The 127,281-nt window shown below is 52.6% G+C and overlaps 5 protein-coding genes and 2 pseudogenes across 12 annotated transcripts; 2 read left to right on the forward strand and 5 right to left on the reverse strand.

Annotated features, from left to right (window-relative positions):
• Positions 1-4,654: 4,654 nt before the first annotated feature.
• Positions 4,655-12,966, reverse strand: PGAM5 (PGAM family member 5, mitochondrial serine/threonine protein phosphatase). 2 transcript variants are annotated; one of them, XM_051836857.3, is made up of 6 exons: positions 12,710-12,966; positions 9,520-9,698; positions 7,654-7,779; positions 7,447-7,535; positions 7,138-7,268; positions 4,655-5,611 (listed from the first exon to the last, which is right to left on the reverse strand). In XM_051836857.3, the coding sequence occupies exons 1-6, from the start codon at positions 12,895-12,897 to the stop codon at positions 5,461-5,463; spliced, it is 864 nt and encodes a 287-aa protein (XP_051692817.1). In that variant the 5' UTR covers positions 12,898-12,966; the 3' UTR covers positions 4,655-5,460. The 2 variants fall into 2 exon arrangements, with proteins under 2 accessions (XP_051692817.1, XP_051692816.1); XM_051836856.3 differs by having other exon boundaries at positions 7,138-7,271; positions 12,710-12,965.
• A 2,088-nt stretch (positions 12,967-15,054) lies between these two features.
• On the reverse strand, positions 15,055-28,936 carry PXMP2 (peroxisomal membrane protein 2). Of its 4 annotated transcripts, none has more exons than XM_070065714.2 (5): positions 28,602-28,728; positions 27,518-27,631; positions 25,529-25,691; positions 21,976-22,095; positions 15,094-15,222 (listed from the first exon to the last, which is right to left on the reverse strand). In XM_070065714.2, exons 1-5 carry the CDS (start codon positions 28,709-28,711, stop codon positions 15,196-15,198), a joined length of 534 nt encoding a protein of 177 aa, XP_069921815.2. In that variant the 5' UTR covers positions 28,712-28,728; the 3' UTR covers positions 15,094-15,195. The 4 variants fall into 4 exon arrangements, with proteins under 4 accessions (XP_089179679.1, XP_069921815.2, XP_051692818.2 ...); XM_051836858.3 differs by lacking the exon at positions 15,094-15,222 and adding an exon at positions 17,097-18,063; XM_089323552.1 differs by lacking the exon at positions 15,094-15,222 and adding an exon at positions 18,410-18,628.
• A 12-nt stretch (positions 28,937-28,948) lies between these two features.
• Positions 28,949-95,666, forward strand: POLE (DNA polymerase epsilon, catalytic subunit). Of its 2 annotated transcripts, XM_051836853.3 has the most exons (48): positions 28,949-29,085; positions 35,080-35,221; positions 35,992-36,072; positions 36,411-36,455; positions 36,586-36,678; positions 36,823-36,977; positions 41,070-41,211; positions 41,339-41,419; positions 42,942-43,049; positions 43,360-43,470; positions 43,735-43,820; positions 44,053-44,172; positions 46,287-46,419; positions 46,677-46,790; positions 47,098-47,310; positions 47,585-47,692; positions 51,886-52,014; positions 52,088-52,190; positions 52,280-52,426; positions 53,125-53,270; positions 53,807-53,955; positions 54,398-54,490; positions 54,947-55,091; positions 59,080-59,237; positions 59,609-59,804; positions 65,300-65,514; positions 66,960-67,062; positions 68,146-68,349; positions 70,974-71,186; positions 71,287-71,496; positions 71,668-71,811; positions 76,812-76,952; positions 77,168-77,321; positions 77,398-77,504; positions 77,715-77,891; positions 77,984-78,207; positions 78,342-78,562; positions 78,866-79,070; positions 81,605-81,778; positions 82,890-83,015; positions 85,132-85,264; positions 86,701-86,872; positions 89,553-89,684; positions 89,830-90,023; positions 93,870-94,070; positions 94,444-94,569; positions 95,151-95,240; positions 95,357-95,666. In XM_051836853.3, the coding sequence occupies exons 1-48, from the start codon at positions 29,024-29,026 to the stop codon at positions 95,468-95,470; spliced, it is 6,840 nt and encodes a 2,279-aa protein (XP_051692813.2). In that variant the 5' UTR covers positions 28,949-29,023; the 3' UTR covers positions 95,471-95,666. The 2 variants fall into 2 exon arrangements, 1 of the variants encoding a protein (XP_051692813.2); XR_016227490.1 differs by lacking the exons at positions 89,553-89,684; positions 89,830-90,023; positions 93,870-94,070; ... (1 more) ...; positions 95,151-95,240; positions 95,357-95,666 and having other exon boundaries at positions 78,424-78,562.
• LOC100356410 (large ribosomal subunit protein eL15 pseudogene) lies at positions 41,454-42,279 on the reverse strand (annotated as a pseudogene).
• On the reverse strand, positions 90,782-91,349 carry LOC108175792 (large ribosomal subunit protein eL21 pseudogene; annotated as a pseudogene).
• Positions 95,667-98,027: 2,361 nt separating the features above from the next.
• On the reverse strand, positions 98,028-100,954 carry P2RX2 (purinergic receptor P2X 2). Of its 2 annotated transcripts, XM_008250030.5 has the most exons (12): positions 100,673-100,954; positions 100,318-100,453; positions 100,165-100,236; positions 100,016-100,091; positions 99,841-99,937; positions 99,652-99,732; positions 99,424-99,562; positions 99,000-99,130; positions 98,812-98,902; positions 98,646-98,711; positions 98,492-98,569; positions 98,028-98,371 (listed from the first exon to the last, which is right to left on the reverse strand). In XM_008250030.5, exons 1-12 carry the CDS (start codon positions 100,846-100,848, stop codon positions 98,270-98,272), a joined length of 1,245 nt encoding a protein of 414 aa, XP_008248252.2. In that variant the 5' UTR covers positions 100,849-100,954; the 3' UTR covers positions 98,028-98,269. The 2 variants fall into 2 exon arrangements, with proteins under 2 accessions (XP_008248252.2, XP_008248250.2); XM_008250028.5 differs by having other exon boundaries at positions 98,028-98,569.
• A 21,631-nt stretch (positions 100,955-122,585) lies between these two features.
• On the forward strand, positions 122,586-126,295 carry LRCOL1 (leucine rich colipase like 1). Of its 2 annotated transcripts, none has more exons than XM_051836852.3 (5): positions 122,586-122,723; positions 124,705-124,830; positions 124,961-125,086; positions 125,155-125,277; positions 126,148-126,295. In XM_051836852.3, the coding sequence occupies exons 1-5, from the start codon at positions 122,634-122,636 to the stop codon at positions 126,148-126,150; spliced, it is 468 nt and encodes a 155-aa protein (XP_051692812.2). In that variant the 5' UTR covers positions 122,586-122,633; the 3' UTR covers positions 126,151-126,295. The 2 variants fall into 2 exon arrangements, with proteins under 2 accessions (XP_051692812.2, XP_089179634.1); XM_089323508.1 differs by lacking the exon at positions 122,586-122,723 and adding an exon at positions 122,819-123,231.
• The last annotated feature ends 986 nt before the right edge of the window (positions 126,296-127,281 follow it).

Genomic DNA, 127,281 nt, shown 5'->3' on the forward strand with positions numbered 1-127,281 from the left:
TCCCACCCACCCTGTGTCCGTCACTCAGAAATGAGACCCCAGTCCTCACTGTGCCAATGCTGTGTCTGCAAGTGCAAGAGGGCCTTGTTTCCTGGCTTGAAAAAGCCATGGAAGAAAAGCCCTCTCAGAACAGCACGTACAGTTTGCTGGGAATTTGGATTAGACACAAAATCCTATGAAGGTGCGCATTCAAGAAAACAGAGGTTGTAACTGCTTTGTGTTCCTACAGCAGAATAAATCGGATTCTGCCGTAACTTTGCAGACAAAATCTGAAAGCCCAGATTCAAATCCTTGACTTCAAATCTAACTTCAGCACAATTCTGAGTTTTCATTTGAGCTTTTTTTTTGTTTTGTTTTTAAAGATTTACTTATTTGAAAGACAGTGAAATCTTGCATCTCTTGGTTCACTACTCAGACGGCCAAACCAGCCAGGGCTGAGCCATCTGCTGCTGCTTTCCTCGGCTCATCAGCAGGGAGCTGGATCAGAAGTGGAGCAGCCAGGACTCCAACCAGCGCTCATGTAAGATGCCGGTGTCATAGGCTGTGGCTTAACCTGCTGTGCCACAGTGCTGGCCCCCGAGGTGTCTTGCTTTTGCTTTTTTGCAGAAGCATTTCACTTAGAAAGCAGAATCTTGTGGGGCTGGCGTTACGGTGTAACAGGTTAAGGTGCTGCCTGCAGTGCTGGTATCCCATATGGGCGGCAGTTTGAGTCCTGGCTGTGCCACTTCCAATCCAGCTCCCTGCTAATGACCTGGGAAAGCAGAAGGTGGCCCAACTATTTGGGCCCCTGCACCCACGTGGGAGACCCAGAAGCAGCTCCTGCCCCAGCCCCAGCCATTGTGTGTGGGGAGCAACTCGGCCTAGACTGTTACTGGAACTAAGACTTATTCTATGCATCTGCTCTCCCACAATATGGCGCTGAGAAGGGAGTAACAACTTCTACGCAGCTGCCTCTCGCCAACTTGAGTGATGACCTGCAGGAGCTGATCCTGCTCCTGATTGGAGGAGAGCAGCGTACTCGGTGTGTGGGTAGCAGAGTTGGGATTGGTGGAAGAGGACTATAAAGGAGGAGAGAGACAACATGCACCAGGAACATCTATCTGAAGGAACACCTGTGCAGCCCCCGAGAGAGCCGGCCGGCGGTGTGCCGCTCCCCCGCGGAAGTGGGGAAAGTGGCAGGGGGAACCGCCCTTCCATGGAGGTGGAAGGGATGGTAGCCAACCCGGGAAGGACCAGCAGCAAACCCGGGGAGGGCCGAGCAGACGAAAGAACAGCACAGGGTCCTGTGTCGTTCCTCCACGAAGCGGGGAAGTGACATAATGGTGCCGTGACTCGGATAGGAAACCTAGGCAGGGTCTAGTGTCGTTCTTCCGCGAAGAGGGGGAGCGACAATTATGGCCGTTTGGGAGCAAACCAGCACCTCTGACTTAAAAATCTGGTGTCCCGGGGCCCCCCTCCAGTTTCTTCTGTAGCCCAGTCATCTGTCCTGACTGCTTTTTGAAGATTGATTGATTTGAGAGGCAGTTACAGAGAGAGGTCTTCCATCCACTCCACTGGTTTACTCCGCAGATGGCCGCTATGGCTGGAGCTGTGTCGCTCCCCCATCTGTGGAGGAACGACACAGGACCCTGCGCTGTTCTTTTGTCTGCTCGGCCCTCCCCAGGTTTGCTGCTGGTCCTTCCCGGGTTGGCTGCCGATCCCTCCACCTCCGTGGAGGGGCGGCTCCCCCTGCCACTTTCCCCACTTCTGCGGGGGAGTGGCACACCGCCGGCCGGCTCTCTCGGGGGCTGCTCAGATGTTCCTCAGGTGTTCCCCTTAGATGTTCCTGGTGCATGTTGTCTCTCTCCTCCTTTATAGTCCTCTTCCACCAATCCCAACTCTGCTACCCACACACCGAGCACGCTGCTCTCCTCCAATCAGGAGCAAGATCAGCTCCTGCAGCTCAGTCAATCAAATTGGTGAGAGGTAGCTGTGTAGAAGTTGTTTCCTCCTCTCCCAGGGCCATATTGTGGGAGAGCAGATGCATAGAATAAGTCTTAATTCCAGTAACTTAGTCTAGTCCGAGTTGCTCCCCACAATTCCCCCTTTCTTTTTATTTTTTGGCGTTGATACGCGCCTGTCTTCGGTGCCCCGCAGCACACACTCTGCTCTGCTTGCTGGAGTTGCCCACAGGTGCTTACAAGCCCTACCAATCAGGCAAACTGAATCCAGGTCCTCTCTTTGCCATGTTGTGAGGAGGTTTTTAGGCGCTGATGCGTGCCTGTGTTTGGCGCCCTGCAGTGCGTGCTCTACTCGAGCTGCCTGCAAGTGCTTATCGCCTTACTAATCAGACCGAATCCAAGCCCTCTCATTGCTGTATTGTGGGGAGACTTATTGATGTTGATTCGTGCCTGTCTTCGGTGACCTGCGGCGCATAAGCTGCTAGCTGCCCGCAGGTGCTCATCGCCTTACTAATCAGGCAGACCGAATCCAAGCTCTCTCATTGCCATGTTGTGGGGAGGCCTTATTTTTCTCTATTTCTCTATCTCCGGGCATTCCTATTTCTCCTATTTTACTTCTATCTGCCAGCATTCCTATTTCTCTCATTTTACTTCTATACTTCTGTTTCTCTTATCCCCGCGGTTTCCTGGTGCCCGCCCCGAGGCTGCTTCTCGGCGCCTCGCCCCGTGGCGGCTTCCCAGCTCTGCACGGCTTCAGCCCGCACTTCTCTCATCTGCGCGGCTTCCTGGCTTCGTGAGCACTCCTTGGTCTCCGCGCCAGCCCCGTGCTCCCTATCTACTCACGCCCCGTGCGCTCTCTCCGCTTGTACCCCGCGCGCTTTCTCTGCGTGCAGTGGCTTCCGCGAATCACAGCCTAGCTCACGTTTCCGCTTCTTGGTTTTCAGTCTAAGTTCCCCGGGCTAACCTGACGAATTCCAACCTAGCTTACATCTCCGCTTTTCGGTTTGGCTTCCCGTCTTTTGCTCCCCGGGCTAATCTGACGGACTCCAACCTACCTTACGTCTCCGCTTCTGGTTTTAGTTTTTCGCCTTTTGCTCCCCGGGCTGACTTGACAAATCCCAACCTAGCTTACGTCTCCGCTTCGGCCTACCCCCACGGCTTCATTTTCCCTAACTTATATCTTTCTCTACCCGGTACTTTTCCCTAAGTTTCTTCCAACAATATTTCTCTCTCATTTCTCCTGACTTCTCCCCACAGTCCGTATCCCAGTCTATTTCCTCTTTCGCTTTTACTTTTAATCTTAGATTTCTCCCAGCTTCCCCCTGTAGTCCGCATCCAAGTCTATGTTTCTTTTTGCTTTCAGTTTCACTTTCAACCCTAGATTTGTTCCGGCACTTTTTCCGTCCGGCTTTCCCCTAGGCTCTTTAGTAGTCTCTCTCTCCGGTATTTTCCCACTTCTTCCCTCCTAGGTTTCCTATCCGAGTCACGGCACCATTATGTCGCTCCCCCATTCGTGGAGGAACGACACAGGACCCTGCGCTGTTCTTTCGTCTGCTCGGCCCTCCCCGGATTTGCTGCTGGTCCTTCCCAGGTTGGCTTCGATCCTTCCACCTCCATGGAAGGGCGGTTCCCCCTGCCACTTTCCCCACTTCCGCGGGGGAGCGGCACACCGCCGGCCGGCTCTCTCGGGGGCTGCTCAGATGTTATCCGGATGTTCCCCTTAGATGTTCCTGGTGCATGTTGTCTCTCTCCTCCTTTATAGTCCTCTTCCACCAATCCCAACTCTGCTACCCACACACCGAGTACGCTGCTCTTCTCCAATCAGGAGCAGCTCCTGCAGGTTACTGGTCAAACTGGAGGCAGCTGTGTAGAAGCTGTTTCCTCCTCTCCCAGCGCCATATTGTGGGAGAGCAGATGCATAGAATAAGTCTTAATTCCAGTAACTTAGTCTAGTCCGAGTTGCTCCGCACAGAGCTGAGCCTATCTGGAGCCAGGAGCTTCTTCCAGGTCTCCCACATGGGTGCAGGGGCCCAAACACTTTGGTCATCTGCTGCTGCTTTCCCAGGTGGGAGCTGGATCAGAAGTGGAACAGCCGGGACTCAAACTGCCGCCCATATGGGATGCTGGTGCTGCAGGCCGGGGCTTTAACCTGCTGCACCACAGCACTGGCCCATTCCCAATGTAGAGTCCCTTCATGACATCTTGTGTCTGTGAGGTTGGGAGGGAGGTGGGGCAACAGTCATGGCTCTCCACCCAATCCCCACAGCCTTTGATGCTGGGCTGAGGGTCACGGGGATGACTGCAGTGTGGGGCTTGGTCCTTGCCACCAGGCCTCCCCAGTGGACAGGGCATCACAGCCTGTATGCACTAGGAGCTGGGGCTCAGCGAAGGGCTGCTCTTAAAGGGCCACTCTGCTGCTTGGATCTTAGTGAACAGGAGCCCTCTGCTGGCTTGGGCACTGCATGGCTGTGCCTCCCACGTCCATCTGAGGTTAGACGTGAATACGCCTGTTGTTCTTGTGTTCTTAGAAGTGGGCACTGTCCTGCACGCTTGCCAAGACTATTTCTACAGAGTGGTATGTGCTGGCTGAAGCTTAGCTGGGTCCCTGGTCCAGTGGAGGCTGTAGGCGGGAGTCTCCTGAGAAAGGCTGGGACAGCAGGGACTGTGGAAAGAACTTTCTGGTCCTGCTTCCTTTAAAACATCACAATTAGTACTTTTAAAAAACCAATCAGATTTTATTATGTAGTTATTTCCCAAGCAGAGAAATGAATCAGATATCCCAATTAGTTGTATTGATTGGGGAAAATACTCATGACCACTTCAGAGAAATTGACAACATCTAGTACAGACAGATCATATCCACATACTTGAATCCATACACATGAAACTGAAGATCATCAGAAGCATTTCACTGAACTGGGTGATCTGTACAGGACTGGCACCCACCTGGCCCTCAGAAACCGGCAAGAAAGTCAAAGGTCCCGTCCCCCCACCGACTCAGTTCCTCCCTTGCTGCCCAGGCCTCACTGTGGCTGCTGAGTCCTGAACCTGAAAGGCCTTATTAGATGAGTGCAGAGCCTCAGGGATCTGCACCTCTGCAGGGAGAAAGTGGTTTTCAAAGCAAGAGCCCAGAAGAGGACAATCTAACTGACAAATACTTTAGTGACAAAAAGGTCTTAAGAAATGAAAGCAGCCTCGGGCACTGCTCTCCCTCTGCCTGGCTCTCTGGCCCTGGCAGCTGGTGGAGCCAGGCCCTGGGTACAGATGTGCCGTAGTCCAGAAGTGACCGCGTCAGTCCGCTGAGAAGAGGGCATCACTCGGAACTCCACGAGGCCGTCTTGGCTCTGATCCAAGTCTACCCTTCAGCCTGGGCCGGAAGCACCAAACAGCAGTTCCTACTTTTCTGCCAGCCTCTTCCTCAAGAAGCAAAACGAAACTGCGTCACAGTCTGTGCAGGGAAGACAGGCAAGGGAAGGCCAGTGCCAGGCCGTAGCTAAAGGGCACAGTCCACGGGCAGCCCTCAGGACCGGGTGATCTTGTCAGGAGGCATGAACCCTGTGTCCCCAAGGGTCCTGAGCGCTACCCGGCCATTGGGTCGGATCACCAGGTGGGTGATGCTGCCGTTGTTGAGGGAGAGCCGGAGCCAGCCTTCGGGAGGGAACTGCAGCGCCCTGGGGGAAGGGGAGAGAAAGACCGTGCTGGAGCAAGGGCCGCCGGGCAGCACAGTGGGGTCTTGACAAAGCTCGCAGCTCCCCTGACACCGTCCCTGCCCTGAGAGGTGGGGAGCTGGCTGGGGTGGAGACTGACGGGGACAAGGGCTCAGCCTGTGAGATGCACTGGCTTTTCTCAGTTTCTGAGAACACCCAGTGGCTTCGCCCAGGACCACACAGCTGTAACCCACAGCTGGTGTTCGCTGAAGAGCGCAGTAGTGTGCTGCCTCCTCTGTCACTGCGCAGCCTTGGGCCTCAGGAAGCTGGTGTGGCCACCTCCCGGCCCTTGCCAGGTCTGGCAACCGCCCTTGCGCCTCTTAGAGCCTCTTCAGGGTTATCCCCGAGCAGCTTGAACCACCACGGGCCTGAATGGCACCATCGCTTTCTTTATCACACTTGACAGGCAAGCTACAGTCCCAAATCCCCGTGGTCTCTGGTGCACCTTCAGCATTAGGACCACTTTCTACGGATAATGAGCTGTTGACATCAGTTCAGAAAGCATCGCATGGCTCCCTGTCAGAGGCACGGCGGAGCACAGCCCTGTAGCTACCCCCTCTAGCAGTACCTGTTCTTGTTGGGGGTGTGCCTGCACCTCTTTCCCACCAGCAGTTCTATCTGGTCTGCAGTAGCTGTGAGCTGAGCCAAGAATCCTGGCTCCCCAACATCCCTGCACTTCTGGGGGCTGCCAGTCTCCTGACCACACTTCCTGAGGGACCCCACACACAGTGCCCCACCAGACTTGTCTCACGAGGTATTAAACGCACACACGCAGTGGGGGATAAGGTTCCACCTCATTTCAAATTTTGCATCTGGTGAGATCTGCCGGTTTCACAACGACCCCCGTGCATGGCACCTGCAGCTGTGGCCGCTGCCCCAGCACTCCTCGAGAAGTGACCGACCAGGGCTACAGCCAGGAAGGTGCAAGCTGAGTCTACAATGTTTTGTGGCACCATAAAGTGGCGAGTGGAGGCAGGTACAGGACACAGGCGTGCCCCTCCCTCCCCTGCGCCTGAACCACAGTGACAGTCTTGGGGAACGTGCCCACGGCAGAGGCACAGCCACACAGAGAAATGGGTGAGAGCCCCTGTGTGGCAGTTCAGTGCCCAGGCAGGACACAGGACCAACCAGCATCAGGCAAACTCCAGCGTGATGGCTGCTGCCGGCAGATCCACCAACAGATGCTGATGGCACGGGGGGTAAGCTGGGGACACATAAGCAGCTCACCCAGCCTCCTGAAGCACAACTACATCCTAGTGGCAGGTGGCAGCGCGCGCAGGGAAAATCCTTCAGAACCAGCTGCCCAGTCTGTCTGTGCTGCTCTCAGCCCTAACACAAGATCCCAAGGGACTCCGAACAGACGACCAGGGCTCCTCACACACAGCCCAGCGCGCGCCAGGCTAGGCCCAGGGAAGGCTGCCTGTGAATGCTGTCCTATTCTCGCTAGGTCAGAAATGACCCTAGACCGAGCACAGCCTGGCGGTGCCTACCTGCACACGATATAGCGGATGACGTTGGCGTGACAGATGAAGATCTCGTAACTGTCCTCTTCCTGCCTGGCGTCTGCTCGGTGGATGTAGTTCCGGAACGCAGCCTCGATCCGGGCTCCGTCCTCATAATACTGCTGGGGGCAGAGCAGGGAACTGTCAGTGTGGACACACAGAGACGATGCTGGTATCAGGACAAACCCCTCAGAACCCAGGTGGGTCACGGCAGCTCATGGCCGGCAGGCATGCCCAAGAGGCAGAGACTCCTAGGTGGAGGGGCTGTGGGGCTGCTCGCTGGGGAGGTGTTTTTACCACAGCTTCTGGCTTCCAGTGAGACACGGGTGGGTCGGGCTCGATGGGGGCGCCTTCCCGAAGCAGGTCTGTGCTGACCCTGCAGACGCCTGAGGGAACCCAGGGAAGCTCAGGGTTAGTGACCCCTGCCGTGGCCAGCTCGGCTGGAGGGCCTGCTGCGAACCACCTGCTGCTGAAGCAAGCGCAGGCCCAGCTCCCAGCACTCACCTGGCAGGTGCTTACTGATGATCTCGGTGGTTTCTACTGCCCGAGTCATGGAGGAGTGGACAATTTTATTAAACTTCAACCCCAAGCTGGCCAGTCGGAGCCCAGTTAGTTCAGCCTGTTCACGACCTTCAAAGTGAAATTCAGAATTATGTGAGGCTGGGTACCTGCCTGTACTTACTGCACAAATCCTGAAGCCCTCATTAAACACGGACCCTAGAATGAAAAAAAATGCATCTGATGACATGAACGACAGGAACCAGGCCAGGCAATGCAGCCCAGCAAGTTACGCTGCTGCTTGGACGCCGGCATCCCATACCAGAGTGCCTGCTCCAGTCCTGGCTTCTCCACTTCTGATCCAGCTTCCTGCTAACGGACCTGGAGGCAGCAGGTGGTGGTTCAAGTACTTGGACGCCTGCCATGCATGTGGGAGACCTGGATGTTGTGCAGGGCTCCTGGCTCTGGCTTGGCCCAGCCCTGGCTAACGCAGGCAACTGGGGGACTACAGTGGCAGATGGAAGATGTTTCTCTCTTCCTTCCTCCCACCCGCCCTCTATCATTCTGCCTTTCAAGCAAATTAAAATAAACCAACTTCAAAAACAAAACAAGGCCCAAACGTGATGACTTGGAGTTTGGGCAGGCCCCACTGTTTCTGGATCTCTAACACCATTTTTACTCAACTATGTCCAAAGTCTAGCTTCAGCTCCACCATGAGCCACCAGCCCTGCGACTCTGCAGCTGTCAGCGCTCAGAAGGCCCGCAGGTCTCAGGTTACTCCGCAGGGACCAGGGCACACACTGAGGCTTCCTCTCTAACGTACTCTAGCATCTAGTAAAACACCCTCGGAAGTCAGTTCCTGCCGCATGCTGTGACGTCTGTGCAGGCCCTGCACTTCCTGTTTCTACTCAGGAACCAGAAACGCTTTTCAGGGGTGGAGCACAGTTTGTTGGAAGCAGACTTAAAGGTACACCAACAAGTAACATCCCATTCCCAGTTGTTTTTTTTGACAGGCAGATTGGACAGTGAGAGAGAGAAAGAGAAAAGTCTTCCTTTACCGTTGGTTCACCCCACAATGGCCTCCGCGGCTGGTGTGCTGCAGCCAGCGCACCGCGCTGATCCGAAGCCAGGAGCCAGGTGCTTCTCCTGGTCTCCCATGGGGTGCAGGGCCCAAGCACTTGGGCCACCATCCACTGCACTCCCGGGCCACAGCAGAGAGCTGGCCTGGAAGAGGGGCAACCAGGACAGAATCCGGCGCCCCGACCGGGACTAGAACCTGGTGTGCCAGTGCCGCAGGTGGAGAATTAGCCTAGTGAGCCGCGGCGCTGGCCCCATTCCCAGTTTTTAAAATGTGCGCTCTACTCGGGCCACCCTGTGTCTCTGGAGCATTTCTCCTGCAGACACTTCCATGCGGGGCACACACATTCCTGGCAGCACCTCTGATAGCACAAAACCACAGCTACCGACCCACCCGCTGGTGGGGACAGGTGAGGTGAGTCTTCCCCATTCAACCCACTTTATGACGCAGATGCACACAGACCTGTGAGTGCGGAATGGAAGGATCTTCGGCAGCGTGATCAGTCTAGGAAAATACAGAGGCACGAGGTGTGCGACTTTCAGACTACCGAGGGCAGGAAGGCATTACACTGGACCCTGGGCAAGCAACACCAGCACAACACATTTTAAAAGGACATATGAAAAACTTGTTTCCTCTCCGAATTCAGCTTCTACTTACTGACACTGACTATATCAGAGTCTAGGTTGATGGTTCTGGACACAGGTTTGAGGCAGCTGTGTCCTAGGCACCTTCAAGAAGGCCGGCCAAGGGTGGCTGGGAGGGGTCCTGGGGGCATCTGAGACCTGGCCACCTACCCAGCGCGGTCAGAGTGCGGTCCTTTTCCAGGGAGCCGTCCACATGATACTGAGAATGCCTGATGAGGAAGATGTGCCGCGTGGCCTTGGCTTTGTAGTGGTCCAGCCTGGACGCCAGTTCTTCTTCTCCAGACTCCACGTTCCTCTTCCGCAGGTTGATCAGAGACAGTGGTTCTCGCCTAATGTTGAAATACAAGATGATAGATCCTGGTGACCTCTACTCCTGAGATATCTATGAGTATTTCTGACAAGACAGTATCTCCAAGCCATCAGGCTAATGGAGAAGAGTACAGAGGAGAACCCAAGGCCCTCAGGACCAACTGCAGAAAAGCCAGCTTGCAGAGCACAGCTCCACGCCTCACCCCGCAGAGCTGGCCAGGACAGGGTGATGCAATGGTGGACAAAGCGATCGAGCAAGTCTCTTGTGCAGCTTATGTTTAGGAAAGAGGCTGACCCTCAGCTGCAAAAAGAAACAGAAAATGCCAGAACTTGATGACAGTAAACAACGTGTCCACAGGGTGGGTGGTGGGGTGCTGAACAGCCTTGCTGCGATGTCCAGTGGCAGCCACTAGTTATCTGGCTACTTAAATTCAAAACACGTTCAGCCAGCTCAGGTTCTATACCCAAGTTCAAGTCACTGCAGATAAAAAATATTTACGGGGCCGGCGCTGTGGGTTAATGCCCTGGCCTGCAGCGCCGGCATCCCATGTGGGAGCCAGTTAGAGCCCGGCTGCTCCACTTCCTGTCCAGCTCTCCGTTATGGCCTGAGAAAGCAGCAGCAGATGGCCCAAGTCCTTGGGCCCCTGCACCCACTTGGGAGACAGGGAGGAAGCTCCTGGCTCCTGGCTTCAGATCAGCACAGCTCCGGCCATTGCGGCCATCTGGCAAGTGAACTATCGGATGGAGGACCTCTTTCTCTCTCTCTGCCTCTTCTCTCTCTGTGTAAATCTTTCAAATAAGTATTTCAAAAAAAATCTCAGAAAAAATTGCTTCCGTACTGAGCACGCACAAAATTTTTTCTTGTCATTCTCAAAACACAGCGTAACTATTTACATAGCACAGATGTTATATTATGTATCACAAGCAACCAAGAGGGGAAGGCACTGAGGCATAGCAGATTAGCCGATTCTGGTGCCTACGTTCCCATCTTAGAATGCCTAGTTCAAGTCCCAACTCCTCTGCTTCGGATCCAGCTTCTTGCTAATGCAGATGATGGCTCAAGTGCTTGGGACCCTAGCACCCACACAGGAGACCCGGACGGAGTTCCAGGCTTCTGGCTTTAGCATGACCCAGTCCTGGCTGTCGCAGGCATTTGGAGAGTGAATCTTGTGGATGGAAGATCTCTCTCCCTGTCACTCTACCTTCCAAATAGATGAAAACAAACATTTGAAAAAAAAACTGTTAAGTGTACAGTAGGATGTGTATAGATTATACTATACCATTTTATATCAGGGACTCGAGCATCCTTACATTTAGGTACATGCGGGGCTTCCTGGACCTAACCCCCTGCAGGTAACTGCGGATCTGTGATCAAGATTCAACCGAATCAGAATTCTTTTCCTCAGCTGCGCTACTCCCACTTCAAATGCTCGGGCCACACGTGGTGGCAGCCGTCACACTGGACAGGCAGGAAGCATCTCCATCACCGTGGAGTTCTGATGGACTGAGCTACTGATCAGGTAAGGGTGGCTCTCGGCACCGAGGCTAACAAAAGCGAAACAGGGGAGAGCTGAGAGTGTCACAAATCAAACCTGCCAGAATTCACTCGGCGGAGACGGCTATGGGGCTCGGAGGTGTGCTGTGACTTCTGTTTGGGTTGTGCTAACCTGGCAAAATTCACACACTGGCAGGGGAATCAGGGAGTCTGGGGTTAAGCCAGCGTCACTTAGGAGCTACAGGAGAGACGGAAGGCAAGGAACACATGAGACCGCCCTCCTCCAAGGGGCTGGAGACTTAACCAAACGAAGCTCTAGAACTTTCCAGCATGGCCAGGTGAGGCGAGAGACCAGCACTGTCCTTCTAGGACTTGCTGCAGCTGCTCTCATCCGCACAGACGCCAGCTCGACGCCGCAGGGCTGAGTTCTGCTGCTACTGCACCAAGTTCTCTTAACCTCATACGAACCTTTCCTTACAAAGGCCTAAGAAGTTCAGAACACTGGAGTGCGGTGTAATGACAAACGCAGACAAGTCCCCGTGGAGGGACCTTTTACAAAATACCTGGGCAGCACACACACAGTCACCAAGCCAGTCCGAGAAACCGTCCCGGCCAGGAGGGGACCCGAGGCCACTCAGGAAAGCCCGGCTTCAGTTAGCAGCCGGGTAGCAGCACCGCCTTGTGCGCCCCCCAACCCGAGGGGCGCGGGAGCAGCGGACAGCGGCAGCGGTGTGGGTCCGCTCACAGCCAGGCGTTCAGCGGCAGCCCCGCACCCTTCCCCTCAGAGCAGCACAGCGCGCTCGGCCGGCCCGTCACGGGCCGAGCTGTCACGGCGCCGCGCGCGTCCCATCACGTGCCGAGCTGTCACGGTGCTGTGCGTGTCCCGTCACGGGCCGAGCCTGTCACGGTGCTGTGCGCGTCCCGTCACGGGCCGAGCCTGTCACGGTGCTGTGCGCGTCCCGTCACGGGCCGATCCTGTCACAGCACCGCGCGCGTCCCGTCACGGGCCGAGCCTGTCACGGTGCCGCGCGCGTCCCGTCACGGGCCGAGCTGTCACGGCGCCGCGCGCGTCCCGTCACGGGCCGAGCTGTCACGGCGCCGCGCGCGTCCCGTCACGGGCCGAGCTGTCACGGCGCCGCGCACGCGTCCCGTCACGGGCCGAGCTGTCACGGCGCCGCACGCGTCCCGTCACGGGCCGAGCTGTCACGGCGCCGCGCGGGCTCCAGCCTCGGCAGCAGCAGCAACAGGTGAGGCGCGGCCCGCGCTGCGGCCGGCCCGATGGGCCCACAGGCTCCCCCAGCAGAACCGCCAGACACCGCTCTGGGTCTCTCAGCGGAAATGTTGAACGAAGCTAAGCAGCCGCGTCTCAAACGCCGGACGACCACGCACGGCCGCGGCGCCGCCGCCTCCACGCCGCGCCCGCGGAGTCCCGGCGCCCACACCGGCCCTGCCCTCCCGCCGGCGGAAACGGAGAGCGAACCGCGCGGGGCAGCCGCGCCCAGAGGGACGGGGCCGCGACGCCGCCATCGCGCGCACCTGTCCCAGTTGGAGTCCCAGACGCCAGGGGGCCGCGCGGCCCCGGCCCACGCCGGCGGCTCGGCCGCGCGCGGCTCCGCGTCCCCGCCCGCCCGCGGCTTGCCCACCGCCACAGCCGAGAAGAGCACGGCAGCCGAGCCCCCGGCCAGCCCGCAGGCCGCCAGCTGTAGCGCCTGCCGGAACGCCATGCCGCTCCCGCGCCGCCGCGCAGACGCACACGGCCCCGGCGGCCCGCCGCGAGCCACTCGCTTCCGCGGGCGCCTACTTCCGGCTGGCGGGGCGAGCGGAAGTCCCGCCTCCGCGGCGTCGCGGGCGCGGACGCTGAGGCGCGAGGGAGGGCGCGGGCGCGGGCGCGGGAGCTGCCGCGCGGGCGCGCCCCCGCCGTTTGTAGCGAGCGCGCGCCCCGCGGCCCTGAGGCCGCCGCCGCCTCTCCCACCGCGCGGCCTGGCGCTCGCGCTCCCCGGGCGTGCGGCCCCGGCGCCCTCCCTGGCCCTTCCGCGCCGCGCGGCTCGGGTTCGCTCCGCGGGTGTCCGTGGCGGGGCGCCCCGAGGGGAGCAGACCCCGCCTGCGGCCGCCGCGCACTTGCTCTCGCCGTCGCGGGCCGGGCTAACAGCGCATGGGGTCGCACCCGGCGGCGGGAATTTAGGTCATTCTGAACCGTTTTTAAGTTGGAAAGGGACAAGATGTGGTTCCCAGTGTAAGTGAGTTTGAGGAATCTGTTCCACTTTAAACCCAGACTCTGTTTAAACATGGCGTCTGGGACTCACACGTTTAAGTCTTTTTCCAGAAGGTTGTTTACTAAGATGATAGTGAAAAGACGAAGCAAAGACACCTGTAAGGATGTGGTTGACTCCGCAAGGACGAAACACAGCAGAGATCGGGTAAAACTTTGAAAGCTGGAATCGGATACTTCTCGACCTGGACACAGAACACCAGTTGCAGGTGCCGGAGGAAGCAAGTTGGCTCCGGTGAGCCTGGGAGTCTTGGAGGAAAAGCGCAGCCCCACATCTGCGGAAGTCCGCACAGGAGGTTGCCCTCCATCATGCACTGCACTAGAGACATTTCATTGCAGAATCACAGAGGACCCTGGATTTGAGATGCAGTATTAAAGGTGGGATTGTATGCAGCTCACCTACTGAACAGTCAGTGTCCAGCCCCCCTCTGCCATTTAGCCAAGAGAATGTCGGCCACCAGGCTTACGTCACACTTCATTATCACGATCATCCTTCCCTTGGCAGGAGCTTACACGAGCCCTTTCTGTGGAAACTGACAACCCCAAAGAGGAGAGCTCATGTTGTGTGTGTGTGTGTGTGTGTAAGATTTATTTGAGAGGCAGAGTTACAGAGAGAGGACAGGAAGAAAGGTCTTCCGTCTGCTGGAACACTCCCCAGATGGCCACAACGTCCAGACCTTGGCCAATCAGAAGCCAGGAGCTTCCTCTTGGTCTCCCACATGGGTGCAGGGGCCCACACACTTGTGCCATCCTCTGCTGCTTTCTCAGGCCATAGCAGGGAGCTGGATCAGAGGAGGAGCAGCCGGGACTCAAACTGGTGCCCATATGGGATGCCAGCACCACAGTTTCATATCACTGATAGATATTCAAGTGGGGAAGACGGAAAACTGCTGTGCTCTGTGCTCTTCTATGTATCTGGCAACACTCAGTAACTGTGTTAAGCAAACTGAGTGAATGAAGATTGTGATAGGTCAGATACGTCAAGAATAAGAATTCACATTACTTAAAAAAAAATCTGCCCTAGTTAACTGCATTTTTTAAGAAAGATTTATTGGCCAGCGCCGCAGCTCACTAGGCTAATCCTCCGCCTAGCGGCGCCATCACACCGGGTTCTAGTCCTGGTCGGGGCGCCGGGTTCTGTCCCGGTTGCCCCTCTTCCAGGCCAGCTCTCTGCTGTGGCCAGGGAGTGCAGTGGAGGATGGCCCAAGTGCTTGGGCCCTGCACCCCATGGGAGACCAGGATAAGTACCTAGCTCCTGCCATTGGATTAGCGCGGTGCGCCGGCTGCGGCGGCCACTGGAGGGTGAACCAACGGCAAAGGAAGACCTTTCTCTCTGTCTCTCTCTGTCCACTCTGCCTGTCAAAAAATAAAAAAAAAATAATAATAAAAAAGAAAGATTTATTGATTTATTTGAAAGGCAAAGTTATAGAAAGAGAGATAGAGAGTGAGAGTGAAATTCCATCTGCTGGTTCACTCCCCAAACGGTCACAACAGCCAAACATGTCCCACAGTGGGTGGCAGGGGCTCACGCACTTGGGCCACCTTCTGATTTCCCAGGTACCCACCTGCTGATTTTAAAGGCGCGGGATCAGAAGTGGAGCATATGCAGGAGACACAACCATTGGCAGTGACAGGCTACTCCAGCTCATAAAGCCAATTCATGAGAGAGACTTCCAGACCCAGGACAGGCAGGGCCTGTGCCTCTGGTAAGCAGGAAGTAGCTATAGAAGATACGATTCTATGCCTTTCAACGTCACCTGAAGATTAAGGTCTGGAATATCTGAGGGGGGAATGATACAGGCAGGCAGATAGGATGATATTGATTAGATTTGTGAGCTGACACCACCCCTTCACCCTGCCCCTTTTCATGATCTCATGCTCCTACCTGACCGCACCTGTACACCTACCTGCCAATCAGCCTGCATAACCACGCCCCTTTGGAAGTGAATAAAAGGCATGGAGCACCTGGGCCCTCTCTCATTTGCTCCACGCCAAGAGGCCTGGGTGGCTTTTTGGCCGCCCCTGATGCCTGCTTCTCCACGCGGCCCATGTGCTCTCTCTCCCTCTGGTCTACTCCCTGGAAAAGCCTGGTAAACTTCTAAGCTCCTTCTCCCTCTTATAAAACCCTCACTTTCCTGTGTATTTCTTTCACTGAGTAAATTCTAAGAACTTAAAAAATATAAGTGGAGCAGCCAGGACTCAAATTGGTGCTCATATGGGATACTGGCATTGCAGGCAGCAGCTTAACCCACTATGCCACCATGCTGGTCCCTAACTCTACATTTTTATGTTTTCAAAGTTTATTTGAAAGGCGGAGTTACAGAGAGAGGAAGAGGTCTTCCATTTGCTGGTTCACTCCTCAAATGGTCACAACAGTTGGGGCTGGGCTGCTCACATGGATACTAGCATTGGTGGTGGTGGCTTCACCCCATGTACCATGTTGGCCATGTACTGTGATAGTCTGAGAGGATATATGATTAGGTAGCGATGAGAGTGACTGAGGAACCCAACAGACTGTACCTGAACCCAAGAGCCATCTCTTACTAGCTGAGGTCTTGCCTCAGTTTCCCGATTTATGAAATGGGGAGAACAATAGCACCTGCCTCATAGGACTGTGGTAGGACCCAACAGTACTAAGTCGTGATAGTTTCAGGAGAGCTCCGGCACGAGTGCCCTCAGCAGGTGCAGGCACTGGCTGCTGTCTGGACTCCACTCTGCAATCTGCTTCTGAAACTCCTGAAACTTCTGAAACTCCTCCATGGCCACATGGGCGGGACCAATTGGAAAGTGATAAGTTAGAGGTACAGCTGGGCTTGCCTATATCAGCGCCAATTGTAGGAACATTGGTTATTATTATTATTTTTTTTTTGACAGGCAGAGTGGACAGTGAGAGAGAGAGAGACAGAGAGAAAGGTCTTCCTTTGCCGTTGGTTCACCCTCCAATGGCCGCCGTGGCCGGCGCACCGCACTGATCCGCTGGCAGGAGCCAGGTGCTTTTCCTGGTCTCCCATGGGGTGCAGGGCCCAAGCACTTGGGCCATCCTCCACTGCACTCCCTGGCCACAGCAGAGAGCTGGCCTGGAAGAGGGGCAACCGGGACAGAATCCAGCGCCCCGACCGGGACTAGAACCCGGTGTGCCAGCGCCGCAAGGCGGAGGATTAGCCTAGTGAACCGCGGCGCCGGCCTGGAACATTGGTTATTTTTGCAAATGCCCTAAATTTGTTTTGGGAACTACCCCCCACCCTATCCTGGTGTATTCTAAACCAGAAAATCTTGAGTGATAGCAAGGACGTAGTATTTAGACATCCAATTCACAGCATCATCATTCATAACAGCCAAAACCTGCAAACAATGGTGTGTTGGCACAGAAGTTAAGATGCTGTGTGGGACACTTGTGTGTCATATGGGAGTGCCTGGGTCAAGTCCTGGCTCTGCATCCGACCCAGCTTTTCTACTAACGCACACCCTGCAAGGCAGCAGTGATGGGTCAAAAGCCAGTGACAGATGAACAGATAACAAGAATGTGGTATATATACACACTGGAGCATTCAGCCTTTTTAGAAGGAAGGAAATTCTGTCAAATGCCACAACAAAAATAGACCTTTAGGATATTGTCCTTTATGCTGTTATAACAAAATACCACAGACTAGGAAGTTTATAAATAATAGCAATTTATTTCTCACAGTTCTGGAGACTGGGAAGTCCAAGATCAAGGTGCCACTGGGGAGGGCCTGGTCTCTGCCTCTAGGCTGGCACATTACTGCTGCATCCTTGAAGGGGAATGCTGTGTCCTCACAGGGTGGCAGGGATGGAAGGGCAAGACGGAAAATCTTTTCAAAGCCTCTTTTATAAGGGCATTAATCCATTCATAGGAGACTTAATAATGTCTCAGAGGAACTACCTCTTAAGACTCTGTGATGAGGATTATAGTTCAACATGAATTTTGGAAGGGACACTACCTTCAAACCATGACAGGATTATCTAAGGGAAATAAGCCACGTCATGAAAGGGCAAACACTGGGATTCCACTCACAGGAGGTTTCTAGAGTCAAATTCATAAAGACAGAAGGTGAAATCGTGGGTACTGGGGCTGGGGCAGGGAGAGTAGGGAGTCTGTTTAATGGGACAGTTTTAGTTTGGGAAAGTGAAGAAGTCCTAGAAATGAAATGAATGGTAGTGATAGTTGCACATCATGGCAACTGTAGTTAATGCCACTGATGAGTGCAATTAGGTGGCAAATTTTATATGTATGTCACCACACACACAAATCTGGCTACTCTTTTCTCCCAAAGCAACAAATAACAATTGTTCTGAGAAGTTAAAATCACCACTGAAGAAGCGCCATTATAGTTTTGCGGTCCTAATTGGGTACTGTCGTGTTGTAAGTTTCTGATGTCAGCTACTCTCTTTTCAAAACACAAGATTCTAACACTGAGAAGCTTCTGCATCTGTGACTTTAGGGCATTCCAAATCACATTTAGTCAGATAAAGTCCTGACCAGGTGGGTTCATCCCTCTCCCACACTGTACATGATGTTCTCCCCAGGCCACTGTCACTTCCCCAGAGAGGCCAGGTAGGCGTACCAGAAGAGAGCCACCAGGTTGGCAAAGAGCACCCGGAGCTGCCAAAGAGAAGTCAGACAAGCTGGGTAAGTGGGAGCCACGCCCATGTTTTTCAAGCGCCAGTCACCCAGGACAGAGCTCATGGTTCAGTCTTGCACATTAGATGGCCCATCCACCTACCTACCCATCCACTGTTCTACTCACTGACCTTTGAGACTGCACCCAGCACTGAAGAGAAGTCCCTGGCCGGGAGGGGTGAGGGGTCAGTGTTTACAGGATCGTAGGGGAAACAGTGACACCAGGAATCACAAAAGCAATGCCTGCCCCTTTCCCTCCCAGCTCAGCCTCTCACCCCAGGCCTGGCCATCGCTCAGTGCTGCACCCTCCCCAGGGAGTGCACCTAACAGTAGCCCCTTCCAGACCCATCGCCAACCCACTGTGCGGCGTGCTGCTGCCAAGGTCTGACAGGCTTGGCCCACCTGCCGTCAGCTGAGTCAGTCTCGGCTTGAGTGTGGCAGCGCTGTTGGTCTTACCAGTCACTGTGTCCTCAGTCTACAGCAGCCAGGCACACACTAGGTACTCAGTAAACATCTGACGAATACATTCTGTGTGTGAAGCACTCACCTGCAGTTGTCCAGAATGGAAACTCTAACTGTAGCCCCCAGCTACTGAGACAAATTCTGTTCCCTCCTTCCACCCAGAGACCCATGTGTGCTCTCATTCTTTGTCTGCATGACTTGGAATCCGTGGCCCCAGCCCCGGTTTCCTTACTCTGCTGCTAGGCAGAGGCACGCCCCTTCTCCATGGAAGAAGCTCTCTCCCTGCCTTCTCGCCTCCCCTGGGCGCTGACCACGTGCCCCAGACCCCTGTCCTTGAGGGTCTTCAGCCTTTGCCCAGAAGCCTTTCTGCACCCCCAGTCGGCGCATTCTCCCGTTCTCCACAGAACCATATTCACTCCTTTACTCCCCTCATCCCACAGGAGAGAGAAGTCTGCAAGTTCCTGTCAGCTCTCCTCTGTCACATGGAGGGAGGGCCTCTGTGTAAGCGCCACTGTGCACCAACGGAAGGAATCCCACTTTCTCAGTGTCCTCGGGGGTCTCTACAGGACCACCTCTTCTGGACATACACGCCCGCCCATCACACTAGCAGGTGCACTTCTGTACATAATGTGGCTGCACTTCTAGACTTAAAACACCCTTTCTCCCCCACCCCTCTCCTCTTCACAAACTTCTGGAGAATTGTCTAGACGTGTAATTTCTTGCACTTACTTCCCACTCAGGCTTCAGTTAGCAGCAAACTGGCTTCAGCCCCCACAGAGCCACTGAAATTGCTCATGGACAGTCACTGCTAAGGGTCCATGTTAAAGCGAGTAGAGGGAGGCCTGTGTTGTGGCAGAGAAGGTAAAGACGCCACCTGTGACCCGGCGTCTCATATGGACACCAGTTTGCATGTCTCTCATGTCCCAGCTACTCCACTTCCAATCCAGCTCCCTGTTAATGGCCTGGGCAAAGCAATGGAAGATGTCTCAAGTGTTTGGGCTCCTGAAACCCTCGTGGAAGACCTGGAAGGAACTCCTGGCTCCAGCCTGGCCCAGCCGTAGCTGTTGCAGCCATCTGGGGAGTAAACCAGTGGATGGTAGATCTGTCTCTCCCTCTCTCTAACGCTTTCAAAATAAATTAAAAAAAAAAAAAGCAGTAGAGACCTCTCAGTTTCTATTTTTTTTTTTAATTTATTTATTTGACAAATAGAGTTAGATAGTGAGGGAGAAAGACAGAGAGAAAGGTCTTCCTTCCATTGGTTCACCCCACAAATGGCCACTATGGCCAGAGCTACACTGATCCGAAGCCAGGAGCCAGATGCTTCTTCTGGTCTCCCATGCAGGTGCAGGCGTCCAAGCACTTGGGCCATCCTCCACTGCCTTCCCAGGCCACAGTAGAGAGCTGGACTGGAAGAGGAGCAACTGGGACTAGAACCCAGCACCCATATAGGATGCTGGCGCCGCAGGCGGAGGATTAACCAAGTGAGCCACGGCACTGGCCCCGTCTATTTTGTTTTTAACTCCCTGCAACTCCTGCCACTGCTGACCAGCCCTCTTCTTCATACCAGTAGGTTCTCCTGGTCTGCTATTTCTTAGTATGTAATGGAATGCTGTGTCTGTGTGTGCATCGGTTTGTGTATACTAGTGGGTGGTGTGTACAGTTGCCATAGTATATGTACGTGTGGATATGTGTGCGTGATACACATGTATTGTGTCTGTGTATAGGTGGTTTGTGTGTACTTGTGTGTGTGGTGTACACAGGTACTACAGTGTATGTATTTGTGGTACATGTATATTGTCTGTGTGTACAGGTGGCTTGTATACTTGTGCAATATGTACAGGTGCTGTAGGATGTGTGTGCATGTGAATGTTGTTGTGTCGGTGCATGTGTGTCTACTCATGCATGTAGTTGTGTTGAGGTGCTGTAGTGTACACATGTGTGATGTATGTGTGTTGTCTGCATAGGTGGTTTGTGTATACTTGTGTGTATGGTGTGTACAGGTGTTAGAGTATATGGATGTGTGTGTATGTGTATTTGTGGTGCATGTGTGTTGTATCTGTGTGGTTTGTGTATACTCTGTGGTATAAACAGATGCTGTAGTGTATGTATGTGTACATGGGGATGTATGTGTGGTACACATGCATTGTGTCAGTGTGTGTACAAGTGGCTTGTATATACTCGTGTGTGGTGTGTACAGCTGCTGTAGTACACGTATGCATGTATGTATGTGCACACTGGGTCGGCCTCTTCTCCTTCCCACCCTTCCAATGAGTTCTTTGCCAAGCAACTGCGGCCCTGGGTTTCCTGTAAACCAGGCAGGTTGTTTCATGGTGTGCAGAAAGTGCTTGACACAGCAAGCTGAGGCTGCTGTCCATGGATAGCCCTGCCTGGAAGGGTGGCTCTGGGCTGGCTACGTGAATTTTGAGGCTCCCGGTTTCCCCCTAAGGGTAGCTCACTCTACCTAAACTGTGTACACAAACAATGTGGGAATCTGCAGCCTGTTTTTCCTGCAGTGAAGGAGGCTGAAATTGGGTAAGTGCAAGCAGAGATGCCTGCTATGCAGCTCCCAGTAGAACCCTAAGGGCTTCTCTGGCTGGAACCCAGCCTAGGTGCTGCCACAGGAAGACTATGCTCTGTGCAATCCGTGTAGGAGGGCAGATTGGAGTCTCGACCCTGCCAGCCCTTCTCCTTAAGGGTCTACCAGTGTCTGAGCTGTGCAGAAACACTGGCCCCTGAACCTTTCCTGAATGGTAACACTACAGGACTTATGAGCTTGGTGTAAGGACAGGAAATGATGGTGAGGCTCATAGCAAACTGGGCACTAGGGGCAGCACCCACACAGGCCTTGGGGGTCCCTTTCAGAACCTACTTTCCTCTATTTTCCACTGGCCTGGGAACAGATCCTATCTAACGCTTCCTATCTGCCCTTTACCAGCCGCCTCCACAGTGGCCCCTTTGTACCCAGAATCCCTAAGAAGCTCTCAGGCCTTCAACCTCTCCAGACCAGGCTCTGTCTCCTTCGAGAGCCCTGGCCCCACTCTGCCCTAGAGCCCCTGCAGGCCCCTCCGGTGTGGCTTTGTGGCTGCAGGTGAGACATAGCATCTGCCCCTCCTTGGCTTCTGTCCTGTCTGTACCACACAACTCCTGCCTGTGTACCATGCTGGGATTTGCAAGCCCAGGGACCAAGAGGTATCCCCGGCCCAAGAGCTCTTTAACAGAATTTGCTGAACCACTGAGTATTGTATGAGAAATGCTTAGGATACACCTGTTGTCATTGACTCATGGTTGTAAGCAAAGCCCGGGTATAGACCAGGAGTCTGGAAGTGGGGGTGAAAGCAAGGCTTAAGAAACATTACAGCTTGATGGAAGAAAGCAAAAACATGGCTGATGGGAAACTAGCTCTAGTGGAGCTGATTCCTGGCCCTCACTCACCTGCAGAGGGACGTAATTGATGTTAATGAACTGCAAGGGCGTCCACACTTTCCAGTTCATCAGCAGAGCTCGCCAGAAGCTGCTCCTCGTCTTGGCAGCAAAGGTGGACACATCCTTCCCCTGCAGACAAGGGGGAGCGCATGGTAAGCAATCTCAGAACTGCAGTCATGGGCACCAAGCCCTCACACAACAATTTTTCAATGGTAGCATTTGACTTTATTCCATTTGTATACAGACAGCACATGCATGCACTTAATCAGCACAGAGCCGTGAGGAAACAACCATCCAGTTGGAAAACCAACAGTAAGAACAGTGAGGCAGTAAATTGCTCCCACTGTCATAGGTGATGTTTACCAAGTTTCATGCAACCAAATTGGTGGTGTGATTCATGGGATTTAAACAGTCCGATGGCCGGCGCCGCGGCTCACTAGGCTAATCCTCCACCTTGCGGTGCCGGCACACCGGGTTCTAGTCCTGGTCGGGGCGCCGGATTCTGTCCCGGTTGCCCCTCTTCCAGGCCAGCTCCCTGCTGTGGCCCGGGAGTGCAGTGGAGGATGGCCCAAGTCCTTGGGCCCTGCACCCCATGGGAGACCAGGAGAAGCACCTGGCTCCTGCCAGCGGATCAGCGCAGTGCACCGGCCGCGGCGGCCATTGGAGGGTGAACCAACAGCAAAGACCTTTCTCTCTGTCTCTCTCTCTCACTGTCCACTCTGCCTGTCAAAAAAAAAAAAAAAAAAAAAAAAAGTCTGGTAGCAAAAGCCAACCCCCCAGCCCCCACCCCCCAAAAAAACAATGGAAATGAACATAATCCATCGAAAAGCCTGGGGTGAGAGCTGCAGCACAGGCTAGGCCACCGCTTGGGACGCCTCATCCCCTGCAGGCAGGTTGGCTCGGATCAGCTCTCCAGTGATGCACATCCTAGACACAGCAGGTGATGGCCAAGAACGTGCGTCCCTGCCACCCGCAGGGAGGACTGCATGGGATTCCTGTTCCTGGCCTCGGCCTGCCCGACCTGGCTGTTGTGGCCATTTAAGGGAGTGAATCACCAATGGGAGACATCTTTCTCTCTCTCTCTCTCTCTGTGTGTGTGTGTGTGTGTGTGTCACTCTGCCTTTTAAGTAAAAAAAAAAAAAAATTCTTAAGACTTATTTTATTTGAAAGACAGAGTTAGAGGGTGAGACAAACTGAGAGATCATCTATCTGCTGGTTCAATCCTCAAATGGCCACAAATGGCCCAGGTCTGCCCTAGGCTAAACAAAGTAACCAGGACTCCAAACTTGTTTCCCACATGGGTAACAGGGGCCCACGTGATGGAGCCATCCTCTACTGCCATCTCAAGCAGATTACTAGGAATCTAGATGTAAAGTAGAGCAACCAGGACTTAATCCAGCACTCTGATGCAGGTACTGAAAGCAATGGCTTAATCTGCAGCACAAGGCCAGTATCCTCTATTTTTAGAAAGTATTTCCCTTCCAAATTTGAAAGAAAATATGAAAGTAATCATACTGGGGGTAGGCGCTGTGGCATAGCGGGTAAAGCCGCCACCTGCAGTACTGGAATCCCATACGGGTGCCGGTTCAAGTCCTGGCTGCTCCACTTCCGATCCAGCTCTCTGCTATGGTCTAGGATAGCAGTAGAAGATGGCCCAAGTCCTTGGGCCCCTGCAACCACATTGGAGACCCGGAGGAAGCTCTTGGCTCCTGATCAGCACAGCTCCAGGCATTGAGGCCAACTGAGGAGTGAACCATCTGATGGAAGACCTCTCTCTCTCTGCCTCTCCTTCTCTCTGTGTAACTCTGAATTTCAAATAAATAAATAAATCCTAAAAAAAAGTACCCATACCTCTTTGTTTAAAAGGATTTATTTATTTATTTGAAAGGCAGAATGAGAGAGAGCAAGCGAGTGAACTCTTCCATTCCCTGGTAACATTCCCCAAATGGCCACAGTTGGGGCTGGGCCAAGAAAGCTGTCAGAAGCCTAGAACTCCATTCCATGTGAGTGGCAGGAGCCCAAGTACTTGGGCATCCTCTGCTGCTTTCCCAGGTACAAGTAGCAGGGAGCTGCATCAGAAATAGAGCAGCTGAGACTCAAATCTGCGTTCCAATACGGAATGCCCATGTCTCAAGCAATAGCTTAACCCAGTATACCATAACACTGGTTCCACACATTTCTTTTTAAAATTCTTTTGATTTTCATTTTATTTGAAAGGTAGAGAGACAAAGAGACCTGGCCGGGGAGGTGGGGGGGATCTTCCATCCAGTGGTTTACTCCCGTGCGGCAGCTTTAACTGCTATGCCAAACTCATTGTTACCCACAATTCTAACATATGGAACCCTTTGCTTCCTCTTAATTTAGATTTGCTAAAGACTTATTAACCTGAGGCTGACGCTGTGGCATAGCAGGTAAAGCCGCCGCCTACAGTGCCAGCATCCCATATGTTCTGGTTTGAGTCCTGGCTGCTCTACTTCTGATCTGGCTCTCTGCTATGGCCTGGAAAAGCAGTGGAAGTTGGTGCAGGTCCTTGGGATTGTGCACCTGTTTCGGGGGCCAGAGGAAGCTTCTGGCTCCTGGCTCCTGATTGGCGCAGCTCCGGCTGTTGCGGCCAATTGGGGAATAAACCAGCGGATGGAAGATCTTTCTCTCTCTGCCTCTCCTCTCTCTGTGTAACTCTGACTTTCAAATAATCTTTAAAAGAAAAAAAAAAAAAGACTTATTATCCTAGTCCCCTTAGGGTCACTTGAGACAATAATCACTGTTTTTCTTAAGTTACAAAAATTTAAGATGCTGTTTCAAAATAAAATCTGAGAAGCATTACTTGCTATGACTGGTAAAAACAAATTACTTTCAGGACTGAACATGACATGAACACTCTGGCCACTGCTCCTGGAGACAGTGAGGATTCAAAGGTGCAGTAAGGCAGGACGGCTGGACAGTTCAGAGTGGCCACGGCTGGTGACTACAAGTGAACATACCTCCAGTGCATCACAGCTGGTTTCTAAGTTTATGCTCATAAATTATCCTCTTTAGAGCACTTACAGTGTTCCAGGAACTGAGTCTGGACAGACTTCTACAGCATCATGATAGGGGTCTTAACTCTGAGTGCTACAGCTCATTTGGCAGTGTGGTTAAATCCATGAACCCTCTTCTCAGAATCACGCCTCACAATCTTTAAGATTAAATATATGGGACTACACAGGAATCAATTATACTGAAACAGTCATCAAAATATTCAGAAGACAATTTCATGACAGACTAATATAATGTTTCTTTATTAACATCCAGGGAGAAGACCTGGCAGGTCCAAGTACAAATGAACAAAATTAGTATTTCAAGGTATCTTAATTGATACATGCTATCAAAATATCTGTGATTTCCACTGGGGATAAACAGATACTGCTAATAATACTGTAGTTTGCCTCCTACATACATCAAGGAAAACATAAAATGGTTGAGTGTAATGCAAAGTTCCCAGGCCCTCTGAATTCTACTGGGTGTCAGGCTAAGAATTCTCATGCTTAGTGAAGGAGCTGCAGTAATGCTGTCAGACACGAACCTCCAGAAAGTTCATGACGAGGAAGAACAGCAACAGAAAGGCTGGTGCAAAGAGCAGGCGGTCCAGGAGAAGCCTCTTGACCCCTGCCAGGGGAACCTCAGAAGGGATCCAGGATTCCATGAAGAGGTAGAAGAAATGGCTCACTGGTCCTGTGAAGAAGAACCTGAGGCCCCGATGTGGCATGAGCTTCCTGTGGGTCTCTGGGTGTGCCCCTCTCTGGAACAGTGTCACCCTCGAATCTCAGCTCCTACACCCTGCCTCTCTGGTGTTTCGCAGAACCCCCTCCCCCCCCAATCCCGCAGGCTCCTATAGACTTTCTAGGTCGTGTTTTCTTTGAATCTGCTGCAGCATCCTTTTTTGCCTCTCACAGACCAGAGTTCTTCTTGCCAGGGTGCTGTCTCTCAGTGCTTTCCCATGAGACTTCACGAGCGCGGTCTGCTCCTTCTGAGCACTGCCCACTCCAGTGGCCTTTCTGACTGTCCTAGGCCAGCCGCTCTCCACTCTAGGCCTTGCTCCATTTTCTGCATACCATTTTCAGTACCTCATTTATCTGGTTATACAGTGCCCTCTTCAGCACTAGGAAGACTATGTCTTTTCATGGTTGTGGCCACAGGGCCTGGCTGCAAGAAGGCACTAAGAAATAAAATAAATGTACTCGGGGCCTGCCCTGTGGCGTAGTAGGCTAAGCCTATGCCTGTGGTGCTGGAATCCCACATGGGCACCAGTTCAAGTCCCGGCTGCTCCTCTTCAGATCCAGCTCTCTGCTATGGCCTGGGAAAGTAATGGAAGATGACCCAAGTGCTTGGGACCCTGCACCCATGTGGGAGACCTGGAGGAGGCTCCTGGCTTTGGATCCTCTCAGCTCCAGCCATTGTGACCATCTGGGGAGTGATGGAAGACCTTTCTGTCTGTAACTCTACCTCTCAAATAAATAAAACCTTTAAAAATACGCAAACAAACAAAAAGGTGGATTTTATTTTAAAAAAAAAAAAAAGAAGAAGAAGAAAGAAATGTTCTTGTCCCTGGTTTTAGAGCTTTTCACCAAACTCTCCAGGGTAACAAGCAAGGGTAAAGTTTGCTGCTGTCCACTGATTTGTATGGATTGATACTCTTTCATTTTAAAGTGTCCTGGGAGAGAAAAGAACCCAGTAGACCTGCTGTTCTGAAAAACTAAGCAATACAAAGAGAGACGGAGCCTCAGACGTCTTTCAACTTCCAACACTGCAAGTTCTCAACAAGCAGTTCTCAGTTCTCACCTTGCTGTAGGACACTGCATGGCCTGTAGTGGGCACTGTTTAACAGGGAAGAGAGAGTCTGGGGAGAACCGTCTAACTGGATACGGCCTCCTAGGTGATCTTGTTTCACACACCCTCCAGTGAGGAATTACTGCTTCCAATGCATTTTGGAAAAAAACTGATGACTCAAAGCAGCATGCTTGTAAGTACAAAAAAAGTCTTTGTGAATTCTCAATTAAAAAAATATTCCAGTTGTAAAATACTTCAAAATAGCTCAGCTATAACACTAATACTGGTCAAAGGGCTCAGGGTAGACTAAACTGGCACAACTCAATGCTTTCGCAATTCAGAAAGTGGTTCAGAAACCGCACGGTTCTCAGGATCCGTGAGTATTTCCTTTCTGGATGTTTACAATATGAAAAGAACAAGCTAGTCATATCTGAATTGACCTCTTCCATAAACTCAACCTATGAGAGGCTTTTCAGAGTCTTTGATTTTTGATTCAGCTGAGAAATATGCCCTCAGATCTCGCTCTCAGCCCAACTAAGATGGCTATCCCTACAGACGCGATTCAACATAAAAACTAATTCTACTCACGGATATATATACTACATAAACCATACAAGCTGTTCTGACCCTCCCCCCATGATGATTCAATGCTGTTTTTAAAATTATTTTTCCAAATTAGATTATCCCAAACATTTGGTGTACTTAGTCTGTTACAGAGTAAACCTGCCTCTTTTATGGCACTCACCCATAAATTGCATATCTGAGAGGCCCAGTGACATCTAGATTTTGAGAGTTGTCTTTTTTTCGCTTCTTCTCAATCATCTGAGCCAAGAAGTTCGAAAATGCTGACAGAATAGCACTGTGGACAAGGACACAATCAGGAGACATGGACAGCTGGTCCTTTCCCACACGTGCTCTGAGGTCACGCTCTGGACTGAAGCCGCTGCAATGGCAAGTGCCTACATCAAAAGGCAGGGACAAAGATTCTCTCTCTCACACACACACAGGTGAGGGCAACCAGCTGGTGGACTGTATGTCAACATTCTGGTTGTGCGAGATACCCCAATTTTCTAAAATGTTTGCCATCCAGGAGTCAGAAAGGCATGTGGTAACAGGAAAGGGATCAGGAGGGACCCTGATGTGGACATTCTTCTGACAGATACAGAACCACGGGAGATAAAACTGCACGGAACTAAACACCTTCACAAGGCTACAGGAGAAGTGAGGAAACCCAAATATGACCTGTGGACTAGCCGTGCGAGCTGTGACGCTGCGCTAAATTTTACAGAATGCAACCGACGGGAGAAACTGGGAGAAGGGTACAAGGCTCTCTCTTGCATAATTTCTTACAACTGAACCCGAATCTACAATTATGGCCCTAAGAATTTCTATCAGAAGCGGCGAGAGGCCCAGTGGCTCCCTCCAGGCCTTGGTCTGTTGCCTTCCGAGAGGCTCTGAGACACAAAACGCACACAGGGCCTTCCAGATCTGACCCCCGCTCCCCGCCCCAGGTCCTCCGCGCACGGCTCGCTCCTCCCTCGGACTTTGGCACCGGCAGCTCCCTCTACGCGGACAGCGACTGCGTCCCTTCCACGCACGGCCTGTTCACTGTCGCCCCCCGCAGAGGAGCCCGCCCAGCCGCCCTCCGTCGAGTCCCTCGCCACGACACCGGCTGCGGGAGGCACCACACGCAGCCGGCACGGGCCGGCCGACGGCAGGCGGGGACGGCCTCCAGCGACACAGCCCCACAGCCCTCCGTCTGCCCGGGACCCGACCCACAACGCTGCGGGCCGCGACTTGGTCCTCCCTCTGCGCGGCGACGCGCCCACCTGGTGGCCGCTTTGGTGAGCACCGGGTACAGCCGCAGGAGGAGCAGGTAGCTGGCGAGTGCCCGCCGCGGGAGCGCCTCGGCCCGCAGCCTCGACGCCGCCGGCGCCATCGCCACCACTGCTCTGCGCCGCCCCGGGCAGCCGCCCGCGCCTCGGGTCAGCCCGGGGCGGGGCGGCCCGACACTGCCCACAGCGCCGCCCCGGACGGACCCCGCGCTGCGCGGCGCGCGCCTCCGCACACCTTCTCCCGGGCCCTCGGGGACCGCCCCCTTCCACCGCCCCCCACGCGGCGCCACCCATTGGAGCCCCGCGGGCGCCCGAGCCTGCTGATTGGACGGCGGGGCGCTTCCGGAATCTCGCGAGAGTAGGTGGGAGCGCGCCAAATTTCTCCCGGGAAACTGAGACGGTCCTGAGCCGGAGCGATGGTGCTGACGAACACCGGGCGGCGGCGCGCGGAGCCCAAGGCGGACGGAGAGGCCAGTCGGTGAGGGCGGACCCGGTCCTCCGGGGGTCATGCTGGAGGTAGCCGGCGTCTTCCGGCCTGAGCCCTCTGGCAGACGCCGGCCCCTTCCACGGGCTGCCTGGCGGTGTCCGCGCGGGTCGGGGCCGGCTGTCCCGGCGTGGAGGGCTGCGGGCGCCCCCCACCCCCGGTGCGGGCCGAGGAGCGCTTTCCTGCGCGGCCCGGGTCCGCCGCCGCCGGGGCGACCCTTTCAGGCGCTGACCTTCACCCTGTGCCCGCCTCCCCTTGCCGCGGCTGCGTTCGGGGCAGGGTCGGGCTGGGGGCCGCGGGGCCGGGGCCGGGGCGACCCGGGCTGCTGTGCCCTGCGCGTCGGGGCCTCGGCACGGCCGGAGAGGCGGACGGCGCTGGGCGCTGGAACTGGGGCTTGTCTCCCCGACGCGCTCGTGGGCCTTGCAGCTCGCGGACGGCGCGGGGCTGCACGGTGGTGAGAACCCTGGCGACAGCCTCGGCTTCCGCCAGAGGTCTCGTGCTTCACGCAGCCGCTGGCGGCGAGGGGCAGGGCTGTTAGCCGGGCCCCTGTGGGATCTGCTGTGAGGGGGCGATCGGAGCAGCCCCTCCGAGCGGTCTGCGGGGACCTGGAGCGCTGTCTGTGGCGATGCACTGGGACTGCGTTTTCAAATATTGCACTGTAGCTGGATAAAAAGCGAAATACAAAGCTTAGAGAACAGTCTTGAGAGGAGGTGTGGTCCAAGAGAGTGTTTATAGTCCCTTTAATCCAACGCACCTGATTTAAGGATATGTGGGGGACTGCAGTACACAGGACTGGTACTTCGTTCTATCTTGATTTTTTTTTTTAAGATTTACTTATTTATTTGAAATAATAAGAATTACACAGAGAGAGGAGAGGCAGAGAGAGGTCTTCCATCCGCTGGTTCACTCCCCAATTGGCCACAACGGCCAGAGCTGCACCAATCCGGAGCCAGGAGCTTCCTCCGGGTCTCCCATGCAGTTGCAGGGGTCCAAGGACTTGGGCATCTTCTTCTGCTTTCCCAGGCCATAGCAGAGAGCTGGATCCCAAGTGGAGCAGCCAGGACACGAACCGGCGTCCATATGGGATGCCAGCACTGCAGGCGGAGTGACAGCCCCCGTCTTGATTTCTTTTTTTATTTTCTTTATTTATTTTTTGACAGGCAGAGTGGATAGTGAGAGAGAGAGACAGAGAGAAAGGTCTTCCTTTTGCCATTGGTTCACCCCCCCAATGGCCGCCACGGCTGGCGTGCTGCGGCCGGTGCACCGCGCTGATCTGAAGGCAGGAGCCAGGTGCTTCTCCTGGTCTCCCATGGGGTGCAGGGCCCAAGCACTTGGGCCATCCTCTTCCACTGCCTTTCTGGGCCACAGCAGAGAGCTGGCCTGGAAGAGGGGCAACTGGGACAGAATCCGGCGCCCCAACCGGGACTAGAACCCGGTGTGCCGGCGCTGCTAGGTGGAGGATTAGCCTATTGAGCCGCAGTGCCGGCCTCCCTGTCTTGATTTCAAGAAAGATCTAGGCCTCAAGCTGAAGCCAAGTTCTCTACCAAGGCTTGGAATACAGTTTTCCTGTGTTTTATATTAAAAGAAATTAAACATCTGTGCTATGGGAGATGGGAGTGTATCGATTTCCTAGTGCTGTATAAATTGCTTAAATAATAGGAATAATCTGGGCCATCGCTGTGGCATAGCAGGTAAGCTGCCGCCTGCAGTGCCGTTATCCCATTGGGCGCTGGTTGGAGTCCCGGCTGCTTCACTTCCGATCCAGCTCTCTGCTGTGGCCTGGGAAAGCAGAGGATGGCCCAAGTCCTTGGGCCCCTGCACCCACGTGAGAGATCCAGAGGAAGCTCCTGGCTTCAGGTCAGCACAGCTCTGGCCTTTGTGGCCAGCTGGGGAGTGAGCCAGTGGATGGAAGACCTCTCTCTCTCTCTGCCTCTCCTCTCTGTGTAACTCTGACTTTCCAATAAATAAATAAATCTTTAAAAAAATAATAGGAATAGTCACTACCAAAAGTCCTTAGTAACTTAAACAGTCTAAATTCATTCTCAGTTTAAAATGTCAGAAATCCTAAAATCAAGGTGTTTGCAGGGTTGCATTCCTTTGGAGGCTCTAGGGGAGGCTTTATTTTTTAGATTTAATTTTTTATTTATTTGAAACAGTAAGAGACAGAGGTAAAAACCAGAGAGGTCTTCCCTCCACTGATTACTCCCCAAATGGCTGCAATGGCCAAAGCTGAGCTAATCCAAAGCCTGGAGTTTCTGGGTCTCCCATGTGGGTGCAGGGACCCAAGCACTTGGGCCATCTTCCACTGCTTTCCCGGGTGCATTAGCAGTGAGTTGGATCAGAAGTGGAGCAGCCGGGACATGAACCAGCTCCCATATGGGATACCAGTGCTGCAGGCTGGGGCTTTAACCTGCTATGGTACAGTGCCGGCCCTGGGAGACTGGTTCCTTCCCTATCCTAGCTCCACCTTGGCACCCATATACTTTGGCTTATGACCCCCTTCCTCCATCTTCAAAAGGAGCAGTATTGAATCTGCAGTGTCTTTCTGTCCCTCTCCCCATCCTCCCTCTTTCTGTCCCACAACCCCTCCCCACTCTCTGGCCTTCCAGCTTCACTCTTCTAAGGACCCCTGTGATTACATTGGGCCCACCCAGATAATCCCCATCTAAAGATCATATTTTTTTAAAAGATTTATTTATTTATTTATTTGAAAGAGTTACACAGAGAGAGAGGTCTTCCATCCACTGGTTCACTCCCCAAATGGCTGCAATGGCAGGAGCTGTACCAATCCAAAGCCAAGAGCCAGGATATTCCTCCAGGTCTCGCACACGGGTGGAGCAGCCAGGTCTCGAACCAGCACCCATATGGGGTGCCAGCTCTGCAGGCGGCGGCTTTACCAACTACACCACAGTGCCGGCCCCTAAAGATCATCTTAATTGCAAGTTATGTTTCTTCACTTATGGGACCATTCACAGGTTTTAGGAATTAGGATGTAGATCTCTTGAGAGATGATATTCTGCCTTCAATGAGTGGCTTTAAGGATCCTAATATTGGAACATGGTCATTCTGTTCTTCAAATAGAGGTGGCCCAGGAAGACTCTGGCACAGGACGGATTTTTCCTGAACAGTTCTCTGTCCACTTCTGCATATAAATTAGGATTTGGTGAAATGTGGTAATTTAGGACCTGAATTCTGTATGGACTTGATTTACCTCTTTTAAATTTTTCTTTAGTCCTATTTTGGATATGTAGATGACTTCTTTTTTCTCCTCCCCTTAAACCTGCGATGAACATCTGTATGTAAAAAAAGATTGTTTCCTGAAAATAGGTTTAAATTCTTAGAAGTAGAATTGCAGGGCCAAATAATAAAGCAATATTTTAAAAACACCCACCTCATGGAGAAACCAAATATCATCAGAGAAGGGATAGTTGTGTAATTTTAAGAATTGTGATACCCTTGGGCTGGCACCGCGGCTCACTAGGCTAATCCTCCGCCTGCAGCGCCGGCACACCTGGTTCTAGTCCCGGTCGAGGCGCCAGATTCTGTCGCGGTTGCCCCTCTTCCAGTCCAGCTCTCTGCTGTGGCCAGGGAGTGCAGTGGAGGATGGCCCAGGTGCTTGGGCCCTACACCCCATGGGAGACCAGGAGAAGCACCTGGCTCCTGGCTTCGGATCAGTGTGGTGCGCCGGCCACAGCGGCCATTGGAGGGTGAACCAACGGCAAAGGAAGACCTTTCTCTCTGTCTCTCTCTCTCACTGTCCACTCTGCCTGTCAAAAAAAGAAAAAAAAAAAAAAAAAAAGAATTGTGATGCCCCAGGAAATACAGCAAGGAGCTAGAACCAGATGCTGAAAAGTGAGGGGTGGTGCGAGGGAATGACTGGCTCTGAGCAGCTGGGAAGGGAAGCGCTGTGAGACCTGGGGACTGATGCGGGACAGCTCACGTTGCTTTTGGGAAGAGTTCACGAGCAGGTTTTAGGGAAGCACTGCCCAGGAGCAGTCCACCGAGAACGAGAGCGAGTCTGGCTGAGGCCGAGTGAATCTGGTCACTTCTACATAGGAGTGCGTATTTATGTCTCTACACTGTCCACCTGCTTGTCAGTACCTCAACACTTGCATGTTTTGTCTGCTCACTACTTTATAAAGGTTATTGATTTGTACTGCAACAAAAAGACACTGGATCTTAGTTTTGTTTTGTTTTGTTTTTTTTTGTTTTTTTTTTTTTTTTAAGATTTATTTATTTGAAAGTTACACAGAGAGAGAGAGGGAGAGGTCTTCCCCAATTGGCTACAACAGCCAGAGCTGCACCGATCCAAAGCCAGGACTAGGAGCTTCTTCTGGGTCTCCTGTGCGAGTTCAGGGGCCCAAGGACTTGGGCATCTTCTGCTTTCCCAGGCTATAGCAGAGAGCTGGATCCGAAGTGGAGCAGCCAGGACCTAAACCGGTGCCCATATGGGATGCTGGCACTGCAGGCGGCGGCTTTACCCGCTACACCACAGTATCGGCCCCATGATCTTATTTCTTAGCATGCTTTTTTTATATTTGAAAGGCAGATAGACAGCTCTTCCATCCTCTGGATCACTCCTCGAATGCCCACAGCAACCTCAGCTAGGCTAGATTTATTTTGTTTATTTGAAAGAGTTACAGAGAGGCAGAGAGAGAGAGGTCTTCTATCTGCTGGTTCACTCCCCAAGATGGCCACAATAACTGGAGCAGAGCCTATCTGAAGCAAGGAGCCAAGAGCTTCTTCTGGGTCTTCCATGCAGATGCAGGGGCCCAAGGACTTGGGCCATCCTCTGCTTGTTTTCCCAGGTGCATTAGCAGTGAGCTGGATCAAAAATGGAGTAGCCAGGACTTGCACTGGCACCCATATGGGATGCCAGCACTGCAGACTGAGGTTTTAACCTGGTATGCCACAGTGCCGGCCCCAATTGCAATCTTGACAATAGATAAACTATAATCTTAACATTCATCCAGGTGCAGCCTATCAGTTTTAAGCTTGGGTGTTCATGCCAGGGAGTTTCTGTTCTGCCAAGTGGAATGCAGTGTTATGTTATTGTCTGAATTTTGGACCATAGTTGAAGACCAGAGTCTCACAGTGGGGGGTGCTTTCTCAGGATGGAGTCTCAAGTGCTCTAAAATGGCGTCCCTGCTGTCCAGGGGCTGCTTCAGTAACACATTGCATAGCTAGAGAACAGTGTCACAACCTGGGAACTGACATTGGTTCACAACCAGATTGATATAGGTACAATCAGTTGACCTTATTATTAGGTTACGGATCTTATATATATATATATCAGTTTTATGTGCACTCTTATACACATGTATACATTTAGTTTTGTCAAGTTTTGTCACGTGTGTATTTATGTGACAACCATTTAAATCAAAATGCAGAGCAATCCCTGGCATCCAGTTATCTATTCTCCAACAAATTTCAAAAACACTCTACATATTGCAATACAAAGCATGTAATTTTGGGGATTGGATTTTTCACTCAACATAATTCACTTGAGATACATTCAGGTTTTTTGTATCAGTAAGTTTATTCCTCTTTTTTGCTCAGTGATATTCCAGGTATGGATATATCACAGTTAATTGTTTCCCTGCTGAAGAAGGTCTGTGTTCAGCTTTGGGCTATTATTAATGAAGGTGCTGTCAATGTTCACTCACAGACTTTAATGAGAACATGAGTTTAACTCTAGAATACATGACTGAATGCAGTGCTGGGTTTTGTACATTTTTAATATCCAGGAGGCAGTACTTAGCTGTGATTGCTGTTTTTGTTAGTGTTCTAGGTACAAAGTTGAGCTGATTTTAAGGGGCCTGCCCCAGTGTGTCTTTCCTGTAAGTCCTATAATTTAATGTGCCTCTTTTTGCCAAGTTTTCAAGCTCTCCAGGATTCATGTACTGTATCAGAAACATGTGTATCAGGTGGGTCGGCAGTTCAGAAGCAGTTGGCAACATGAGTGGTGAGATCCAGTTCTCTTCGCAGGGATGACGGCCCCTCTTCCTCAGTCTCCGCCCTCAAGCGCCTGGAACGGAGTCAGTGGACGGATAAGATGGATTTGCGGTTTGGTTTCGAGAGGCTGAAGGAGCCTGGTGAGAAGACAGGCTGGCTCATCAATATGCATCCGGTAAGCACTTATGCGCTTCTTCAGCCTTCTCAGCAAAGCAGCTGCACCTGTGTGATTCCGTGTGTGCTTATGGTTTTCCAGTGCTTATCTGAGAGCAGGTAACCTGTTGTCTAGCTGATCCAGGTGCAAGAAATGATTGTAACTCCTCTTTAACATGATTAAGAGCTGCACAGAGACCACTGTGGGAAGACTGGAGCGAGGGGTGCCCTTGTGAGCTATCAAAGTAAAGCAGTCAAGGATTATGAAGGAGAACTTGAGAGAAATCTCTGAAGGCGGTAATATTATATAGCTCTGATGAATGAAGCTAGTGGTATTTATGCAGGAGTGTAGTAGCAATCTATTTTTGAGGATTTTGTTTGGAATTTTTGAATCTATTACTTATTTTCACTTTGAAAGAGAGAGACAAAAAGAGCCATCCATTGGTTCACTCCTCCAGATGCCTACAACAACTGGGCCTATGCCAGACCAAAGCTAGGAGCCAGGAACTCAATCTGGATCTCCCATGTGGGTGACAGGGACCCCAGTACTTGAGCCGTCATTTGCTGCCTCCAAGGTGTGTCAGCAGGGAGCTGGATCAGAAGCAGAGCCAGGTCTAAGCATTTCACCATGGAGTGTGGGCGTGCCAAGTGGTGTCTCAAGCATCGCACCAAACGCTCAAGCTAGATTTTGTTTTCAAAGTGCTCAGCTTTCCAGAGTGGGAGGAAGGGGGTGGGGGCTCTTACACTGTGTAGAGGATAATCTTTTGCCTATTTTGGCTGATTCTCTTGTAGACTGAGATTTTAGATGAAGATAAACGCTTGATCAGTGCAGTGGATTACTACTTTATCCAAGACGATGGGAGCAGATTTAAGGTAAGCCACTGAACCCAAGAAGCTAAGACCAACTTGTGATGAGTTCTCTGGGGCTAAGATGACAGATGTTCATATAATTCTGCCACTGTCAGAAAGGGAGTGGAGGCTTCTAGCACACATCAGCCTATGGCCTGTCAGGAAGTATGGGCCTCTGGGAGAAAATCGGTCCTGAAGATGTCCTGTGAGGCGAGCAGAATAATGTCTCTTAGATTCTTGCTGCTGAGATATGTGCAGATCCCAGTTTCCTAGTGTGCCGTCTCACGGTTCGTAACAGCACTGTCTTCGCTCTTCTCTCAGTTTTTTCTTTCTCATCACCTGGTTGGGTTGGTGTCTTGCAGGTGGCCTTGCCCTATAAACCTTACTTCTACATTGCAACCAGAAAGGTGAGTGTTTCATTGAACCAGGTCGGGTGATCTGTGCCTCCTGTTGTGGTAGATGTTGGGACTTGGGAATAGACAAGGAAGGAAATTGATCTTACTCATGGAAATTCTTTTCATTCTGATCCTGACTCAGGGTTGTGAGCGAGAAGTTTCTTCCTTTCTCTCCAAGAAGTTTCAGGGTAAAATTGCAAAAGTAGAGACTGTTCCTAAAGAGGATCTGGATTTGGTGAGTATCACCCAGATTTTCTGTGGGTAAACAAGGCCGGTATCCACATGTCCATGGCTTATCTGTGAGTCTTTATTCCCTTGTTTCTCTTACCAGTAGTCTTGTTTCTCTTGAACTCATGAGTGTGATCTCTTTACTTTATAGCCAAACCACTTAGTGGGTTTGAAGCGAAATTACATCAAGCTGTCCTTCCACACTGTGGAAGATCTTGTCAAAGTGAGGAAGGAGGTTTCCCCTGCTGTGAAGAAGAACCGGGAGCAGGACCATGCAAGCAATACGTATACAGCTATGCTTTCCAGGTGAACTGTTCTGTGAGCAAAGCAGCAGCTGGTCCAGAACGACAAGACGGATAGTCAGTGGGAAGCAATAAAGTGACTGTTTTTTTATAAGATTTATTTATTTATTTGAAAGTCAGAGTTATACAGAGAGAGAAGGAGAGGCAGAGAGAGAGAGGTCTTCCATACACTGGTTCACTCCCCAATTGGCTGCAACAGCCAGAGCTGCACTGATCCGGAGCCAGGAGCTTCTTCTGGATCTCCCACACAGGTGCAGGGGCCCAAGCACTTGGGCCATCTTCTACTGCTTTCCCAGGCCACAGCAGAGAGCTGGATCGGAAGTGGAGCAGCCAGGACTTGAACTGGTACCCATATGGGATGTCAGCACTTCAGGTGGAGGCTTTACCCACTGTGCCACAGCACCGGCCACAACAATAAAGTGACTTTAACAATGGACTCTGTTGCATGTGCACTTTTGAGCAAAAGGTGGCTTCTCTTTTTTTCTATTTAAAAGAGTTACAGAGGGAAAGAAAGAGCTGTCTTCAGTCTGCTGGTTTACTGCTCAAGTGGCCACGATGGCTTGGGGCTGATCCAGGCTGAAAGCCAGGAGCTCAGTGCCCCATCCGAGTCTCTCTCAGATGTGTGGCAGGGCCATGCACTTGGGCCATCTTCTGCTTCTTTCCCAGGCGCATTAGCAGGAAGCTGAAAATTGGAGCTGGCACCTGTGGGATGTTGGCATCAGAAGGGGGTGGCCTAACCCTCTATGTCATAATGCTAGCCTCCAGGTGGAAACTTTTATAGATTGTGTCATATAAGCAGTGGCATCCCATGTGGGTGCCGATTTGTGTCCTGGCTGCTCCATTTCTGATCCAGCTCCCTGCTGATGTCCTGGGAAGAGCAGTAGAAGATGGCCCAAATGTTTGGACCCCTGCCACCCACGTGGGAGACCCAGAAGTTCTTGGCTCCTGGCTTCAGCCTGGCCCACCCCTGGCTGTTGTGGCTGCCTGGAGAGTGAACCAGCGGATGAAAGATCTCCATCTCTCCTTGTCTGTAATTTTTTCCTGAAAATAAATAAATCTTTACAAAAGGTAATAAGACAAACTGTGGCTTCCCAGATTGTATTTTACATGTTAGCCCTCCTTTTATTACATAGAGGTTGGGTTTACAACAAAGAGATTTGAAAGAAGGAATGATTTAACCCTCATTCCACTGCTTAACACAGTTATCTACGAATTTGTTAAATGCTGAGATTTCCAGAGAACTTTGACTATTGTACAGAAGAATTTAGTATGAACACCAAATACCATTAATCAAATGTTTAAGCATCATTGATAAACATGAAATTAAGAAGAGAAAACTGAATAATTGCTTGGGTGGCTTCAGAAGAACTAATGTATCTCTGGCAACAGAAGATGGGTGTGGGACCCTGAACGTTCCAGTAGTGCTTCCTCCACCCTCCCTCCGCACTGATGCTACTTCTCAGAATATTGTGAGTAGGAGGCTGGCGCTGCGCAGTGGGTTAAGCTGCCACCTGCAATGCCAGCACCCATATGAGCTCCAGTTTGAGTCCCAGCTGCCCTGCTTCCAATCCAGTCCCCTAATGTGCTTGAGAAAGCAGCGAAAGATGGCCGCAGTGCTTGGGCCCCTGTCACAGATGTGGAAGGCCTGGATGTTGCAGCCATCTGGGGAGTGAACCAGCATATGGATTCTAACTCTGCCTTTCAGATATATAAATAAATTCTGTAGTTCTTAAATTTTTGAAAAAGATTGTTTTAATTTACTTGAGAGTTACAGAGAGAGAAGGAGAGAGGGCTCTCCCATAGTTGGCTAACTCTCCAAGTGGCCACAACAGCCGGGGCTGGGCCACACCAGAGCCAGGAGCTTCATCAAGGGCTCCCACACAGGTGCAGACCCAAGTACTTGAGCCATCCTCTGCTGCTGTACCAAGCATATTAGCAGGGAGCTGGGTAGGAGGTGGAGCAGCCGGGATTCAAACCATTTCCCGTATGGGATGCTGGCATCACACACGGCAGCTTAACCCACTGGGCCACAACACCGGCCCCGATCAATAAAATCTTCTAAAAAAGACATTGTAAGTCTGAGCAGAAACTGAGTCCCCAGAGGCCTTAGCGATCTGTAAAACTCATTGTCTACCTTTTTTTTTTTTTTTAAGATTTTTGTTTTGTTTTGTTTTGTTTTTTGACAGGCAGAGTGGACAGTGAGAGAGAGAGAAAGGTCTTCCTTTTGCCATTGGTTCACCCTCCAATGGCCGCCGCGGCCGGCGTACTGTGGCCGGTGCACTGTGCTGATCCAATGGCAGAAGCCAGGTACTTATCCTGGTCTCCCATGGGGTGCAGGGCCCAAGCACTTGGGCCATCCTCCACTGCACTCCCTGGCCATAACAGAGAGCTGGCCTGGAAGAGGGGCAACCGGGACAGAATCTGGCACCCCGACCGGGACTAGAACCCGGTGTGCTGGCGCCGCAAGGCGGAGGATTAGCCTAGTGAGCTGCGGCGCCGGCCTAAGATTTATTTTATTGTATTTATTTGAAAGACAGGGTTACAGAGAGAGGTAGAGACAGAGAGAGGTCTTCCATCCGCTGGTTCACTCCCCAATTGGCCACAACGGCTGGAGCTGTGCTGATTTGAAGCCAGGAGCCAGGAGCCTCCTCTGGGTCCTCCACGCTGGTGCAGGGGCCCAAAGACTTGGGTCATCTTCCACTGCTATCCCAGACCATAGCAGAGAGCTGGATCGGAAGAGGAGCAGCCGGGACTAGAACTGGTGCTCATATGGGATGCTGGTGCTTCAGGCCAGGGCATTAACCCGCTATGCCACAGCACCGGCCCCCATTGTCTACCTTTTTACTACCTTAATAATCCATTTAATACTGTAGCTTAATGGGCTAATAGTAGAGTGAATAGTGACAGGTTTACTACTTGGATATAAGAAAAACCAATACAGAGATAGTTAATGGGGGCCGGCACTGTGGCGCAGCGGGTTAAAGCCCTAGCCTGAAGCGCCAGCATCCCATATGAGTGCTGGTTCTAGTCATGGCTGCTCCTCTTCTGATCCAGCTCTCTGCTATGGCCTGGAAAAGCAGTAGAAGATGGCCCAAGTCCTTGGGTCCCTGCACCCACGTGGGAGACCAAAGAAGCTCCTGGCTTCGGATCGGCGCAGCTCTGGCTATTGTGGCAATCTGGAGAGTGAACCAGCAGATGGAAGACCTCTCTTTCTGTCTTTACCTCTCTCTCTAACTCTTTCTTTCAAATAAATAAATCTTTAAATTTTTTTTAAAAAAAAAGAGATAGTTAATGTTTGTGTCATGTCACTGTATGCTGACATGAGAGCCATTCTTGTGGCTGTTAGCCTCACCTTGTCCTCCCTGCACATCTGCAGGGAGGGCCTGGTAATCATCTTCCTTGCTTTTGTGATCATGATGTGGAAGCTGTGGAAGGGTGAGCTACATCTTTGGACATGACAGAGACCCCTGCATGGGCTGAATAAAGCTGGGGTCTGCTCTCTTCAGCCCTACATGGCAAAGGCTCCTGAATGGGGCCAGTGCTGCAGTGTAGCGGGTTAAGCCACCTGCAATGCTGGCATCCCATATGGGTGCAGGTTCAATTCCAGCTGTTCCACTTCTATTTAGCTCTTTGCTAATGCGTGTGGAAAAGCAATGGAAGATGGCCCAAGTGCTTGGACCCTGCCATCCATATGGGAGACCTGGATGAAGCTCCTGGCTTCAGTCTGGCCCAGCACTGGGTGTTGCAGCCATTTGGATAGTGAATTAGCAGATGGAAGATCTGTCTCTCTTTCTCTCACTCTGATTCTCACTCTGTGACTGCCTTTCAAATAAAATACTCCTTGAAAAAAAATGAAAGCTGAGTAACAGTGGACCGTGGTGCACACAGGCTGTATTGGGTACTCTCCTGACTGGAGTATAACTTAGGTTCTATAAAATGTGCCCATTTTGAATGTGCACGAGTTTCCTCATGTCTGTGACCTGTTGCTCAAGCAGGATGATAATTCACCTCTGTTTGCTGTTTGTGTTTACTCAGTGTGGACTCTGGTGCTCGAGTCTCTTAACAAAACAGTTGAGTTAGCTGCTCTGTTTCCTAGTGTGTTGCAAGGGGGTGGTGTGATTACTGATGAGGAGGAAACCTCTAAGAAGATAGCCAACCAGTTGGACAACATAGTGGACATGCGGGAGTACGACGTCCCCTACCACATCCGCCTCTCTATTGACCTCAAAATCCACGTGGTGAGTTGTCAGGGAGCAGGCTGCTGCTCACACGAATTTCATAACAGCCGGGAGATGATACCTAGTGATAGTCCACAGAGAAACAGATCCCTGGATGTGGAATTCTGACCTGCTACATGTTCTACAGGCCCATTGGTACAATGTCAGATACCGCGGAAACGCTTTTCCAGTGGAAATCACCCGCCGAGATGACCTTGTTGAACGACCCGTAAGTGCTGCTTACGTTGCCTCCATCTTAAAATTTCTCCTTGTTTTCTGGAGAGATCAGATTCAATGCTGAGAAGTAAATCTAATTCAAAGGTTTGTTTGCCTCTTTTTTTTTCCGACCTAAATGGTTTATTAGGTATGAATTTTACAAACATTATCTGAGTTAGCGGTATTGGTACAGCTGGAGGGTATTGCGCCTTCTCCAGGCTGCGTGGCAAAAACCACCAAAAGGGTGGTGGAACTTGTGGCCCTTTCTAAGGCCATGACTCCTGTGGCCTGCAGATGCCAACCGATGCATTTCACTGACTTGGAATGGGCATCAGGATTTCTTCTGATGGCTTTATGGAATGGATCAATGAGAATAACCTCAAAGATTTTGTACATGGAATCTCACCAACCCAGCAAGAATTCAGGACTCTCAGAGCTCCCCAGCTGCACCCAGCTTGTTCCTCAGCAACAGACTGAAGGCTTTGTGCAAACGTTAGCTGATTAACTCCCTGATGGTCAGGCTTGCCGTAGGTTGCACCCTTTGGAGCTGGGTGCTTGTGTCCACTGCAGCGCACACAAGTCCTGTAGATGGCATAACCTTGTTTGGCCTTGCAGCTCAGTCTGCGTGTCTTGTCGGGCCAGGTGGGGCGGGAGAGAGCTGGTGGTACTTGAAGGAGAATGTGCGTCATAGCCAGCTGCTCCTTTCTCCATAGCTCCTGGATGTACTTGGACGCACCCATCCTGGCTCACCGGATGGATGCCAGAAGACAGACAGGCTTCTTTTTCCTTAGATACTCTCTGGAAAAATTGTGGAGTTGGAATTATTTTTGTCAGTTTCTGACCTGAGAGTCTAATTTCCTTTTCCACCTGTGCTTTCCCTGTAACATCAGTATTTGAGCTGGGCTGGACTTGAGCAGTTGAGGGAAAGCTTTGACTTCTAATTAGGTAGATGATAGTGAAGTGACTTGCTGAAAAATAGATTTATAACTCAAAAGCCTCGACTCAAGTGTGGCTTCATGATCTTGGGAAAGTCTTTGTATTATTTTCTCATTTCCAAAGTGAGGATACCTGCTTTATGCCGCAGTTACCCATAGAGTTATCCTGATGGTTAAAATGAGGTAATGGGTTTTAAAGAGCTCTGGACCAAGGTGTTTCGTAATTCAAGCCTAGCCTATAGGGAACTGTTCTAGCCATTGTCTCTTATGCATTGATTTTTTTTTTTTATTTAAAGATCTTCTACTGCTTTCCCAGGCCATAGCAGAGAGCTGGATCGGAAGTGGAGCAGCCAGGTCTCAAACCGGCGTCCATATGGGATGCAGGCGCTTCTGGCCTGGGCGTTAACCCGCTGTGCCACAGCGCTGGCCCCAAGGGTTGGTGTTTTCATTCCAAGTCAATCCCACGACACCTGTCCTAGCTCTTTCAAATGGAGGCATTCAGCTCTTACTTTTGGCAGCTGGAGGTAGAGAAGGCCAGTGGTGTGTGTCCAAACCTTAGCGTGACTTGTTGCCTGCTTAATGCTGTGTTCTGTTCTCTAGGACCCTGTGGTTTTGGCGTTTGACATTGAGACAACCAAACTGCCCCTCAAGTTTCCCGATGCTGAGACGGACCAGATTATGATGATTTCTTACATGATTGATGGCCAGGTGTGTTGGGCGGCTCTTGGGAAGTAGGCTTCCTGGGACGAGGACTCTGCCTAGTTCCCGACTGTAATGTGTCTACCCCATGGTTAGTGTTTGTTGGGTCAGGAGAGTTGGTGGCATCCAGGAAAGTTGACAAGCCAGTTGTGCCCTTTCCTTCCTGATAGAAACCTGACATTCCCAGGTCTCTTCCCGAGACACCCAGGGGCCTCACGCTGCTATGGAGCTCTTTGTAGCAAGAGTCCCAGGCAGTTGCTGGGCAGGTGTGTCCTAGCTCTGCTATCTCTGACTTGTGTCTGTTGATGAACTTCACCAGGGCTACCTCATCACCAACAGGGAAATTGTTTCAGAAGACATTGAAGATTTCGAGTTCACTCCCAAGCAGGAGTATGAGGGGCCCTTTTGTGTCTTCAATGAACCTGATGAGGTAAAGAGACATTACTTGGGAAACTGTCCCCAAATTTTGAGACAGAGTGGGAAGAAAGGACGTGCTCACCCTTTAAGACCAGCCTTTGACTGAATCAGTCAGCAGCTCAGTGTGCTTCACCTCTTTCATGGTGGAGAGTGGGACAGCACAGGGCAATAAATGCTGACAGGAGGTTGCTTTTTCTGAGTTTTAGGAGAGGAATTAGGGAATGGCATGAAGAAGAGGGAAAACAAACCTCTGAATGCTCTGATTTGTTGACTTCAGGTTCATCTGATCCAGAGGTGGTTTGAACACGTCCAGGAGACCAAACCCACCATCATGGTCACCTACAATGGAGATTTCTTTGATTGGTGGGTCTTAAGTCTTGTTTGTGAGTAACTAAAAAGTGGTAGGCAAGGGATAGGAGGAGCTCTGGTGGCGTCAGCGGGTTTCTATTGTGATTGAGGGAAAGATTGGTATGGGGCTTCCTGGGTTTATTCTGGGGTATCCTGGGAGCAGTCTTCCTTGTGTCCAAAAGAGGAATGAAAGAAGAATTCAAGACTAACCTGTCCCTGTTGCTTGTCTCTCCTCCTCCATCCCTAGGCCATTTGTGGAGGCCAGGGCAGCGGTCCACGGCCTGAGCATGTACCAGGAGATTGGTTTCCAGAAGGACAGCCAGGGAGAGTACAAGGCACCCCAGTGCATCCACATGGACTGTCTCAGGTAGATACCCAGGGTGCACCTGGCTGCTGTCATCGTGGTCTCGTGAGTGAGAACTGAAGACGTCCTTCTTGGGCAGGCCAGGGCTTTCGACATGTCTCATGGGGCAAGGGTGACCTCAGGAGCAGCTCTGGGTCACCTGAGAGGATGGCCACTACAGTCTGGCAGGGTGCAGACACGTGCTGTGTGGTTGGCAGCTAATCGTTCATTTAGTCAGCAGACACGTACTGAGCGTCAGCCTGTGGGGAGTGGGCAAGCCACACCAGAATGAAGCACTGCGGTGGGCTCGCCAGGCTGATCTCCCAGGACAAGTGGTTTGCAGACAAGCTAGGGCACTGCAGGAGGAGGGACAGTGTGTGAGTTACCTCGGGTGCCGGAGGTCATGGTTTCTGGGGTGCAGGCACCTCTGGCTGGGAGGAAGGATGGATGTGGCGATCTGGAAGGCTGCAGAGGGGCGTGTCTTGGGTTACGTCTACCATGATGGGGTGCCATTGGAGCATCTGGAGCCTGACCACAGCTCTGGCATTACCAGCACAAGGGTTGGGTGGGGGGCCAGGAGGCCAGGACTGGGGAATGCTGGCGTGGACTGGGAGCTGAGGAGGCAGAGAGACGCTGGTTCTCAGGGCTGGGGTGGTTGTCTGAGGGTTTCGGTGCTGTCAGTAGAGACTGGGGATCGGCCAGAGGACAGGTTGGAGGTGCAAGGTGATTCTGCTGGGATCATGGTGGCCTGGAAGCCCCCACTCATGTTGAAGGACCCTCAAGACCAGCTTTGGGCATGTGTTCTAGAATTGGAGTCACCGGCATGTGGGTCTTGGTACGAGGCCTGGTAGTCAGTGGACTCTCAAGGTGAGAAGTAGAATGACAGGGTCTGAGGGGCTGCAGGCCACAGATCCACAGGAGAGGGCACAGAGAGGCTGCAGGAGGTGGCCAGTGGGCAGCAAACGTGTCCTTCGTGGGGCTGACCATGAAGGCGGAGGGGTAGGGAGGAGTGGAGATGGGTTCCAAGTGGAGGAAGGCAGGCCTTCCGAAGAAGGGACGATCTTGAGTGTTTCTCTACTAAAAGAAGAGAAAAAGCCCAGTGTGGTTGATATGACAAGGCCTCAGGTTTCCTATCCACCTGTCATTTTGTTTCTATGGAACAAGAGGCCAAGTCCTTTCCTAGGGCCAGGGGAGTGAGTAGGAAGAGGCCCAAGAACAGACACTGACATTTCCTGGTTTTGTATGTGTGGATGCCTCTGTGAGATCAGCTGGATCCAGATGAGGGTTTTTCTTGAGGGCCTTTGTGTCAGGTCTTTGGGTACCTGTTAGGATCCTCTGTCCATTTGTGCCAGTTCCCTAGGGTTCTTTTTTTTTTTTTTTTTTTTTTTTTTTTTTTTTTTTTTTTTTTGACAGGCAGAGTGGACAGTGAGAGAGAGAGACAGAGAGAAAGGTCTTCCTTTGCCGTTGGTTCACCCTCCAATGGCCGCCGCTGCAGCCGGCGCACCGCGCTGATCCGATGGCAGGAGCCAGGATCCAGGTGCTTTTCCTGGTCTCCCATGGGGTGCAGGGCCCAAGCACCTGGGCCATCCTCCACTGCACTCCCTGGCCATAGCAGAGAGCTGGCCTGGAAGAGGGGCAACCGGGACAGAATCCGGCGCCCCGACCGGGACTAGAACCCGGTGTGCCGGCGCCGCAAGGTGGAGGATTAGCCTATTGAGCCACGGCGCCGGCTATCCCTTGGGTTCTTGGTCCTTCATGTTAAAACCATCTCTGGGGGCTGGCGCTGTGGCATAGAGGGTAAAGCTGCTGTCTGCAGTGCCATCATCCCATATGGGTGCCAGTTCAAGTCCCAGATGCTCCATTCTGATTCCACTCCCTGCTGTGGCCTGGGAAAGCAGTTGAAGATGGCTCAAGTGCTTGGGCCCCTACACTCTTGTGGGAGACCCGGAAGAAGCTCCTGGCTCCTGGCTTCAGATCGGCACTGCTCTGGCCATTGGGACCATTTGGGGAGTGAACCAGTGGATGGAAGACACACACCCACCCCCGCCTCTGCCTCTTATTTACTTATTCAAATAAATAAAAAATAAATCTTTAAAAAAAAAAAGAACCATCTCCGGACTTTGTTCTCATTCTCCCAGGTGGGTGAAGAGGGACAGCTACCTTCCCGTGGGAAGTCATAATCTCAAGGCGGCAGCCAAGGCCAAGCTGGGCTATGACCCTGTGGAGCTGGACCCCGAGGACATGTGCCGAATGGCCACCGAGCAACCCCAGGCATGTGAGCCATGTCCCTACTCGTGCAGCTGCGAGGTCACCCAAGTGCTGGACAGTCACCTGGCACAGGGGTGCCAGTCTTCTACCCTTGGCCCCGCTCCAGCCCATTGGGTCTGCATCTCCAGGTCACATTTGCTGTCCTGCACCTGCTACCTAGCTGTGAGCCTGCATCCGTGGCAACGCCCTGCCTCCTCACTGCTTCACTCACTTCCTTGGACTCGGGTTGATGGCCCTACTATCTGACGTTCTTTCCACAGACTCTAGCCACGTATTCCGTGTCGGACGCTGTGGCCACCTACTACCTGTACATGAAGTACGTCCACCCCTTCATATTTGCCCTCTGCACCATTATTCCCATGGAGCCTGATGAGGTTGGTATCCTCCGTGCTGTGCTGTGCTTCTTGTGTCGGTGCCCCCTTCTCTGAGCCCCTGCACCCTTCTGAACAGGCAGGGCGGTTCCAGGAAGGCTGGTGCTGGAGGTGTGATGTCCTCCAGGGACCCAGGCTCTCTTGTTAGAACTGTAGGCGGCAGAGCTTAGTGTTTGTTGTTGGCTTTTTCTTTCACATGCATTCAGGTTTCGGTGCCTTTCTGGGTCCTGGGCTTTGCGGCACACAAGACTCCGGCTGGGCTCTTGGAGAGGCAGCTGGATTTTGGTTGAAGCCTCGTTGTCTCCTGCAGGTGCTGCGGAAGGGCTCTGGCACGCTGTGTGAGGCCTTGTTGATGGTGCAGGCCTTCCACGCCAACATCATCTTCCCCAACAAGCAGGAGCAGGAGTTCAACAAGCTGACAGAGGATGGCCATGTGCTAGACGCCGAGACCTACGTGGGGGGCCACGTGGAAGCGCTGGAGTCGGGGGTCTTCCGCAGCGACATCCCCTGCCGGTTTAGGATGGTGTGCCTCCCTCCTGGGTCCTCTAGGGTTCTGCCTGTTCCCACTCTGGCTCTGTGGTGGGACCCAGAAGCCAGAGGGGCGGAAATAAAGTCCTCCTCCCCTTTCTTTCCTGGGGACCCTCGCACCCGGTGTGGTTTATCTGGCCCAGCCTTCCTTTGGGCTTTTCTGGGTCAGGGCTCTGCTTTGTCCACTTCTCTGGCCCACGCCGCTCTGCATGTGAAGCAGGAGGTACAAGGTACATTTCCCCCTCTGACCCGTGTCTCGTTTGTGACAGAATCCTGCTGCCTTTGACTTCCTGCTGCAGCGGGTTGAGAAGACCTTGCGCCATGCCATTGAGGAGGAGGAGAAGGTGCCCATGGAGCAAGTCACCAATTTCCAAGAGGTAACCCTCAAGAGGCAAGGAGGGTGGTCTGCTCGTGCGCCTGTCCTCACGGACTGCTGCTTCCGTAAGGTGCTTATGTGCAACCCCATGGTGGTGCTGTGGATGTGGCACGGGTGACAGGCCTCTGGTGCAGCAGCCATTGTGGCTGTGCTGAGTAATGTTTCAGGTGCTGCTCTTGAAGGGCACTGACGGGGCCCCTGCCTTGTGGCGGAGCAGGTTAAGCCACCACTGTGATGCTGGCATCCCATGTGGGTGCAGATTGAAGTCTTGGCTGCTCCACTTCCAATCCAGCTTCGTACTAATGGCCTAGGAAAGCAGTGGAAGATGGCCCAAGTACTTGGGCTCCTGCACCCACATGGAAGGACCCAGGTGAAGCTCCTGGCTTTGACCTGGCCCAGTCCTGACCCTTGTGGCTATTTGGGGAGTAAACAAGCGCCATAAGACATCTCTCTGTCTCTGTTTCTCCTTCTCTCTGTGTAACTCTGTCTTTCAAATTAAAAGAAAAGAAAATGCACTGAGGGATACGTGGAACAGGAAGCGCAGCCTTGGCCTGTGTGGCTCAGGGCTTGCTCTCTGCTTCAAGGCTTGTGGATGGAGTTGCATACAGAGACGATAGCATCCATGCAAATGATAGTTAGAAAGCATTTACAAAGTCCTGTCATGACTGGAAACGCATGTTTTGTGATCTCCTCCTGGGGATGTGACACACCTCAGGGCTTGTTGGGCACTGCTCAACACTCTAGTATAGCATGTTCAGTGATTCTGATTGTTTAACAACTGATGTTAAGAAACGTCGTGTGGGGCTGGCGCTATGGTGTAGTAGGTAAAGCTGCTGCCTGCAGGGCCGGCATCTCATATGGGCAGCGGTTCGAGTCCCAGCTGCTCTACATCTGATCCAGCTCTCTGCTATGGCCTGGGAAAGCAATAGAAGATGGCCCAAGTGCTTGGACCCCTGCACCCACATGGGAGACTCAGAAGAAGCTCCTAGCTTCGGATCAGCCCAGTTCCGGCTGTTGCAGCCATTTGGGGGGTGAACCAGCCGATGGAAGACCTCTCTTTCTGTCTCTGCCTCTCTGTAACTCTGCCTTCAAGTAAATAAATGAATGAATAAATAAATAAATCTTGAAAAAAAAAAAAAGGAAACGTCTTATAATAGATTCACTAGGCAGAATGCAAATAATGTATGTCCATGCTTTGCAAAGGTGGAGTTACAGAGGCAGAGAGAGAGATTCCATCTGCTGATTCACTCCCCAAATAGCTGCAACAGCCAGAGCTGAGCTAATCCAAAGCCAGGAGCTTCCTCCAAGTCTCCCACATGGGTGCAGGGACCCAAGGACTTGAGCCATCTTCCACTGCTTTCCTAGGCCATAGCAGAGAGCTGGATCGGAAATGAACAGCCGGGACTCGAACTGGCGCCCATATAGGATGCCAGCGCTGCAGGTGGCAGCTTTACTACACCACAGCACTGGACCCCCCCCCCCCCAATTTTTTTTTTTTTTTTAAAGATTTATTTTATTTGAAAGACAGTTACAGAGAGAGGTAGAGACAGAGAGACAGGACTTCCATCCGCTGGTTCACTCCCCAGATGGGTGCAATGGCCTGAGCTGTGCCGATCCAAAGCCGGGAGCCAAGAGCTTCTTCCAGGTCTCCCACGTAGGTTCAGGGGCCCAAGGACTTGGGCCATCTTCTACTTTCCCAGGCCATAGCAGAGAAGCTAGATCGGATCAACTAGGACTAGACCCGGCGCCCATATGGGATGCCGGTGCTTCAGGCCGGGCCTTTAACTCACTGTGCCATGATCCAGGCCCCCCCCCCCTTAAATTTTATTTATTTATTTGAAAGTCAGAGTTACACAGAGAGAGGAGATGCAGAGAGAGAGAGGTCTTCCATTCGATGGTTCAAAAGTGTGTTTTTTCTTCCTACTTTTAGATTTTTTTGTCTTCCTAATTTTTAAATATGCTCATTTTTGTGTGTTTAATCCAGAGGTTTCTTTTTTATCTAAAGTTTCTCCTATGTCTGCTCCTCATCATAGTGAGTGCTTCTTCCCCGTGCTCTGGGTTTGTTGGAGTGTGAGCTCACTTCCAGCAAGGATCCTCCTGCAGACTGTTGGGGCCCTGAGTAGCTGTTTATGTGTTAGTACCTGGCTCCTCAGGAGCATTACCAACCGGCTGGGGGCCCTTTTTATTTGGTTCCTTGACTTGAGGGTTCGTAGACCAGGTGGAAATATCAAGTAAACAATAAACCTATCCAAGGGTCCCACAAGGAAGACTTTCTTCACCCTGACATGGTTCTTGGCAGACAAACTCATTCTAGGGTATCTTTTTTTTTTTTTTTAATATTTATTTGAAAGGCAGAGGGATCTTCCATCCACTGGTTCACTCCCCAATTGGCAGCAACAGCTGGAGCTGGGCTGATCTAGAGCCAGGAGCTTGTTCCAGGTCTCCTACCTTGGGGACAGAGGCTCAAGGATTTGGGCCATCTTTGGCTGCTTTCTCAGGCCATGGCAGAACGCTGGATCGGAAGTGGGGCAGCTAGGACTCAAACTGGCGCCCATATGGGATGCTGGCACTGCAGGCAGCAGCCTTACTTGCTACACCACAGCCCCAGCTCCTCTAGGGTATCTTTTAGGGACATGGCTTTTGAGAGTCCTGCCTTTATCAGGGGTCTGTGTTTTCTCTCCCTGTTGTGTCGCTTGTCTTCCTGAGAAGGCACAAGAAAGTGCAGAACAACAGTGCTTAGTTTGCAAGCATAAGCTACTGTGCTCAGAAATGCTTGTCTGCAAGGCTGCCATGGGCTGGCACCTGGGAGCTTGGGTTTCAGGAGGTTTCCTACTATTCTCTACGAAGGTTCGCTGTACTTGTGTTGTTTGTAGACACTGGGGTTTATGTTTTTTGTTTGTTTGTTTTTTGACAGGCAGAGTGGACAGTGAGAGAGAGAGACAGAGAGAAAGGTCTTCCTTTTGCTGTTGGTTCACTCTCCAAAGGCCGCCGTGGCCGGCATGCTGTGCCTATCCAAATGCAGGAGCCAGGAGCCAGGTGCTTCTCCTGGTCTCCCATGGGGTGCAGGGCCCAGCACTTGGGCCATCCTCCACTGCACTCCCGGGCCACAGCAGAGAGAGCTGGCCTGGAAGAGGGGCAACCGGGACAGAATCCGGCACCCTGACCGGGACTAGAACCTGGTGTGCCGGCACCGCTAGGTGGAGGATTAGCCTATCGAGCCGCGGCGCCGGCCTGGGGTTTATGTTAAGCACCTGCTTTCCTGCCTGGAGTCTATGTTTGGGTATGTGCAGGCTGAGGTGGCTCCATGACAGCCACCAATGAAAACTCTAGGCACTGAGTCTAGAAAGTTTCTCTTATGAAACATTTCACATGTGTTGTCACAATTTGATAGTGGAAGAATTTAGGCATGTGCTTTGTGACTGTGCAGAGGACTCTGGGAGCCTGTGCTGGCTCCCTCCTGACTTCACCCCTGCACCTCTTTGCTTTGCTGTTTCCTTCCCTGTGAGCCCTTCCAGTGAGGACTGAGAGCTGCCCTCCCCAGAGCCCAGGGTCCCACCAAGTCAGCTCCCTGCTCTCACTTTCATTCTGCTCATTGCATTTCCACGCTGGGCTTTTTCCCGCGTAGAGGATCCGTTCTCCATTTACAGGAGTAGTTTCCTATTTTCTGCAGCATTTTGAGATGTTCAATGTCAGGGAACAACTCAACCGCTGGCTGGGGACAAGAGTTTGTCACTGGTGTGTGAGATGTGCCGGAGAGTCTCCTGCAGTGTGTCAGAGCATGGGCTTTGGGGTAGAAAGGTGAGTCTCAGGAGCCCATGTGAACCTCTCGAACTTTCTCGCCCGTCAAGGACTGCCACAAGCACACACCAACACAAGGACAGTGACTGCTGACGCTCCGGCTGGGTCTCAGGCTTGCCAGCCCACAGCCACCACTCTGAGTGTAACCGTTACACGTTGCAGGGGTCACAGGCTGGGACACATGGCTCCAATCCTGTACACAGTTCTCTACCAACCTTGACCCCCCTGTTTGGGGGCTGAGGCACTGCTTCCATGGGTCTCTCCTTTGTCTAGGTGCTGCTTCTACAAACAGGTACCTGGGCCTGGGAATGTGGCTGTCATCTCTCTGAGACCCCTGGTGCAGCTCCTCCTTCTTTCTTATTCACTAACCTCTGTTTATTACCCCTTTCCCCATAGGTGTGCGATGAGATTAAGACCAAACTCACCTCCCTGAAAGATGTTCCTAACCGAATTGAGTGTCCCCTTATCTACCACCTGGATGTGGGGGCTATGTACCCCAACATCATCCTGACAAACCGTCTACAGGTGAGCCTTAGCTTCTCACATCAGAATCTATGTGAACCCTGATCGCTTTCTGACTCTCTGTCCTCAATTGTAGCCCTCTGCCATGGTGGATGAGGCCACCTGTGCTGCCTGTGACTTCAACAAACCTGGAGCAAACTGCCAGAGGAAGATGGCCTGGCAGTGGAGGGGCGAGTTCAGTGAGTATCAGCCACCCGGGCAGGTGCTTATCGGGAATGTGGCACATCTGTCCCATATTCATTTCACCTGAACTGCTGCCTCCTTCCAGTGCCTGCCAGTCGCAGTGAATATCATCGGATCCAGCACCAGCTGGAGTCAGAGAAGTTTCCCCCGTTGTTCCCAGAGGGACCTGCTCGGGCCTTTCACGAACTGTCCCGTGAGGAGCAAGCTAAGTATGAGAAGAGGAGGCTGGCAGGTGAGTGCTTGGGCAAGGCCACAGCTTTACAACGTCACACCTGCTGCTTACCTGCTGCGCCCCACAGCCGAGGTCAGCAGGGTAGTTGTCTGTTTTACTTATTTATTATTTATTTTGTTTGAAAGCAGAATAACAGCGAGAGGGAGATAGAGATGGGGATCTTTCATCCACTGGTTCATTCCCCCAAAAATGGCCACACAGCAGCCAGGGCTGGGCTAGGCCAAAGGCGGGAACCTCGAACTCCGTCAGGATCTCCCATGTGGGTGGCAGGAGCCTCAGGACTTAAGTCATCATCTGCTGCTTTCCCAGATGCATTAGCAGAAATTGAATCAGAAGCAGAGTGGCTGGGACTCGAACCAGTGCTCTGACAGTGGAATTCCAGGATGCCGTGTCACAAGAGGCAACTTAACCCACTGTGCCACACACTGGCCCCTGGTTGTCTGTTTTAGATTGTTGTAAATTATGTTCTTTCTGTAGGTTGTCCTTTAACAGGTCTTGCGAAACTAAGCTCTTTTTACATGGTCTTGGTAATTCAACTCTTGGTATCCAGGGGCTGTCCCTTTGATATGATGTGAGAAACTAGCAGCACATCTGGGTTTTCTGTTCCTTTATGTTAATATGTGTCAGCAGTCGTGTATCCCAGCTGGCTCTGTGTGTGGGAAGTCTCATCCTCCTCCACCACTCTCAATTGTACTTAGATTACTGCCGGAAGGCTTACAAGAAGATCCACATCACCAAGGTGGAGGAGCGCCTCACCACCATCTGCCAGCGGGAAAACTCTTTCTACGTGGACACAGTGCGCGCCTTCCGGGACAGGCGCTATGAGTTCAAAGGACTTCATAAGGTGAGGTCTGAGTTGCTTCAAAAGGTGGACCTGTGAGGACAGAACAGAGTTTAATATCTGAAGTGAGGATCTGCTCGGCTCTGTGTAGACGTCCTGCGCTCCCTGGCTGGGATGTGCTGGTCTCACTTCTCAGAGTTGGCATGTGTGCTCGTGCAAAGTGCATAAGTACTTCAGTGGCCAGAAAGGATGTAGGTCATCATCTGTTCTGAGTGATTGTTTTAGAAGTCGTCATTTAGAGCAAGGATCTGGGCACTACGTCTGGGTGGGCCATTTTAGTGACTGAGTTGGAACCTGGCTAGCCCCCGTGTTATCTAGTGCTTCCCTGCACTGCAGGAGGTGAGGCCATCCCACACCCTCCATGGCCCTCACACCTGCGGGATTCACTATCCTGCCTTTTTGTTTGCTGACCTCTGATTTAGATGAATGTCAAGGGACATGCTGCTTGCTGGTCAGAACTCCTGTGAGGGTCTCTGCCTTATGTATGGCAGTTCTGGGTAAAAGCGTATGATTCTGGACCATGCCTTGGTGGTTCGCAGGTGTGGAAAAAGAAGCTGTCGGCAGCTGTGGAAGTGGGTGACGCAGCTGAGGTGAAGCGCTGCAAGAACATGGAGGTGCTGTATGACTCCCTGCAGCTGGCCCACAAGTGTATCCTCAACTCCTTCTATGGCTACGTCATGCGCAAAGGGTATGGGCTGCGGTGAACACTCACCGAGTGAAGGAATGGGGTGCATGGGGGAAGGGGGGGCGCTGTTCATCTGGTTTGAGGAACACTGGAGAGTGCAGACTTTGACACAAGGGAAGATGATGAAGAGTGATGTGGGGCTTGAGTAGAGGGGGCCATGCTGACTTGAAGGGCCTGGGGCATGCAGGAGACATGAGTCTCCAGAAATACCTACTCATCTGAGCTTTCTGGGTTGCAGATGAAATTTGGTAATTTTCATTGAACCCTTTCAGCACTTTCCTGATCCAGGCCAGGAGCCCTGAAGTAGGGATGGAGACAGTTCTGTCTTAGCTCGTCCTGTTTGACGAGTTAATGGCCACTTCTGTCCCCTTTCTTTTTTCTTCTGATACCCTGTGGAGGGAGGCTTGCATCAGCTCTGCCCATTATAGGCTGTGACTCTCCCCAGGGCCCGCTGGTACTCCATGGAGATGGCTGGCATCGTCTGCTTCACAGGGGCTAACCTCATCACTCAGGCCCGGGAGCTCATTGAACAGATCGGGTGAGTACCACGTGCAGAGTGGAAAGTGCCCGGGCTCAGGATTGATTGCTGGGTCCTATTTATGTTCGTGCCACGGATTTGACATTTTTTAAAGATTTATTTACTTATTTGAAAGGCAGAGTTACCAAGGGGGAGAGAGAGAGAATCTTCCATCCACTGGTTTATTCCCCAAATGACCATAGTGGCTGGGGCTGGGCTGGGCCAGGCCAAAGCCAGGAGCAAGGAGCTTCATCCGGGTCTCCCACATGAATGGCAGAGTCCCAAGCACTTGGGCTGTGTTCTGCATTAGCAGGGATTTGGATCAGAAGTGGAGCAGCTAGGACTTGAACCAGCACTCAAATGGGATGCTGGTGTTGTAGGCAGACACTTAAACTGCTGTGCCACAACACTGGTCCCTGGATTTGACACTTGATTCTCATAGGGAACGATGTGAAGCCTATTTCTGTTTCTCTGAAGGAGGCCCTTGGAACTGGACACAGATGGAATATGGTGTGTCCTGCCCAATAGCTTCCCAGAAAATTTTGTCATCAAGACAACGAATATGAAGAAGCCCAAGGTGACCATTTCGTACCCTGGGGCCATGTTGAATATCATGGTCAAGGTGAGTCTGGGTCCCCAGCCAAGGGGTGTGATGGGGTGTGTCTCATCCTGACCTCTGCCTTGGCCCAGTACACACGCTCAGAATGGTGTCAGTAGCCCTGTGAGAATACCTCACACTTTATACTCACCTTCCTCGACCGTTCTGTCAGGATCTCCCACTTCGGGAACTGGCCAGGTTACCGCGAAGGAGAGTCGAGGAGACTGAGGAAGGTCAAGCTAAACACACTTTATTGATACTCTAGGCGACTAGGAGGAGAGATCGCTCAAGCCTACTCCCCGCGGGCACAAGGCACTACGGACCGGGGAGAGAGGCTGAGCAACCCCTGGTCTACAGCATCTGAGGGTCCCCTTATATACAGTTTCTAGAGGCTAGCCCCACCCACATTCCGACCCCCCAGGGTCCCATCGTCATGGCAATGACAGTTTGTGGTTAGGCAGTCTGTTTTCAAATCTTACCAGCTAGGGTGGTTACCTCTACTTTTCTTTCAAGCTGTCGTACTACTGCGCAGTTACTTTCTTTTTTTTCTTTTTTTTTCTCTTTCTTTTTTTGACAGGCAGAGTGGACAGTGAGAGAGAGAGACAGAGAGAAAGGTCTTCCTTTGCCATTGGTTCACCCTCCAATGGCCGCCGCGGCTGGCGCACTGTGCTGATCCGATGGCAGGAGCCAGGTGCTTTTCCTGGTCTCCCATGGGGTGCAGGGCCCAAGCACCTGGGCCATCCTCCACTGCACTCCCTGGCCACAGCAGAGAGCTGGCCTGGAAGAGGGGCAACCAGGACAGAATCCGGCGCCCTGACCGGGACTAGAACCCGGTGTGCTGGCGCTGCGGCTCACTAGGCTAATCCGCGGCCAGTTACTTTCTTTCAAAGGGCGCTACAGTTACTTAGTTTCAAACGGCGCTGCAGTTACTTTGTCCATGAATGGTTCCCTAACAGTTCAGACTGAGGATCTGGTCAGACGCCTTCTAGGGAGCAGCAGGCGAGTTCTGCTTTCTCCTGCAGCACAGCCCCAGACTTGTCTTGCCTTATTTTTTTCAAAGATTTATTTCTTTGTTTGAAAGCAGAGAAAGGGAGAGACTGGATCGCTCTCCAAGTGCCTATAGCAGCTAAAGCAGGACCAGGCCTGAAGCCGGGAGCCTGAGCTCAGTCCAGGTCCCCCATGTGGATTGCAGAGACACAGCTACTTGAACCAGGCAGTCCATCCCAGTGGCTTCTTGCTGCTGGGCCAGGTGCCCACTCCCCTTGCTTGTTATTCAGCTGAGGTTATTTGGGTGTTTTTGGAGACACACCAGAGGGCCTACCCCCTCTTGTTTTGTTCTCAGGTGTAGGATGCTGGGACGTTGCTGGATCCGCAGGTAGAGGTGCCTCTGCACTGTGCAGTGCCTGTGTCTCCTCCACACTCTACTCTAGGCAGGAAATCCACACCCAAGGAGAAAGAACTAAGCTTCCTCTCCTGGAAGAAGGACTATCGGCAGTCTCTGAACATAAAGCCACCACAATAACTAATATTCTGAAGGAGATATTTTGAAACTATGCTGATAGCCAGTCAGTTGCTCCTTACACTCTAACCTACTGATTTTAGCATTTATTGGTGGCTCTCATTCACAGCAACTTTTTCCCCCTGTGGCAGTTTCTGTTCCCTCAGGCCTTCTGCTTGTATTAACTTGAATTCTGTAAGGAAGAGCTGTCACCCTTCTCCTGTCCCCTCACTTGTCTATTTGCTTATTCACAAGCATGGATTCGTGGGTGCTCATTGTATCTTGGAGTTACAACTCAGTGCACTTGTGACGCCTGTTGTCACTCCAGTGGTTCCTGTGACCACTGAGGTTCCTTCCCATGTGTGCTCTTGGGACATACCTTGTTCTGTTTACTGCTTTTGTTTTTGGAGCACTTTCTTCTTTCCTGGTTTATAGGCTGTTGCAGCCCCAGAGTCAGGCAGCTCTCCATGGAGCCTGGGTTCCTTTTCCTGGAAGACAGCATCAGAAGCCAGATGAGGTGCTGGCTGTGCTCACGGCTCCTGGGGGTTGTCATAGCTTCTGGTTGCTCACCGTAGTTTGAGCTGGGAAAGATGTGTCTAATTAATCCTCCCACACACAGACACTTTCTTTATATTTCTGAATATTTTGTGTGTGTATATCTGCAAATGTATTTTTTTTTAAGATTCATTTATTTATTTCAGAGGCAGAGTTACAGAAAGAGGGAAAGACAGAGAGCCAGGAGCTTTTTCAGATCTCTCCTGTGGGTGCAGGGGTCCAAGCACTTGGGCCACCTTCCACTGCTTTCCCAGGTTACCAACAGGGAGCTGGATCAGAAGTGGAACAGCCAGGACTCGAACCCCGGACCTACGTGGGCATATGGGATGCTGGTGCCTTACAGGGACGCTTAACCTACTACACCACAGCTCCAGCTCCTGCAAATGTGATTTTTTTTTAATATTTTATTTACTTATTTATAAGAGTTATACAGAGAGGAGAGGCACAGAGAGAGAGAGAGAGAGGTCTTCCATCTGCTGGTTCTTTTTCCCGATGGCCACAACGGCCAGAGCTGCGCTGATCCAAAGCCAGGAGCCAGAATCTTCTTTCCGGGTCTCCCACGTGGGTGCAGGGGCTCAAGGACCTGGACCATCTTCTACTGCTTCCCCAGGCCACAGCAGAGAGCTGGGTCGGAAGTGGAGCAGCCAGTCTTGAACCGGTGCCCATATGGGATGCTGGTGCTTCAGGCCAGGGTATTAACCCACTGCGCCACAGCGCAGACCCTGCGAATGTGGGTTGTTTTTTTGTTTGTTTGTTTGTTTTGTTTTTTTGACAGGCAGAGTGGACAGTGAGAGAGAGACAGAGAGAAAGGTCTTCCTTTGCCGTTGGTTCACCCTCCAATGGCTGCTGCGGCGGGCATGCTGGCCGGCGTACCGCGCTGATCTGAAGCCAGGAGCCAGGTGCTTCTCCTGGTCTCCCATGGGGTGCAGGGCCCAAGCACTTGGGCCATCCTCCTCTGCACTCCCAGGCCACAGCAGAGAGCTGGCCTGGAAGAGGGGCAACCGGGACAGAATCCGGCGCCCCGACTGGGACTAGAACCCAGTGTGCCAGCACCGCAAGGTAGAGGATTAGCCTATTGAGCCGCAGCACCGGCCACGAATGTGGTTTTAAACACATGAGTCTATTGACATATCTAGCCTAGTCTCCATTTCTTATTAAATTCTTTCTTCTACAGTGCTAAGCCTGTCACTGATTTTCTCAGTGCATTTATTTAACTCTAGTACACATGTGAAGTAGGAACAGAATCCCTGACAGGATGCCATCCCTCTGAGAAAAAAATTTTCCAGCTGCTATACGGCATAGGCAGTTATTTTGGCTGTTAGACTTACACTGGCTGGCTGGGCTGGCTGGGACAATATACAAACCAGTTGGTTGGTTTGTAAAGTTGGCTATTCCCTTCCCTACCCTTTTCTACCTGGTTCTATATTCCACCCATGGATAATGCAGTTAGATTATTTTGTTCCCATGGCATCTCTCGTGGGAAACCCATTCCCCTTCCCTCCACATCCTGGTTGGCACCTAATTCATACATAGTAAAATTCACTCTTTATGGTGCACAGCTCAGCTTGGACAGACCCAGAGCGTCACGTTCTCCCGCTGCAGAGCAACACAGAACAGCTGCGTCCACCCAACATTTCTCATATGCCACCCATCAGCGCCTTTCCCCATCCCAACACCCAGCAACCTCCAGTGTGGCTTTTGTGCTGTAATACTCCCTTTCCAGAATGTCCTAAAATGGAAATGTAAAATATGTACCTTTTGGGTCTGGCTGCTTGGACTTAGCAAGATGCACTCAAGAGTCACCGTGTGGGTGTTTCAGAACTCACGCCCTTTCTGCTGCAGAGTCGTGCCCGTCGTGTGGAAGAGCCGCAGTCTGATGGTCTGTCCACTCTTGGGACTCAGGTGGTTTCCAGTGTGGGCCATCAGCAGTGACGCTGTCCCTTATCTCTTGTTTCTCAGGAAGGCTTCACCAATGACCAGTACCAGGAGCTGGCAGAACCTTCCTCTCTCACCTACGTCACCCGCTCTGAGAACAGTATCTTTTTTGAGGTTGATGGACCCTACCTTGCCATGATCCTTCCAGCCTCCAAGGAAGAAGGCAAGAAACTAAAGAAGAGGTAGGAGTCTTATAGCCTTAGTAGTCTAGCAAGGGTATAGATTAAGAGGGGACTCAATATCCCAGGCAGCAGAGTGGACCAGGAGCCAGGATAGAAACAGACTTGGGCTCTTCTCTTTCTTTTTTTATTATTATTATTATTTTTTTTCTTTAATGACTCAGTTTGGAAGATGTGCCAGCCCATTTGCTGCCTGCTGTATCCTGTGTGGTGGGCAGTCACTTTTAATTTTAAGAGGCATCAACTGGAGAGTGGAATGACCTTTGTTGCCTGATGGACAGTAGGAGGGAGGGTACGACATGTTGAGGAAGGCAGAAGACAAGACATCAAGTGCCCCAGGCTTTGTGTCCCTGCCAACCTGTCTTCTTTTCTAGATATGCCGTGTTCAATGAAGATGGCTCCCTGGCTGAGCTAAAGGGCTTTGAGGTGAAACGCCGTGGGGAATTGCAGCTGATTAAAATCTTCCAGTCCTCCGTGTTTGAGGCCTTCCTCAAGGGCAGCACGCTGGAGGAGGTGTACAGCTCTGTAGCCAAGGTGGCCGACTACTGGCTGGATGTGCTGTATAGTAAGGTAAGGGCTCCTGGGGAGGATGGTGCCAGGTGGACTCCGGGTAAGCTTCCTTAGCCCCTGCACCCTTGGAGTTCTCCTTCAGTGTCTGTTTCAAGTGGTAACTCTGCGACAAAAACATTTTTTAAGGTAGCACGATTGGCCGGTGCCACAGCTCACTTGGCTAATCCTCCGCCTGCATCGCCAGCACCCCGGGTTCTAGTCCCAGTTGGGGCGCCAGATTCTGTCCCGGTTGCTCCTCTTCCAGTCCAGCTCTCTGCTGTGGCCCGGGAAGGCAGTGGAGGATGGCCCAAGTGCTTGGGCCCTGCACCCGCATGGGAGACCAGGAGAAAGCACCTGGCTCCTGGCTTTGGGTCGGTGCAGCGCCGGCCATAGCGGCCATTTAGCAGGTGAACCAACGGAAGGAAGACCTTTCTCTCTGTCTCTCTCTCTCACTGTCCACTCTGCCTGTCAAAAAAAAGTAGCACGATTAAAAATTATAAGCAGTGTCTTTTAACTGCTGTGCCAAATGCCAGCCCCTGACTGTTAAAGTCTTGCAGGTCCTAAAAACGCACACACAGTTACACTGTAAATGGCAATGCTGGCTTAGCTTTCATGATACTTCCTCAGAATACTTGGTAATTCTTTTGCTATTCTGTGGTTGTGCTCTAAGGCTGCACGAGTCCATCAGTCGGCACAGCTTAGTTTATCGTGCAGTCTGCTGTTGATTATCAGTTAGCGTTGGGTTTCTGTCGTGAACAGTGTTGTGTTGGACATCTTGGCGCACAGGACTTTTCCTGCTTGTGTGTGATTATCTAGGAGTAGGCTTTCTGGGTGAAAGGAGCACTGGAATATTCTGAGACTTTTCCTGGGTTTCTTTGCTTCATGGGCTTCTGTTTCTTGGCAAGTTGCCTTGCCCTGTTCGAATCAACCCAGACAAGGAAGGGCACACCGGGGGATCTAGAGTCATCTCAGGATGCTGGGAGGCAGTCAGGAAGGGGTTGGCGAGGGGTGGGTGGCAGCTGCTCTGGGCCTCACTGTGACAGCGCCACTGGGCACTCTGGTTAGTGTGTCGCTCCTTTTCTGTGGCTTCTCCTGTCCCTTGTCTTCCTTTTAGAAGATAACAATCACCTGTTCCTCCTATCTTGTGCAGTGATTTCTCCCCTTTCTGTAGTATTAATGTTTTTGGTGTTTTTTTTTTTTTTTAAGCACCAGACAATTATTTCTTAGTTCTGAAGGCTGGAGAATACAAGATCAAAGTGCCAGTCAGTTCAGTTGTTGGTAAGGGCTCTGCTCCAGTTGGAATGTTAGTTTAGATACCAGATGTTCCCCAAAAGCCCACTTGTTTAAGGCTTGGTCCCCTGGGAGCACTGTTGGGAGGTGGGCCTGGTCAGAGGTGCTTCTTGCAAGAGAATTGATTATGAAAGCCTGAGTTGGGCCCAGCTGCTCTCTCTGCTTCCTGGTTCACCGGGTCACCATGGGATCCTTTCTCTTGTCAAGCTCTGCCATTGCCATACACCAGCCTCAAATCAGTGGGGCTGCCCAGTCTGGAACTTAAGCCTCCAAAACTGAACTGAATGTAAATTCTCTCTCTCAAGATTTATTTTATTTGAAAGACAGAGGGGGAGGGGGAGAGAGAGAGAGAGAAAGGTCTTCCATCCACTGGTTCACTCCCCAAACAGTTGCGACGGCTGGAGCTGAGCCAATCTGAAGCCAGGAGCTTCTTCCAGGTCTCCCACATGAGTGCAGAGGCCTAAGGACTTGGGCCATTCTCTGCTGGTTTCCCAGGCTCATTAGCAGGGAACTGGATCAGAAATGGAGAGCCGGGATTCAAACCTGCCCCGGTATGGGATGCTAGTGCTGTAAGCTGGGGCTTTAACCCACTGCGCCACAGCACTGGCCCTAACTTTTCTCTTTCCAAAGTTGGCTGCCTCAGATGTTTCATTATAGTGATGCAAACCCAACTAGCATGGTCTCTTTTTCTGGCTTACAGACTGCTACTTTCCTACTGTATCCTCACATGGTGGTGGGGAAAAAAAACTTTGGCTTCTCTTCTACTTCTTAATGAAGACACTGTTCTTATAACAAGGTCTCCACCTTATACTTTATCTAAACCTAGTTATCTCCAAATACCAACTCATTGGTGGTTAGGGCTTCAAAATATGAGTTTTATGGGGATCTAAAGATTCAGTCTGCAACAGGAGGTTTTTTTTTTTTTTTTCTTTTTTAAAAATATTTATTTATTTATTTATTTGAAAGTCAGAGTTACGCAGAGAGATCTTTCATCTGCTGGTCACTCCCCAACTGGCCGCAGTGGCCGCAGCTGCGCTGATCTGAAGCCAGGAGCCAGGAGCTGCTTCCGAGTTTCCCACATGGGTGCATAGGCCCAAGGACTTGGGCCATCTTGTACTGCTTTCCCAGGCCACAGCAGACAGCTGGATTGGAATTGGAGCAGCCGGGTTTCGAACCGGTGCCCATGTGAGATGCTGGCGCGTCAGGCCAGGGCGTTAACCTGCCATGCCACAGCATCGGCCCCAAACAAGAGGCTTTAAAAAGTATTTTAGTTAGGGGCCAGTGCTGTGGCAATAGTAGGTTAAGCCTCTGCCTATGGCACCAGCATCCCATATTGGTGCCAGCTGCTCCACTTCCAATCCAGCTCTCTGCTGATGGCCTGGGAAAGCAGCGGAGGATGGCCCAAGTCCTTGGGTCCCTGCACCACATGGGAGACCTGGAAGAAGCTCCTGGCTCCTGACCTCAGATCAGCCCAGCTCTCGCCATTGTGGCCATTTGGGGAGTGAACCAACAGATGGAAGACCTCTCTCTCTCTGTCTCTCCCTCTCTGTCTGTAACTCTGCCTCTCAAATAAATAGATCTTTTTTTTTTTTTTAATCTTTCTCTTTAAAAATTTATTTTAATTAAATATAACAAAGTTTAACATTTTAATTCAGTAACATTTAAATATATTGACAATGATGTCTTGCCATCACCACCAACTTTTTTTATTTGAAAGTCAGAGTTACGCAGAGAGTGGAGAGGTAGAGAGAGAGAGAGAGGTCTTCCATCCGATGGTTCACACCCCAGTTGGCCACAACTGCACTGATCCGAAGCCAGGAGCTTCTTCTGGGTCTCCAACACCCAAGGAGTTGGGCTGTCTCCTTACTGCTTTCCTAGGCCATAGCAGAGAGCTGGATCAGCAGAGGAGCAGCCGGGTCGCGAACCAGTGCCCATATGGGATGGCAGCACTGCAGGCCAGGGCGTTAACCTGCTCTGCCACAGCTCTGGCCCCTCGGCTTGTTTCATTCTCACTTTCCATCCCTTAACCATTTTAATCAGTGGTCCCAGAAGACAGTATTTCTCTGAAAGACAAAAATTCTAACAGCCACAAAATGAACACATAACACTGGTAAACATCAACAACGATGACAACAGGAAGAACTACAATGATTGTCTGCTAGAGGTTTTGGGTAGTTATATTGTTTGATCTTTACATTAACATTGCTGGGGCCAGTGCTGTGGCACAGCGGGTTAAAGCCCCAGCCTGAAGTGCTGGCATCCTATATGGGCGCTGGTTCTGGTCCTGGTTGCTCCACTCTCTGCTCTCTGCTATGGCCTTGGAAAGCAGTAGAAGATAGCCCTACCTTTCTCTCTGTCTCTCTCTCACTGTCCACTCTGCCTGTCAAAAAATTAAAAAAAAAAAAAAAAAAAAAAAGCCAGCGCCGCGATTCACTAGGCTAATCCTCCGCCTTGCGGCGCCGGCACACTGGGTTCTAGTCCCGGTCAGGGCGCCGGATTCTGTCCCAGTTGCCCCTCTTCCAGTCCAGCTCTCTGCTGTGGCCAGGGAGTGCAGTGGAAGATGGCCCAAGTGCTTGGGCCCTGCACCCCATGGGAGACCAGGATAAGTACCTGGCTCCTGCCATCGGGTCAGCGTGGCACACCGGCCGCGGCAGCCATTGGAGGGTGGACCAACAGCAAAGGAAGACCTTTCTCTCTGTCTCTCTCTCTCTCACTGTCCACTCTGCCTGTCAAAAAAAAAAAAAAAAGAAGAAGAAGATGGCCCTAGTCTTTGGGGCCCTGCTCCTGGCTCCCGACTTCAGGTCAGCTCAGCTCCAGCTGTTGCAGCCATTTGGGGAGTGAACCAGCGGATGGAAGACCTCTCTCTCTGTCTCTACCTCTCTCTATAACCCTGTCTTTCAAATAAATAAAAAATAAATCTTAAAAAAAAAAAAAAAAGAACATTGCAGGAAAGATACCAGTCTAACTTTATAAGTGAGGAAATTTGATCTTGGAGGGATTGATTATGCCAGAATCGCACCTTTATTAAAATGATGGAGAACTGTAAGAACGCAGGAACAGTTAGTGTAAGAGCTCATGTACTTTCCTCTATGCAGAACTGGGCTGAACCCAGGAGCTCTGGTTTGGGAAGTGACAGGATATTCAGCTGTCCGAGATCTGAGAAGCAGGCTCTCAAACTTAACCCTGTGTTAGTTTGCTGTGATTATTGTAACAAAATGTCCCAGCTGATTGGCTTATGCAAGAAAAATTTATTTTCTTACAGTCTGGGGAGTGGAAGTGCAAAGTCAGTATGCTGTCAGAGTTGGTGCCTCCTGAGGCCCCTTGCCCTAGCTGGCAGATGTCCACCTGCTCACCTGGTCTTTTCTCTCTACCAGTGCATACTTGGTGTCTCTTTGTGTCTTTCTTGTGACATCTGGCACATTGGCTTTAGGGCCACTCTAGTGTCAGATCTGAGTTTAATCAACTCTTTAAAGGCCCTGTCTCCAAATACAGCCACTTTCGGGCGTACTAGAAATCAGGACTTCAACACAGAAGTTTTGGGAAAATATAATTTGGTCCATAACAGGTCCTGATACAGTCTTTGATACAACATGAGTCAGTAGATCTCACCTTGACCTTAGTCTCAAATTCACTTTGTTCTTTTTTTGATTTATTTATTTGAAAGAGTGACACACAGAAATCTTCCATCCACTGGTTCACTCCCAAAATGGCCACAACAGCCAGGTCTGGGCCAGGCTGAAGCCAAGAGCCAGGACTCCGTCCGTGTCCCTCCTGTGGGTGGTGGGTACTCAAGTATTTGAGCTGTCATCAGGCATGTGAGCTGGGGCACTGTGTCAGAAGAGTAGGGGTTATGGGTGTCCCAAGCAGCAGCTTAACTGGCTGCACCACAACACCCACCCCACAGGTCCGCCTTCTGAGTTGCTGAGCCACAGCGGGTGACTGCCAGTCCTGGGAAATGTGGACTCTGCCTGGTCAGACGGTCCTTCCCTGCCTTGCTTCTTCATTTAAATCATTCCTCCTTCCGTCCTTCCCTGAGCATCCTCCTAGTCTCCTCCCTTGTTTGGCTGCTTCTCTGTGCTAGTATTGGCGCTTATTGCCTCATAAATGTTTCTTGACATTTTGTGCAGGTAATGAAAGCTAAAGTTTTCAAATATTGCCATGTGGTAGCATGAAATGGCCCTTTGAAAGTACAGAGCTTACTCTGACCAGCTGCATCCCTCCCTCAGGCTGCCAACATGCCTGACGCCGAGCTGTTTGAGCTGATCTCTGAGAACCGTTCCATGTCTCGGAAGCTGGAAGATTACGGAGAACAGAAGTCCACATCCATCAGCACAGCGAAGCGCCTGGCCGAGTTCCTGGGAGACCAGATGGTCAAGGATGCAGGGCTCAGCTGCCGCTATATCATCTCCCGCAAGCCCGAGGGCTCTCCTGTCACTGAGAGGTGAGAGCTTCCTTACAGATTTGGGTGCTGGTTTTGAAAACTTGTGCCTGTTGAAGGGCCTCTGGCGTCTTGCCACAGCGAGCAGTTTCCTTAGAAAGAATGTGGGAGAGTTAGATGTTGAGCCAAGGAAGGGTGGGTCTTCAACTCCTGCAGATCAAGTACTAGGAAGGCCTTGCTGGGGCCTCCAGTTGTTGCCTGGAGAGGAAACTGGCAGGGTGTGCAAGTGGAGGATGTGTGATTTACCCACCACGTGGCACTGCCCTGCACTGACCTCACACACTGCATTGTGTTTAGTACCAAGTTTGAGTCTAGCAGTCAAAAATCGATGAATGTGTTTGTAGGCAGTAAAATGCATGGGAGTTCAGAGTACTGAAATGCAGCTGAAGGTTCCAGCACTGATTGGCCTTGAAGGTACTGGGCCAGATAGCAGGCTGCAGGCTGACATGTAGAATTACATCTGTGTGGAATTTGAAACCATGGAACTGCTATCTTTTATGGTCACACACATGCTTGCCTGGGGCTAATATACATCAGAGTAAGGGTCATGTTTACTCGTTGAGGGGGGGACAGGTGGGAGGCTGTACAGGGCTTCAGTCACCCTCATCTTATTTTGCATAGGAAGTAAAAGGAGAACACTGGAGCTTGATGGAGCTTGGCAGATACACAGATTTTTGCTGTGTGCTCTCTAGGTTTCTTTATAATTTTTCACAATAAGAAAACATTTCCTGCAGTGAAACAAAGAAATATTGGCACTTGCCAGTTGCTTTGCTAGTGACATGAAAATTGACTCACTCTTCCAAGAATGCAGCCTGGCTCTTCTGTATTTCATGCAATGAATAGCATCTTAGAAATGGTTACTTACATATGTAAGTGAATATGTAATGTATATGAGGACATTTGTAAACCGCTGTTACCAGGGGCTAAACTCTAGACACAAAGTAAATGGCTAGCAGTGGAGGGACATGCATTAAATGACAGTGTTTTATTACGATAGAACATTGCATAGTTACTGAATGTTGCAAGGCACAGTTTGTACAGCACAACATTAAATTTAAATGTAGGTTACAAAACCTATGTCCATGTACAGTTAATAAGAATTGCAACTGGAGGCAGATGTTTGATGCAGTGGTTAGGACACTGCCTGGGATGCCCGTATCCTGGATTTGAGTCCTGTCTGCTTCCAGTTCCGGCTTCCTGATATGGGCACCTGGGCAGGCAGCAGGTGATGACTCAAGTACATGGGTCCCCACCACCCCGTGGGAGACCGGATTGAGTTGCAGGCTCAGTTTCAGCTATTGTGGGCATTTGGGGTGTGAACCAGTAGATGAAACATCTGTGACTGTCTCTATCAGATAAATTAAAAACTAGCTTTTTTAAAAAACAAAATTATAATTGGATTTAGGGTGATTTTTTTAACGTGAGTTTTGTGCTGCTTTTCTCTCCAGGGCCATCCCACTTGCCATTTTCCAAGCAGAGCCCACGGTGAGGAAGCACTTTCTCCGGAAGTGGCTTCGGAGCTCTTCCCTTCAGGACTTTGATATCCGGACAGTGAGTGCCAGCGTTGCTTCCTCCTCTGGGAATCTGGCAGTGGGTGGGCGTTTGGCCAGTGGGGGGACAAACCCATCCCATATTGGAACCCCTGGGTCCTTGCTCCACTTCCAGTTCCAGCTTCTTGCTAATGTGCACCCTGGCAGGCAGCAGATGGTGGCTCAAGAAATTGGGTCCTTGCCTCTGTTGTAGGAGACCTGGATGGAGTACCTGGCTCCCAGCTTCAGCGCCAGCCGGAAGCCATTGTAGGCATGTGGGGAGTAAACCAGAGGATGAGAATTTGGCTGCCTGTCGAGATCTCTCGCTGCCTCTCAGATGAATCAGGTTTTTTAAAACAGAAAGCTGTTTAACAAATTGAGTACAGGTTTTTCGTTTGTTTTGTCTTAAGTTCAGGAGACAAGTTAGACAGAATATACCCGGCTCAAGTCACTTTGTTTGGAGTCTTCACTCTTGACTTCCTCCCCCCTAATACATTAAAGGGGAGGAAATCATAACATTTTAGGGCACAACTGAAAAAGCTGAACATCGGGGAGGCTCTTGGACTGACTACGACTAAGGTGCTGACTAAGCCAGCAGGGTGCTGGCTCAGCCACCTGCTGCTTGCGGTGCCCCTGGGAGTCACGTGTGTGCTCTGCCTGTTTCTTCCTCTCTGAAACAGGCACCTTGTTTCAAAAGTAAATAAAACACAAAGTGTTTAGCAATGCTCAGCATCAAGTTTTGATTTGTTTTGTTTGAAGATTTATTTGAAAGGGAGAGAGAGGGAGAGAACTCCATCCACCGGCTCACTCCTCAGATGCCTAGGACAGCCAGTGCTAAGCTAGGCCAAGGACAGGAGCCACGATCTCCATCCTGGTCTCCCATCAGAGTGGCAGGAACCCAAGCACCTGAGCCATTATCTGTTGCTTCCCAGGATGCATTAGATGGAAAACAAGTGGAGGAGCCAGGAATCGAAAGGCACTCTTATGTGGGACACAAGTGTACCAAGTGTCCACTTGACCCTCTGCCCTACAATGCGGCAGGCAGCTACAGCACAAATCGTGGCTGCCATTGCTCTTTTCTCATTGCCCTTTCCTGCGCCCTCAGATTCTGGACTGGGACTACTACATCGAGCGGCTGGGAAGCGCCATCCAGAAGATCATCACAATCCCTGCGGCCCTGCAGCAGGTGAAGAACCCAGTGCCGCGTGTCAAGCACCCTGACTGGCTGCACAAGAAGCTGCTGGAGAAGACTGACGTCTACAAGCAGAAGAAGATCAGTGAGCTCTTTGTTCTTGAAGGCAAGAGACAGGTAATGGGGCTCAGTCCAGCAGAGACCACAGTGCTGGGCTGGGCGAATCCCCGAGGCACTCGGGTGCTAAGGCCCTCGAGCCACGGTCTGTAGTTTTGTGAGATATTTAAGTCTATGAAATGATTTTTTAGAAGATTCATTGTTTATTTGAAAGTCAGTTACATTGAGAAAGGGAGAGAAAGAGCCCTGCCATCTGCTAGTTCACCCCACAATGGCTGCAGTGGCCGCAGGAGCCAGCGCTGAGTCAAGCTGAAGCTGAAGCCAGGAGCCAGGAGCTTCTTCCAGGTCTTCCGTGGGTGCAGTGTTGATCACTGTGAAGGGTATCATTTTCTTACTTGAAAGGCAGAATGACAGGAAGAGAGTGCGAGAGGCAGAAGTCTTCTAGTCACAGACTCACCCCCTAGGAGGCCACAGCAGCCAAGCTGAGCAGAAACTTCACCTGGGTCATCCCCCACACAGATGACAGGGGCCCATGCATTAGCAGGAAGCAGTACAGTGCGGGATGCCAGTGTCACAGGTGTGGCTTGACCTGCTGTACCCGCCAATAACGGCTCCTGAGGTTGCGTTTCTGTTCCAGGGAGAATGTGTAGATCCAGGGTCCTAGGAAGTCTGTCATTCAGGGCAGGCCAGGTGGTGCCGCCCTAGCAGCAGCTGCCCATTCTGGGATCAGCCCCAGTCCAGGCTCACTCTGCTCACTGTCTCCCATCTTCCTGCACACCCCCGCTCTCCCACCTGCTCACCAGTCTCCATGACGCCTGCTGCTCGTCTCAGAAGGCAGACAGTGCGCTGCCCTGGCTCAGCCTCTGCTGGACACGGGGCGATGCTTGGGAAGAAATGGCAGAGGGCTCATCATGTAGAGCTGCTTGCAACGTGGCTTCTTCAGAAGAGACGTTTGATGGGAGCCACAGAGTGCCAGGAGGCAGAAGTCAGATTTTATGACTGATATCAGAAATGACAGCCTGTCACTTTTGTTAGAAATCTGTTCCTCAAAGGCCAGTCACTGCATCCCACCCACAGTTGGTGGGGAAGTGGGACTCTCACAGGGTGTGAATGTCAGGAGGTGGGGGCATTGGACCATTTTGGTAGACTGTATGCGCAGGTGACCTCAGTAATACTTGACCTCAATAATTAGGTGAATACAACATGAAATATTTTAGATACCAAAACCAAGTAAGTTTGGTAACCTCAAATGTGGAAACACGGAGAAGTAGGAACTCTGCAGTGTGAGGTGGAAGTAACCAGGCAGGGCCAGGGCTGTGGCATAGTGGGTAAAGCCGCTGCCTGTGGTGCAGGCATCCCATATGGGCGCCGATTCATATCCTGGCTGCTCCACTTACAATCCAGCTCTCTGCTGTGGCCTGGGAAAGCAGAAGATGGTCCAAGTCCTTGGGCCCCTGCACCCTTGTGGGAGACCCAGAAGAAGCTCCTGGCTCCTGGCTTTGGATCAGCATAGCTCCGGCTGTTGTGGCTATCTGGGGAGTGAACCAGCAAATGGAAGACTTCTCTCTCTCTCTCTCTCTCTGCCTCTCCTCTCTCTGTGTAACTCTGACTTTCAAATAAGTAAATACATCTTTAAAGAACGTAACCAGGCATCTTTGGTGGTAGGAGCTGTTCATCTGCAGAGATCCACACATCAGCTGGTTTGTGTGGAGGAATATCTCCTGGCAGCTGAGAGGCGTGGGCCTGGCAGAGATGCTGAAGGGACAAACAGGCTGCGGGAGGGTGTGCACGTGTGCTACTGCTTATGCAAAGCTGAGCTGTGGCCTTGATACATGGATGTGCAGTAGAAATGTCGGGGATGGAGCTGCTCCCCAGCGCAGGGCTGTGCCTCCTGCGTACAGCCTTGTGTTTCTTATGAAAAGGGGCGTTAGGGACCAGTGTTGGCACAGAGGGTTAAGCCACTTCCTGCAGTGCTGGCGTCCTATGTAAGCACCAGTTTGAGTCCCAACCGCTCACCTTCTGATCCAGCTCCCTGCTAATGTGCCTGGGAAGGCAACAGAAGATGGCCCAGCTACTTGGGCCCCTGCACTCACGGGACAGATCCAGATGGAGTTCCAGGCTCCGGGCTTCAGCCTGGCCCAATCCCTACCGTTGCAGCCGTTTTGGGAGTGAACCACCAGATAGAAGACTTGGAGGAGGGGGTTTCTCTTAGCTCTGTAACTATACCTTTCAAATAAATAAACTTAAAAAATAATGCATAAATGAACATCCCATTTCAGGTGGTGTACTTATGTCGGATTTTTAGAAGTAGAATTCATAGGGACAAGAACTTGAGTTTTTTTGGTTTTGTTTTTAATTAATTAATTTATTTGAAAGGCAGAGAGAGAGAGAAAGAGGTATCCCATCTGCTGGTTCACTCCCCAAATGGCCGCAATGGCCGGAGCCGGGCCAAGCCAAAGCTAGGAGCTTCCTCCAGGTCTCCCACGTAGGTGCAGGGGCCCAAGCACTTGGGCCTTCTTCTACTGCTTTCCCAGGCCAAAGAGGAGAGCTGGATTGGAAGTGGAACAGCCAAGTCACGAACAGGTGCCCATATGGGATGCCAGCACTGCAGGCAACAGCTTTCCCACTAGCCACAGCACCGACCCCAAGAACCTGCGTTTTAAGGCTCAGTTGTGTCTTTCTAGGTTATAACAGCACAGGTTCCTGAAGGCAGTCCGAGGCCAGGTGCTCCTGACATGGAGGACTTTGGCCTCCCAAAACTGCCCCCTTCAGCTGTCCCTGTTGCCACCAAGAGGAAGCGAATCCTGTGGGAGAGCCAGGAAGAGTCCCAGGACCTTGCGCTAACTGTGCCCTGGCAGGAGGTCCTGGGGCAGCCACCTGCACTTGGAACCACCCAGGTAAGAAGCCGGGAGGCTGGGCTGGAGAGGTGGTCACAGAGCACTGGGAAGTGAGCTGCTGTTGCACCGTGTGCCATCCTGTGCTCCTCTGTCTGTCCAGGAGGAGTGGCTGGTCTGGCTCCGCTTCCACAAGAAGAAGTGGCAGCTGCAGGCCCGGCAGCGCATGGCCCGCAGGAAGAGGCGGCGTTCAGAGCTGGAGGAAGGTGCTTCGAGGCTCACAGCCATTCGAGACAGGTCTGCGACAGGGCTGGGGAGCTTCCTGCGAAGAACTGCCCGCAGTGTTCTGGACCTTCCATGGCAGATTGTACAGGTGGGACACCCTGAGAGCAGCATGTGTCCAGCTGGCCCTGGGCCTGTGGCCAGGGGGTGGGGTGAGGAGGCGAGCTGGCCTTTAGCTTTCTAGCTTTCTGCCCAACTGGGAGACCTGAGCACTTGTGCCTGGGACGGGGCTGATGTGTTGTGTGTTCTGCATTTCCTTCAGATCAGTGAGACCAGCCAGGCTGGCCTGTTTAGGCTGTGGGCTGTCGTTGGCAGTGACTTGCACTGCATCAAGCTGAGTATTCCCCGTGTGTTCTACGTGAACCAGCGAGTGGCCAAAGTGGAGGAGGGGCCTTCCTATCGAAAGGTAGGGAGGGCGTGGGTGTTGTAAGTCGCTGTAGTCCCCTGCCTGCAGCCCCTGAGGTGGTCTCTGCATGGCAGAGAGTTGGCCTGGAGGGCAGGCTTTGTAGACCCAAAGGTGGTGTTGTACAGCCTCGAGCCTCCATCTCCTGAGGATCGTGGTGGGGTTTTTGTGAGAATTATTTGGAAGTGATGTCCTTGAGCACTGGGCACAGGGCCTGGGCTGGGGTGAATGCCCAGACATGGGAGCTGCTGGTGTTGTCCTAGGGAACTGGTGCATCTTTCTTTGTCTGATGTCATGCAGCTGGGAGTGGACTGGATAGACACTGTAGAAGCTACAGACTGTCTCCATAGCCCTTCTGTGGGGATATAAATAAATTTCTCTGTGGCCTTGCCAGGCTTCTTCCATATAACAGGATGTTTTCTTTTTCTTTCTTTTTTTTAGTATTTATTTATTTGAAAGGTGGAATTACAAGAGGTAGAAAGAGAGATGTCTTCCATCCACTGGTTCACTCCCCAGGTGGCCACAATGCCAGAGTCAGGCCAGTCCAAAGCCAGGAGCTGGGAGCTTCTCTTTCTCCTGCAAATGGCCACAATGACCTGGGCTGGGCCCACGAGGGTGCAGGAGCCCAAGTACTTGGACTGCCCTCTGCTTCTTTCCCAGGCACATTATCAGGGAGATGGATCAAGAGTGGAGCAGCCATAGCTCAAACCGACACCCATATGGTATGTCGGTGCTATAGGCCATGGCTTAACCTGCTGCACCACAGTGATGGCCCCAAGTACAGGTTTTAAATGTGCGGTTCCGTTGGTTTTGATGGAGAAATAAGCCTGTGTCTCCCACACTCTGTCGACTCAGAGCACTCTTCTCCCCCTCCCTCCATACAAGCAGTGGTCTGATGTCTGTGTTCCTAACTGAGATGCGCGTGGCTTCCTAGAGCTTCAGTTAGTAGAATCCCAGAGTAGACTCTTTGGGCAGTCAGCATGTTTTTTAGCTCAAATGGTCCCAAATGGCACTGCAGGATCCCTGCAAGCTGGCCCCCAACTCCTTGACGTGCTTCTGACAGTCAGCACTCCTTGGATTTTGGCCACTGAGATGTCCTAGGCTAGGTTCATGGAAAAATGGCATCAAGAGATAAGTTTATATTGGGGCAAAAACTTTAGAAACCGATGTGTAATATTTTCATAATACACGTTTTCCATTAACTTTTTGAAGACATTGCGTACTTTGCCTTCCATAGACGTGGAATTTGCCATTCGTCAGGGAAGTCTCTGCCAGTCTCTGTTGGAGATTTTGCTGAAACCAAGAGCAGGACACAAGGGTGTTGCTTACCTTCAGTTCCTTCAGAGACAGGGCCAGGAAGCATCTATAAAAATCATAGTGTGGGGCCTGCACTGTGGCGTAGTGGGTAAAGCCACCGCCTGCAGTGCTGGCATCCCATTTGGGTGCCGGTTCAAGTCCTAGCTGCTCCACTTCCGATCCAGCTCTCTGCTATGGCCTGGGAAAGCAGTAGAAGATGGCCAAGTCCTTGGGCCTCTGTGCCCATCTGAGAGACCCAGAAGAAGCTCCTGGTTCCTGGCTTTGGATTGGCAAAACCTCTTCCATTGCAGCCATCTCAGGAGTGAACCAGTGGATAGAAGACCTCTCTTTCTGCCTCTGCCTCTCTGTAACTCTGCCTTCCAAATAAAAGTAAATCTTAAAAAAAAATAGTGCATCTATACTAATTGTTCCCATTTGCCATTCTTTTCATTTTTTAAGATTTATTTGTTTGAAAGACAGAGTTACATAGAGGCAGAGAGAGAAGTCTTCCTTCCGCTAGGTCACTCCCCAGATGGTCACAATGGCCAGAGCTGGACCAATCAGAAGCCAGGAGCCTGGAGCTTCTTCCAGGTCTTCCATGTGGGAGCAGGGGCTCAAGGACTTAGGCCATCTTCTACTGCTTTGCCAGGCCATAGCAAAGAGTTGGGTCAAAGTGGAGCACCCGGGTCTCAAACCAGTACCTATATAGTATGCCAGCACTGCAGGTGGCAGTTTTGCCTGCTACACCATAGCACTGGCCCCTCCTTTGATTTTTATATCTACTCATTTCATATTACTAGAAAATCTGAAAGTCTTGATTATTATTAATGATAACATTTATATATAGGCTGGCACCACGGCTCAATAGGCTAATCCTCCCTCCGCCTGTGGCGCCAGCACACTGGGTTCTAGTCCCAGTTGGGGCGCCAGATTCTGTCCCGGTTGCTCCTCTTCCAGTCCAGCTCTCTGCTGTGGCCAGGGAGTGCAGTGGAGGATGGTCCAGGTCCTTGGGCCCTGCACCCACATGGGAGACCAGGAGAAGCACCTGGCTCCTGGCTTCAGATCAGCGCGGTACGCTGTCCGCAGCGGCCATTGAGGGGTGAACCAACGGAAAAGGAAGACCTTTCTCTGTCTCTCTCTCTCTCTCTCACTGTCCACTCTGCCCGTCGGGGGGGAAAAAAAAAAACACCTCCATATATATATGTATATATATATTTGCTTTATGTTGTATATAATAGTTTTTAAAATTATATCAACATTACTAAAAACAATAAAACTAAGTTTTGTTTTTTTTTTTTTTTTAAATTTGACAATTAGCAGGGAGAGAGAGAGACAGAGAAAGGTCTTCTTTCCATTGGTTCACCCCCTAAATGGCCGCTACAGCCGGAACTACGCCGATCCAAAGCCAGGAGCCAAGTGCTTCCTCCTGGGCTCCCATACAAGTGCAGGGGCCCAAGCACTTGGGCCATCCTCCAGTGCTTTCCCGGGCCAAGCAGAGAGCTGGACTGGAAGAGTAGCAACCAGAACTAGAACCCAGCACCCATATGGGATGCTGGCGCCACAGGCAGAGGATTAACCAAGTGAGCCACGGCACCGGTCCCTAAAACTGCTAAGTTAAACACTATTTTTGCTTTTGTTTGGGCCTTGAGTTCTCTTTTCAGAAGTATTCTGGAGGGGCTCGTGTTGTAGTACAGCAGGTTAAGCTGTAACTTACAGTGCCCGCGTATTGGAGCACCAGTTCAGCTCCCGGCTGCTCCACTTCTGATCCAGCGCCCTGCTAATATGCCTGAGAAAGCAGCAGAAGACGGCCTCTGCCGCCCACTGGGATACCTTGCTCTTTTCTTCCACCTGACCCAACCTGGCTGTTCCAGTCATTTAGGGAGTGAACCAGTATATGGAATAGCTGTCTCTTCTTCTCCTCCCTCTCTGTCACTCTGCCTTTTGAATAAATAAATTTTTTAAAATAAGTATTGTGGAATTGCAGTATCACATTAATAAACAGCTAGGTTTTTTTTTTTTTTAACATTTGTTTATTTGAAAGAGTGACAGAGAGGTAGACACAGAGAGAAAAACCACTTTCTGTCCTCTGTCCTCTGGTTCACTTCCCAAATGGCTGCAACAGCTGGGGCTGGGCCAGACTGCAGTCAGAAGCCAGGAACTCCATCAGGGTTTCCCATGTGAGCGAACACCAAGAAGTTTCTATGTCTCACCCTGTTTCCCCACCCTGTACATATTGGTAACCATTTTCACTAGTTTCTGGTTTATCTTCTTAGCTGCTTCTGTAAAAAATGAGCAAACACAGCTATAAACTTTGTTACACATAGACGTGTACTATATACATGATTCTGTACTGTGTATTTTTTGAACACAACAGTTTTATTGTATAAGTCACACCAAATCAGTGCATAGAAATGTAGACCTCAAGGTTTCGTGGCACTGCACTGTGAATGTGGCTAAGCTTACTCTGCTGCTCACCTACTGGTGGACACATTGTTTCTAAAACTTCGCCTGGCCCAGCCCCAGCTGTTGAAGGCATTTTGGGAGTGGAACCAGCAGATGGAATCCATTAATCTCCCAACCTCTCTCTTTCTCTTTCAAATAATTTTTTTAAAACTTAAATAGGAGCCAACACTGTGGCATAGAAGGTTAAGCCACCATCTGTAGTGTCAGCGTCCCATATGGGAGCCAGTTTGAGTCCCTGCTAATGCACCTGGGAAAATAGTGGAAGATGACCCAAGTGCTTGGGCCCCTGTACTCATGTGAGAGACCTGGATGAAGCTCCTGGCTCCCAGCTTTGGCCCCTGGCCAGAGGCTCTCTCTCTCTCCCCCCACTTCTCTGTATTTATGCTTTTCAAATAAATAAATCTTACGAAAATAAATACTAAAATAGAAAATAAAATGTGGGGGCTGGCGCCGTGGTATAGTGGATAAAGCTGTGGCCTGCGATGCTGGCATCCCTTATGGTCGCCAGTTCAGGTCCCAGCTGCTCCACTTCCAATCCAGTTCTCTGCTATGGCCTGGGAAATCAGTGGAAGATGACCTAAGTCCTTGGGCCCCTGCGCCCTTATGGGAGACCCGGAAGAGGCTTCTGGCTCCTGGCTTCAGATTGGCATAGCTCTGGCCATTGCGGCCATCTGAGGAATAAACCAGCAGATGGAAGACTCTCTGTCTTTTTCTGCTCTCTGTAACTCTGCCTTTCAAGTAAATAAATAAATCTTTGGGGAAAAAAAAGTGTCCTAGGGTCAGGTATTATGGCACAGTGGTTAACATTCCACTTGGAATGCCCACATCCCATATCGGAGTGCCTGGCTTCAAGTTCCTGTTCCACTTCCAATCCAGCTTCTTGCTAAAATGCACTCTGGGGTGGGGGTGGGGGCAGCAGGTGATGGCTCAAGTATTTGGGTCCTTGCCAACCACATGGGTGACCTGGATGGAGTTCTGGGCTCTTTGCTTCAGTGTGTCCCAGTGAGCATTTGGGGAGTTTCTCTCTCTCTCTCTCTCTCTCTCTCTCTCTCTCTGCCATTCAAGTAAATAATAAATAAAATAATAAAAACTATAAAACTATGTCCAGAGGTTTTAGCTGAGCTGGCCTTCAGTGGACAGTGGAATTGCTGTGGGCAGCGGAATGCCAGTAGACAAGGCATTTACCTGAACACAGTACACCACTCAAGCTGTGTAATGAGGTCAGATCACTGCGTTGTCACCAGGTGAACCGAGTCCTTCCTCGTTCCAACGTGGTCTATAATCTCTATGAGTATTCGGTGCCAGAGGAGCTGTACCAAGAACACATCAACGAGATCAATACTGAACTGTCAGCACCAGATATTGAGGGTGTATACGAGACTCAGGTAACTTTCCCCAGCCACACTCAGCACTGAGGCAGGAGAAGAGAAACCCACATGAGGGATGGGCTGGGGGGCTCCACCCTACAGGTAATCTGCCAGGGGTGACCTGGGGGAGGGGACTGTGCCAAGAGGACACAGCCTCCTGTCCCAGGACCAGCCGGCAGTGCTACAGGCCTTCCCCCAGTCAGCCTGTGCTGCTGTCCGCCCCCCTCTTTTAGGTCCCGTTGTTGTTCCGGGCCATTGTGCAGCTGGGCTGTGTGTGTGTGGTCAACAAGCAACTGGTGAGGCACCTTTCAGGCTGGGAAGCCGAAACTTTTGGTCTGGAGCACCTGGAGATGCGTTCCCTGGCCCAGTTCAGCTACCTGGAGCCAGGTACAGCCCACCTCAGCTGCCCCAGCATGAGACTGCCTCGGGGCCTCTCAGGTGACCAGCCGCCTTCCTTCCGTAGGGAGTATCCGCCACATCTACCTGTACCACCGCTCGCAGGGCCATAAGGCGCTCTTTGGGATCTTCGTCCCCTCACAGCGCAGAGCGTCAGTGTTTGTGCTAGACACAGTGAGTCTGGCCCAGGGGCTGCAGGAGTGCAAGGGTTGGGGCAGGGTCTGGGGAAGGAGGACGCTTCCTCCTAGCAGGCTGCCCAGCTCTCCTGGCCTTGTTCCCGTGAGTCCCTGAAGTCACTGAATCAGGAGTGGAATGGCACAGGTGGGAAATCACCCCTGCTTCATCCTGAGTGGGGCGGGAGCTGACACAGCTGCGTTCTTCCAGGTGCGCAGCAACCAGATGCCAAATCTCAGTGCCCTGTATTCAGCGGAACACAGCCTCCTGCTGGAGAAGGTAGGCCCCGAGCTCCTGCCGCCCCCTAAACACACCTTTGAGGTGCGCGCGGAAACCGACTTGAAGACCATCTGCAGAGCCGTCCAGCGCTTCCTGCTTGCCTACAAGGTGAGAGCCGTTGGGGTCCCGCTGCCTCAGGACACACACATCCCCAGGGCTGGACCCACCCAGGTCCTCTCTTCCCTTTTGCCCCTTCCCAGGAGGAGCGCCGAGGGCCCACCCTGGTGGCCATCCAGTCTAGCTGGGAGCTAAGGCGGCTGACAGGTGAGATTCCCGTCTTGGAGGAATTCCCGCTGGTACCTGTCCGCGTGGCTGACAAGATCAGCTATGGAGTCCTGGACTGGCAGCGCCATGGCGCCCGGCGAATGATCCGACACTACCTCAACCTAGACACCTGTCTGTCGCAGGCCTTTGAGATGAGCAGGTGAGCTCAGAGACCAGGCACCAGGCTTGTCTGGCCCTGGTCAGCCCCATTGTGGCGGGTGAGTGGTTTTCGGGTAGGGCAAGCCTGAGCAGTCTGTGGCATGTGGGCCAGGCTGACCCTGTGCCCCTGCCTAGGTACTTCCACATTCCCATCGGGAATCTGCCAGAGGACATCTCCACCTTTGGCTCTGACCTCTTCTTTGCCCGCCACCTCCAGCGCCACAACCACCTGCTCTGGCTGTCTCCTACAGCCCGTCCTGACCTGGGCGGGAAGGAGGCTGACGACAGCCGCCTCGTTATGGAGTTCGATGATCAAGCCACCGTGGAGATCAACAGCTCAGGCTGTTACTCCACAGGTGAGTGTGCAGTGGAGGGTGAGGCACGGAGCCGTAGCTGGTGTTTCTATCATTTAGTGACATTCTCTTGAGGCAAGAGCAGCCGGGGACTGGCTTAGCTCAATTTGTGGGTCAAAACCTGAGGCTGCAGGGGTTCTGGAATCGGGGAGCCGGGAGGCCAGCGCACTTGGGGAATGGGTGCCTTCCCCTGACCCCCCTTGGTCGTACTCACTGTTCTTGGGGCGCTGTTGGCTGGGATCAAGACCTGGGAGATGGTACCACTGGAGGAGGCCCAGGTGTGTGGCTGAAGTGTGTCCCTTGCAGTGTGTGTGGAGCTGGACGTGCAGAACCTGGCCGTCAACACCATCCTTCAGTCTCACCACGTCAACGACATGGAGGGGGCCGACAGCCTGGGTGTCAGCTTCGACACGGTCCCCCAGGCCTCCTTGGAGGAAATGGTCACGGGCAATCAGGCCACCAGCACCCCAGCCAGCTACGACGAGACAACTCTCCGCCCCAGCACGTTCAGGTGCTGCCCAAGCCCTCTTATTCTCCCCAGCCACCTCCCTGGAAGGCACGGGAAGCAATCCTGTTCCTGCTGTTGTTTCAGAAGCTGTCTCCCAAAATGGTCACTGCAGCTTGAAACTGCCAACCGGCCAGGTTTCCCCCCTTTAGTCCTTGTTTTTGTGGCCCTACACACATGTCCTTCCTCGTTACAGGCAAAATCAATCTAGGTCCCACCTCTGACCATCCAACAACCAGCGGTATAACCCATGGTTACTTCTTGGTGTGGCCAGAGGTGTGTTCTCAGGCTCTCTCCAGTGAGCTGAGCTTGTTGTCAGTACCTGCTGCTTGGGGCATAGCCAGGGGCGATCCTGCTGACACTAGTGGCGGTGTGAGTGGTGGAATTTACGGGAATGCTGGACACACTCGTGCTCTCAGTCCGCACAACAGCCCTGCAAGTGGTGCCATGATGCCCCATTTTAGAGATGAGGAAACTGACGTCTGAGGGTAACCTGGTTGTGATCATGCCTCAGTTGAGAGTGGAGGTTGGCATTCACTCAAGTCTGTGAGTCTAGAACATTCCTCAGTCATTGCTCTCCAAGAGGAAGGAGGGGACTCAGCAGAGCCTGGGTGTTCAAACAGGCAGGGAGGTGGTTGGGGCCAGCAGAAGGTCTTGGCGTAAGAGCAGGTAGTTCAGGGTGGCGCAGTGGCAGAACAGGTGAAGCTGCTGCCTGTGGTGCCGGCATCCCATATGGGCGCTAGTTCGAGTCCTGGCTGCTCCACTTCTGATCCAGCTCTCTGCTAAGGCCTGGGAAAGCAGGGGAAGATGGCCCATGGGAGTCCTCACCTGTGCAGGAGACCCAGAAAACGCTCCTGGCTCCTGGCTTCAGATTGGCCTGTTTCTGGCCGTTGCTGCCGTTTAGGGAGTGAACCAGTATAGGGAAGACCTCTCTCTCTGCCTCTGTAACTCTTTCAAATAAATAAAGAAATCTTGGGGGAGGGGGGCAGGTAGTTCAGTCCTGAAAGGTAGACAGAGTCGGGAGTGTATGGCAAAATGAGGAAAGGGACTTCCTAGCATGGGTGAGGCGTCCTCCCAGGCGATTTACCCAGGGTGTTTATGAAGAAAGTTTTAGGGATGTGGCGCTGGCCTCTGTGCTGCCAGTCCCAGTAAAGTTCCCAGCTCTCCACCAAAGACCAGTGAGAGGCAGTGAACTGGGCTGCAGTTCCAGAACACCTAGCAGCTCTGCCTGCTGAGAGATGCAGGGGCCTGGATAAAGGTGTCTACTTGTGTTTTTTGTTTGTTTGTTTGTTTTGTTTTTGTTTTTGTTTTTGTTTTTTTGACAGGCAGAGTGGACAGTGAGAGAGAGACAGAGAGAAAGGTCTTCCTTTGCCGTTGGTTCACCCTCCAATGGCCGCCACGGCCGGTGCGCTGCGGCCGGCGCACCGTGCTGATCCGAAGGCAGGAGCCAGGTGCTTCTCCTGGTCTCCCATGGGGTGCAGGGCCCAAGCACTTGGGCCATCCTCCACTGCACTCCCTGGCCACAGCAGAGAGCTGGCCTGGAAGAGGGGCAACCGGGACAGAATCCAGCGCCCCGAGCGGGACTAGAACCTGGTGTGCCAGTGCTGCAAGGCGGAGGATTAGCCTAGTGAGCCGTGGCGCCGGTGTGCCATTTTTTTTTAAGAAGTCTCCATTTATTTATTCTATTTTCATTTGAAAGACAGAATTACAAAGAGAGGGAAAGACAGAGAGGTCTTCCACACTGGTTCACTCCCCAAATGGCCTCAATGGCCAGAGCTGAACCAGGCTAAAGCCAGGAGTTTCATCTGGAACTCCCACGTGGATGCAGAGCACTTGGGCCATCTTCCCCTGCTTTCCCAGGCACATTAGCAGAAGCTGGATCAGAAATGGGGCAGCCGAGACTCGAATAGGAGCCCATGCGGATGCCCGTGTGGCAGGCAGAGGCTTAGCATTCTACACCATACTGCCGGCCCTACATGTGCCTTTCACAGGATACTTTCACCTGGTGGGAAGGCCCAGTCATCTGACTTGAGACCAGAGTGCCCTCAAATAGGGAACTTGGTTATCCTGGGAGATGGACCTTGTGCTTTAGTCGGGCCGTGTCCAGTGTGTGCTGCATGGCTGCTCCTGTGTTCCTGATATTCTGCATTCTTCAGAGGCAGGCAGTTCAGTAGCTCACTGCAACAGGAAACAGGTGCAAGGATCCTTACTTAGAGACCCGGGGCAGGGAGGGCAGTTCTCCTCGGTCTCTGGGCCACACAAGACAGGAATGAGGGAGGGGGAGGTACAGCTGGCAGGCTGAGGGAATGGTGGGGCCCAGTCTGTAAGGTGGGTGAGGGGCTGCTCGGTCCTCCTGAGGGTTCGGGTGCCGTGTTCTTCGCTGTGCACCTCGCCCTGTGCTCCACCCACAGGGCAAGAGTGCCCAGCATGCAGTGAAGTTTCATGGAGTTGCGTTGAGGCCCAAGCTAGTTTGGGGTGAAGGGATGGGCTTTGGGGGGCAGCTGTTGGGCTGGTGGAGATTCCTCCTGCCTGCCTTTCAGGATTCTGAAGAGCATGGTGGTGGGCTGGGTCAAGGAGATCACACAGTACCACAACGTCTACGCCGACAACCAGGTGATGCACTTTTACCGCTGGATCCGCTCGCCGTCCTCCCTGCTCCATGACCCTGCCCTGCACCGGACACTGCACAACATGATGAAGAAACTCTTCCTGCAGTGAGTGTGCCTCCCCCGGGCTGGGTGCTAAGTGGATCTGCCCCTGGATTCATGGCGCCTGGCAGTTGAGAGGACCCGGGAGAACTTTGCCTCCACTGTTGCCTTGCCTGTGCGTCCTTTCAGAGTGAGGCCACATCATGGTTTTGTTCTTTTTCGCACAAGTCATGGAACAGTATTGTCATGCACCTTGCTTGTTGTGTTAAGCGAGTATCTTGGGATTTGTTTCTGGCTGTTCCACAATAATGGACGTTTAGGCTGTGTCTGGCTTGTGCTCTTGGAAATAACACATCAGCAAAGGGCCTTGCGCATAAGGTCATGTGGGTATAGAAGTATCACGGTTGCCGGGCTGATGGAGATGGTGATGCAGCAGACCAGTGCCAGTTAGCGCACAGAGACTTGTCACTGTCCCACCCCAGCCTCACGTGGCTCACTGCCCACCTGCTGGAAAGAGCCAATTTACTCTTCCTGTCCTTGACCCATGTTTCTGTAGTTTTGTTGTTTTTTTCTGGTTAAAAATTGAATGAAAAGTAGCCATCTTTCTGTGATAAGAACTTGCATTTTTTCTTCTCAGTTTTTTATTACCCTTTTGCCTTCATTTATGGCGTGTTTTTTTTTTTTTAAGACAAATCTACCTTGTTTTTGTTTCGTTTTATTAGATTTGTTTATTTATTTTGAAAAGCAGAGAGAGATAAGGAGAGACAGAGATCTTCCGTGTGCTGGTTCACTGCCCAAATGGCTTGAACAGCCAAGTGTGGGCCAGGCTGAAGCCAGGAGATCCATCCTAGTCTCACATGGGTGATGGGCCCACATAATTGGGCCATGTTCCACTGTTTTCCCGGGCATATCAGCAGGAAGCTGAGTCAGAGGCAGAGCAGCCAGGACTCCAGCTGGCACCCCAATATGGGATGCCAGTGTCGCAAGCAGTGGCCTAAGCTACTGCCCACAACATCAGCCCTCATGGTGGTTTTCTGCCACATAGAGCTTTGTTTTTCTTTACCACTAGTGGTTTCTAGCTGTATTTGGGAGGTTTTTCTACTTAGGAATCTTTGGATTTTTTTCCTCCCGGTGTTCTCTGGCTTCATGTGCATCATGGCCCCTCCATGCTCCACAGGCTCGTCGCTGAGTTCAAGCGTCTGGGGTCTTCAGTCGTCTATGCCAACTTCAACCGCATCATCCTCTGCACAAAAAAGCGCCGGATTGAAGATGCGATTGCCTACGTGGAGTACATCACCAACAGGTGGAGTGAGGGACAGCCCTGGCAACGCAGCCTGCCATGACTTTGGAGAGATGCCAGAGTGTCCCTGTAGCTAGACCGGGGAGGCCCTTAGGAGCACAGCAGATATCAAGGACAGCGCGACCACAGCATAGGAAAGCGTGACTACCGCTGCCCGAGCGTGGTAGCGAGTTGCAGACTGCAGATGTGTTGCTTCAGCTCAGAAGATTTAGGGCACTGCCTTGGGCGAGAGGGCTCCGTCACATGTCCGTGTACACCGTTTGCTGGGCACCGGTAACAGCAGTGCAGGGTGCTCGGTCTATGTAAAGCTGCAGCTATAGCAGCTGGGTGTTGTGGTTTCGACTTTTACACAGCAGCCACTGCCTGCTTCCCCAAGCCACGTTCCTGAGACTTCTTGGGCTTGGCCGTGCTCATCGTACGCCAGGTACTCCCATTTGTGAATAGGAGACGAAGCAACAGCAGAGTTTCTTTTCCTTTTGTAGTTTGTAACGGGAAGTTCACACACCCAAGGTGCATTTACACTGACCGTGAACCAAGCCCTTTTCTAAGAGAGAAATTAGGAATTTTTTTTATTAAAGATTTTATTTATTCACTTGAGAGGTAGAGTTACAGAGGGAGAGACAGAAAGGTCTTCCATCTGCTGGTTTATTCTCCAAATGGCCGCAACGGCTGGAGCAGGGCCGATCTCAAGCCAGAGCCAGGAGTTTCCAGGTCTCCCACATGGGTGCAGGGGCCCAAGCCCTTGTGCTGTCCTCTTAGGACACAGGCCACAACAGAAAGCCAGATCAGGAGAGGAGTAACCGGGACATGAACCGTTGCCCATATGTATTGCCAGCACCGCCAGCAGAGGCTTAGCCCACCACACCACAGCATCAGCCCCGAAGAGGGAAATTTCTAATGGAGGCACAGAGAATCTGGATAGACACAGTCTACATATGAGTGCAGGAGCAGCATAGGAGCTGCAGACACAAACCAGCGATAAAGCATGAAGCACACTACTGAATGGGAATGGGAGTAGGAGGGAGATTCTTGTTCCTCATCAAAGCACATGTGGAGTAATTTGAACACAGACCACCATTGTCCTCAGGCCTGCTGCTGCCTTGTGTCCAGAGTGTGGTCCTCGGATTCCAAGATGAGCCTTTGCTTGTGTCAGTATTGCCCCGGCTGTCTAACAGGCTGGCTTCCCCAAAATAGTGTCTTCCACATAGCATGGGGCTGAGAGCGGTGGGAAGGGTGGCCTCGTGTGCACGTGGGCTGTGGGCACAGCTCCAGGAGGGCCCAGGTTGTGGCACTGAGAAGCAGGCTGCTGCTCAGAGCAGGGTCAGGGAGAATTTTAAAAGCTTTCTTGGAGGAACCTGGTTTGAGTTACTTAGCTGCATTTTAAAATTTCTGTTATTAAGGCTTTTTCATTCCTTCTTCCATTTCTTGTTTGTTTTCCTTTTTAAAAATGAGCCTGAGGTGCAGTGCAGAGGATTGGGTTAATCATAGGAAGGCTGCCTTGACTGAGGAGTGATAAGAGTGAAGTAGCTAAGAGTTTGATGATAAGGACCAATGTTACTAATGTCACCTGTGGCTGATGAGTGTGTAAGGCCACAAAGCAGGGGCTGTTAACCCACTACCCTCCACCCACCCCCACCAGAATATGTCCGGGGCAGACGTTTGGCCTAGTGGCTAAGACACCTGCATCTCATCAGAGAGCTTGAGTGCTGGCTCCACTCCCAGTTCCAGCTTCCTGTGGGAGACTGATGATGGTTCAGATGAACAGGTTGTTCCTACCACATGGGAAACCCAGATTGAATTCCTGTCTCCTGGTTTCACCCAACCCGGGGTGTTACAGGCATCTGGGGAATGAACCAGTGGATAAGAGATTTCTGTCTGTGGCTCTTGAATAGTTTTAAAAAAAAAAAAAGAATGTGTCCAGTTTTCCATTGTAACGCTCAACTCTGCTGGTACAACTGGTGCCCTCGTGATCGTGGCCAACCGCTTGGTGTTATGTTTGCTTTCGCTGAATCCACCTTAAGCTCACTCTCAAGTGGGGGTAAATTAGAGGTACGAAAGAACTGGAGAGCAGGGGAGGTGTTGATTTCACTCGGGCCATTTCTGTGTGCTTCTTTGGTAGTATCCATTCCAAAGAGATCTTCCATTCCCTGACAATCTCCTTCTCTCGATGCTGGGAGTTTCTACTCTGGATGGATCCATCCAACTATGGTGGAGTCAAGGGGAAAGTGTCGTCCCGTGTTCACTGTGGACAGGTAAGAGCTGGAGGTGGGCCTGCGCTCTGAGTTCTCGGGCCCTGGCCAGGTACAGGTAAGCCTGATTGTGCAAGAGCAGGTGGTGCAGCCTGTCTCCTTCTCTCATTAGCTGATCAGGGGAGAATGGGGTGACAAGAAAGTGAGAAGTCTGAATAAAGCTGATAATGTGACCAGAGGAGGCTTGGCCCAGGTGGATGAGGCCAGAGTAAGTGTAGACTGAGAGGTTCTGGCTTCCCTTGACTGCTAGGAGGACAGCATGCACACACTTAGAAAGAGGGGGAGGGACAGTCCCTGAGAGGCACCTGGCTGGGACTGGGCTGTGCCTGGGGTCCAGTGCAACTGTAGCTGAGAGTAGGGGCGACATTGAGTCTGGTGGGATGCGTGCATTGTGAGGTCAACACATCAGCCAGCTCATATCACATCGTCCATGAGCAGCAAGGGTGGGGCAGGAAGTCAGGTAAGTGCCCTCCACAGGAGCCCTCACCGGGACCAAGAGGAGGCTGCAGACAGGCAGGGTGTGATGGGCACCTGGGCCTAAGGGTCCGAGAGCTTTCCCGGAGCTGCTGAGAACTGTGGGACAAGGCTGAGTCTGCCAGGCGCCAGCCGATCCACAGGCTGTGCTTGGTTGAGCACAGCTACTGATGGAAGGAAGGAAGCACAGGCTGTGAAGACAGCAGCCTGGGCAGGGGCCTGGCAGCTGGCAGTGTGCATGTGAGAAGGGGATGCCCCCAGCAGGAACACGGAGCTCACAGGAAGGACGTCGGCAGTGACCGTGGGTCAGTGATAGGATGGGAGCCTCCCAGAAGAGGTTCCTTAAACCAGGGGAGTTCTGGTTCTGGTTGATTTTTCCCGCCTTAGGAGGTGGGAGTTGAATTGTGTAGTGCGTCCCTGTAAAAGCAGAGAGAGAGTCACCGTCACCCATGTTCTGAGCATTTTTGAGCACTAGGCGCCTCCCTTGGTGTTTTTTTTGTTTTGTTTTGTTTTGTTTTGACAGGCAGAGTGGACAGAGAGAGAGACAGAGAGAAAGGTCTTCCTTTGCCGTTGGTTCACCCTCCAATGGCCGCCGCGGCCGGCGCGCTGCGGCCGGTGCACCGCGCTGATCCAATGGCAGGAGCCAGGTACTTATCCTGGTCTCCCATGGGGTGCAGGGCCCAAGCACTTGGGCCATCCTCCACTGCACTTCCCTGGCCACAGCAGAGAGCTGGCCTGGAAGAGGGGCAACCGGGACAGAATCCGGCGCCCTGACCGGGACTAGAACCCGGTGTGCCGGCGCCGCAAGGCGGAGGATTAGCCTAGTGAGCTGTGGTGCCGGCCCTCCCTTGGTTCTTGGAGCAGCCTGCAGGATTTACTTAGGTCCAGGAAAATGCAGCGCTGGTGAGACAGACACATGGTGCAGTGCTGTGTGCCAAAAACAGCCAGGATTGTCTGTGTTGTAGGAAGACGCTCAGGAAGGGGAGACAGTGGAGGACGACGAGGAAGACGACTCACATGAGGAGGACGGTGTGGAGGAGTCTGACGTGGAGGACTTACTGGAAAACAACTGGAATATTGTACAGTTTTTGCCCCAGGCAGCCTCCTGCCAAAGCTACTTCCTCATGATTGTCTCAGGTGAGCCTTGCGCACTGGGAAGAACAGCTTGTACTCTGTCTCAGCAGAGCCCCTGATGGTTAATAACTGGCTCCGGTACAGTGTGTCACAAGAAGGGACGGCTGGAAGTCAGGTCTGGGACTACCCCGCAGTCGAGAGCTCAGGAGGCTCAGCCCAGGGCCCCTGCAGCCACTGTGCCTTCTCCCTCCCCTGATGCCTCTCACCCTCGGGGCGGAGAGGAGTCACTGTGCCCCCTGACAGCCTCTCAGCTGCTTTAGTAATGTAACCACGTGCATTCCTGAACACCCATGTGTGCGTACGCAAAGTGACAAAGGACAAACCCAGGATGCTGAGTCAACTGCCCACTGACTGGTCTTTTTTTTCTTCTGCCAAATAATTCCTTCCACGTCGCCTTTTTTTTTCTTTGAAAGACACAAAGACAGAAAGAGCATGCTTCCGTCTGCTAGTTCACTTCCCACGTGTGTACAGCAGAGGCCGGTGCTGTAATGTAGTGGGTAAAGCTGCTGCCTGCTTTGCTGGCATCCCATCTGGCTGCCAGTTTATGTCCTGGCTCTCCACTTCCAATCCGGCTCCCTGATAATGGCCTGGGAAAAGCGGCGGAGGATGTCCCAAGTGCTTGGGCCCCTGCACCTACGTGAGAGACCAGATGAAGCTTCTGCCTTCTGTCTGGCCCAGTGCTGGCTGTGCAGCTATCTGGGGAATGAACCAGCAGATGGAAGATCTCCCTCCCTCTCTTTCTCTCACTCTCACTCTAACTCTTCCAAAATAAGTAAATAAATCTTTTTTTTAAAAAAGGGGGCCAGCGCTGTGGCGTAGCGTGTTAATGCCCTGGCCTGAAGTGCCAACATCCCATATGGGCGCCGATTCGAGACCCGGCTGCTCCACTTTCAATCCAGCTCTCTGCTGTGGCCTGGGATAGCAGTAGAAGATGGCCCACGTCCTTGGGCCTCTGCACCCACACGGGAGACCCGAAGAAGCTCCTGGCTTCAGATCAGCGCAGCTCTGGCTGTTACAGCCATCTGAGGAGTGAACCATCTGAGGGAAGACCTCTCTCTCTCTCTCTCTCTCTCTGCCTCTCCTCTCTCTGTGTAACTCTGACTTTCAAATAAATAAATAAATCTTTAAAAAAAAAATCTCCCTCATAGTTGGTAGTGACCCTAGCATCTGAGCCATCACCTGCTGCGTCTCAGGCTGTGTTTTCGCAGGAAGCTGGATCAGAAGCAGAGGAAGCACTCCAGTATTGGTTGTGGGTGTCCCAAGTGGTGACCTAGTGGCTGTGCCAGTCACCAGCCCCTGATTATATTTTTATTTGGGGCTCCTTGAGTCTTTTTTGAAGATTTATTTATTTATTTAAAAGGCAGAGTTACAGAGAGGCAGAGAGAGAGGTCTTCCGTCCACTGGTTTACTCCCCAAATGGCTGCAATGGCCAGAGCTGCACCAATCCACAAAGCCAGGAGCCAGAAGCTTCTTCTGGGTCTCCCACGCGGGTGCAGGGGCCCAAGGACCTGGACCATCTTCCCAGGCCATAGCAGAGAGCTGGATCAGAAGTGGAGCAGCCAGGACTCAAACCGGCGTCCATATGGGATGTCAGCATTACAGGCAGCAGATTTACAGATTTACCCACTGTGCCACAGCACTGGCCCCTGCTCCTTGAGTCTTAACTTTCCAAGTTATCTTCTGAAATGTTGTGGGCCTCTGAGCATGGGATAGATTTCTTCTTAAAAGATGTATTATATTTATTTGAAAGAGTTACAGAGAGAGGTAAAGACAGAGAAAGAGGTCTTCCATCCACTGGTTCATTCCCCAGATGGCCACAACGGCCGGAGCTGTGCCTATCTGGAGCCAGGAGCTTCCTTCAGGTCTCCCACGTGGGTGCTGGGGTCCAAGGACTTGGGCTATCTTCCCTGCTTTCCTAGACCATAGCAGAGAGCTGGATCAGAAGAGGAGCAGCTAGGTCTTGAACTGGCGCCCATATGGAATGCCGGCGCTTCAGGCTAGGGCTTTAACCCGCTGCGCCACAGCACTGGCCCTGGGATAGATTTTTGAGAAGTTTGCTAATGCCAGGAGTCCGGCTGTGGCTTTTGTGGGGAGCCGTTGTTTCACTTGCTGTCCATCATGGAGGTTCCTATTCTCTAGCAGTGAACCCTCTCATTCCCATGTCTCTAATTGTGGGCTCATCCAGTGGCATCACTAATGGGGTATCTCAGCCCAGTCTGTCTGGTGGCCTGAGCAGCCACAAGTTCCCCCCAGAATTGTCTGGGCTGAGGGGCCAGTTAACATAGCTCAGGGGCTGGCGCTGTGGCTCAGTAGGCTAATCCTCCACCTGTGGTGCCAGCACCCCGGGTTCTAGTCCTGCTCGGGGAGCTGGATTCTGTCCCGGTTGCTCCTCTTCCAGTCCAGCGCTCTGCTGTGGCCCGGGAGGGCAGTGGAGGATGGCCCAAATTCTTGGGCCCTGCACCCGCATGGGAGACCAGGAGAAGCACCTGGCTCCTGCCTTCGGATCAGCGCAGTGCGCCAGCCACAGTGCACTGGCCGCAGCAGCCATTGAGGAGGTGAACCAACAGAAAAGGAAGACTTTTCTCTCTGTCTCTTTCTCACTGTCCACTCTGCCTGCCATTCATAAATAAATAAATAAAAACATAGCTCAGGGCCTGTGGCTTCTGCCTGCCTCTCTCCACAGCATACATCGTGGCTGTGTACCACAGCATGAAGGATGAGTTGAGGCGCACTGCTCCAGGGAGCACCCCCGTGAAGAGGAGGGGGTCCAGCCAGTTCTCCCAGGACACTGAAGGGGCCGCTGGAGCCCTTCCTGGTGAGCAGCCCTTGTCTCAGGAGGCCCCTCTGTGTGCCACAGACCCGATCCCACTGTGCGCCCTTCATGTGCGAGTGAGCAGGGGCGTTCCACAGCACCAGCTGGGGACCCAGTTCCTCCCCTTGGCATTCTTACCCCTTTCCAGGAATGATCACATTCTCTCAGGATTATGTGGCAAATGAGCTGACTCAGAGCTTTTTCACCATCACCCAGAAGATCCAAAAGAAAGTCACGGGATCTCGGAACTCCACCGAGCCTTCAGACATGTTCCCTCTCCTCCCTGGTTCTCACCTGCTGCTCAATAACCCTGCTCTGGAGTTCATCAAATGCGTGTGCAAGGTGAGGATGCCGGCATGTGTGTAAAGTATGAGTCACTCATACTTTCTAACATTTACCGTGTCCCTGTCGTGTAGCCCCAGTTGAGGCGTTAGCTCACAGATGAACAAGACAGGAGAGTCCCCACCCTTATGGGAGCCTCAGTTACTGTGGGACACACATTCACCAAGCAAAAGGACCCATTAGCTCAGAGAGCAGGTGTTGTGAGGACAGAGGCCTCTGAGGGTGATCAAAGGGAAGAAAGTCAGGGCAGAGGGCCCCGCACAATCCTAGCAGCCTTGGTGTTGGGCGTCATGAGCTCGCTGAGTCGGGAAACAGCCCCGGAGGGCGGAAGGTGCTCAGAGGTCACGTGACGCTCATGGGCCAGGCCCAGACCCAGAGACCAAGTGAGCCGAGATAAGAGCTTGCTGGGCTGCTGATGTGTGTGGGAGCAGCTGAGTCCACGGAGGGGATCGTGTTACCAGATGCCGCCCTGCACTTTACTGCCCATTCTGTTGCCTAACCTTCCCGCCAGCAGCGCCGTAACGCCCAGATCAAGTGGCAGCCTAAGATCTGATGGTGGTGAAGAAATGCTTTTAGTTTACTATTTCAGTTCCTCTGTTGACTTTAAAGTGTTTTAAAATTTGTTTTCCTTATGGCATAAAGGGCTGTACAGTTAACTCTTAATGCAGTTGTACGAGTTTTCCTAGTGGCTGGAGCTGTATCCACCCCGACATTTCCCCCACGCCGCCCGTGTGGTCAGCCCTGCTGCAAGGCTCATATTTTTTTTTTTTTCTTATCAATTAGGTCTTATTTATTTATCTTACATTTATCATGCCATGATTTCATAAGGAATGGGTTCCAGCAACTCAGGCTCCTTTCCATTGGTTCTGACAAAGTGGGCTTCTCTGGGTGGAGCAGTTTGACGCTTTAGTTGAACCTAGGTACCCTTCTCTTTGGCTTCCTTCTTTTTCTGGTCATTTTCCTTCACACGTTTCAAGAAGCTATCTCGGCTCTTACAGTGCTTAATGTGTTCAATACGCACATTTATTCTCTTGGCAAGAATCTTGCCCTTCACTTGTTTGTTTACAACAATGCCAACAGCATGCTGGGTAACATTGTGGACTCTTCCAGTTTTTCCATGGGGACATTTATGGGGCATTCCTTTTTGAACAGTACCCATTCCCTTGATGTCCACAATGTCACCTTTCTTGTAAATGCGCCTGTGTGTGGCCAAAGGAACAACTCCATGTTTTCTGAAAGGCCTGGAGAACATGTACCGGGTACCTCGCCTCTTTCCCTTTGTGTTCGTCATTTGGCGAATTACTGAAAGATGGCGGCTCCGGCCAAAAGGAAGGCAAGGCTCATATTTCTGCATGAGGACCTCCAGTTATTCCAGAAATATTTGTTGCAAAGATCATCCCTTTTCCATTAGATCATCTTGGTGTCTCTTTCAAAGCTTAATTGGCTTTGTCTGTGCAGGCCTATTTCTGGATATGTATTCTTTATATTTGGAGAGTTTAGTCTGTACTATTTTGCTGAGGATTTTTGTGTGTCTGCTCATGATAATACCAGGGTGACGCTGACTCGTAGGGTGAGCTGGGTGTCCTCCCTGTGGTTTGCAGGAAGATCTCACATAGAGTCTTGTTCCTTCCTTAAATGTGTGGTGAACTCCTCACTGGAACCTAGTGGGATACTCTCACTGTAGAGAAGTCCACTCTCCCCAGGCCTTGTTGACTGAAATAGTAAGTCTGGTTGGAAAATCAAAATAGTTCACTCAGCTGCACACACTGAAATCTTAACCTAGGGATAACCGGTCAATTGCCTGAGTTGGCTATTCCATAACCAGAGTTTGGTTATAGGATTTTTTTTTTTTTTTTTAAGATTCAGTTATTTGAAAGAGTGATGACAGAAGTACAGATCTTCCATCCACTGATTCACTCCCCAAATGTCTTCAACAGCCATGTCTGGGCCAGGCTAAAACCGGGAGCCAAGAACTCCATTCTGGTTTCTTCCGTGGGTGGCAGGGGCCCAAGCACTTGGTCCATCTTCTGCTGCCTGCATTAACAGAAAGCCAGATTGAAACTGGCACTCCAGTACGGGATGCAGGTGTTGTAAGCGGCAGCTTAACCTGCTACACACCTTAATGCCTGCCCCATGTTTTGTACGTTTCTTGTAGGGTGAATACATGCATTGAACCAGGTTTAGATAGATGGATTTGTGTGATTATTAATCACATGGGAAGTTAAATACCTGGTACTAGTTTTTTGTTTTTTGTTTTTTTTTTTAAGATTTATTTTATTTATTTGAAAGATAGAGTTAGAGAGAGAGAGAGGTCTTCCATCCGCTGGTTCACTCCCCAGATAGCCACAACGGCCGGAGCTGCGCCGATCCGAAGCTAGGAGCCAGGAGCTTCCTTTGGGTCTCCCATGTAGGTGCAGAGGCCCAAGGACTTGGACCATCTTCTGCTGCTATCCCAGACCATAGCAGAGAGCTGCATTGGAAGAGGAGCAGCCGGATCTCAAACCGGTGCCCATATGGGATACCAGCGCTTCAGGCCAGGGCTTTAACCCACTGTGCCATAGCGCCGGCCCCATACCTGGTACTAGTTAACAGTTTTGCTAACGGATGAAGGAGGTACTTCACATTTCTACCATGTTACCTATATGCAGGGAGAGGCAGACAATGTGGTCATTCATCGCTGTTCCTGTGGTGTCCCAAGACACAAAGCTCACTCTTTTTTTTTTTTTTTTTTTTTTGGACAGGCAGAGTGGACAGTGAGAGAGAGACAGAGAGAAAGGTCTTCCTTTGCCGTTGGTTCACCCTCCAATGGCCACTGCGGCCGGCGCACCGCGCTGATCCGATGGCAGAAGCCAGGTGCTTCTCCTGGTCTCCCATGGGGTGCAGGGCCCAAGCACTTGGGCCATCCTCCACTGCACTCCCTGGCCACAGCAGAGAGCTGGCCTGGAAGAGGGGCAACCGGGACAGAATCCGGCGCCCCGACCGGGACTAGAACCTGGTGTGCCAGCGCCACAAGGCGGAGGATTAGCCTAGTGAGCCGTGGCGCCGGCCCAACGCTCACTCTTAAGGTGCAGTAGCTGCTTCCTTGGTCTTGGTTAGAACTTGCTGAAAAGTTGTGTTACCTGGGAATCACCTACTGGTGTTTCACAGCACAGGGCAGTGGCCTGACTGACTTTGGCCTCAGATCACCAATCTATTCTCTCTGTTTTCCAAAGAGCGATTGATTTATTTGAAAGGCAGAGCTATAGAGAGAGGGAGAAACAGAGGGATCTTATGTCCATGGTTCACTCAGATGGCTGCAATGGCTAGTGCTGGGCCAGGCCAAAGCCCAGTGCTTCCTCTGGGTTTCCCACGTGGATGGCAGGGGCCCAGACACTTGAGCCACGTTCTGCTGCTTTTCCCAGGCCATTAGCAGGGAGCTGGATCAGAAGTGGGGCAGCCAGGAGATGAACTTGTTCCCATATAGGATGTCTGTGTCTCGGGCAGGGGGCTTAGCCTGCTGCATCACAGCACTGTCTCACAGCTTCTAAAGGGGTGAAGAAGCAATGAGTGGGGCTGGCGTCAGGGAATAGAAGGTGGAGCACTGCTTGCATGCCACCTTCCCATAGGAGGGTACTGGTGTGAGTCTTGGCTGTTCTTCAAATTTAGTCTCCTGCTAATGCGCCTGGGGTGATGGATCAGGTGCTTGGGCCCCCAGCACCCACTTGGGAGACTTAGATGGAAGATCTCTGTCACTCTGCCTTTAGAAATAAATAAAATCCTAAAAAAGACTGAACGAGCAGTTTCTGGTTCAGACGGAACGGCAGGGAGTGCTCGGTGCTCCTTCCTGATGGGCCAAAACCTCTGCAGGTGCTGTCCCTGGACACGAACGTCACGAACCAGGTGAATAAACTGAACCGAGACCTGCTTCGCCTGGTGGACGTTGGCGAATTCTCCGAGGAAGCCCAGTTCAGAGACCCCTGCCGCTCCTACGTGCTCCCTGAGGTCATCTGCCGCAGCTGTAATTTCTGCCGAGACCTGGACCTGTGCAAAGACTCCTCTTTCTCTCAGGTGGGACTCGGCCCCAGCGGACCCTTCCTGGTGGGGTCAAAGCATCCCGGGAATGAGCACTGCTGATAGTGTCAGGCATTCAGATGTCTGAGGCAGAGTGGTTCCGTGGCTCCTGCTGTCCCCACTTTGTGGTTTGCCCTGCTGGTTCCTACGTGGATTAGAAAGTGGCTCCTCCTGCATGGCCCAAGCTGCTGGTAAATGTATGAGTGCAGGTGGGAAGCGGGGCCGTGCACACTGCAGCCCTTCACCCCGGAGCACGTCTCTCCACAGCTCTCCTCTGTGCCGAGGCCTTGCCGTGGAAACGCTGCCGACAGCACTGCTGCTGGGGGGCCGTGGCCTGGGGTGACCGCTCCCCTTCTGCTCCTCTCCCCAGGACGGGGCTGTCTTGCCTCAGTGGCTCTGCTCCAACTGTCAGGTCGCCTATGACTCGTCTGCCATTGAGATGGCCCTGGTGGAAGCTTTGCAGAGGAAGCTGATGGCCTTCACCCTGCAGGACCTGGTGAGCACCCCCTGCAGTCGGCTCAGGGGCGTCAGGGTGCTGATTTGCACTCTTGGTTGTGTGTGGTCCCAAGTCTTGCCCCAGTGTGCACTAAGGTGGATCAGTCCATGTCCAGGAACCCAGTCTGCTTGTTCTGTCAGTATCTGTGGGGCCAAAAGCTGGCTTTGTTGAGCTTTCTGTAGAAGCAGACATCACAGTCAGTACAGTGTGTGAGTGGTGAGGACATGAAGGAAACAAGAGAAAGGGGGTCGGCCACAGGACGGTACCACCAAGAGGGTGTCTGAGCCAAGACCTCAGGGATGTTCCCAGATGGCCATGGGGGTGGTGTCCAAGCATGGCAGAGCCAGGGCTGTGGAGGAAGTCCCCAGGATTGGGGCAGGGTGCCCATGGTGAGGGGCTGTCAGATGCAGGCAAGGTTTGGATAGTCTTCCATGATATCCACAGCAGGCCTGGCATGCACACATGGGTTTGCTGAAGTCCCACAATTGTGCCTTTCTTGGGCAAAGCCACTGGGAGGCCACAGGTCGGGGTTCAGCGTGAGTGAGTGGTCCAGCGCCCAATGGGCTGCTCCCTCATTTCAGATCTGCTTGAAGTGTCGTGGCGTGAAAGAGGCCCACATGCCCGTGTACTGCAGCTGCGCGGGAGACTTTGCCCTCACCATCCGCACTCAGGTGGGGGCTCTCAGATCCTCTTGTCGCATCCCAGCTCAGCCTCAGCTGGGCCTTGCCTCCTTTTATGGGTGGGGGGAGGGGAGGACCAGGTGTCACTGCGTCTCCTTATTCCTCAGGTCTTCACAGAGCAGATTGGAATCTTCCAGAACATTGCCCAGCATTATAACATGTCGTATCTCAAGGAGACCCTGGAGTGGCTGATGGAGAAAAGCCCTCGGCTGGGCCCTTAGCAAACCAGACACTCCGTGCTCCAGACATATGTGCGTCCCCAACCCCAAGGGGCCACACCACTGACCCATCTTCCCACAGTCCAGGGAAGAGGCAAACCAAGGTGGCGCGAGCACACAGGAACAGGAAATGGCTCCATCCTGGCATGCACCTGCTGAAACAGGTTGTCGTTCCCATCAATAAATGTGTTTCGTGGCCTGTGTTGCTTTCTGTACCCTGCCGGGTGGGGTGGGAAAGTCCTTCCTGAGACGTACACCCCACCCAAGCTGGGGCATCAGACTGCTTGAGACTGGGCTCTGAGTGCAGTGGGGCTGTTGGCAGAGGGTGGAGAAACAGGCCCTCCCCACAGCCTCACGGGATTTCAGCTGGTTTCCAGGAAATCAAACCTGTGGGGCCCTGGCCTTCACTTCCCTTTGTGAACCCTTCCAGTTGAGAGCAGGGTCTAGAGGCAGCATCCAGGTCACTGGGTCTTGGCAGTGAGTGAGGCTCAGAATCCAGGCAGCAGAGGAGGATCCCAGTCCAGGACCGGCCCCACCGTGGACCTGCAGGTGACAGCATATCCTGCCACCAGCCCACCCAGTCCCTGCAGCAGGCCTGCCCAGCTCACACAGGTAAGGGAGGAAAGATAGCAACAGCTTTGAGGACGAGCCAGACACGTCTGCCTCTCCTTTCTCGACTTCAGTGGGGTCTGTGGGGACCCTGGACTCCAACAAGCCACTCCAAGTTCCTGATGGTCAGGGGGCATCACCATCTCCTCACAGTGGGTGCCCAAGGTACAGAGGCCCAAGCGCTGTGGCCTCCATTAGAACAGGGACTTAGCATGGCCTTAAGAGCACAGCACACATGCCCGTTTGCACAGGGTGGGTGGGTCTTGTCAGGGTGGAGAGCCACTGTCTTCAGCGGTGCTGACCTGGGCCTAGGGGGGGCTGGGGGCAGGGGGATGGGAAAGGAAGGCCCCCGCAGATGTGGACTCTCAGCATCTTGAGAAGCCTCGGGTGAGTGACTAGGGGCCCTCAGCAGTTTCAGGAAAACAAGGTCCACTTCACCCACCTCACTTTTAAGCTCAGTGTGACCTCACTGCCTGGCACAGGACTAACCAGAAGCAGGAAAAAACCCAGCCAGTTCAGCAGGCAGCAAACCAGTGTTAGGTGCATTCCAGAAACCCCAAGAGACGTGTGCCTCACAGGAAGGGGACAGTGCAAGGGCTTCTCGGGCAGCTCAGGGCCTGCTCTAAGTTCACCCTTGCTGTCCCAGAACTCTGGGGCCACTCAGCTGTACGCTGTAGTTTCACCTGTCAGTCTCTTCAGATGGTTCTTGCAGTGTGTTTTTATGCTCTGGAAGGCAGGCGGGCCCAGCTCTGTCCATCTGTCTGTGGGCATGCAGGCTGCCTGCTGGGAGAAACCTAACACCCACTTTGAGTGTGGACTGAGCCAGGTCTTAGCAGGGTGGAGATAAAATCAAATTAGGGCAGATGAAGGCGGGGGGTGGGGGGTGAGCTAACTAGGCTTCCTGGAAGCAATGAGAGGGATCAGCCCAGGGGACAACTGCTTGTCCCCAGCAAGGCCATCCTACAGTGGGGCAGGTTGCTGGGACAGCCAGGAGCACCAGCCAGGCCGGGGTTCATTGTGAGGCCAGCTTAGGGGCTAGGGCTATTTGAGGAGGCCGAGGGCTTCACCCTGGTTTCTAAGATATGACCAGGGACCCAAGTGGAAAGTCCAGTTTCTCCCAAACTAGAACTGGACACCTTGTGAACCAGGTACAGTTGTTGTAGGCTTTTGGGTAGCCGTGGAGGGAGGGCTGTGTGTTAGCTGAAACGAACAGGAATGGCCAAACAACCTGTAGATGGCAGTAGGTATGAGGACTGGGTCAGGCTACAGCCAGACAGCCTGGGGTCTCCCCTCAGCAGCTCTGACAGCTGGCCTGAAATGGGTTAGCACCTGCCACAGTCACAAATAAGGTCTGCCTGGCCATGATCAGCTGCCATAGAGCCAGGTTCTGGTCTCCAAGCAGGATCAGGGCAGGGAGGCGCCAGTCTGACAGTAGCATCCAAGGGTACAGTAACCGGATTAGCCGCAGGCTGATGCTGTTAGTGCTGGGTCCCAGGGCTCTGTCGTCGCCACCGCTGACCTGCCCTGCGTCCCTCTTCCCATCACCATCCATCTGCCTGCCCACCCGCTGTTCCCGTTTCAAGTACAGTGGAATCGGCTTTCATTTTCCTGTGTACAACAGCTGCAGGCTCCTCCCATCCTCATGCCCTGTCTCAGTCACCATCCTTTCCTTGCAGTTTGAGATGAGCAGATCTGAGGTCTTTGGCAACCCTGCAGGAAGGTGGCAGGTGCACTAACGAGTAATCGAGGAGCAACCCCAGGGTTCCAGTGCACTTGGCCTGGCCCCCTGAGCAGCCCTGAGTGATGTGGCTGGGTATGTGTCCTGCACCTTGTGTGTCCAGGCTGCAGCGCCACAGCTCAGCTTGGACCAGCAGGGCCCAGGCAGGGGACTGCCTGCCTCTATTGTGTTTATGGGTCAGGTTTCCCCAGGAACAAGGCCAGGAGGTTCTGGTCACAGGTTTATTGGACTATAAGCACATCATGACTTAAAGGCTCAAGTTGCAAGGCTTGCAGGCAGAGGCTGGGGGACAGAAGCATGGCCCCCGCCATTTTGTGCAGGGGTGCCTTTGGTTCTCAGTTGCAGGTATTGAGGGGCTCAGGACCCTGGGAAGGTCCCCAACATGGTTTCCAGGGCAGTTGGTGGCTGTCTGCGACCCCACTGACCCAGTTCTGCAGTACAGCATGGCAGGAAGCTCAGAGTTGGGCCAAACCTTTGGGGTCCGTGGGCATGGAGTCCTGTTGGGGAGGCTCGGAGGCGGGGACCCTTTTCCCTGCACTCTGGTCAAGACTGTCCATCTGCTCAGATGGGGCAGAGAAGGGGCAAGGCCATGGGGCGGGGTGGGGTGGGGGAGGGGCCTGGCCCAACACGAGGGCAAGGGTTACAGGCCAGCTACTTGGGTGCCTTGGTGTACACACCTTGTCAAATTTCTTATGGCTGTAGACTTTGTTTTTGTTCATGAAGGTTAGCAAGATCCAGTCACACAGGAAGGAGCCCTGGGACCAGCAGATCAGGGCATAAGGGCCTGGCAGACCCTCCACAACCCCCAAGATCCCTGAGTGGGTTTCTTACCACCCCGATGGAGGTCAGCGCAGTGGCCAGGTTAATGATGGTGGGAATCAGGCTGAACTTCCCTGCCTGGGGAGATCAAGTTTGTCCTCAGACATCCTCACATGGGGCTCAAGGGAGGGGTGAGGGAAATGGGTGGAGCCCCCAGTCCCAGGCAGGCTGGGATTACCTGTCCGTGCACGATGATGTCAATGCGAATCCCATAGGCTTTGATGAGTGTGCGGGTGGTGGTGCCGTTCACCTTGTAATATTTGGCAAACCTGGAGTAGAAGGACCCAGGAGCCCACACCTGAGCCGCCCAGCCTGTGGAGCACGTGCTCCGGGCGGGGACATCCCAGCATCCCGAGGACAAGCGACCTGAAGTTGTAGCCTGATGAGGCAGGGACGTGCTTGGGGTCGAGCCTCCGGAAGGAATACTTGGGGTTGCAGGCTGAGGCAGACAGGTCCAGATCACAGTCCCAGTTGATGATGACCCCAATGACACCGCCCTGCCAAGCAGTGAGCACAGAAAAGGGGCGCTCGGGGGGACAACAGGACCACCAGGAGCGGGGGAGGGGCAGCCTTGAGCCACGTGTGGGGTATGTCCAAGGCCCACAGGGCACTTGGTCAAGACAGGAGGGTGCGCGGGTGTCCAGCCCCAGCGGCCAGCTTGTGACGAGGTGTCAGTAACTGAGCAGGCACACACAGGAGACCAGCCCGGTCATGTTTCCTCCACCTAAGCAGGGCCAAGCTGGCCAAGCCGGGGCCAGCTCAGCTGCAGCAGGGGCTCCTGGTCCCTCACCTTGTGTGCGAGCTCCGAGAAGTTCTCCCCAGCCTGCTCCACGATGAAGCCCAGCTTGAAGATGGGGCAGTAGAGGTCGGAGACCTCGTTGAAGGTGCAGCGCTTCAGGTAGTCGTCCTTGCGGTTGGCGATGTTGCCCCTGAGGACAGAGGGCAGGGGCCCGCCCCTGAAGCCCATTCCTGGGCACAGCTGCCCACCCTGTCCCTGCGGCCACCTGCTGGCTCTTACTTGGAGAACTGGAATTTGGGGTAGTGGATGCTGTTTTTGATGAGGATGGTGAAGTTTGGTGCCATTTTACCCAGAAATTGGCTGAGGAGGCAGAGACGAGAGTTGTTTAGTCCTGCAGGGTCCACTCCGCTCAGGGGTCTACCTCTTCCCCACCCCTCTCCCAGCGTGGGGGACCTGCGAGCTGCACACCTGACAGAGGCACCATCTTCCACTGGGCACCAGCCAGACACCTCGCAGGTCTTGGCTGACCCGTGGTAATAGGGCAGGCAGCGGCCAGTGCGCAGCCCTGTGGAAGAGACGCAGCTAAGGTGGAGGCGGGGGCACAGCTCCGCCCCCCTGCCCCCTCCAGCTGGCGCACACTGACCGTTCCCCAGCATGTCCAGCTCCCCAGCAGTGCAGTCGTCATCCGAGCGGCAGGCGGCGTTGGGGACCCTGATGCTCTAGAGCAGAGATGCCTGTCAGGACCCCCTGCAGCTCATCAGGGCCTCCCGCTGTGCTTGGACCTGGCCTCACCTCGGGACAGGTGCCCAGGGTCTGGAAAGGGGTGGCCTCGATCCTGGTGATGATGCTGAACACGCTGCCCCCCTGGGCTCAGAGAGAGGGGCAGTCAGCTGACAGCCGCCACCGTTACCTCTACCGCGCCTGGGCCAGGCGGGTGGGCCGCACCTCCGGGGGCTTCACGTACTCCTCCACGTCCCACACTTTGTGCTCCGACGTGGTGATGCCCTTGACCTTGCTGATGATGGAGCTCTCGGGCCCCGTCTCACTCTCCTGGTAGCTTTTCTGCACAAGAAACACGTACCTGCGGGGTGGGGGCGCCGGCTTCGGGAGGGCTGCTGGCCCTGGACAGAACCCGCCCCTCGGGACCTTGAGCACTCTGCCGGCGCCGCGAGGCCTGCTCCGGGATCACCTAGTCCTGGGTCCCCGTCCCCCTCCACACCCCAGCCCCCAGGGACCGCCGCCGCCCCGGGTCCCGTCCCTCGCCAAGGCCCCCGGGAGGGCGGTCCCAGCCCCTGCGCACCACACAAAGTAGAGCAAGATGAGCAGCTGCACGGTGCGGTACAGGACCCCCAGGCGCCGATTCCTCACCACCACCACCTTGGGCGTCTCGTAGTCCCAGAACGCGGACCAGCAGCCCCGGGCCAGGCGCCGGACTGCGGCCGCCCCTGCGAGGGGCTTGGGCTGGGCTGCGGCCATGGGCGCAGACCCCACTGCGCGCCCCTGCCGGCCAGGAGCCGCCCAAGCTCTGCTGGTCTTGAGGGTCGGCGCCGCTTGGCTCGAGGGGCACGGGGCGTGGAGAGGGGGAGCTCCGGGGGCGTGGCCTGGGTGCTCCGCCCCTCGCTCCCTGCACCCAGCCGGTGTCGCCAGGCTCTGCCAGCGGCTCCTCAGGCAACTCCGAAGCAGCAGGGATTCCCAGGGGCTTTCACAGGCCAAGGACGGGGCTCCAAGGGACCCAGCCTGGTCCCTGCCTGTGGCAGAGGCACCCCAGCCAATGCCTGGATGAGACCCCTAGCCCTTGTCGCCACCCCAGCACCTTGCAGCCCCATACCCACCCTGCTCTCGCCCTCCGAGGCTCACAGAGCAGCTACGGTGGTTCTTAGCCCGTCTTTTGCCTGCCTCCTATCCATTATTTTTCTTTTCCAAACCAAAAATGGTTTCTTGTCACTTATTTGAAAGGCAGAGAGAGCTTCCCTCTGCTTCACCCAGAAGCCAGGAACTCCGTGCAGCTCTCTCACTTGGGTGACTGGAACCCAAGAACTCGGACCACCACCTGCTGCCTGCCCCGGCGCATTGACAGAGTTGGGTAGGAAGCAGCGGAACTGGGATTGGAACCAGCACTCTGATGGGCACCACAACACCCACCCCTCTTGTAACTTTTTATATCCCCACTTCATCCACGTTATTTTGAAGCAAATTTCAAACTTTTTTTTTTTTTAGTATTTATTTTTATTTGAAAGGCAGAGTCACAGAGAGAGAGGGAGAGACAGAGATTTTCCATCCAATGATTCACTCCCCAAATGGCTGCAATGGCTGGAGATGGGCTGATCCAAAGGCAGGAGCCAGGAGCTTCTTCTGGGTCTCTCATGTGGGTGCAGGGGCCCAAGGACTTAGGCCATCTTCTACTGCTTTCCCAGGCCACAGCAGAGAGCTGGATCAAAAATGGAGCAGCCAGGTCTCAAAACAGCACCCATATAGGATGCCAGTACTGCAGATGGCAGCGCTGGCCCCCACACCACAGTATTTCACAGTAGGCTATTTTACACTTTATTCCTTCAATGAGGTAAAATCCATGCAGCATGTAATTAGCTATTTTACAGTGAACAATTCGAGACATTCAGTACATGAGCAATATCGTCCCTCCACCACCTCTACAGAATTTCTAAACATTTTCACCACCCCAGAGGAAAACCGCACCTTCTGAGCCCAGGAAGCACTGCTAGGCAGGCAGTGCCAGGAGTTCTACCTGTTCTGGAGGCGCCTGTGAACCCCGCCACACAGCAGACCCTGCGCGCCTGGCTGCGTTCACTCCGCAGTGTCAGGTTCGTCCACGCTGCGGCAGTGGGTGCTTCACTCCCGGGGTGGCTGGACGGTGTTCTGATGCACGCGCACACCTGGACGTTAGGTTACTTCCACACTTGGCTACTTCCAGTGGGTCCTTGAGGAGCGTTTGTGTCCAGGTGTCGGTCCACACTGTTAAGTCTGGCCTGTGGCATCTGCCTACCTTGAGCCCCTAGGTAGTGGCGTGAGACCTAATTTACCCACAAGCAAACTGAAAGCCTGATTTGGGAGTGTGCAACGGCTGGATCTCAGCCCGTCGTAGGGTGCCAACAGCCAGAGCACAGGCGAACAAGCCAGCTGCTGCCGCCTCACTGGTTTTCTGCCTGTGCCTCCACAGCTTCTGGATGCTGTCTGATTCGTAACTCCTTCTTGCTCATCTGAACTCTTAAATCTAATTTGTCTGAAGTTTTTGTTTTAATAGACTATCTAGTCTCAATTGTTTTGCCTGTAGACCTGGAATGGAATTTCTGCCTCGGATGGTTGTTTGATGTGGAGTTGTTGGCCCAACCATGTTACATGCTGCCCAACAGTGCACAAGTGTTTGAACCTCTGCACGTCCTTGCCAGCACTTGTTATTTTCCACTCATGGGAGTCCCAGCTGTCCTAGTGGATGTAAAGTGGTATCTTGTGGTTCCAGTGTGGTTTCCCTCCTGATTAAAGATGCTGACCATCTTTCCACACTCCCTGGCCATTTGTGTAAAATCTTGGGAGGAAAGTCTCTATTCAAGTCCTTGGCCCACTTTTAAATTTGACTATCTTTTTAAAAATTATTTTTTGTGGGGGCCAGCGCTGTGGCATAGTAGGATAAGCCTCCGCCTGTGGTGCCAACATCTCATATGGGTGCCGGTTCACGTCCCAACTGCTCCTCTTCCAATCCAGCTCTGCTATGGCCTGGAAAAGCAGTGGAAGATGGCCCAAGTGCTTGGGCCCCTGCATCCATGTGGGAGACCTGGAAGAAGCTCCTGGCTCCTGGCTTTGGATAGGCCCAGCTCTGGCTGTTGGGGTAGTTTGGGGAGTGAACCGGCGGATGCAAGACCTCTCTCCATGTCTCTCTCTGTTAACTCTGCCTCTCAAATAATCTTTTTTAAAAAAGAACATTGGAATTTTGATAGGGATTACATTGAATCCATTCTTTGCTTAGAATGATTTTGTCTTACCAGTGTCATCACCATCTTGTTTTAATACTAAGTGTTCCAACCCATGAATGTGGGATATGAGTCTGAATATGTAAGTTCTTGGATTTCTCTCAGCAATATTAACAGTTTTAAGTGTACAACTCTCACCTTGTGTTTAAATTCATTCCTGTTCTATTGGATGCTATAGAATTATTTGCTCAATTTCCTTTTTGGATTATTCATTGCTTATATGTAGAAATAGGTTTTTTATGTTGATCTCCTACATTGAAATTTTGCTGAATTAATTTTTAACTGTAATATTTCTTGTAATTAACTAACATATTTGAAAGACCATTACAATGAGAGTGAGGGAGATCTTCCATCTGCTGGTTCACTCTACAAATGGCTGCAACAGCTGGAGCTGTACCAAGCTGAAGCCAGGAGCCAGGAACTCCATCGAGGTCTCACATGTGCAGGGGCCCAAGCCCTTGAGCCATCCTCTGCTGCCTTCCCAGGTGCATTGGCAGGGAGCTGGATTGGAAGGAGAGGAGCTGGGACTTCAGTGGGCGCTCTGATACAGGTTCAATCCACTGCACACCACCAGCCCCTCTCGCAGTTTTCTTAGAGATTTGTTTTGGGGGGAGTGGGTGTCTGTATACATTGTGAATGTAGTTTTACGTCTTCATTTCCAGTTCTGATGATTTTCTTGCACATTTGCTCTGGATGGATTTCCAGTGCAGTTGGACAGCAGTGGTGAGAGTGGGCATCCTTGTCCTAATTCCTTCTCCTAGGAAGAAAACCTTCAGTCTCTCAACACTGTATGTGTTTGTTTGTTTGTTTGTTTGTTTTGACAGGCAGAGTGGACAGTGAGAGAGAGAGACAGAGAGAAAGGTCTTCCTTTGCCGTTGGTTCACCCTCCAATGGCTGCTGCGGCCGGCGCGCTGCGGCCGGTGCACCACGCTGATCCGAAGGCAGGAGCCAGGTGCTTCTCCTGGTCTCCCATGGGGTGCAGGGCCCAAGCACTTGGGCCATCCTCCACTGCACTTCCTGGCACAGCAGAGAGCTGGCCTGGAAGAGGGGCAACCTGTGGGGAGCCATTGCACGGCGCCCTAAAGATGGCGCCGGCTCCTTTCCCCCAGAAGGACTGGCGAGAAACAAACATCTCCTAATAAGGAGATGGCTGAGCTCCCTTCCGGCTTCTGCATTGCTGTACCAATCAATGCTTGCCACTTGGCTGCTTTCTGATTGGTGCGCTGATGGCTATAAGAGGGAGGGGAGAGGAAAGGAGGCGGTAGTAGAAGTTTGAAAGAGGTTCCTGAATAAACTGCTGGAAGAAGAGTTCGGGTCGTGTCTTCCTTGCTGGTCGAGGGATGTGACAACTGGTGGCCCATACGGGGAACATCTCGAACGCGAACTCAGAACTTCCTGCAGTCAGGGCAGCGCTGGTAAGTCCCCCAGGAAAATAAGGTGGGGATCTGCGATAAGAGCGGGCAGTCCTGTGATAATAGTGGGAGGGTAGTTCTGCGATTAAAGCAGATGAAGTTCTGCGACAAAAGCAGAAGGAGCTCTGACCCGTGGCCAGGGAAAGAGCGCAATTTTTGACGATGGGTAATTCACAGTCCCATCAAATTTTTCTGGCGCTGAATGCGCTGCTTCGGGAAAACGGTTTGAAACTTAAGCCTAGTACGTTGCATAGGTTTTTACGTAACTGCGATACCATTGCACCCTGGTATGGGGTTTCGGGAAGCCTTACTATCCCTTCATGGGACAAACTAGGCAGGGATTTGGATTTTGCATTCGAACAGGGTAATCTTGAAGGGGGAGTGAGACCAATATGGAAGTTAGTGCGAGCATGCCTCAAGGATGAGCGGTGTAGTGAAGCTATTCTGAGCGGTCAAGCTGCCTTGGAGGAGCTTCAGGAAGAGCGCTCCGAGAGAGCTGCCAGTGAAAAAGGGAAAACTTTGAAGGAGAGTCAGAAAAGAACTAGGAAAAAACTGTACCCCGATCTTTCCGAGTTGCGCAGCCCATCCTCAGTAAGTAGTACTAGTGCAGAAAGTAGCTCAGAAAGCAGCAGTGAGTCTGAAGAGTGTGGCGATAACAAAGAGTCTGATATAAAGCAAGTACGGGAATTGAATCGGCAAATGAGGAAGTTGCAACTAAAAGGAAAAAAGGAACTTAAGCATGGTACTTTCCAGGGGAACTTAGGGGAGGAGCCTGAAGCCTCTCCTCCTCAGTATGAGCCTCTATCCGCGCAAGGAAGAGGGCGGACTTTCTGTCCGGGAGTCTGGAAACAGGTTGGTGTGGAGTTGTTAAATGCCTATCCTGTCTTCCAAGATCCGCAAGGGCAGAGGTACGAGGAACCCCTCGACATAAAGATAATCAAATCAGTGGCGGAGTCAGTAAGGGCCTATGGCATTAGTGGCTCTTTCACGCTGGCTCAAGTAGAAAATCTTCAAAGATACTGCATGACTCCAAATGACTGGAGCGGGTTGGCTCGTGCCGCATTGTCACCAGGGCAATACTTGGACTTCAGAGCTTTCTTGATTGACTTTGCCAATGAACAAGCGGCAGAAAATGCAGCGGCAGGGAATCTGCATTGGGACAGAGATATGCTGCTAGGCATAGGGAGATTCGCTAACCAGCAGACAGGTTACCCACATGCAGTGTATGAACAAGTTAACAAGATAGCCATCAAGGCTTGGAAGTCTATACCCAACAGAGGAGAGGTAAGTGGGAATTTGACAAAGATTACACAGGGACCCACCGAGCCGTTTTCAGACTTTGCAGCGCGCATGGTGGAAGCTGCGGGTAGGATTTTTGGAGATCCAGATCGCGCCATGCCGCTGATAGAACAGTTGGTTTTTGAGCAGTGCACTAAGGAATGCAGAGCCGCTATAACACCATGGAAGAGCAAAGGGCTTCAGGTATGGATAAAACAATGCAGGGAAATAGGAGGGCCGCTATCCAACGCTGGCCTCGCTGCAGCAGTCCTTCAAATCACGAAGGACAATAGGGGGTCAGGGAACGCTGGAGCATGTTTCAGCTGTGGAAAAATGGGACATATGAAGCGGCAATGTCCGCAAAGGGGAAGAGGCAAAGAACAAAGACAGGAAGGACCAGGAATTTGTCCAAAGTGCAGGAAGGGAAAGCACTGGGCCAACGAATGCCGCTCGGTAAAGGACATTGACGGCAACGTCCTTGCTTCTGGCAATGGTGGGGCGCGTCCAAAAAACGGGCAGCGGGGCCCTCGTCCCCAGGGCCCGCAAATATATGGGGCATTCGAGAGTCAGCATCAGGGCCCCCATCAGGACCAGCAGCAGGGGAGGCAAAGTCAGTGGCCCAGCTTCAGACATCCCAGAGACCACGGAGAGCCACTGCAGGCTCCGCAGGCCTGGACCTCTGTGCCACCGCCAGACTCATACTGACACCAAAAATGGGAGTGCAAGCTATTGAGTCAGACTTTCAGGGACCCCTAGAGGAAGGGACAGTGGGATTGTTGTTGGGACGTTCATCCTCTACCTTGAAAGGTCTCATAATTCATCCAGGAGTCATAGATTCGGGTTATACTGGCATGGTGAAAATCATGGTTGAGTCCCCTAGAGGTATAACAGCTATTAATCCAGGAGATAGGATTGCACAACTTGTAATCCTTCCTAGCAAGCATTTGCAGTTCAGTGCATCAAAGAAACAACGAGGAAGTGAAGGCTTTGGGTCCACAGGCGTAGATTGTACCTTCTTGTCTTTAGAACTAGACCAGAGACCAACCTTAAAGATAAAAATAAATGGAAAGGACATTCTTGGCCTACTAGACACAGGTGCAGACCGTAGTCTCATCGCCTCCAAGGATTGGCCTCCAAAGTGGCCTAAGCAGGCATCCTCACAATCCCTTCGGGGACTGGGATATTCAGAAACTCCTGAGATGAGCGCAGTAATGCTGCGCTGGGAGGATGCAGAGGGACATTCAGGCATGGTGCAACCTTATATTTTGGATTTACCTATCTCTTTATGGGGCCGAGACCTTTTGAAAGACATGAACTATAAATTAAGTAATGAATACTCCCGTGTTTCTCAAAAATTGATGAAGGATATGGGACACCATCCGAATTATGGAATAGGAAAATTCTTACAAGGAAGAAATGAGCCCACTGAAGTAGTGCAGAGGCCTCCTCGCCAAGGGCTGGGTTTTTCATAGGGGCCGCTGAGGAAGGTATTCCCATTACTTGGAAGCACGAGGACCCAGTGTGGGTTCCTCAGTGGCCTCTGTCCTCAGACAAATTGGTCGCAGCGCAGCAATTGGTTCAAGAACAATTGAATTTAGGACACATTAGACCCTCTGTATCACCTTGGAATACTCCTATTTTTGTAATAAAAAAGAAATCAGGGAAGTGGCGGTTGCTACATGACTTGAGAGCTATTAATATGCAGATGCCGGTCATGGGGCCTGTGCAACGTGGGCTGCCTCTTCTATCTACACTTCCACAGGGATGGCCCATAATAATAATAGATATTAAAGACTGTTTCTTCTCCATATGCCTACATACAAAGGATTGTGAAAGGTTTGCCTTTACCTTGCCGGCGTGCAATCATGAGCAGCCTGACCAGAGGTATGAATGGGTTGTGCTTCCACAGGGCATGGCTAACAGCCCCACAATGTGTCAGCTATTCGTGGGTCAAGTGATTGGGCCTTTACGTAAGAGATTTTCTTCCTTAAAATGCATCCATTACATGGATGACATCCTCGTAGCAGCAAAAGACGAATTTGTATTAGATGATGGCTTTGCATATTTGATTCAGTTGTTAGAAAGTAAGAAGTTATTTATTGCCCCTGAAAAGGTTCAAAAAGGAAGCATTGCAACTTATCTGGGATCCCGCATAACTAGTACTCAAATTGTTCCTCAAAAGGTGGAATTGCGCAAAGATAGTTTAAAGACTTTAAATGATTTTCAGAGATTATTAGGAGATATAAATTGGGTTAGGGGTTATTTGAATCTTCCCAATTATGAACTTAAGCCACTTTATGTCATTTTGCGTGGTGATTCGGCGTTGGACTCACTGCGGTGCTTAACTCCGGAGGCCAGGGAGGCCCTAGAGAAGGTAGAAAAGAAATTACAGGAGGCATTCTTATGCAGAATGAATGAAAATCTGCCATTGTCATTATGCATTCTCCCAACGCTTAGCCAACCTACAGGGCTAGTATGGCAGGAAGGTCCGCTTTTGTGGATACATCCAAGGAGCTCTCCAGCCAAGTCTATTGAGTATTATCCGGCAGCGGTGGCAAAGCTAGCACTGGAAGGTTTGCAACAATGTTTACAATATTTTGGAAAATTGCCATGTGAAGTGATTGTTCCTTATGATGCCAAACAAATCAACGTCCTATGTGCTCTTTTAGATGATTGGGCAGTGTTTCACTGTGGGTTCCCAGGCTTTATAGACAATCATTTACCAAAAAGTCCATTGTTACAATTCTTTAAAGAACATCCGGTAGTATTTCCAAAAATTACAGCCGCTGAGCCATTACTAGGTGCTCCAAATATATTTACTGATGGGTCAAAAACAGGCTGTGGGGTTTATATGGTAGAGGGTAATGACCCGGTATTTCATCAGTTTCAGCCAGGCTCACCTCAAGTTGTGGAGTTAAAAATAGTTATTGAGGTCCTTAAGCAGTGCTCTTTTGCCTTTAACTTGTTGTCAGATTCCTTATATGTGGTGAACGCATTAAAGATATTGGAAACCGCAGGGCCGATTAAACCTTCTAGCCCAATTGCATCCCTATTACATATAGCCCAGCAGTTGCTTTGGTCACGGAAAAATCCCTTTTTTGCTCAGCATATTAGAGCCCACACAGGCATGCCTGGTCCTTTATGTGAAGGCAATGCGCGAGTAGACCTGTGTACTAGACAGGAATTCATCTTTTTTACTACCTCTGCAGAGGCTGCTAAAGCTTTCCATCAATCTTTTCATGTCAACGCGCGTGCTTTGCAGCAGAAATTTCATCTTTCCCGCGCAGATGCCAGACAGATTGTACTTGATTGCGCTGACTGTGCTGTTACTCGTGCACAACCCAGTGTTGGCGTAAACCCTAGAGGGTTACTGCCTGGGAGAGTATGGCAGATGGATGTGACCCATGTATCGGAATTTGGGAAACTGAAATATGTTCATGTCTCAGTGGACACGTGCTCAGGCATTCTGTATGCCTCCCCTTTCAGTGGTGAATCTACACATCAGGTGATTGCTCATTGTCTGGATGCATGGGCCGCCTGGGGGAAACCCCAGGTGCTAAAAACTGATAATGGCCCGGCCTATACATCTCAAACCTTTACCACCTATTGCCAAAAAATGGAGGTTCAACTTGTCCATGGATTGCCGTACAATCCTCAGGGCCAGGGCATAATTGAGCGAGCACACTGCACACTGAAAAAATATCTTTTAAAACAAAAAGGGGGAGTTGGCTATAGCCACACCCCGAGAGAGAGAATTGCCTTAGTCTTATTTACAATTAATTTTTTAAATTTGGATGTGCATGGGCACTCAGCCGCTGACAGGCATCAGCAACAAGGAAACCCAAGTAGAGGGTTGGTAAAATGGAAAGATCTCTTGATGGGCCAGTGGCGTGGCCCTGATCCCGTGCTGGCATGGGCACGAGGTGCTGTTTGTGTTTTTCCACAGGATCAACATGACCCGGTGTGGGTTCCGGAGCGAGCGGTCAGGCGGGTCTGCCACGAGGAGAATCCTGCTGTTGCTTTTGATACTTCTGCCTCAAATGCAGCGGACACTGGCGGAGCAGAGATGGGGGATTCTATCAGTATTCCCAAAGCCGATGCCGAATTGGTCCGCGGAATTTGACTACACCTTGGAGCAACTGCGCCTTGCCGTGGTCACCATCAACTCCACGCGTGTGGATGTCTCCTTCGCATCTGGACTGTCATCCCAGATCCAGCTGTCTCCAGCCTGAAGGAGTGGGCGGGACTTGGAGCTTTGACGGGGTTGCTGTTACTTGTTGTGTTATTTTGCCTGTGGTGTTTGTGCAGCATGAGGACAGCTCATTGGCGGGAACTGGCCATGATAGCTCAAGCCTTTTATGCCCTTGAGGCTGGACAATTGCTGCAAGCATGGCTGGCCTTCCTTGAATGCTAGGCATGGGTGCAGGGTGTGAGGCAAAGCACTGCAGAGGGAACGAGCCATTACGTTCTCTGGAAGGCAAGTCTGTCTGCATGTGGGTTGGCATCCCAGATCCCACCCCGGCGAAAAGGATGCTGTTCCAGGTGGATGCCTGGCAGTGGGGGACAGACCCCTACCTTCTCCTGTAATCCTTAGATGCCTGGTTCTAAAACAAAAAGGGGGAACTGTGGGGAGCCATTGCACGGCACCCTAAAGATGGCGCCGGCTCCTTTCTCCTGGAAGGACTGGCGAGAAACAAACATCTCCTAATAAGGAGATGGCTGAGCTCCCTTCCGGCTTCCGCATTGCTGTACCAATCAATGCTTGCCACTTGGCTGCTTTCTGATTGGTGCGCTGATGGCTATAAGAGGGAGGGGAGAGGAAAGGAGGCAGTAGTAGAAGTTTGAAAGAGGTTCCTGAATAAACTGCTGGAAGAAGAGTTCGGGTCGTGTCTTCCTTGCTGGTCGAGGGACGCGACAGCAACCGGGACAGAACCCGGCGCCCCGACCGGGACTAGAACCCGGTGTGCCGGCGCCGCTAGGCGGAGGATTAGCCTAGTGAGCCGCGGTGCCAGCCACTGTGTGTGTTGTTAGGGTTGGCTTCTTCATACGTGCCCTGTATGCTAAAAAATTATTACCTATTCCTAGTTTTCTGAATGTTACTATCATACAAGGATGTTAGATTTTATTAATTTTTTAAAAGATTCATTTATTTGAAAGAGTTACAGAGAGAGGCAGAGAGAGAGAGAGAGAGGTCTTCCATCCGCTGGTTCACTCCCCAATTGGCCACAATGGCTGGAGCTGTGCCGATTCAGAGCCAGGAGCCAGGAGCTTCCTCCGGGTCTCCCATGTGGGTACAAGGGCCCAAGGACTTGGGCCATCTTCTGCTTTCCCAGGCCATAGCAGAGAGCTGGACCGGAAGTGGAGCAGCCAGGACAGAACCAGTGCCCATATGGGATGCAGGCGCTTCAGGCCAGGGCTTTAACCTGCTGTGCCATGATCCAGCCCCAGATTTTGTTAATTTTTAATGCATCAATTAAAACAATCCTGTGTTGTATTCTAATTCTATTATTGTGGTGTATTAGGTGGGATTCATTGTTTATTGTTGAGCCATCCTGGCATTTTTTTACTAAAATAAGCTCTACTTGACCATGGTGAATGACCCTTGTAATACACTTGGATTCAGCTTGGCATTCATTGAGAATTTTTTGCATCTATATTCTTAAGTGATATTTGTTGTATTCTATTCTTACATCTTTGCCTTGCTATCAGGAAATACTTATAGAATGAGTTATAAAGTTTTTTCCTCAATTTCTTTGGGAAAGCTTGAGAATAATTGGTGCTAATTTTTCTTTAAATGTTAACTTTTAAGTTTTTAATTTTCAGAAGCCAGGTGAGGGAAGCAGTAGTCAGCTCTCACCCGACCTGCTTGCCTGCTTCGTCCCTGTAGTGTGGTCCATAAATCTGGCTCTGCTCAAAGGCTGCGCATCAGGGGCTCCAGAGGGAGACCCTAAGCACGAGCGCACCAGTAATGGGGGGTGAGGGGGCCTCTGATTTCAGCAAAGCTGGCGTCTGTGCTTCCAGGGCTTCTGGGAATCCCAGGTAGGACGACTTAAAAAATGCAGGTCGGCGCCGCCGCAGCTCACTAGGCTAATCCTCTGCCTGTGGTGCCGGCACCCCGGGTTCTAGTTCCAGTTGGGGCACCAGATTCTGTCTCTGTTGCCCCTCTTCCAGGCCAGCTCTCTGCTGTGGCCCGGGAAGACAGTGGAGGATGGCCCAAGTGCTTGGGCCCTGCACCTGCATGAGAGACCAGGAGGAAGCACCTGGCTCCTGGCTTCGGATCAGCGCAACTCTGGCCGAAGCGGCCATTTTGGGGGTGAACCAATGGAAAAAGGAAGACCTTTCTCTCTCTCTCTCTCACTGTCCACATTGCCTGTCAAAAAAAAAAAAAAAAAATGCACACCTAGGGGCCGGCGCTGTGGCATAGCAGGTAAAGCCATTGCCTGCAATGCTGGCATCCCGTATGAGCACTGGTTCGAGTCCCGGCTGCTCCTCTTCTGATCCCGCTCTCTGCTATGGCCTGGGAAAGCAATAGAAGATGGCCCAAGTCCTTGGGCCCCTGCACCCACGTGGGAAGACCTGAAAGAAACTCCTGGATCCTGGCTTCAGATCTGCACAGCTCTGGCCATTGCGGCCAATTGGGGAGTGAACCAGCGGATGGAAGACCTCTCTCTCTCTGCCTCTCCTTCTTTCTCTGTGTAACTCTGCCTTTCAGATAAATAAATAAATCTTAAAAAAAAAAAATGTACACCTAACAAGTTTGTGCAAAGCAGGCGATTCCAGGGACTCCCAAGCAGATGTCTCCTGCCTGCAGCCCCTCCCTCACTGCTGGTGTCCAGAGTGCACTCTAGGTGCCACATGTGTTGTATGTGCCCTGTGCGTCATGTGTGCCTTGTGTGTCGCGTGTGACGCAGCAGCTGCCATGAGGTTCTATCATTCTCAGCACGTGTGCTGCCTGTAGTAGTTATTGCTCCTCTCTCCTTGGCAGAAAAGCTCGGCCATCCAGCCTCCAGCTTGTCCAAGGAGTCAACGTCCAGTGCTTAGCAAGGAACACACGGCTCTGCGTTGCAGGCACCTCCTAGACAGCAGAGCTTAGTCACTCTGGTTCACTGAGGCACCACCGGCATGGCTGGTCTCATCACACGCACTTGCCACGGGTTTTGGACAAGTGTCACAAAGTCTCCAGGGAGGAAAATTAATCAAACAAGAAGTCCAGGGTAAACTCTCCAGGCCATGTTTGGGGACCCATTTGGCATCTCTTGTTGATGCTGAGTTGGAAAAAAAAAAAAAAGAGGGTCTCTGTAGCCACAGCCAGGTCTGAGCACCTGGTCGCCTGGCTGGGGAGGTTGTGGGTGGCCCGGCGTCTTCTGTGGCCAGAATCCTGCTGTCGGCTGTGGTTGGCCACCTCCTACGGGTACACTCCGTCTCTCCTGCTGATGAGCGACTTCTGTAGGGCTGATGGCAGCCACAGGAAGGAGGACGTGCCCTGGGCTGCCTGGGACATGCTCCTGTGCACGTGTCTGCCTTGGGGGTTTTTCCTGAAGCTTCAGCCTGGCTGGGCGTGCTTCTGCACAGTCAGCTCTGAAGGACCCCAGCCTCGGGGGCTGACGTGCTCTGACGTCCTGGGCACAGACACAGGCACCAGGAGTCCCACAGAACCCACTGAGCCTGCCAGGGGCACCTCTGAGCAGTGACCCCACCTTCTCTTGTGCTGCCAGAGGTTCAGCCCGGCCATTCTGATGAGGTGTGTGCAGCACAGATGGCGGACTTGTGCTCAAAACCAGCACAAGGAGTGGGAGGCTGGTGGTGTCAGCGGAGGTCGGGGGGACTCGGGGTCTTCACGCGAGGGAGAACCCGGGCGCGGGGCGGACAGCAGTGGGGAGCGAGGGAGCGAGGGTCAGGGGGGCTGAGAGAGCCCGGCCACTGGGGCTGAGATGAGCAAGGGCCCGTCGGGGGGCCAGGCGGGCGGCAGGAGAGCGCTGAGCCGAAGCCTGGGGCCAGACTGGGGCCAGTAAGGAAGTGGGGTCCAGGTCTCCCCGCCTCCCTCTTCTCCCCGCCTCCCTCTTCTGGAGGAAGGGTTTGGTGGGAGTGAAGTCGGTAACACTGCCTGGTGGGGGCCTGCTTGGCTGTGGGCAGAGGGTTCTCCTAGGGAGCCTGCCTGGTGGTCTGGGTGCAGGCAGGACTTTGTATTATAAAATCCTGGGCTGCTTCCAAGGTGAGCCTCCCAGGCTGCCAGGGGCCGCTGCTTCCTGTCCACAGGTGCTAGGGCCCCTCCCCCACTCACGGGCTAAGCTCTAACTTCCTGCCCGCGAGTGCAGCAGGTTAAGCTGCCCTTGGGATGTCCACATCCCATATTGCTTCCAGTCCCTGCCGCTGCATTTCTGATCCCGCTCCCTGCTAATGCACTTGGAACGTCAGCAGATGATGACTGGAGCGCTTGAGTCCCTGCCACCCAGGGGAGACCCGGATGAAGCTCCCAGCTCCTGGCTGCAGCCTGACTCAGGACTGGCTGTTGCAGCCATCTGGGGAGTAAACCAGCAGATAGAAGATCGCTCTCTCTCTCTCTCTCTCTCTCTCTCTCCTACCTCCTTTTTTTTTTTTTTTTTTTTTTTTTTTTTTTTTTTGCCAGGCAGAGTGGACAGTGAGAGAGAGAGACAGAGAGAAAGGTCTTCCTTTTGCCGTTGGTTCACCCTCCAATGGCCGCCGCGGCCAGCACACCACGCGGATTCAAAGGCAGGAGCCAGGTGCTTCTCCTGGTCTCCCATGGGGTGCAGGGCCCAAGCACTTGGGCCATCCTCCACTGCACTCCCTGGCCACAGCAGAGAGCTGGCCTGGAAGAGGGGCAACCGGGACAGAATCCGGTGCCCCGACTGGGACTAGAACCCGGTGTGCCGGCGCCGCAGGCGGAGGATTAGCCTAGTGAGCCACGGCACCGGCCTAGCCCCTACCTCCTTCGGTCACACCTTTCAAATAAAAAAAATCTTTCCAAAAATGGTAGCTATGATTTAGGGAATCGTTTACTGAATTTGTGATGTCTTTGGGAGATGCTGGTAGCTTTGGGATCCGCAAGGAGGAAGGCCTGCGCTTCCGGGAATGGAGAAGTCCCTACCTGTACTTGCGGGGAAGAAAGTCCTTGTCAAGGCCCCCGCGGGTGCCTAAAAGTCAACCAATGAGGATCAGACCCGCCTCAACCTTTAACCCCCACGCCCTGAATCTATAAAAGGAGCACTCCCAATCTCTGACGCATGACTTCCCCGGCCCGCTCTGTCACTCTGTTGGGACCAGGGAACCTCGCCCGGGAGCGGAACCCCAATAAAAGCCTGTGAATTAATTGATAATTGATTCGTCTGCCTGGGAAGATTTGTTACGCGCCAGACACCTTACAGATGGTGCCGAAACCCAGGACCTGAGGGTACGTGCCTCCCCTTTCTGGGTTCGAGGCCCCCTCGCTCCTTAAACCTGTCTGGTGCCCCAGGCTAACTATAGACCATGCTCGACCAACTGTAAATAACTCCTCCCTTGCTCTCCCTCCCTCCTCTGGGTTGGCCCAGTCTCTGTGATCTCCGGCTAGCTCTCCGTCCGGACAGAGACCTCCAAATTGTGCTCACGTGGGCTCTGTTCTCCACTGTTCAGCCCCCCAGTGGCTGTTGGAGACGTCCCGCCGCTGGCTTGGCCCCGTAGAGGACTGACCTCTGCTGAAGTCCGGGACAGGGGATGCCTTGACCGAATTTCAGTAGATCCGGGCTACTGGGGAGACCATGGGCTCTGGCCAATCCCGAGGGTGGGACTAAAAATGCCCCCTGGTCTGCCTCCTAAAGAACTTGAAGAAACTGGGACTGGCCAAGGACCTATGGAGTAAACACCTAATCTTCTACTCCACCCAGGCATGGCCTAATTACCTTGAGAATTTCTGCCGCAGGGAGAGAAGATGGTCAGAGGTCCCTATGTCCAGGCTTTCTGAGACCTCCGCTTCTGTCCTACCCTCTTCTCCTGTAATTTCCTCTCTGCCTGCTCCATGGCCCAGGTCTTGCTGGCCAAGATCGGGCCCCCACCTCCTAAGGGTGCCTCTTCTGTGTTTCTGCCACCTTCCACTTTTCGGACCCTCCTGACTTCCTGGGGACCCCACAGCTAGCCAGAAACCTCCCGCCCCCATAGGTGCATTCTTCCACCCTGCCCCACCCCATGTCCTGCCTCTCCCCGCCGCCATTGCTGGAAGCCAGGTAGCCACGTGGCCCAACCACCAGTGTCAAGCTCCCTACCCCCATCCTAATGGGATTCGCTGCTCCTGCTTCCCTGGCCGCCCTCCGGCAAAGTTTTAAAAGGACCTGTTCCTGAACACGTGGCTCTCTAGCCTCCTCCTCTGGTTTCCTTTCTTTGAATCTAGGAAGATCACTACCTTTGAGAATATCGCCTTGTAACTTGCTGAGCTTATTTTTGCAATTTATTTTAACAGGTTTCCAGGTAATCAGTACTCAATGAAATAGCAATGGGTAATTAGTACTTGTTTTAGATGAATGCAATTTTAATTTCAATTGAATTCAAGTAGAGAAATATCATTTCAGCATCTTAAGTCATTTAGGTGTAACTTCTAATTTATTGTAAACTCTTGTACACTCAGCATGTTAAATTTGTGTTTAAAATGTTATAGAAATGTGCATTTGGTAAGGAAGGTTAAAATGAAAGAGTTATTTTGAATAAATAAAGGACAAGGTTTGTAAGATTGACTTCATCCTGATGGCTAGTTTACTCTAGACTGGAATGGAAATGATGGAATGTTTCAAGTAAGTTGAAGAGGGTGTGTGGAAGTCACAGAAGGTTATGAAAGAAATCTTGGATCTTAATAAGAAAGCCACAGAGGCCTAAAGAGTTAAATGTTCTGTAAAATCCTACAGATGCTTTCAAAAATGCTATGTGAAGTAAGCAAGTGCCTCTTGCTTATAATAAGTTTATAATTTTAAACGTGGCAACTGAAAGTCTTTTGTCATCCACAGTTTTATATATCAGATTTGCTGCTCATAAAACTAAAGCGTTGTTGGTTCTGTGCTTAGCTGTCCTCCTATAGGTTCTGACGGACTTTTTCCAGCCACTTCTATTATATTCAGTACTTTGGGATGGCGCTGTAAACAGATGAAGCCAATAATGTATTATAGGTACGAACTGAAAGTATGGTTAGCTGAGGTTACTAAGAGCAGAAAGTAATTCGAATCAATTGGTAAATTAAAAAACAGTTAAAGTTTAATTGAAACTGCTGTATTTGTTATCTAATGATTGAAACTGCTTTCTAAATTTTCATTTGATATTACTATTGTCAGTAAGTGATTTGGGACTGGCACCCCCATTTCTCTATTCTAAATCCAACTTGTTCTCTCATTTCTCTATTCTCTTCAAGGTAGGAAACTAATTCTATTCTGAAGGACTCTCCAAGGTGCACAGTTTGATTTTTAGAGATGGGACTTGAGCACCCCCTTGACTTGCATCCTCTGGTCTGCTTTAACAGAAACCAGGAGGAAGAAAAAGCTGGCATCAGAAATGAAGAGATAGGTGGCAGACCTTTTAAAGGCTGGTCTATACAGTGGTCTGCCATCAGGGAGACCCAACAGGCCAGTCCACTGCAGTGGCTTTCAATGTGGTAAGTCTGGGCTTCAGCAGAAATCAGCTTGTGAAGAGCCCTGGCAGCTCTGCCAGCCAAGAGTTGCATCACTGGAAATGGACCTGCCCTGGAGTCGAAGGACTTCAGGTCAGAGCCACAGATCTTATTGGCTCTAAGCTGAAGAGCCCTTCACTCAGCCCAGCTTCCAAAGTGACCACCGCTGCTGAGAAGAGATGGCCAAGTAGGGTCAGCAACACTGCAGGCAGAGCTGTAAATTTCCTGTTAGAAATGCCACCTGCTTTCACCTGGCCAGCTCTCCTCCCAGGCCAGCTGGTAATGGAAGTCAACAGGGTGCCTTCCCCAAGGAGGTTCACACCTCCCTTAGGATGTACCCTATGTGAAGAGATAGGTCTGGGCCTCTTAACTTACAAGGCCTAAAGCCCACCAGATTATTTTCAAGCCCCTTCTGTCAGGTTCTATTTGCCTCTCAATCAGCAAACTTATTCGTGGCTTAGACAGCACCTTTCTTGGGTCCTCTAATAATGACTCTGTCCTTTGTTCTAGACCCTGTCTAGCCCACTTGGGTCTCATTCCTTTGTAATCATAGCCTCTACTCTACCACCAATGGCTCTACTCCCGACCTGTGTGTACTGATGGTCCTCTCCCACACTTAATGTTGTATGATTATTCAGAATTTCTCTACAGACAAACCCCTCTACCTGCAAAAGTTGAGTGGCCTTTCTCCCAGTCTCGGCTGGGATCAGATTTAAGCCACATCCATCAAACAATCCTCACAAGGGTCCAGAGACCCCCCTCATTTCCTCTCCTCTATGAAATCCTCTCATTACCTGGTTAATGCCACTCTTAGGATCATTGGTTGCTACTCTCACCCTGACTTGTATACTACAGCGTCTGTTTAAGTGTTTACAGCAGGTGATAATGGAATGAACTGAGGCCTTCAGCAACCAGGCAGTCAACCAGATGCTTCTCCATCCATACATGCCTGTCCCTGCGGAGCCCCAAGACACCCCCAGCGGGCCCCTGTAGACGACGTCCCCATCAGCAGGAAGTAGCCAGAGAGACTCATCGTCGCCCCCTTTCCTGTCATCAAAAGGTCGGGATGGTAGCTTTGGGACCCGCATGGAAGGAAGGCCTACACTTCCGGGAATGGAGAAGTACTTGTGGGGGAGAAGGTCCTTGTCAAGGTCCCCGCGGGTGCCTAAAGGTCAACCAGTGAGGGTCAGACCCGCCTCAACCTTTAACCCCCACGCCCTGAATCTATAAAAGGAGCACCCCCAATCTCTGACGCGCGACTTCCCCGGCCCCGCTCTGTCGCTCTGTTGGGACCAGGGAACCTCGCCCGGGAGCGGAACCCCAATAAAAGCCTGGAATTAATTGATTCGTCTGCCTGGGAAGATCTGTTACGCGCCGGACACCTTGCGGATACGGCATTAGCTTTAGTTTAGTGGATTAAGGCGCTGTGGAATCAGACCTGAAGCTGACACTCGGAGGAAAGACTGGAGCTACCTGAGAGGCCGGCTCTGTGGTGCAGCGGTAAAGCCGCCGCCTGCAGTGCCGGCATCCCATGTGGGTGTCGGTTTGAGTCCCGGCTGTTCCTCTTCCAACCCAGCTCTCTGCTGTGGCCTGGGAAAGCAGTGGAAGATGGCCAAGTCCTTGGGCCCCTGCACCCGCATGGGAGACCCAGAGGAAGCTCCTGGCTTCGGATTGGTGCAGCTCTGGCCGTTGTGGCCAATTGGAGAGTGAACCAGTGGGTGGAAGACCTCTCTCTGCCTCTCTCTCTCTGCCTCTCCTTCTCTCTCTGTGTAACTCTGACTTTCAAATAAATAAACAAATAAATCTTAAAAAACAATGAGCCAGTGTCCAGGAAATGGGACTCCACGGGCAGAGGTTGTGAGTGTGCCCAGAACCAGCTTTGCCTCAGCACTGTGGGGCCTGCCTGTGACTGGGCTTTCACCGTGATGAAATACACTGCCCCCAACACACACACCCCACCCTGGTCCATGGGCCTCTTGTCAGGGTGCAGGGCAGTGGCACTGAGCGGTAGCACTGTGGTGCAGCCACTGCCACCGCCCCTCAGCAGGACTTCCCCATCTTCCCACACCGAAACCCTGACCCCACACCAGCCCCTGGAGACTCCATTCCGCTCTGTCTCTATGGTTGGACAGGGAGGGACCTCGTGTTTGTCCTGTGGTGTGTGGGTTTCCTCACTGAGATGACACCTGCAGAGTATCAGGTGTCCCATGGCGTAGAATGGCTGTGCTAGGCCGGCGCCGCAGCTCACTAGGCTAATCCTCCGCCTGCGGCGCCGGCACACCGGGTTCTAGTCCCGGGCGGGGCGCCGGATTCTGTCCCGGTTGCCCCTCTTCCAGGCCAGCTCTCTGCTGTGGCCCGGGAGTGCAGTGGAGGATGGCCGAAGTGCTTGGGCCCTGTACCCCATGGGAGACCAGGATAAGTACCTGGCTCCTGCCATCAGATCAGCGCGGTGCGCCAGCCACAGCACACCAGCTGTGGCGGCCATTGGAGGGTGAACCAACAGCAAAGGAAGACCTTTCTCTCTGTCTCTCTCACTGTCTACTCTGCCTGTCAAAAAAAAAAAAAAAAAAAAAAAGGCTGCGCTGTGCTCACCCACCCATCTGTGGGTGGACACTGGGGTCACTCCCACCTCCCTGAGGTTGTGCGTGAGTGACCTATGACCTTCTGTGAACTGGAGCTGCTCCACATGGCCACGGCGTGCTCTTGCGCTGTGTGGGCTGCTGGGTCAACCAAGCACATCGTGCCCGGTCTGGAACCTGGCCCTTGATCTTTTTGATGGCCCAGGAAAAGGTTTGAGGCCAGAAAAACGTTTTTTTCTCATTTCAAAGCAGAGCAGAAAGGAACGCTGCAGGTGTGGAATTTGATAGGACCCAGGAACAGGCTTTTCTCGTCTGGGCAGTGGCTGCGGACTGGGACTGTTGGTGTCTCCAGCGTCAGTGGTGGGGGTGTCTGAGACATGTGCCCATCACCGTCCTGTCAGTTTCCCACTTCAGGGCTGCTGTGGCTGTGGGGCTGTTTGCCCAGAGCAGCCACAGCCAGAGCCCAGCCCTGCAACCGGCAGACTCACAGGCAGACCAGTGGGGGTGCGGACTGGAGGGGCGGACAGCCCCTAGACTGGTTAGGGGCATAGTTGGCATCTCCGGTTGGCCCTGCATTGGAGGTGGGGCAAAGACTCGGGCGTTCTGACCACCCAAAGCTCTGCTGTTAGGCTGTGGGTGCTGCCAGCTTATTCTCCTGGGGTCCAACCTCACCCTAAAAGCAAAGCCCGAGGAGAATGTGTTTGGTGCAGGGGTGAGCTGTTACTCTGGGCTCCCTCAGCCTATGTCAGAGGGCCTGGGCTGGGTAGCTTTCTCATCCCGATTCCAGTCCCTGCTAATGCGCACACTGGGAGGCAGCAGGTACGGCTCAAGTACCTGGGCCCCTGCCATCCACATGAGAAATCTAGTTCTGGGCTCCTGGCTACGACCTGGCCCAGCCCTGGCTGCTGCAGGAATTTGGCAAATAAACTAGTGGATGGAAGATCTCTGTTTCTCTCTGCCTTTTTTTTTTTTTTTAATATTTATTTATTTGAAAGAGTTATACAGAGAGAGGAGAGGCCGAGAGAGAGAGAGAGAGAGAGAGGTCTTCCATCCGACGACTCACTCTCCAATTGGCTGCAACCACCGGAGCTGCGCCGATGGGAAGCCAGGAGCCAGGGGCTTCTTCCGGGTCTCCCATGTGGGTGCAGGGGCCCAAGGACTTGAGTCATCTTCTACTGCTTTCCCAGGCTACAGCAGAGAGCTGGACTGGAAGTGGAGCAGCCGGAACTAGAACCGGCGCCCACATGGGATGCCGGCACTTCAGGCCAGAGTGTTAACCCGCTGCGCCATAGCACCGGCCCCTCCCTCTGCCTTTCAAAAAAAATATTAATTGAATTTTTAAAATTAAAAGAAAATCTTGAGACAAAATAAATTCAGGCATTTATTTGAGCAAGGAACAATCTAGGAGTTGGACACAGGCAGAGCCAGGGCAGCTCAGCTGAGCCCTGAGCTCGCTCCTGAGTGCTGTGCCCCCCAGCTCTGCAGGGCGCGTTCAGAGGAAACCGGCTGGGCCTGGCGGCCGCCATCTGCTGCTGCAGCAGGCTGTGCCGTGCCTCTGTGACGCGTGGCAGCTGTCAGTTCTCTTGCTTTTCTCCACATCTTCACTTGTTTATGACAGCAGAGAAAATAGGGCTCTGGATTTCTATTACTGTGTCCTCTTTTGAAATCAATTCGCAAATTTTTTTTTTTTTTTTGACAGGCAGAGTGGACAGTGAGAGAGAGAGACAGAGAGAAAGGTCTTCCTTTGCCGTTGGTTCACCCTCCAATGGCCGCCGCAGCCGGTGCGCTGCGGCTGGCACACCGCGCTGATCCGATGGCAGGAGCCAGGTGCTTCTCCTGGTCTCCCATGGGGTGCAGGGCCCAAGCACTTCGGCCATCCTCCACTGCACTCCCTGGCCACAGCAGAGAGCTGGCCTGGAAGAGGGGCAACCGGGACAGAATCCGGCGCCCCGACCGGAACTAGAACCTGGTGTGCCAGCGCCGTAAGGCGGAGGATTAGCCTAGTGAGCCGCGGCGCCGGCAATTCGCAAAACTCTTGAACACAAGTCCCGGCTGCTCCACTTCTGATCCAGCTCCCTGCTGATGGCTGGGAGAGCAGCCCAAGGAGACACACGTGGGAGACCCAGAAATCCTTGCTCCTGGCTTCCACCTGGCATTACAGCCACCTGGTGAATGAGCCAGCGCATGGAAGATAGATGTCCATCTCTCTCTCTTTTCTTCTCTGCAACACTTTAAAACATAAATCTTTAAAAAATCAACATTTAAAATCAAATCGATCAATTTTCTTTAAAACTCCATTTTGCAAAACAAAGACAGTGGGCGGGGGGCGGGCCAGCCGTGGGAGGCAGTCCCAGGACTGCAGGGCGCCATGGCGGGCGCTCTCCGGGCACTGCTGCTGCCGCTGCCGCTGCTGCTGCTGCTGCCCGCGCCCGCGTGGGAGGAGATTTCATCTCACAAGGTGAGCCTGGGCCCCACGGACCCCCACCAACACGTCCCCACCCCACCCCCGACTTCCGGGCAGGAAATGCAATTCCTGCGTGACAGACGGTGGCTGCCTCCCTGTGGGGGCTGGACGCAGGGGACAGCACAGCCCTGTGGCTCAGGTGGGGCCCAGCTGGGAGTGATCTGGGTGGGTGGCTTCAGCAGTGAGGGTGGCGTCTGCCGCCCCCACCCACCCAGCAGCGAGTCTCGATGCTCCCCGACATCAACCAGGGTCAGTCCTGAGGGTGCAGGGCTCCGAGACCCCCAGGGCCTGCCCGCCCCCAGGTCTGCTCAAGCTTCAGCCGGAGAGGTCGCGTTTAGAAATGCGCTGGGCGGACGCCTCCCTGGGTCACTACCACCCGGAAACCAGCTCCCCAGCGGCGCAGGGCGGCGGCCTCCTTGCTGGCCCGATGGCGCGTGGAGCGTGGCTGCCCCGCACGCTCACCTCCGGGGCGCAGCGGCCGCCCGGGCTGCCTCAGAGCTGGGTGAGCACAGGGCACGGAGCCCCTCGGCACACAGTCGGGGGCTGCGGCTTCTGCTGGCGCCACGTGCGTGGTTAGCGCTGCTTCCGGGAGCCAGGGGCCGTGTGCTGCCGTCCAGGGCCGCGCTTGCTGGGCCACCTTCTGGTGGGGACAATCAGCTGTGGGACGGGTGTCAGGTGTCCCGCCTGTGGGCAGGCGCTGGGCAGCAGCGTGGTCCCGGTGAGTCCCCGCCCTGGGCCTCAGTTTCTGCTGTGCGATGTGAGACTGGGGGGGGGGGGTCCGGCACAGCAGCTAAGGCCCCAGTACCCCAGGTCGGAACACCGGCCGAGGCCCAGCTCCACCAATGCGCGCCCTCGGAGGCCGCACTTGATGGCGGTCCCTGCCCCCCCCCCCCCCCCCCCCGCAGTGGGAGACCTGGCTGCAGCCCTTGGGGGAGTGAGCTGGGGCGGGAGCTCGCTGCGTCTCTGTCTTCTAAGGAGATGAGGCCTTAAAGAACGGCAGCGGCAGCTTGCAGCGCTCCTTGTCCATGCCCTCTGCACTGCCACACACACACTCACACCACCACACCACACACCACACCACACATACACACCATACACACACCAACCACACATCACACACCACACCACACCACACACACACCACACCACACACACCATACCACACCCACCATACCACACCCACCACACCATAACACACCCACCACACACACCATACACACCATACCACACACACCACATACACACCACATCATATCACACACACAGACCATACACACACCAACCACACACCACACATACCACACACACACACCACACACACATATACCCCACACACACCATATCATACCACACACACACACACCACATACACACCATACACACACCAACCACACATCACACACCACACCACATCATACCACACCAAACACCACACCACACCACACACCACACCACACACCACACCACACACACCATACCACACCCACCATACCACACCCACCACACCATAACACACCCACCACACACACCATACACACCATACCACACACACCACATACACACCACATCATATCACACACACAGACCATACACACACCAACCACACACCACACATACCACACACACACACCACACACACATATACCCCACACACACCATATCATACCACACACACACACACCACATACACACCATACACACACCAACCACACATCACACACCACACCACATCATACCACACCAAACACCACACCACACCACACCACACACCACACACACACCACACCATACCACACACACCACACACACACCACACTACACACGACTCAGTTTCCCTTCTGGGCACTGGCTCCTGCTCGCAGCCGCGCCGCTGGGCCTCTGGCCAACCAGGCCGTCCCGGGTCGTCTCAGCAGCCTGTGCGGGAGGAGGGCGAGGCGGGCCCGGCCTGGGCGGGAACCAGGCCCCGCTGTTTCAGAGCATCGGGGAGCCCTGCGAGAAACACGCCGAGTGCCAGAGCACCTGCTGCGCCACCAACAGCCTGAACCCCCAGAAGTTCTGCACCCCCAAGACCATCTTCCTCCAGTGCCTCCCTTGGCGCAAGGTGGGTCCCACCCCTCAGCAGGCAGGCACGTGCGGGGGTGGGGTCCTCCCCACGCTCCCCCTGCTTCTGGAAGAACCAAGGCCGGGGGTGGCCCGGGGGACGGGGCAGCCAGGGCAGTCTCTGCACGCAGCCCGAGGGGCACAACTGCTCGGACCGCACAGAGTGCCGGAGCGACTGCTGCGTCAGGAGCAGCCACAGCCCGCAGAGGCTCTGCACCGTCAAGACCATCTTCCTGCAGTGCGTGCCCTGGCGCAAGGTGAGCCCCGGGCCGGCCCGGGAAGGGGGCGGCTGCGGCGGGGGCAGCGCTGACCTGTGTCTCCGCAGCCCAACGGCAGCCTGTGCCGCAGCCGCGGCGAGTGCCGGAGCCAGTGCTGCATCCAGCTGGCCGAGGACAGCCCCAACCGCTGCGTCCCCCGGAGCGGGATCCTGGCGCAGTGCCTGCCCCTGGTGAGCTCCCCGGGCGGATGGGGCTCAGCCTCGAGTCCCTCCCCGGGGAACTGGGGCCCACAGATGACATCGGTTTGCCCACGGTCCTGCAAACCTGAGGTGGCAGCAGAGCTGGCCGTGCCCCTGCGAGGAGCAGCCGCTGCCCCGAGCCCAGGGGAGCTTGTGGGGGGCTCAGAAGAAGAGACAGGCTCTGACCTGGGCCTTCTGGGCTGGGCACTGCACCTGCACAGGGACCGACAGCCGGTGGCGCCGAGGCGTGGCAGGACCCCAGGGCGGGGGCCCCTGTGGGTGGAGAGGCCGACTGAGGGACCTGGTTCTGGAACTGGCGAGGACTGGAGAGGGCGGGTCCAGGCACACTCATGCATGTGTGCGTGCATGTACACACGTGTGCGTGTGTCTTTGTGCATGTGCACACGTGTGCACTTTTGTTGTGTGTGGTTGGTGGAGGAAGCCAGGGCCTCCCAAACTCCCTCCTGTGTCTGGTCCCTTCCTTCCCCCACTGGAGTCACTGGCAGTCCAGGGGCAGCCCTAGGGGCTCAGATGTGTGGGCAGGGAGAGGCCTGCAGGGCCTCGGGTTCTCACCGCAGGCCTGGGAGTGCTGTGTGGGGTTCAGGTCCTGTTTCGACACAAAAATCTCTAACTTCCATCTGGAGCGGGAGGAATCTGATACCCAGAGATGTGTGTTTATGTGTCCACCAGGCCAACAGACCGCAAGTGTGTGTGTTTGTGCCTGGTCTGGAGCTCAGGTGCCCGTTTGCTGAGAGGACCAACCAGGTCCAGCCCCTACCTCTTGACCCTGTCAGTGCCTGAGAGACCTGCGGTGGGGGCCGCCTCCCTCTGAACACTTCCTGATTCTGAGATTTTCTTCAGTGACGTGCGCTCGCAGCCAGGGAGACGACCCGGCCTGGACCGTGGCAGCGCACGCCTGGGCTGGATGCCAAGGAAAACTGGTCCCAGGCAGGCGGCTGGAGAGCAGCAGGCTTCATGTCCTAAATAAACGGCGCCCGCCACATGAGCACGCTTTGTCACCGCCGTTCCCTTCAGTGAGCCGCTGTGGGTGACCCGGCCTGCTCCCCGGAGCCCGTGCAGCCCGGAGTCAGGCCCGGGAGAGCAGGGCACAGCTCCCCTCCCCCGCTGCCGGCACTTCCACAGCAAGGGAGCCAGTGTGCGTCTGGTAGAAACACCGAGCCGGCCAGCGTCTACACCGAGAGACGCTCCCCAGGGTGTCCCACAGCCGCCACAGCCGCCATGGCCCCCACAGCACAAGTGCCCAGGTTCAGGACGTGCGAGTGTCAGAGGAGATGGGTGGAACTCGGGGTCTCCATGCGAGGCAGACCCGCGCGCGGGGCGGACAGCAGTGGGGAGTGAGGGCCGCTGGGGCCGAGAGAGCCCGGCCGTTAGGGCTGGGGTGAGCGAGGGCCCCCGACGGGCCGGGCGGGCGGCCGGAGAGCGCTGAGCCGCAGCCTGGGCCAGTAAGGAAGTGGGGTCCAGGTCTCCCGCCTCCCTCTTCTCCTGGAGAAGGGTTTGCTGGGAATGAAGTTGGTAACACTCCTGCCTGGTGGGGTGTCGCGAGCTCCTACTGTCACACAGCTGGACAGTAGCGAGTACGACGTGCCACTTGTCAGCCATGGGGAAGAAAGGAACACACAGACACAAGACTGTCTTTCCGATGAGAGATTTTATGGCTTACGCACCAGGGTTTCTTGTCACACTACTCATCAGCACGCTCATTGAGTTCAATACACTTATCAGTACCAATATACTCATCAATGTACACTAATCAATACACTTATCAATAAACACAACACCACTACTTAATGTGACTCAACTACTGAACTTAGCTACCTAGCTCAACGTAACTACTCAGCTTAACTACTTGGCCTAATCACCTAACTTAACATAATTACTTAACACACTTATGAATATCACTATCAATAATGTCAGTAATATCACTTATCATAGCTTATAGCTGACTTAACACACTTACTGAATCACTTAGCTTAA

Source organism: Oryctolagus cuniculus, chromosome 21 (genome assembly GCF_051225735.1).
Source record: "Oryctolagus cuniculus isolate XC-2025 breed Fujian yellow rabbit chromosome 21, ASM5122573v1, whole genome shotgun sequence".
Classification (NCBI taxonomy): domain Eukaryota; kingdom Metazoa; phylum Chordata; class Mammalia; order Lagomorpha; family Leporidae; genus Oryctolagus; species Oryctolagus cuniculus.

Coding starts and splice junctions, on each gene's coding strand:
- P2RX2 (XM_008250028.5), bottom strand. CDS start 100,848: ATGGCCGCAGCCCAGCCCAAGCCCCTCGCAGGGGCGGCCGCAGTCCGG. Junction 99,131..99,423: donor TCTCGGAGCTCGCACACAAG/GTGAGGGACCAG, acceptor ACTGCTTGGCAG/GGCGGTGTCATTGGGGTCAT. Junction 98,903..98,999: donor TCATCAGGCTACAACTTCAG/GTCGCTTGTCCT, acceptor CTTCTACTCCAG/GTTTGCCAAATATTACAAGG.
- PXMP2 (XM_089323552.1), bottom strand. CDS start 28,711: ATGGCGCCGGCGGCGTCGAGGCTGCGGGCCGAGGCGCTCCCGCGGCGG. Junction 27,632..28,601: donor CTCACCAAAGCGGCCACCAG/GTGGGCGCGTCG, acceptor CCTTGTCCACAG/TGCTATTCTGTCAGCATTTT. Junction 18,629..21,975: donor TCAATTACGTCCCTCTGCAG/GTGAGTGAGGGC, acceptor GGACAACTGCAG/GTGAGTGCTTCACACACAGA.
- PGAM5 (XM_051836856.3), bottom strand. CDS start 12,897: ATGGCGTTCCGGCAGGCGCTACAGCTGGCGGCCTGCGGGCTGGCCGGG. Junction 7,272..7,446: donor ACTGGAAGCCAGAAGCTGTG/GTAAAAACACCT, acceptor CTCTGCCCCCAG/CAGTATTATGAGGACGGAGC. Junction 5,612..7,137: donor ATCCGCTATATCGTGTGCAG/GTAGGCACCGCC, acceptor CCCTTCCCCCAG/GGCGCTGCAGTTCCCTCCCG.
- POLE (XM_051836853.3), top strand. CDS start 29,024: ATGGTGCTGACGAACACCGGGCGGCGGCGCGCGGAGCCCAAGGCGGAC. Junction 29,086..35,079: donor GCGGACGGAGAGGCCAGTCG/GTGAGGGCGGAC, acceptor TTCTCTTCGCAG/GGATGACGGCCCCTCTTCCT. Junction 59,805..65,299: donor TGGATGTGCTGTATAGTAAG/GTAAGGGCTCCT, acceptor TCCCTCCCTCAG/GCTGCCAACATGCCTGACGC.
- LRCOL1 (XM_089323508.1), top strand. CDS start 123,070: ATGCGCTGGGCGGACGCCTCCCTGGGTCACTACCACCCGGAAACCAGC. Junction 123,232..124,704: donor CCGGGCTGCCTCAGAGCTGG/GTGAGCACAGGG, acceptor CCGCTGTTTCAG/AGCATCGGGGAGCCCTGCGA. Junction 125,087..125,154: donor AGTGCGTGCCCTGGCGCAAG/GTGAGCCCCGGG, acceptor GTGTCTCCGCAG/CCCAACGGCAGCCTGTGCCG.